The sequence below is a fragment of the Mauremys mutica genome, chromosome 2 (assembly GCF_020497125.1).
Source record: "Mauremys mutica isolate MM-2020 ecotype Southern chromosome 2, ASM2049712v1, whole genome shotgun sequence".
NCBI classification, from domain to species: domain Eukaryota; kingdom Metazoa; phylum Chordata; order Testudines; family Geoemydidae; genus Mauremys; species Mauremys mutica.
In genome coordinates this window covers 287,480,151-287,624,329 of record NC_059073.1, presented here as the reverse complement: position 1 = coordinate 287,624,329, position 144,179 = coordinate 287,480,151, and the positions used below count along the sequence as shown (strand labels likewise).

Genomic DNA, 144,179 nt, shown 5'->3' with positions numbered 1-144,179 from the left:
CCCTGGTCATAAGTACATACCTTGCAGAATGAGAGGGTCCCTGGCACGGTAAAGAGTTCAGAACCAAAAGTTTGGTCTTTTTTGCATCCATTAAATGAAGACTCAAAAGAAAAAAACGCTGTAAGCAGGGCAGTTTTCCTGAATGAAATCTGTGTTGTTAAGCAACTGGGATAACTCATCCTCTCATCCCCCGCACCTCTGCCCAGCAGGGTCAGCAAACCATCGGAACAAATCAATAGCGACTTCTCAAGCTAATGGAAAATAATGGAAAATACGGCAGATGTTGCTCAGCCTCATGAGTCAAGTCTGGTTACTTTAGCCACCTGCCTGGGAACATTTTCACTCAGGGCTCCTAGTTCAGCCCCAGAATGGATTTATTGAGGTCAGTGGGGGTTTTGCTGCTCACTTGAAGAGCAGCTGGCCTAGCTTCCTCTATGTTCTTGGACAGAGAACAGGGCGCAGCACAAGTTCCCGCAGCGGTCTCTCAAAAGGTGCTGCATTCTGCCTGCCAAACCCACACACCTGTTAAAGGCAATTACACAATTACAGTACATAACACGCCGACTCACATTATTTAACTCATTATCAGCCCTGGTTAGGATGATTTAAGTTGTTGTATTTCTTGTTGCCTAAGGCAAGGCATCACCTGGAAAAATGTAGTCATGCTGCAGCTGTTTAGTAACAGCCCGAGGCTGGAGAACAGTATAATTGGTTGTTCCCTTTCTAGCTGTACTTTCCTTTCCTTTTGAATAGTAAAGGTCCCTAAACCCTACAATGTGTCTTGCCGCTCTGGAGCAGTGCCAGACGGGGGTCTAATCACCCCCAGCAAGAGAGAAAAACCTCCATCTTAAGCATTTGCCACTCAGTGGCGTAGCCAGGTTCTAACAGCAGGTGGAGCAAGCAAACATAAAAAAGGCTCCTCCTCCGGCCACGCCGTGCCCCCTCCCCCCCTTGGCTCCTCCTCCGTCCACGGCCCCCGGCTCCTCCGGCCACGCCGTGCCCCCTCTCCCCTTGGCTCCTCCTCCGGCCACGCCCCCCAGCTCCTCCAGCCGTGCCCTGCCCCACCCTACGCCTGCCGCCCTGAGGGGAAGCAGCTGCTTCCACTGAACCCCGCTAGCTACGCTACTGCTGCCACCGGTCCACAGCTAGTACCGCATAGGGTATTTAAGCAGCAACTCTATTCGTAGAGTCATACAGTCTAAGGCAGTGGTCCTCAAACTTTTCTGCCGGTGACCCCTTTCACACAGCAAGCCTCTGAGTGTGACCCTCCCCCTTTATAAATTAAAAATATCTGTTAATATATTTAACACCATTATAAATGCTGGATGCAAAGCGGGGTTTGGGGTGGAGGCTGACAGCTCACGACCCCACCCCGTAATATCCTTGCGACCCCGTAAGGGGTCCCAACCCTCAGTTTGAGAACCCCCGTTCTAAGGCCAGACAGGACCATGGTGATCATCTAGTCTGACCTCCTGCATAACCCGGGCCATAGAAGCTCACCTGATTTCTGCATCAAGCCCTGTTTGAGCTCTAGCAACTCCTTTCGAGAGACGGCAGTCTTGATTTAAAGACCACAAGCCATGGAGGCTCCACGGTGTTCCTAGATAAGTCATTCCAATGGCTGGCTAGCAAACAGGAGCAGCAAACAGGGGAGTTCTGCGAGGGAGGCAGATATACCTAACAAACATATTCTCAATTTAGGCCAATAACCCCCCCCCAAAAGAACAAACAAAGACCCCTGCAAGCGTAAAAATAATCCAGCAGCAGAGTGGGGGCTGTCCAGTTTATTGCACCAAATGCAACATGTGCGATTACCTGCCTTGTGAGCAGGTGTGTGCGTTTGGTGCAGGTAACTCATGGTCCTCAGAGACCGAGTACAGACTCTGGAGACCGGAGTGGCTGAACTGGAGGAGCTACAGGAGACAGAGAGGTACACAGAGGAGACTTTCTGGGACACAGCAGAGAGGTCCCACCCCCAGACTGACAGCCTTGTTTGGGAAGATAGAAGTCTTGAGGAAGAAGATCAAGCTGGAGTGGAGGAAATGATCCTATATCTGGGACTCTCCTTCCAGATGATGTCATGGTATCCTCTCGCACTGAGGATACCCCTTCAGGGGAAGGGAACCCCATTATTAGGAAGAGACAGGTAATAGGGGGATTCGATCATTAGAAATATAAATAGTTGGGTTTGTGATGACGGGAAGAACCACACGGTGAATTGCCTGCTGGGTGCCAAGGTTGCAGCTCTATTGAGACATCTAGACAGACATCTAGGTCTGACCTATATTGGCCGTGCTTATGCTCTTATTCTTATGCAATAGTTAATTTCCCTCGCTGTTAAAAATTTGCACCTTATTTCTAGTCTGAAGCGCCAGCTTCCTGCCAAAGGATCTCATCATGCCTTTTCCTTATCACCTTCAAATCTGCTACTGACAACCAGCGCTGCCCACTGCAGAGCACGAGACCCTCTCATGTGCCAATAAAAGGACAGTGCTGGGTGGGCCTGATCTGAGGCCCTTTACGGTTTATTATTTGCAATACAGTAATGCCTAGAAGCACTCCTGCTTGATGCTCTGCAAAGCACATAATAAGACACAGTCCCTGCCCCGAACAGTGCACAACTTAAATAGGAAGGACGAGTAAAGAGGTCGGGGAGGGGAGAGGAAACAGCTCACGGTCACACTGCAGTGCAGTGGAAGAGCTGGGAACAGAAACCCCCTCTTCCCCCTAGGCCAGTGCCTATCCACTATGCCGCGCTGCCATCTATATTTGACAGAAGAACATTTGAAGCAGAGGTTGAGTTTTTTCATTTGAAATGTTTGAAGCGGGAAGGGGGTTACAAAAGAAATGGCTTTTTGGTCAAAACAGAAATTTCAGTGGGAAGTGTGTGGGGGGGGGAGTTGTTGAAAAAAAAATCTGAAAAAATTTCAATTTTTGGTCAGAAAAATTGTCAGGCTTTCAATGAAACCCTTCTGCAGAGTATGGATGCAGGGCGCCTGCCAGGATTATCTGGGTACATCTCATTTAATGATTTAATGTGGGGCCTTGGGCACTTCAGTCCTTCCTGTGGCACATAATAGCCTTCTGTGGGCGATAACTCTTGGGTCTCATTCCGGTTGTTGGGTTCAGTGTGCGGGTATTGGGTGGTGGTGGTGGCCTGTGAGCTACAGGAGGTCAGGCTAGAAGATCTGAGGGTCCTTTCTGGCTTTAAACTCCACGACTCGAACTTTTTCATCAACATTTTTGGTGGGAACAAAAATCATCTCTTGAGCAGCTTGAGTGCGAGGGCCAGAAAGTGGGGACAGGCCAGGCCAAGCCATTCCACGGCTGCTTGGCTGCACTCTGACCCGTACAAAGGAGACCGAGGGGATGGCCACATGGAGGGCCAGTACTCTCAGTAAGTGGAGAGGAACAAAGCTTTTCTTGCCCATTTTCCATTAGCGGCCTCGGGCATGGAACAGGAAGGGAAGACGTGCCGGAAGCTTGAAGCAGCAGGCCCTTATTGATGGAAGCAAAATACCCGAGTCTGATTATATCTACCAGAAACTAAAAAACAATCCGAGCCCAACCGCACTAAGAAATTGTTTTCAAAATATTGGGGTCGATTTAAAGAAAGACTCTACTGCCCTCTAGGGGGGCAGGGAAAGAGCCAGGGTGGCATCCATCATCCACCTCGCTGCAGCTTATGAAGGCAGAAGCAGACGGGCAGGCTCTTTGGGAGAGTGCCAGGTCTCACTGACAGTGCCTGACAGCTCTGGTTTCTGCCCCCAAAGCTGCAAGCAGGCTGCAGACCCATGGTGAGATCTGTGGATCTATCTATGATGATAAACTGTATTTTTTTTAAAAGGATCGTTACTTGGACCGCGCTGTGCGTGGCACGGTGTCATTACTAAAACAGGAATTCACTAGAATCTAGAGTGCAGACTGCTTGCCAGGGAAACACTTGAAATGCTATGTGGGGGGGACCCTACCTTACTGAAGGGACCTGTGTCACCCCACGTATAAGCCAACCTCCAGTTGAATGAGGATGAAACTAACAAGCAAGTGATGCCAATATAAGTCGACCTCCACAGTTGCAGCCATCTCAGTACTGCCTTGCTCCTCGTGACCTTCTCTCCAGCCTCCCCAGAGATCTCCTGGCCTGGCAAGACTTGACCCTAAGCTTACCACACACCTCCATTCCTCTTACTCAACTCTGGGTTACCGTAATTCACTCACATATCAGCCCCCACCACCCAGCTGAGGGCATAAAGGCCAGATCCTCAGCTGGTGCAAGTCAGCACAGCCAATGGAGCTAAACCAGCTGAGGATCTTGCCCTTACATCCTCAAACAAGCCTCCAGCTGCGAAGAGTTTGGATGCACTTTCTCCCAGCGCACCTGCTCTGCAATTTGCAGCGGGGCAATATTTCAGAGGACAGAGAAGGCTCAGGGACTTCCTGTATTTCTACAGCACCCCAGCACTTAATCACCGAGCATCACGGTAACTCATCTGTAAGCTTCAGATTGGCCCCAGCATGCTCCTTGCTGTGCTCTGCAAAGGGAAACACAGCAGAGCTATGCAAAGAGCAGCTCTCCAAGTGTTACATTTCACTCCGGTGCCACTGTGCTTCATTTACTCAGGGGAGATGGGATGATTCACTTCATGCTCCGTGTGTTAGAAATAAATACTTCTTTCTCTCTTCTTGATCAATGGCCAACAAAAGATTCTTTCTGATGCCCACAGTGCTGCCAACTCTTGAAATTTTTTTTGCAAGTTTCACAATAGTCTCTTAAAGTTCCCAGATCCTGGACTCATGTTAATACCCAAGAACCTCAGCTTTCATCTAAAAACAAAGACAGGTCTCTAGGCCTTCTGGTTGCAAAGAGAAGTGTGAAAACATGAACCCTAAAGGTTCAAACACCAGAAGAAAAATGTAAAACCCCTAAACATTTACTTTTTTAAAAAAATCTCATGGTTTTTAAAGTCAACCTCAAGATTACTGGAAGTCCAGCTGGCAATTTTTGAATGTGTGGGGTTGGCAATGCTGGGTCTAGGAACAGTTGCACTGTTACTATTTGTACAGTGCTGTCGGTGTTCATGGTGCTGTGGAAACTACGAGGCCCAGCACCGGAGGGAGTTACAGTCTAATTTGGGCAGGGATTTTCGGGGACCACTGTAATCAGTTAGTGATCAGGGTCTGGCTGGGAGCAGGAAGTGACTGAATGGAGATCAGGGTTGGATGGGTGAACAGAAAAAGCAGCAATGATAATGAAAGACTTCTGCACTTCTATCACACTTCCCCCATAGGCACAAAACACCCCTCAGATGTTCTCTAGACCCTTGAAAATCCCATCTGATATGCAGATTTCCCTGCTGTGTGCAGGGTCAATACCACTGAACAACACTGAGTCCCTGTTTAAAACAGAGAGACCCCAAACACACTGGAAAGGCCCAAGTCTGTAGTAATCTCTTTTTCCTTTCGGATGAAAAAAAAAACTGACTCCAAGAGGTTAGGTGACCTGCCTAAGGTGATGACCCTTAGCAAGTCAGTAGGAAATCTATGGAGAGAACCCAGGAGTCCTGATTTCCAGTCCCATGCTAGAACCACCATTCTTAGCGTGATGCTGCACCATCGTTTGCTTAACCTCACACTTCAGTTCTCGCTGGAAAAGGCCTTCGCTTCTCAACGACTTCTACTGTCAATGATCCAGGACAAGCCAAGCTTATTCCTTGACCGTGACTAACTCTTGCTCAACACAGGGATTTCACCTAACCGTTTCCCCAGTTGCTTTCCCTCCTTTTCTGACACACCCACATGCTGTCAACCTCCTCCCTTTTTGCTAGGCATCCAGTTGGTTTTATTCCCAGTTCTCATGGATGCACTCACCAGAGAAGCATCACTGGTGGAAGTGCTAGCCAGGGACGATAGGCCAGCTCCGCAGACCAAGCGTCCCCCCAAAGTGGAGGCTGTGTTTTAAGTTTAACAAATTCATTCTGCATACGTGAAATCCGTAACCCCATGTGCGTATTTTACCCCACCAGGCAGCTCTAATCAATCCCAGAATCAGTGATGACAACATGCGTCTTAGCTGCGTCCTGCCAATGACCTAAGCTTTGCTTTTCAGCAGCAGATTTGCTCGTTATTGGTATCAGATGCTTTCATGCTCTCTGTGACGTTGCACTCCATTTGGAATACATCCATGAGAGGGATAATCCGATAACCTGTTCCAACGGGCAATGCAACTCACTGTTAAAAAAAAATAATGGGTCCTGTTTCTAGTTTGGAATTTACTGACTTCGTTTTCTGGCCACTGATCTTGTTATGCCTCCGTCTCCTGCTTTTGATTCGTCTTTCAGTTTGGCAGGAACACGGCGACCCTGGCACGAGGGAACCTCCATCCGGTCCATAAACCAAACGTCTGACTCAAGAGAAGCAACAACCCTGGGGAAGCAGTGGAAGCTGGCTGGAGCACCCTCCCGTCATGTTCACAAGTGAGAGAATATAGCTGTGTTCTATGCAATGGACTTCACCAGCCTCTGGCAACGCAAACACAAAATCAGTGCCTGGATTGACAGCCCCAGAGACCAAAGAGCTCTCTAGCCACAGAGCAAGTACAGCATGGACCGGAGCAGTGTTAACATCAATCCACAAATCCTCACCACACCATGACCTGGAGAGACACTGATTCCAATCTCCAAAACCCATACAGGTCATGGAAACAATGGGAGGAGAGAAGCTACTTTTAACTTATTTATTGTTAGGAGATACAGCCGGTGCAGCTCAGCTTAATTCATCCCAAAATACCAGTGCCGCGACTTTGTCGACTCACCCTCCCTTGTCCTGGGGCACTCCCAATCCAGTGCCACCAACTCAAGCCCAACTAGCTGCAAACGAACTGAAACAGGAACCTTGCAGGACAGACAAAACTAAATCAGGGTCTGAACCCAGTGCTTGGCATTGGCTTGAGTCTATGAATAAAAGGCAAGGCAAGGAAGAACCAGGGCAAGCGTTTTTTGGGCATCTCTCACTGGCAGTTAGTGACCTCTGAGATCACCATGCCTCCTGCATTGGAGCTAATAGCTTTGCTGGCAATTTGTTTGGAGGGAGCTGGGCCAGTTTCCCACCCACCCACCCCTTGTCCCGACTTGACACCACCGTCAAAACTTTATGGCTTCCCCGGATCTGCAATGCTATTCCCAGGAACCCTAATAACTCTGTTCTGTTGGGGACCAATGTTAGACTTTAAATATTTGGGCAGGAGGGAAGGGTTTAATACATTCAACCCGGAGGGGCGGGAGAGAGTTATTAAAGCCACCTGCAGAAAGCAAGAGCAGCCGCCAGCATGTATTATGAAACGAGCCACAAGAAAGAGCAGACGCATAACTGCAGCTCGCCAGCACATGGAAACGGAGGAGATAAGATCACAGCCACAGGCCCTCACTCCTCCTGGCCAGTCCTATTGCATCACAGGGTATGTGCCCCTCTGGACATCCTTCAGCCAAGGGATATTTGTGTTTATTATCGCCACAGGGCATAGTTCCAAGTGCTGAAATGCAGAAGTGGTCCTGATCACGGGAAGGTTAGAGCCCTCGGAGCTCTCATCAGCTTCTGGGGAGGGAGTTATTAAAGCCACCTGCAGAAAGCAAGAGCAGCCGCCAGCATGTATTATGAAACGAGCCACAAGAAAGAGCAGACGCATAACTGCAGCTCGCCAGCACATGGAAACGGAGGAGATAAGATCACAGCCACAGGCCCTCACTCCTCCTGGCCAGTCCTATTGCATCACAGGGTATGTGCCCCTCTGGACATCCTTCAGCCAAGGGATATTTGTGTTTATTATCGCCACAGGGCATAGTTCCAAGTGCTGAAATGCAGAAGTGGTCCTGATCACGGGAAGGTTAGAGCCCTCGGAGCTCTCATCAGCTTCTGGGGTAGCTGCGGGTGCTCAGAAACTCAGGTTCAGACCCTGCCTTTGTTTGCATGGAAGCCTCACAACATCTCCAGTAAGTCTAGTGACAAGGGACCATCCACAGGTGTTCTGGCAAAGGATGAAAACCGGAGCGGCTTTTCCAACATTTCTGTGCTGCCCGTAAAGACACTTGAGCGCGTTGAGATCTGGTCTCAGCAATACCTTGCTTTACTGTTTCACCCACCTCCAAGGACGCCCTCTGCTATTTTTAAGTTAAAGCTAGAGCTGGTTGAAAATTTGTGGATGGAAAATAGGGTTTTCGACTAAACTAAATGTGCAGAGTGTCTGCTTTCCACCAGAAAAATACATTTGAAATAAATTGAAGCCTGAAAACCTAAATAATGCAGCCAAAATCCAAAATATTTGAATTTGGTTATGTTGCTAGTGACTCATGGGTGTTGTAGTTTGTTTGCCTCATGTCCCCATTTTCCTCCATTTGCCAGGCTTCCCAGCTGGACTACATCTCCCATGATACACCACAACCAGGGACTCCCATGATACACCACCTCTTCTCTCTAAAAGGACTGGATTACATCCTGGGAAATGCAGTCAGACCATACAGCTCAGCCTAGCTAGGGGAAGGAAACCACTAGGTATTGCAGAAGCATTTCCAAATTGAAATTTTTCAGCTTTCAAATTTTCACTGAAAAACACCCCAAACAATTTTCCAACTAGCTCTAGTTAAAACATAAGCTCACACTGAGTTTGACCACTTCAATGTAACTACAGAACATTTCTTTAGAAAATATTTTTATTTATATAAAGGAACTATAATTATTTATCTGGTAAGCAATCACATGGATTCTAACAGATCAATTGGCCAATAGCATCTAACGACAACCCCACAAATCTATTCCTCTTTTTCTTTTTAGATTAAGAAGAATTTTTTACTCTGTTTTTCCAAACAAGAACAGAACAGCAGGTTCTATGGCCAGTTTGCCTCAAGGAGTGCTGGATACAACAACAAAAAAATTGCAATCAGGTTTTGCCAGAACAATATTAAAAGGGGGAAAATTATTAAAAACATAATCAGATCAAATCATCACTCACTGTACTCAGTAGAAAACAATGAGTGCCTCATTAGCAAATAGACAGCATGGCAACTGGTTCCCTATGAATATGTACCAACGAACAGTCAGGATTGAGGGATTCAACCAAGGAATCACCTCTGACAATAAATTACTTTCTCCTCCCACAAGAAATTTGTTCCAGAAGCAGCCTATGTGACTCTGTCTGCAATGATGGCATGTCCAATGAACGTTTGTGGTTAGAGAAAGTTAATGTTTTTTTCATACTATGCCTTATGAAAAGAAAAGATACCGTATTATTTTTGTTCTTAACTCTTGATCTGTAAATTCACCCTCCGCTCCTGGATTATGTCAAACTTGCTGAGCAGGCCTTTCCTGATGCCAATTCGATCTAACCTTGAAAGGATAATGAAAATCCTGGAAACATGATACATTTGCATGGGCATGAACAGAATCTGTAACCAATCATCCAGTCTAGGCACCCAGACTCCCACACTGGAAACACCAGATTTCACTAATGTACCTGGAAACAGCTCTTAGGTACTGGGAGCATCCCAAGTTCTAACCCTGTCTTTAACTCCTTCTGCGTGGTTGGGAAAGTTATTAAGATGTCTCAGGTGGAGAAGTCGTCCCAGATCCTCAAAGGTATTTAGGTGCTTAGCTCCCACTGAAATCAACAGTTAGGTGCAGCCTGGTATTTCATATGTACCACGGCTCAATAAAACTTCAGCCCAACTTCTGTGATGGTATCACCGCGACAAGTAGGACGAGAGGCTCTGTAAACCCAGTGGATTAGAGACCTGCATGTCTGGTGCTGAGGGACCCCAGAGCTATCGTTAGGTCTGCAAGTATGTTACGGTGGGGAAGAGAGTCACAAATAGTGAGATTTTTCAATCTGGCATGTGTCCGTGACTCACCCCGCAGCGGTGGCTCCTGTGGCTCCTGTCTGGCAAGCCTGGGCCGGCTCCCCACTCCAGGTGCTGTGACCTGGCACTCAGGATCGCAGCCCCACTCAGGTTTGGCCCAGCTGCCCCTCTGCCATGAAGGGTCCCTTCTGACCTTAAAGTCTATGAGTCACAACACCCGGAGTGGGGAGCTGGGCCCAAGCCAGGGGGACACAGGAGCTGCTGCTGTACATGCCTTGAGTGAGTGTGGGACAGGCTCACTCCCCAGCCCTCCCCGCCCCGGGCCACCTCTCCCCTCAGCACGGGGCTGGGATTAAGGTTGCCGGGGCAGGGGGCGCTGCTGAAGCAGTCGGTCCCTCCTCCTCTGTCAGGGTATTTTTATCAGAACTCGCAGAGCAGTCACAGACCCGGTGACTCTGACTGAATTTTCCATGAGGGCGCTGTGATTTCTGCCAAATCAGCAGCCCTAGCTATCACCCACGCTGCCTCTCTGATCAGTGAGCGAAACCCGCTGGGTGTAGCGCCGTCACCCTCCAGCGGTGGCTGGGCCACAGGCGGGCTGATGGGCTGCGACGGCTTTGGCCAACAGACATGCTCATGGCAGCCCCGCATTATTACTACACCTTGGTTTTGAGGGGTTCCCCGCTCTTCTTCCCTCCCCTCAGAGGATCCGATGTGATCCAAGCACAGGAAACGGGGATCCAGGAACTCCCAGCCCCAGCTCCCATACAGCCTGCCGCTGGAGCCTCTGTAAGCGTGCCTTCCTCAGATCCCTTATCTGTAAAATATCCAGCATGCTGCTTCCTTACCTACCCCTGGGGAACATTAATCTTCATATAGGGTGACCAGATAGCAACTTGTGAAAAATCGGGACAGGGGGTCGGGGGTAATAGGCACCTATATAAGACAAAGCCCCAAATACTGGGACTGTCCCTATAAAAATCGGGACATCTGGTCACCCTATCTTCCTACAGCATTTGGAGATGAACAATACAAGCGCTAAGCAGACTTACTACTGACCACTGCACAGGTAGCTTTACTGTGGCAGGCAATGATATGAAAACAGCCTCGCACAGCTGAAGTAACAGGCACGTCAGCACTGAAACCAAGAGGGGTGAAAGAGGACAACGCTAGCACTCTCTCTCCTGGAGCACAGGGAGCCAGACTGTGCCGGCTTGGAAGGGGAGAGGCAGCAGTTTGCATCGAGCTGGATCCAGGGGAGAGTGATGGGAGAGATTCAAGAGGAGACTGTTACAAAGGAACATTTCTAAACCCAGAGGGCCAGAGCCTCAGCTAGTGCAAACTGGCCCCAGCGCCACTGAAGTCATGAAGAGCAGCTGAAGATCTGCTCCAGGGGGCTTTAGAGGGCACAGTGGGGGTGGATGGGAGGCTCCTGTGTGTTATGCCCTTCATCCTTTCAGCGGCTCCTCCTCCTCCTCTTCCCCCATGCTGCACTAATCCCAGAGGTCTTGGTTCTCAGCCCCCACCTGCTTCCTACCGTGGGTGACCTCACCTGCTTGCACTTTTGTGCTGACCCTCAAATCTACGTCTCACCTCCACTCCTCACCTAGCTCATCATCATCTCAAGTTCAACATGGCTCAAACCAAGCTCATCAGCTTTCCTCCCATGCCTGCTCCACTTCCTCCAGCCTCCCCACCAGCTGAACGTGCCGGTGTCCTACCTGCCACCCAGGCTCAGGACCTCAGCGTTGTCGTCAACTCCTTCCTCTCCCGGCCCCCTCACAAATCAGGTCACTGATTTCCACACTTCTAAACTCTGCCTCTTCCTCCCTGTCCTGATGGCCAAATCGCTCAGCTACATCTCCTTCTCTCAGGTCATTGATACTTGGCTGACCGCCTCTCCAGACAATCCATACTGCTGCTGCTTCCTTGAGCATCACTGAGACCATGGCCTACCTCCCAACAACATGGAGTCACTGCATTGGCTCCCCGTTGCACGGCACTCAGCTTCACTCTTCCTGTCTTTGCCCTATGTCACATGGCCCCTGCCTCCAGCTCCCACCTGGTCTTCCATGGAGTCTTCCCTCCCTTCCCCAGCCAAACCAGCCTCAATACCCTTCATCTCAGACTCATACAGGGCTTGCCATACCCGCTTCCACACCGCCCCCTTATGACTTCCTCGGGAGGGAAGGATAGCTCAGTGGTTTGAGCGTTGGCCTGCTAAACCTAGGGTTGTGAGTTCAATCCTTGAAGGGGCCATTTGGGGATTGGTCCTGCTTTGAGCAGGGAGTTAGACTAGATTATCTCTTGAGGTCCCTTCCAACCCTAATAATCTATGCTTCTATGACTGGAAGGCTTTCAACCAAGTCTTCAGGTCAAGCCACCTCCTTTGTGTCAGTCAGATCCCTGCTGAAAACTCACATCTGTGGCTAAGCCTATGAGAAGGGGAAGACAGGGAACAAAGAACTGAATTGTCACCCTGGGCACAGGTCTGACTCAGTAACCATGTGGGCTGACTGCCAGCGTATCTTTGGTATTATATAACATTGGTATGATGGTAACAACTAGAGGCTGGCTCCAGTCAGAAACCAGGCCCCATTGTGCTAGGCACGGTACATGCACTCAGTAAGAGCCAGGCCCTGCACCAAAGAAATAGAGGCACAGAGAGGTAAAATGCCATGCCCAAGGCTAAACATCAAATCGGCGGCAGAGCTGGAAACAGAATCTAGGTCTTCCAAGTCCTGACCCAATGTCCTATCCACTAGGCAGTGCCACCTCCGTCTCACTTTGGCACTCATGTGCCTGTCTTTGATCCTTATCTGCAGTGTTTAATTTAGTTAGCACACTTTTTCGGGTAGGGCCCGTGACAGCACTTGTCCCGGTGAGGCGCCTAGCACGTTTTCTGTGCGGCTGGAAGATAAATAACAGGTCAGCACAGGTGTGACAGAGCATTTGGCTTGCAGAATCTTTGCTACCTACGGGGCTGCACGTGCTAGAGAGAGCACAGCTTGACTTTCACATCTTGCAGGCCTGGCAATTTAAAACCTATTCACAAAGCATTTTTTCACTTGTAAACTAAACACGTTTGATCTGGAGTCACAGAGACATAATGAGCCAGATTTTCAGCTGGTGCAAAAAATCAGGGTAGTTCCAGTGATTCCCATTGCACTGTGCCAACTGACAGGAGCTGACAATCTGGTCCAATCAATGTTGATTCCCCCTGATACCTTTTTCACAAGGTCACTTTTCAGAGTGGAACCGCACTGGAAAATTTACTTATCAGTGGGGCAATTTTCTTTGTGCACTGGACAGTGAAACAAGACTGAGCAGTTTCGTTTTGTTTGTAGCCATGTCCTGTACTAGGCTGCCAGTGCTGCGGGGCGAAGGTTTAAACTATTTAACTAAAAAATTTAATAAAATGAAAATATTTCTATTTGATTTGGCTTTCCCCTGAAGTTGCATGTGTAATTGACCATGCTTGGCCTGACAACAGGATTTGAACCCAGAGCCTTCAGAGCTAGGGTGACCAGATGTCCCAATTTTATAGGGGCAGTCCGGATTTTTGGGTCTTTTTCTTATATAGGCTGCTATTACCCCCAACCCTCTGTCCCGATTTTTCACACTTGCTATCTGGTCGCCCTATTCAGATCAGCCTCTGCTGTTTGAGCAAAAGGACTTACGCAGACCAGTCATTAGAGAGGGAGAAAGATGCTTTGCTTGTGTGGATTGCACACCAACGCTCCCAAGCCTGCAAAGGAAATGGGTATGCAGAAGGCTGGACTGATGCCTAGCTGGCCTCCCCAAATTCCCAATTTGCAAATGCACGTATAGCAGCATGCATGAAAGCAGATGCACAAAAAGTGTGCAAAGGCCCAGTTACTGAATATCAGCCTGACATGGGGCCAAAGTCCGTTTACTACTGGAAACCTGCAGAATGGAAAAATACATTCGCTAAAGAATCAAAGGCAAAGCCACATTCAAGACCACACACTGAACCAGTGGGAGTTTTTCTTGAATGCAGAGCACAGAGTGGAGCTGTCTGGTATCAGTGCATGGTAGCAACTAGGAAATACACAGCAAGACAAGTAAATTCACCATGCCCATGCGTATAAGATTTTCTCAAGGGACTAATCATTTCGGCCCAACATGAGACATCTTAAAGGAGCCTGATTTCCAGATAGTGCTTTGCACCCCTCTCTGATAACCAGTCCTCTTTAAAGGCATCTCAAATGGGGCACCCACAAATCACTAGGCACTTGGGAGACTCTTGGGTCTTATTTTCTTGTGAGCTCTAGAAATGGCAAGTCACAAGGGGCCCCGGCTCAGAGTGGGGGTGGATCGTTACAGGCTGATTTGCATCGTCTTATTTTAATCAGATAACGTCACACCTGCCTCAGTGGCAAGCTCTTGCTGCCAGGGGCTGTCTCTTAATACTGTGCTTGTGTGGTGCCAGGCCTACTGTTGGCATCATGACTACAGGGCTAGCTGCATCTCTGATGCCTTCCCGGGTCTCTCTGAGTGCACCCCCACACACACACACAGTCAGAGACCTTGTGCCTCTGTGCCCTTCCGTGGAGTCCTGCTTCTCCCACTCTGAGACCATGTTGCAGGTTATCACGCCCTGTAGATCCACCATGCTCACCCAGCAGGATTGCACACCTGTGGTTGGTTCCTTCAGGAGTCTGTGACCAGTGGTAAATACCGTGACCCCGAGACAACCTCCTGAAACCCAAGTATCGTTGAATCTCAACAACAGGAACAAAGCAAGTCATAAGAGCAAAGGTCTGTAAAGCAACAGAAGGCCTCCACATATGTCTATCTCACCTAAAGGCCTGCGCAGGGATATCCTACGTCAGGCCCTGACCACCGGGCATCAGTCTGTTCCCCAACAACCTGTCTCCCTGTACCCCCCTCCCTCAGCGCTAATCCTTGTGGCCTCTTCAAATCCAGCCAGAGGTCCCACGCTTGGCCTGGGGACCCAAAACCAGTTTGGCGAGCTCCCCACATGGTCGCACCAGGCCATCAAGAAGGAGGACACGGGTGTCTGCAAAGATGATGTTATCTGGGCTACCTGCCTGCATTTCCTGCCGAACCTGCTATTCACTAGCTCTATGCCCGTAGAGTAAACACTGCAGTAACAGACAGAACATGTCAAACCCAGACGTTATTACAGAGCTGCTCCCAGTCCATCACACTAGCATGAACCAAACAAACGCTCTGAAAACGCCGGCAGCTTGGCATACATTCCAGAGTCCCTGATCTGCACCCACAGACCCAGTGCTCCTCCACCAGCCAGGCTGAAATGGGCAGCCAGAACTGTTCGGTTAAATCCTACTCTCCCCTCCAACTCCCCCACCACCACCACTCCCCCTCCCACACACTAGCAGTGAGTTCAGGGCCCAACCCTGCACTACTGGAATCAGTGGGAGTTTAACCCCAATTCAGCAAAACTGGAGGGCGGATTGTCAAAGGTTCAAGTACTCCCAGCTTCCATCTCCAAAGGGACTGAAAAGCAGTGCCATGCCCCGGGACGGCCAATAAGAAACGAACTAGAAAAGCCTGGATCCAAAGGGAAGGGCGGAGGGCAAGGGCACAGACCTGGTGACCCTCAAGGCTCTTCCTCAAGATCCACTCACCTCTGCTTTGCAGCTCTCGTTTTTACCTGTGAGAGCATTTCCAAGCCATCCCCCCGCTCAAATCTGTGCAACCTTCTCTGACTGTCTGTCCCAGACCATCTCCGACTCTTCCTCTCCTTACCACATGGAAGCGAAGACCCGGAGAACTCCCAGCAGGTCAGGCCCGGAAACACGGCAGCCTCTAGGACCCAGAGGAAGCGTGGACAAAGCCCACTGATGGGAAGGGAGCCTGCAGCCCTTGGATCAGTCCAGCTGCTTGCATTTTGCTTTCCGAGTCCCAAGCTGCAGCAGGGCCTTGGGGAGGGGGGACCCGGCTCAGAGCCAGCAATAACCATCCTTCCACGCGCACGCTAGCCGAGGAACAATCCACAGCTCCACGCTGCATGCGTGGTTATGTGAGCGTGGCAGGGTGAGCGAGAGACGGGAAACACACAGGGGGTGGAGGGAACGAGTACGCCAAGCCAAATATCGGTGCATATTCGGGATAACTTCAGGGCATTCGGGTGAGAGGGGCGCCAACCAGGGGTTAGCTAAGGTCGTACCCTCCCTGTGAACTTACGGACAGACTGCTGAGCAGGCTCTGACTCATCTTTCTCTTGCCCTGTATTTTTTTTTTATGTACAGACAGTCCCAGATTTCCTTCCTTCTCATGGAGGCCCGAGGAAGCCGGCTCCTCTTAATCTTACGGGGAGAAAAGCCCAGGAGCGACAGGATGAAAAGCGAAAGTTAAATCTCGGGAAATGTTTCCTACCAGAGACACCTATTTGATCCTGGGAGAGTCTCTCCCGGGGAAGCAGAAGTCACCCCGGCACTTCCATCCTGTTAGGCCAGTGGGCAATGCACTGCAGGGAACACTCTTGCAGTGGCCGCAGGGGATGCACTAGGCAACGCTTTGCCACGGGGACAGGCGAGCTCTGAAATCACTGCCGAGCTCTAGTGATCGGAGCCTGCCCCGGGCAGGGGTGCCCCTCCAGCACTGACAGACCTAAGCTACCCCTGCTAGCTGTGCAGAGAAAGCAAAGCCCAGGTGTGACCCGCCTGGCACATTATATGCATTTTAAGAAACGCTGGTTTTTTTTCAGAGGGTTGTATCTCAGGAACCCCTTAGACAAATGGCCCCACAGCTGGATCACTAACAGAATCCTGCAGCTCTATGATTCACACCAAATTTCAAGGCAATCCAAGCAACCCTGCAGATTTTAGAGCACTGAGAAGAGTTGAAATTTAAACATAAACTGATACATTCTCCTAAAAGAGACAGGCCTGGTTTAGTGGTCTGAGCACAGGGCTGGGAACTAGGACCTCTTGAGTTATAGTCCCAGCTCTAATGCCAGCTTCCTCTCCGCCCTTGGAAAATGTCACTCACCCTCTCTGTGCCTCACTTTCTCCATCTGTCAAATGGATATACTGATACCTATTTCACAGGGGTGCTACAAGTATCTTTGCAAAGTGGTTTGCAAACATTAACGCTGCTCACACTTCAGGATTTTCAAAACCACTCAGCCCCAGCTTCAAACTTCTGCCACGGTAGTAAAAATCCCAGGGAATCCGACGGGAGTCAAGTGAGGCAGGCCAATTGTGGGCACTTTTGAAAAACTGCACACTAATACATGTAGTGCCAGCAACTCCATGAAACAACAACTCCGAAATTAGTTTGCATCTCCATTACTTGCATATTTATTTATTTATAGCTGAGACTATTGCACTCATCACCATGGCAGCTGAGATCATTAATACCTCTTGACACGGAGTTAATGAGTCACATCAGAAGTTATTAAATGGGGAACAAGCTTCAACTCCATCTGTGAAGGGGGTGCCCAGATTATACCCACTAGCTACATGAAATGATTGGATTAAACGTTAAAATAAGGGGATACAATAGTTAGGATCCAACAGTAACATTAATTTGCCTCTCCTGGCAAAATTAGTGCAGCTCTGGCTTTAACACAGTGCCAAAGATCAGGTAGGCTGCTGATGAATTTTCACTTTCTGTTCTTAATATAAGTGCTAGCAGAGATGGTCGGGAACCAGAATTCCTGTTCCACAGGAAGTTCTACCTTGGCGGGGGGAATAATCCATTTGGAATCGGAATGAAAAGCCGAAATTCAGAATTTCCCACAGAACAGAAATCCTAAAAAAATTGATTCAGGAACATCAAAATGCTTCATTTAGACTTTTATATTACATGAAACTATTGCTTGAATATGTTATACACCTCTACCCCAATATAACGCTGTTCTCAGGAGCCAAAAAATCTTACCGCGTTAAAGGTGAAACCGTGTTATATCGAACTTGCTTTGATCCGCCGGAGTGCGCAGCCCCACCCCCCCGAGCACTGCTTTACCACGTTATATCCAAATTTGTGTTATATCGGGTCGCGTTATATCAGGGTAAAGGTGTATTTATATATATTATGCATATGTACAGCATAAAAGTTTAAACAAAACATTTTGATTTTTCCCCCATCTAAAATGGCATAGAAATTAACATGTTCCTGCAAAGCACTATGATTTCAACAAACGCTGTATTTTTCAGCAGAAAACTGTTCCCTCAACATTTTTCAAGTGGCTCCAGTTGTTAGTGCTATTACTAGGGCTTTTATTAATAGAAATACAATTTCCTTATGCAGTTTATTTTCCCCTGGTATGATGCATGTGCGTAAAAATCCACTCCACTACATAGCCCGCCTCAGGCGAGGAAATCCATGCACCATCTACAGTACCGTCAACCCCCAGCATTAAAAAATCATGAGTCAGGCCCTGAAAAATGAGACTGGCTTTAAAAAAATCCATAAGCCTTTAAAAACAAAAAAATCAGCGTGGGGTCCTCTCCTTTCTAAGCCTTTAGATCATGTTTTCAGGCATTTTGCCACAACTATGAAGGCAAGCAACTAACTTTTCTTTTTTTTTTAAATGAAAGCTGAGATTCTTACATATTCACATGGCTCCAGGAGTTGGGGCTTTCAAAAAACAAAACAAAATTAAAAGAACCCTACCAAATATCATGAGAGCTGAAAACACTGCATCTGCCACTGACTTACATGTGACCCTGGAGAAACTGAGGCATATAAAAGTTAAGGGTTTTCCAATCTGAAATATATATCACTGGGACTTAAGAAGTGCTCCACCAGATCAGACCAGCAGTCCATTCCCAACTGTGGCCAGTACCTGATGCCTCTGAGGAAGGTGCAAGAAATCCTGAAGAAGGTGGTTATGGAATAACCTGCCACAAGGAAAATTTCTTCCTAATGCCTATTAGAACATTAGAATGGCCATACACCGACAGTGGCCAATGCCAGGTGCTTCAGAGGGAATGAAAGAACAGGGAATCATCAAGTGATCCATCCCGTCACCCATTCCCAGCTTCTGGCAAACAGAAGCTGGGACACATCAGAGCATGGTTTTGCATTCTTGCCCATTTTAGCTTATAGCCATTGATGGACCTATCATGTTCTTATCCATGAACTTATCTAGTTCTTTTTCGAACCCTGTTATAGTCTTGACCTTCACCTTGACCTTTCCTCTGGCAAAGAGTTCCACAGGTTGACTGTGCGTTGCTAGAAGGAATACTTCCTTTTGTTTGTTTTAAACCTATTCAATTCATTGGGTGACCCCTAGTTCTTGTGTTAGGAGAAGGAGTGAATAATACTTCCTTATTTACTTTCTCCACACCGGCCATGATTTTATAGACCCCTATCATATCCTCTCTTAGTCATCTATTTTCCAAGCTGAAAAGTTCCAGTAATATTAATCTCTTTTCATATGGAAGCTGTTCCATACCCTTAATCATTTTTGTTGGCTTTTTCTGTACTTTTTCCAATTCCAATATATCTTCTTTGAGATGGGGCGACCAGATCTGCATGCAGTATTCAAGATGTGGGTGTATTTATGGATTTATATAGAGGCAATATGACATTTTCTGTCTTCCTATCTATCCCTTTCCTAACGATTTCCAACATTCTGTTCGCTTTTCTGACTGCTGCTGTACATTGAGTGGATGTTTTCAGAGAACTATCCACGGTGTCTCCAAGATCTCTCTCTTGAGTGGTAACAGCTATTTAGATCTCATCATTTTATATGTATAGTTGGGATTATGTTTTCCAATGTGCATTATGTTTGCATTTATCAACACTGTATTTCATCTGGCATTTTGTTGCCCAGTCACCCAGTTTTGTGAGATCCCTCTTCACAGTCTGCTTTGGACTTAACTATCTTGAGTAGTGAAATTAGTGAGAGCTTGGCTTATGCCCTGAAATAGAAAGGGTTAGATCCCTTTCAAAACAATTGGGTTTTTGTTTATTATTCAATGCTTTCTCATGCAACCCTGCATGTTCGTCTCATCTAGCTGGGGGACGGTTCCCTTTCTGAATCCAGCCCTCAGAAGGATCTTGTTGCAATGAGTTCCACATGTTAAATACACGTTGTGTGAGAAAGTATTGCCTTTCTAGCCATTCTAAATTCCCTGCTTTCATAATTCCAGCGAATAGTGGGCTAGATGGAATTCCCCTCATTCTTATCTTATGTGAGGGTGACAAGTAGCCTAGACCATTCATTATTTTATAGACCTTTATCCTGTTCCCTTTCTGAGGTAGTCACAACATTTTCACTTTCTCTTCAGAGGAGAGTTTTTCCGTACCCCTATACATTCTCATTGCCTGCCTCTCCCTTGTTGGAGATGGGCTGACCAGCAATGCCAGTTTAACAAGCGATGACGTCCCACTGGTTTCACAACGACATTATCACTTTTCCCACATTCCTTATGCAGCCCAGTATCGTGTTTGCTTTTTGACCTCCGCACAGGGGTGATGCAATACCATCCATCCGTGGTCTGTGAAACGCTTCGAGTTGCAGGAAAGGCCTGGAGCTGCTGCTTTATATGTTGCACATTGAGCTGGTTAGTGGGATATTTACTGTTGGAATATGTTTGTTTAGTTAATTAGGGAAGCATCAGGAAAAACAAGAGGAAGGGAAACAGTGGCCTACGATAAGCACCCTCGCCCCTTGGTAAGGCGCTTCAGGCCTGCAAAAGAATAGACGGACACAAATCTGACATCAGGAGTCATAACATTCAAACACCAGTAGGAGAACACTTCAACCTCTCTGGCCACTCAGTAACAGACTTAAAGGTGGCAACAGAAAAGCTTCAAAAACAGACTCCAACGAGAAAGTGCTGAACTTGAATTGATATGCAAACTAGATACCATTAACTTAGGCTTCAACAGAGACTGGGAATGGCTGAGTCATTACACAGATTGAATCTATTTCCCCATGTTAAGTATCCTCACACCTCTTGTCAACTGTCTGAAATGGGCCATCTTGATTATCACTACAAAAGTTTTTTTCTCTTGCTGATAATAGCTCATCTTAATTAATTAGCCTCTTAGAGTTGATATGGCTACTTCCACCTTTTCATGTTCTGTACGTATATATATCTCCTCACTATATGTTCCAGTCTATGCATCCGATGAAGTGGGCTGTAGCCCACAAAAGCTTATGCTCAAATAAATGTGTTAATCTCTAAGGTGCCACAAGCACTCCTGTTCTTTCTGCAGAAACAGACGAACACGACTGCTACTCTGATACCCAAACTGTTAGCTTTAGGATTCCACTTCCTGGCTCCAGCCAATACAGGGAACCGGTTTGGACGTGTCAGGACATGGCCTGGGAAGCAGAAGATCAAAAGGACGGTAGCAATTTACAAAGGGCATGCTCACAAGAGGAAGCAGTTGTTCAAAGAGGTGTTGGGGGAAGAGGGGCCGGGGGGAGAGGGGCCAGACTGACACCCAGGCCCCGAGTGTCAGGAGAAGTTAGGCCTGCCTATGTCACCATCAGCAATTAGGTAAGACAGACGTTACGTAGCTGTTTTGTGGTTTAAAATCCTTTTTCGCTTTGTTCCTATTGCAAAATAAACAGCCTTCAGTTTAGAGACACTGTCTGATCGCTGGATACCACTGGTCACGGATTCCCAAGGGAAGAACCACAGGTGCTGGGTAAGCAGCACAGTGTAAGGAGCAGTGGATCTAGACCCTAGGTCTGCAGATTCCCCCCGGGGCGACTGTCTCCACCACCTCACCGCTCTGGCAGTGGAAACACTCAGCCGGGCATGAGCCTCTGGAACCCTCATGTACCACAGGACCTGCCACCCCAGGAGGGCCCAATTGACAGGACAATCTCAATTCCTGATAAGTCTAGGGAGGCTACAGGAAATTTGTCTGTGCAACTAGGCAGAACCCCAGCGAGCTGCTGCTACAGACTCTGCTTCCCTGTCCTGCTTCTGACCTCTGAGCTTGGCTCTACCTCTTGGCTCCGATACTTACCCAGTTTCTGGCTTGTCTTGTCTTCTGCTTCTGATCCCTGGTTCCTCACCTTGGCCTTACCTCCCAGCAACAATTCCCAGCTCCTGACTAGGCCTCGACTCCTGACTCTGACCCCTGGTTCCTGACCCCGGACTGCCCCAGGACTCCGATTCCGTCTGACTCTGGCTCTAGCCACTAGGCCCCTCCCACGCATCACCTCTGCCTCCATGTTGGCTGCAACACTTTTTGAGGTAGAAAATTGTCATCTGTAATATTCAGAAAGCCCAAGGATGTTTTAGCCCTGACACTAGGAGCCCTCCAGCATGTGTCACTCAAATTGAAATCCCCGATGATCATGCAGTTTGTTTTCCCCCTACACATTACAGACAGGTGCAATCTAAACAGGTGGGAACACAGAGGCACATTTCACTCAGGCCCGCCATCTCCTAGCAACCACAAGAGCTGCACCGCCCTGCCTGCTCTCAGAAACATGCTCATCCTTGTTATCTCAGAGCTCCTGGAGAAGGGCCCCCACAGCTGGCTGCTTTCAGTGCTGGCTCTGGATAACCCGGCAAGCAAGGCAAGGATTCAACAAGCAAAGCATTAGGCCTTCGGTAACTTAAGAGCTTAGTAAGTGGGATGGGATGATTTTTTTTTAAGCCTTTCCAAGACGAGAGGATCTCAAAACACAGAAGCTACACACCAAAGGAAGCAGAGGGGAGAGTCAGAGGTGAGGCCACTGGCTCATTTAGACAGAGGCTGTCCATGACGAGGGCAGGTTTTGCTGCCCTGCCGCCAGCAATGAGAGCGACACTGACGCTTTTGGCTCCAGCTGTTTCAATGTGATGGAGAAAACCAGAGACCCCAGAGTTCAAAGGTCTCTTCCCCAGCTCTTACTGACCTTTGGATCTGCAGCTCCACAATATGAAAGGCTAAGAGGCAGCTGAGAAAGCAAAAATGTTCCAAGGGGTAGGGTGCTAGCTGGAGACCTGAGTTCTGTTCCTTCCTCTGCCACAGACTTCTCCTGTGCCCTTGGGCGAGTCACTTAGTTCCCCACCTGTAAAATGGGGGTAACAGCACTGCCCTGCCTCATAGGGGTGTTACATTAAACACCGAGGCGCTCAAGTAATGGGGGCCATTCAATTACCTAAGAGACAGGAACACAAGCACAGTTGCAGTCAATATTTCTAAGTGAACTACCAGGATTAATTTAAGACAACATAGCAGCACCTGGTGGCCATGCTGACATTTTCCAAGGCACTCACCACCATGATACATCATGAAACCAGCGTGGTGGTCTCAGTCCCAACCCTCGGTGGGGCAGATGTCAACCTCACATATTAAGAGTCACGATCACAAATGGGACCAAATTCTCATCGCACCCTTAGGGAAGAGAGCAAGGATTTAATGGGTCATGGACACTGACCTAGTAGCATTCTGCAGTTTGGCAGCTCTCAAGATCGAAATAAAATGAAACAATAGCACGTGACTTATGTCACCAAACAGAGCTAACAGGGACAGCTGAAATTTTGAGCCCAGAGAACCGAATGCTCGCAGGAAACTGTCTAAGATCCATCCTGGGAGGAAGAGTTGTGTCAAGCACATGTTCAAGCAGACTGAGGCAGCAACTAGGTCATTAGGATCTGATCATAGGACAGTCCATGAGCAGAAGGAGGCAGCTAGTTAACCTGGTCATTCACTCAGCCAAATAACTCTGGATGTGGGGAGCTGATGTTTGGTTAGAGAGAGACTTTCAAGATTGGAGGCCAAATTCATTCCTGGTATCACCCCACTGCTTGCAATGGGCTGTCAGGGATTAATTTGGTCCATGCTATAGTCTCGACAAGACAAAGGAAGTAGTATTGTCCTCATTTGACACCTGGAAAACAGAGGCACAGAGAAATTAAGTGACTTGCCCCAGAACACACAGGAAGTCTGTGGCAGACCTGGGAACTGAACCCAGAGTTTCTGAGCCCCAGCACAGGGCTGTCACCAGAAAACTGCGCGCCTCCTTGCACAAATTGCACAGCTGTACAAAGGACAGGGAGTTCCGGTCACAGGTGGCAGGTTTCTCAGCGTTCAGTAGCACTTGGACAAGCCACGTTGGGAGAAGGAGCAGATGAGACGTGAGGAAGCTACAGGGGACCCTGAATTGTGCTTGGCTGCTGAAGCACAGGAAGGAACAATCTGACTGCTTAAGACAAAGAGAGGGGATGGTGCAGCAAGGCCGGTACGGAGAGGGAATGGAGAGCCAGCAAAAATCCACGCTGGAATTCCTTCGCTCAGGGTCCTGCTAGGCCCAGATTCACCTCAGGCCCCTGCAGGCCTGCTGCTCTTTACTGCTTTCTCCACAGTATTTCAAGCTCAGGAAACGTGACTCATGCAACCAAGGCTGCAGAAAGCTTTGTGCATGTATTAAGAGAAGACAGTCTAAAGTATCCTACTCAGAAGTTAAAATCCCCTGCCCACTCCTGGATCACCTCCCACCCACACCCCACAGCTAGGACCTACCTCAAAAACAAAATCAGCGCCCATCTAAGCAGGACACAAGTAACTAGCTGCCATGGTAATAAAAAATCTCCTGGCCTGAGGGTCAAAGGCCCCCAAAGCTCACTCCAGAGTCACAGGGTTTGTTTCAAGCAGCGTCTCTTTGCACCCCTTCCGCATCGTTCCCTCTTCCAAGCACCTTCCCAGCACTACAGTGATTCAGAACCGCCCCCTGCGAAGAAGTCGAGTCTCATCAGCATTGTCTGCAGGGAGAGTGGGGGAGAAACAGAGGCACAGCCAAGAAAAGCCACTTGGCCAAGGTCAGCACTTGGCACTCAGGGTTGTGGAATTCCCTGTTCCCACCCCCGGCTTACGCTCCCCTATGGATTTTCCTTCCTCTTAAGGAACTATAAAGACCAGCCTCAGGGCTGGGATTGCAGGTCAGGAGCCCAGCTGACTGAATATCTTTGCTGGGATTTCCCAGCATCCCAAGCTTTCCTACACACGAAGGCTTTCTTTCCCTTGCTACGTTTGCACCAGATGGTCCCCGTGAGTTCACAAGCGAATCCGTGCAAGGGAAACTGGAAAGCAGAATGTGGAGGGGCACAGTGGGGGGTGAGTTTGCTTCATTTGGAAGCAGATAATGGGGTAGAAATCCCACACTGGGTGTCTGTGCCCCTACGAAACGGCCAGAGGTCTCATTAAGGAGCGAGAGGTCGGCTTCCGTCACCAATGGGTCTCCCTTCAGCTAGAATTCCTCGGCAGCGTTCCAGAGCAACCTTCTTCAAGGGCATCCCCGTTCAACCGTGCGCCCAATTCTCACGCCTGTTGCTGCTTCGCTTCAGATCTCGCTCAGGTAAATGTTTACCAACAACACTCAGAGCGGCCGAGCACTTAAAGAGAAAGGAAGAAAAGTTGGCTGGGAAAAAAAAAAATACAAGGGGATTTACATCCGAGCCCTTCCAATATTGTCTGAAGGGAACCTGAGAGCAGGCCAGGGCTCTGTGTCTACAACGAAAGCCAGGGCCTGCGCAGCCACAGCGGCAGGCCTGAAACCTGAAGGAAGACACGTAGCACAACACAGCAGCGGGTGGTTTTACCTGCGCTCAATTAGCTGTGCAGGGTTAATCACCAGGACAAGGTGTGAGCTAGAATCCCACCTTTGCCCCGCCCCTGGTTAATACAAAGGCATCCCTGGGCTAGCAGGGAGCATGGGGGTTAGCAAAGGGGACCGTGGCAGGATGTCATCCAAGGGAAGGAAGCCCCAGCTGAGGGGCTGCCTGTCTGCTCCCTACATCAAGTGCTTCTCCACGCCCCCAGTTCAAGTCTCAGGGCTGCCCCGCGCCAGCCAGGGAAGGCCAAGGCCAAGGTCACCCAAGGATGCCAGAACAAAATCAGATCCGCTCACACACCAAGCTACGTGGGGTTGGAAATTTCAATCGGTGGCTTGGAACCAGCCTCCTCACCCTGATGGGGTCATCGCCGAGCGCCTGGATTCCTTCAGCACGAGCACAGGGCCAGGCCACCGCTCCAGCCAAGTCAACACTGCTCAGTCAGGCACACCGCCTGCCTCTGGACTCTGTGCCTAGAGGCTCCAACCGAGATCAAGGCCCCATTGTTCTGGGTGCTGTACAGATATACAGCAAGAGGCAGCCCCCCACCCCCTGGCACAGATTATCATACTAGCTCTTAAGCAGCACTTTTCATCAATAGATCTCAAAGTGCTTTACAAAAGGAGCTCGGCATCATCATCAGATGGGGAAACTGAGGCACAGAGCTGCAAAGCAACTTGCTCAAGGCCAGTGGCAGAGCTGCAGTTAGAACCCAGCTCTCCCACCGTCCAAGCCAACGCCGACCCATGCTGCCACCTTCGCAACTCCCGGCAGCCCCTGGCTGTTCTGCCGCCCCAGCCCAAATTCCCCCAATGACTAAAGAACAAAGTTAGCAAACATTAAACCCAGGCATCCAAAACGGCTGGAAGAAACAGAATGAACTCAACCCAACGCAGGCACTGAGAAAGCCACTGGGCCTCAAAGGTTTGATTGATCTCCAGGTGATGGACAGAGGGGTTAAGTCCACTGGCTTAGCAGCAACAGCTACACCAGGTACTGAGTACACAGAGAAACAACAATTCTAAAAGGAGACCACAGCAGGTCTCCTGGACAGAGGAGTCAGGACTCCTGGGTTCCACGCTACCACAGAACTGCTGTGTGATCTCCAGCAAGTCACTTCCCCTCGCTGGGCCTCAGTTTCCCTCATCTGTCACACAAGGATAACGATTCCTGCCCTCCTCTTCCACGAACAGGGTGAGGATCACTGATGAAGAGTGGCAAAGCGCTTCCGGATGCTGAAGTGGGAGGTGCCAGCCACAGAGCCCTGGGGGTAAAATTCTGCAAAGCGTCTCAGTGATTCTGAGGCCTTTCTTCCATCCCTCAGAGCCCTGAGTCACGGCAGCAATGGGGTGATGGCTGCTGAAAGTAGGCTCCAGCCAAGCCCCGGGTGGCATTCAAGGTCACTTCCACCCCAGCCCTCCCTCCTGCCCTGCACCCAGGAGAACGCTATTGTCATGACTGAACAGAGGCCCAGCGTGAAGAGCTGTGGAAAGTCTGCTAATTACTGTGGTCTCTATTGCTAGGATGTAAACTGCTCCCATCCACCCCGCACGCAGGTGGCTCACAGTAAGTAACTCTCCATCCCTCCCCCAGTCTAGCTGACGCGGCTGCTGCTGGCCTCTTCTGCCCTTTGCTTTTCAGGGAAGAGCTGGAGCTCACATTAGGGACGTCCACAAAGACAAGAGGCCAAATTTGCAGCCATTTTAAAGTCTGCCCAGGTTGGTCTAGTCTCAGTCTCACAAATGCAGCAACCGTGTCTTCAGACTTGAACCAGCTTGTGCTATCCAAGGGGGTAGGAACAGTACATGGGGCACGAGCCCCATTCCGAGGGGAAGGGTCGTCTTGGGGTTACATCATGGCAAGGGGACTTGGGAGTGCTGGGTTTGATTTCTAGCTCTGCTACACGCTTCGCGTCGGACCATGGGCACGTCACTTATCCTGTATCTCAGCTCCCCTTTCTCCTTACTCTCCGTCTAGTCTGTTTAGCCTCGCACAATGGGACCCTGCTCTCAGCTGGAGTCTCTGGTGCCTAGTGTCTAAGGACACAGGGGCAACATGCCTCACGCGTCGTGTGCATCATCTGTGAGACCATCGCGACGTGGCCCTCAGCGGGGACACCGAGGGTGACTGAGCCACAGGTGAAACCGCTGGGATGCAGGGAGAGGGGCCTCTGACCGCGAAGGATCAGAAGAGGCCACTGTAGCTTGTGACATGCAGTAGATTCCCACAAGCCCCCTCCCTGAGGGACAAGGGCTGGAGACCAGCCCAGTGTAATTTAGGAAGGCTCCATGCACTACGTGCAAACTTGGATTCTTTGTGGACAGGAGTAAGCCCTAATTTTATATCGTTCTATGTACTCCCCGCCCAGGCCCCTTCATCACTGTAAGATCCAAACACCTGCCAAATACATATGGACTTATCCTCACAACACTCCCGAAGACAGGGAAATGATCCCCATTTCACAGCTGGGAAAACTGAGGCACAGAGCGACAACGTAAACTCAGTCCAGTGTCTTAACCACAAGATTTTCATTTTTCAATCCTGACAGCCGGGTGATGGGTGCATTAGAGACACCCAGCCAGGGCTTTCAATGAGACACCGCCTCAAAGAATGCTGGTGCAATACGGAGGGCCGCACACATTCATCACGGAAGGATTTAGGCAAAAAGGGAGTGGAGCGTTATTTCCCCGTCGGGCCTGCATCCAATCAATCAACAGCAGCAGCGGTGAGAGCTCTAGTGTAGACAAGACTCCGACGGCTCCAGCCCCGTGTTAGTGAAGCCTGCGGAAGAAGCTGCCCTCCATTACCCATGGGCGATGGACAGGGCTGCGCTCAGCAGGAGGAGGGGGACGTCTGGTTGGTTTGATTAAACATGAGAGCTGAACATCCCCGGCTCTGGAGTCGCGGAGAGACACTAAGCATGGAGCCCAGGGGGCTCTGACAGTCACTTTCCTGAGTATAGAGCACTTGAAAACCAAAATGGACAAAACACTGGACAATCCAACGCAGGAGAAACTCCTGCCTTGTCCCCATCACCTGCTGGGGTGCAGAGCCTGGGGAATACACACAGGGGACAATTCTGCTACCACTCGGTACAGACTGCAGGTAACAATCCTGCACTCGCCTCATGTGGACGCCTCCCCAGAATAGGCCTTTGCCACCCCTAATTTCTTAGATTAGATTCACCGATCAAAGAAATCAAAGTGCTGGAGGCCTGAGGCTTAAACGACTAGATGAAGCTGTTCTCTAGACACGAGGTGATCAAAACTCCTCTGAGCAGCGACTACCCACCTCCCAGCTGCCTATGGCATGGGTTCAAGGCAAGGAACCCAGCTGCCACCCGTCACATCCCCACGGAGTATGCAGAACCAGCAAAACATTCAATGGGAAATGTCCCTCAACCACCTCATAGGAAGCTGAAGGGAATTCCTTACGCCATAGAGAGCTGCTATGGAGGGTGCTGGAATCAGATCCTAGCTGGGCTGAACGTGAAAATCAAAATCAGGACGTTTAAGGAGTTGATTGATGGGTCCACGGGTAAATCACATATATGGTGATTGGGAAAGGCGTTAAAGCAGCTAGCACTAGAGTTTGATTGAATACCAAAGGGTGCTCGTTAAAACGGGACAGCTCAGCGCTTCTGCAGTCACTCCAAGGTCAGCCGCTTTTGGGGGTAGCAGAAGAGCCAGCGGATACTCAGTGGAGCGTGTTACTGACTAGCTGTGGCTGGATATGGGTTTTGCTGGGGGCGTCTCTGGACAGGTATCGGAGCTACAAGCGACGGGCTGGATTTTCAGCCGCGCTCAGCCCACGCAGACAGTGGGAGCTGAGCGCACTCAGCACGTTTGAGACCCTATATCTCGTGTGGGTCGGCGTGTGCACACGGGGTGCCGGGGTTCCTCTGCAGAGGATAGAAGGGAAGGGACGGAATTGATGGGAACAGGAGGACACGGGAATGCGGGGGGGAGACAAACCAATGGAGGCCTTCCAGAAAAATTGGATTTAAAAGGGGGATATGCAGAAGGCAGCTCAGCCTTAACTTTCCTAACTGCCTTATGCCCCATTCCTCTCAGCCCCGTTAATGGGGTCTGCTCGCATCTGAGAGCTGGAAACCGATGAGTCCGTTGAGCCACATAACACGCTGCTCTTCACCCCTAACTTGCACCCACCTGGGACCCAATCCTGCAGGGTGTTGAGCACCTGCAGAGTCCCAAAGAAATCAAGGGGAGTGGAGAGCACTGAGCATCTAGTGCAGGACATTCCACGTTCACAGGTCTCGCCTGCAGACACTGCTGCCCAGGGAGGTCCAGGCTTACACCTGGGGCGTTCAAAGGCAGGTTGGCGGTGGGAAGTTATGGGGAACAGCACAGGTGGATATGGGGGTGGGGGGGGCAACGGCTCAGAATGAGAGATTGTGCTGGGAATGCGCAACCCATTGTGTGCTTTCCCACCCCCCTTTCGTGCCTACAAGGTTCTGCGTCTGGAGAGGAGGCCATCGGCTGCCTCAGACCGGTACAACGAAGCCAGCGAGCATTACGGGCAGTACAACGTTACGAGCACTCAGAGGGAGCTTTTGGGGCCAGGTTCCATGGAAGAGCCGAGCAGAGCTGCTGGCTCTCTGGAGAGCGTGGGAGACCCTGGAGCTATGTCACTCCCCAGGCCTCTCTCGCTCCACTCCCAGGTGAGCTGGGAGAAGGAAACCCTTTGGGAGGCTCTGCTGTGACCAAGCCAAGTGGCTCAGAAGGCAGGTCTCAGCCAACCTGCCTTTGGCCATGGAAGGCTAAAGGGGATAAGAGGCAGGAGAAGGAAAGGCTATTGAGGGCCTGCCGACCATGAATAGCACAATGACAAGAAACCATTCTCAACCTCTTATCCTTGCTTTACAGAGAACTGGACGCTACTTCCCAGAATTCAATATTTATAGAGCCCTGGGCTCATCTGAAGACATGTCTTTCCAGTAAGCAGATTGGAAACAGACGCTTGCTCTCACTCCAAGAGAAACCTCCTCCTCCCCTCCACCCCCGGGCAAAAGCCCAGTCCAGCAGGTTTGCTGTTTACTCGACCCGGGCAGCTATCGCGCGGCAGGTCACGGGTGTGAAATTAAAGAGCCTTTGGAGAGTAGGGCTGGCTCTGGAGTGGGAGAGAGGTCCAAGCGGCCTGCTCAGTCAGCCCGCCTCAGCCAAGGCTGGCGGCAGATCGGAGGCATTCTCCCTCTTGTGCTGCACAAAATTCATCTGGCCGAGCGGCGAGGGTGACTTGGCCGGGGCAGGACGGCCTCCCCTGTGACACTCTGTGCCCTCCTACGAGCACCTGCCAGCTGCAGCTCTCCAAGCGCTCAGCAAGCGTCAATGAATCACGACTCCCCTGGGGCGGGGGGGAGGGGGTGTATTGCGGATGGGGATACTGAGGTACAGGTGACATGCCCGGATGACACGATGGCCGGCCCTAAGCTAGTGCTTCCAGCTCTGCTCGCTCCGGTGACAGAGAAAGCTGTGAAGTATTCCCAGGGTGAAGACGTCTGATCCAGGTCAGCCAGCTCCCTCCTCCCACCCAAGCGCACAACGCTAAGGGGAACAGACCAGGGGGCCTGCATCACCCGCGGCCTGTTCCTTCGCCCCAAGCCTGCGCACGGGGCTGCAGCCAGACGCCTGGGTTCAGCACCTCGGCTGCTCCAGACCCTCGCGTCTAGTGAAGGAAGCAAGAGGGAGGGAGAGAGCTGGGGTCAGACTTCGCCCTAGGCTCTCGGGGCAGGGCAAACGCCTCAGCTTGGCCTCTCAGCAGCCCTGTTCCCTGGGGCCAGGCCACACAGGGAAGCCCCTGGGCTCCAGAGGGAGCGGGGTCCAGCGTTCCCTGGCCAGGAGAGGAGCCTGCCGGCCTCTTCGAGGGGGACATGGCATGGAAAGGGGTGAGAGCGGCTCTTGGCTACTCCCCCCGCGCAGCAAACACAGCTCTGCTGGGGCACAATTGTCAAGCTACTTTAGGTCGTAAAGTGGGAGCCGGTGCCCCGCTATGGCCGGAGAAGCTGGGCACCAGCCCTCGCCCTGTGTAGAGCAGAGTGGTATGACTGCCTGAGCATCTCCTGTGACAGAGGCACCGTCCTCTGGCGAGCTGGTCCCTTCCTCCTCCCCCACCCAAGCTGGGCTAGGGTTGAGTGGTCCAGCCACTCCCTCCACGTACAGCTTGGAGGAAGAAAGGGGAGAACTCCCTCCCCAGCGTAGCAGAGACCCTGCATGGCAGCAGCTGTCTGTCTGTCTGTCCATCCGTCCCCTGGAGGGGGCCAGCAAAGGCTCTCCCAGACCTTCGCCACAGGAGAGCATGGATGAGTCAGCAAAGCACAGGATCGCTCTCCAGGTCTAGTGATGCTCCCACAGCAGCTCCTGACGCTCGGGGATCACGGTGCTAGACACTGCGTGAGAACTGAGCTTGGAGTGTTTCTTTAAGGACATTCCAGGTTGGGAACATGGAGCTGGAGGTGACGCTTGGAAAATCCCTTTATGGATGGGGCTGGTTGGGCAAAGGGGGTTAGCTGCTTTGGGATCCTGAGCCCAACTCGGGGAACTACACTTTGCTTCCCAAAATCCCCCACTGCAGTTTCAGGTGCTTCTCGGTCCTCTCAAGCTGTGCAGCCTTGCTCTGGGCTGCTAAGCCGCTGCCTGCTCTGCATCGAACCTGGCTGCATTGAGTCCCTGCTGTGAAAGTTACGGGAACAATCCTGCAACCTCTGCTCACCCCAGGTGGTCTCAACCTACCAGCACAGAGCCACAGCAGTCAATGGGAGCGAGTAAGCACACCTGACACACGCCAGGCTGCTTGGCATGGCGGAGCACTGTGGGACAAGGCACATTTCACGGCCTGCTTGCGCTTTTGCACTTGTGCAAGGCCCAATGCACAGATCTCATGTGCACGCTGACCGGGTGCATAGGCGTGCATCCTTGAAAAGCTGAGCCTGCATTTATCAGTGCCGGGTATCAGCACCGCTAATTGTGCAAACTACTCGGAGAACACCCCTCTCTCCCCATATCAGTTCTATAGGAACAGGTAAAGTGATTTGATCAGTGCCATTTGAGTACTCTAGATACGCGTATCCCTGGGAGTACACAGAGGTCTTTCGGGGGGTACATCAACTCATCTAGATATTCGCCTAGTTTCCCAACAGGCTACGTAAAAAGCACTAACAAAGTCAGTGCAAACTAAAATTTCAGACAGACAATGACTTGTTTATGCTGTTTTATATACTATACACTGAAATGTAAGTACAGTATTGACATTCCAATTGATTTACAATTCCATGAGAAAAACGAGAAAGTCAGCAATTGCTCAGTACTAGCGCGCTGTCACAATTTTGTATTTCTGTGTCCGATTTTGTAAGCAAGTAGTTTTTAATGAGGTGCAACTTGGGGGTCCGTGAGACAAATCAGACTCCTGAAAGGGGCCCAGTAATCTGGAAAGGGGGAGAGCCACTGCTCAAGGTATGCTTGAGGAAGGGGTTCAGATCCCTGTGGCTAGGGAGTGCCAAGGCTGCAGGTGCCACTGGGAACCGCACGCAGCGGTCAAGAAAGACTGAAGCGTCTTTGGGGCTTGCCCAGCCTCTGGAGGGGGGACTGCGAAAGGCTGGAAGCCCTGATCTTCCCCACCACATTCGCTGGAACGGACTTTGCCTCCACTGAGCTCTCTTCACCAAGAGATCAGCCGCAGGGCAGCCATGATGGGACGGCAGAGATCACCTTGCCTGGGGACTCTCCTCCTCTCTATGACTGGAGGGTGAGACAGGCTGCTGGGGTGTGGCCATGACAAGTCTGTTCTCCAACTTCAAAAGGATTTTGGCTGATTGATCCTCTCACCACCCCCAAAACCTCAACATGCCCATCCGGCTCCTGGAAGAGGGTCACTCATCACTGGTCAGTTACAGCAGATCCCCATCTTCCCTCTCTGAGCCGTATCCCATCCTTCTGCCCTTGGCCTCAGCCCATCCAGCTCCGTCTCCCCCAAAACCTAGACAGGTCCCCATTCTCCTCCCCACATGGCTTGGGGGGGTGCTAGTCAAGGCACAGCCGCCGATTTTCCCTGCCACCGAGGGTGAGCAGGTGCGTGGCAGGGACAGTGGGATGGGTGCAGAAGGGGGAGCTGGGTGGCCGAGCTCCCCTCTCCAAAGCAACCTGGCGAGGCTTGGAGCAGCTCTGGAGCAGGAAAGAGATGGAGGGGAACTGGGTTGAAATTCGAACCCCCAAACAAGCCGTTTTCATGCAGCATCAACCAGCTCCCGCAGCTGTGTGAGGCAGGACAGGACAGTGGCGTGGCGGGGCCAATCCTCTGCTGCTGTTCACCTGCCACGGTCGCTTACCCCGTGCAAGGTGGGAGTGCAAAGTGCCACCCCGCCAGCACGTGCACGAGGGCACCGGCGACATGAGGGGAACGGCAGGAGAATGCTGCGCTCTGGTGGGCTCGGCTCCACCGGCTCTTCAGGTCTGACCCTCCAGGAGAAGCCCCCTCCCCTCTTGACAGGGACACGGGGCAGGCCCTGAGAAGAGAGGCCTTTCTAGGACACAGGCTCACCCTCCTCCCAGCCTGCGCAGTGAGTCAGAGAGCTCCTGCCACGCACTCTGAGCCATACAGCCCCAGGACACACAAGATCTGCCAGCCCAGCAGAGACTGACAGCCCTGCTGCACTCTCTCTTGGCGTCTCAGCAAAGCAAGGAGGCCTGTTCGGGGGCTGGGAGAGCTGCTGATCCAAATGGGGAAAGGTTCACGCACAGCTGGAGTTGCGGTGGGGCTAGTTTAGCTAAGCCAGCTTCTCCGTCCCTAGAACTGCGCACAGCTGGGGGGTGAAGGGGTTTAGAGGCAGGAACTTTACCCCTTCACTCCGGCTGGGAGCGCCTGCAGCAATGCTGAGATCTCGCGGCAGCGTGAGCTGCACAGGGTTAAATAGGGTCGGTTACATTTTTTTTTAAAGCCCTGTTTCCTTGCCAGCTCTTCTGTGTATCTTTCTCCTTTTGTTCTGCATGGACAACCCAGGGCAGCTGAGCCACAATAAAGCTTTGTTGCAGTAGGAGCCAGAGAAACAATCCGGGATGGCAGGGACAGCATTTAACTGAGACTTCTCCGCTCAAGCCAAGCCAGAGCTTAGAGACCCGATAAAGTTCCTCTCCCCAAATCTAACTGCCCCAGCCATTCCTCTGGGGAGCCAGAGCGAACACCGGCCAGCAGCGGGGCCCAATCCTGCACCCAAGACTGCAGGATGCAGGATGCAGAATGCAGGACGGCACCTCTACATAGTTATTCGTATTTCCACAGCGCCTGGGAGCCCCAGTCCTGGCCAGGGGCCCATGACGTTAGGTGCCGAACAGACACAGAACAAAAAGACGTTCCCTGTCCCAAAGAGCTTACAACAGTCGATTCAATGCTTGTCATCCTGGGTGGCTTCACAGTGTAAATAGATGTTGGCAGATTTGCTTCTTTATATTAGTCTCCTTTCTAGCACCCCAGGTACATATGGAAAACATAAGAACAGCCCTACTGGGTCAGACCAAAGGTCCATCCAGTCCAGTATCCTGTCTTCCGACAGTGGCCAATGCCAGGTGCCCCACAGAGACTGAACAGAACAGGTAACCATCAAGTGATCCATCCCTGTCGCCCATTCTGGCAAACAGAGGACAAGGACATCACCCCTGCCCATCCTGGCTAATAGCCATTGATCGACCCATCCTCCACGAACTTATCTAGTTCTTTTTTTAACCTCATTATAGTCTTGGTCTTCACAACATCCTCTGGTCAGGAGTTCCACAGATTGACTGTGTGTTGTGTGAAAAAAATACTTCCTTTTGTTTCTTTTAAACCTGATGCCTATTCATTCATTTGGTGGCCCCTAGTTCTTGTGTTATGAGAAGGAGTAAACACTTCCTTATTTACTTTCTTCACACCAGTCATGATTTTATAGACCTCGTTCATATCCCCCCTTAGTCGTCTCTTTTCCAAGCTGAAAAGTCCCAGTCTTATGAAGAAGTGGGGGTTTTTACCCACGAAAGCTTATGCCCAAATAAATCTGTTAGTCTTTAAGGTGCCACCAGACTCCTTGTAGTCTTATTAATCTCTCCTCATATGGAAGCTGTTCCATACCCCTAATCATTTTTGTTGCCCTTTTCTGAACCTTTTCCAATATATCTTTTTTGAGATGGGGAGACCACATCTGCACGCAGTATTCAAGATGTGGGCGTACCATGGATTTATACAGAGGCAATATGGTATTTTCTGTCTTCTTATCTATCCCTTTCGTAATGAGTCCCAACATTCTGTTCACTTTTTTGACTGCCGCTGCACATTGAGTGGATGTTTTCAGAGAATTATCCACGGTGACTCCAAGAGCTCTTTCTTGAGCGGTAACAGCTAATTTAGACCCCATCATTTTCTATGTATAGTTGGGAAAGCAGGTACTTTCAGCACTGAAATCTGACAATAAAGACTCCTGTCCCAATATTTATCCACCACCATTGTAACAGCCACTCCCTACCCAAATATACCTTCCTCCCTATATCCAGAAATGTCCAGCCTTCTAACCCTCCGTTCTGGGCTGAACAAATATGCCCTGTTTGGGTTACTGTACAAGAGGCTACGTCTATGGAGCAGAGGCCAAAGACTCAATGAGCCACGAAATCTGATCCCGCTTAGCCACAGACGTGGTCCCTCCAGATCAGTGCTGAAACACACTTGTTTTGTGAAGAGGAGATTTCCGTCTCCAGCACTATCAGTTTGCCACCTCTCCCCATGGCAGCGCGGTATGGTCTGAAAGGTGTTATTCACCCTCGACTGGGGGCGACCTGCGTAACTCATTCAAGGATGCAGCAATCCCAGCCTCATGAGGAATCCGCCATACCACACCCACTACACTAACTACCACACACATTTCTGCCCTGTGGAGAATTATGAGGCTCCTCAGTGAGGATAGCTAACGTGCTGTTGAGCCCAGGTTCTGGATGCTGCCAGGTGAACAGGACGGGTGTTGTTGTAATGGTGTGTGAGGCACACAAGTAGCTGGGGGAAGTGAGGGGTGGAGGTGGCTGTGTCTGGTGTGGGCGCAGGGATGGGGGCGGGGGGAAAAAACACCTCAACCCACAGAGTCGGTTTGTTTAAATTCTGCTTTCAAAAGGGACGATGGACCAGTGGGCCACAAGTAGGAACGGACTGGCACATACAAGCCCATCTCTGCTCACGGGATCCCTGGTCTCAAAGCTCCCAGATGCAGGAAAGCATCTAAACCATGCCGCTCCCTTCCTCCTACCACAGGAAAGTTCTAGAACAGAGGCCGCTGCCAACGAAGCCACAATTATCCGTCTGGGTATGTTATTCAGAACACAGCCAGCCAGGGCTGCACAATACTGAGGGGCTGCAGTTACAGGAGGACAGACCAGTTTGGGGTCTGCAGACTGAATGAGACTCCCTCAGACGCTCTGCAGGTGGGGACGGGTCACCAGTCCAGCAATCTAGGCCTCAGTTTCCCCATCTGTAAACAGAGCTAATACTTCCCGTCTCCTATCCATCATCTACCTTGAGTTGTCAGCTCCTTGGGGCAAGGACCCTCTTTTAGTCCTGCATTTGTACAGTGCTGAGCACAAGGTCTAGGCTCCTAGATACTGCAGGAATGAAAAACAAGGGCCTGTCACTTGCTCTGCATGTGTACAACACCCGGCACAATGGGGGCCTTAAGGTGCTGCTGGAAGAACATTCGCTCCCTCCACGGAATAGTTTGGGAGCTCCTGTTTTGTTGCCCAGGCCACGTAAAGCTGGATAAACGTCCCTCTAGCGGCCAACACCACAGGATTTCTGAAGGCTGGGGACACACAGGGGTTAAGCCCTCAAGTTATTTCTCAGGCTGTAAATGCAGGGCGGGGCCGGGCATGGTTCATCCCAGGGGGGAGACATCTGGTCGTACTGTCCTGGGAGGCTTTTCCAGTATGATCCAACAACACTAACAAGGTGGCTGTGGGTGGGCAGCACTTGACTATGTTACCGGGAGCTGAAAGTCCTGGGAAGGGAACGAGCCACGTTTTCCCTCCAGGCTTTTTAGGTGTTAAGCGGAGAGGGCATTTCCCGCCCTCTGCCCATGGAAGCTGCACGGCTCCCCAAGCCTTCTCATAACTGATCCAGCAGGTCCCCCTCTTGGAGAGGCCAGCGGTAAAGAGAGACTGAGAAGGTGGGAGCAGCAGCTGGGCTGGGCAGGGGAGACTGAGCTCAGATGGCAGCCCCCATGCAGCCAGAGCAGAAAGGCGAGAGGCCAGAGACATCTTGGGTGGGGGGACGACGCCGGCTCCCGGCGAGCAGTAAAGACAATACTTGCTGGTGCAGCTCTTTTAATTCTCCTATAGGAATGTGGAGGGGCAAAGGACCCTCCCTCTGCTCCAGGCCTGCACAAGCTGGAAGAGGGGGCCGCAGCCCATACACAGCAATGCTCTGCAGCCCGTCTCGTGTCGCCCCTCTGGGCCTCCTGCTGGAATCGGTGCTGTGACCCCTTTGCCCCCCAGACACAGGGGTTTGTAAGCAATGAATTCACAGTACCATGCACACGCTGGCTACACACCCATCCCATCCTAGCAGGGCAGAGCCGGTGTAGTGCCCAGCTAAAGCCCTGTCGTGGCAGGGAACCACATACAGGAGCAGGAGGATGGGTCAGTGCTGGGGACTTTCCTCCAGGGTGCTGTGATGAACCCACTCGAGGGAGGGCTAGGAGTACGATCAATGCAAAGAGCAGGGCCGTGAGATGTTCTAGCTCTTGCCACAACTGCAGCTCATGCAGCACAGATCCCAAAACAAGCCCTACAAGGAGCAGTGAAATGTACCTGACTGGCAGGGTCTGCCCAGGACTGAGCCAGCAGGAAGAGTTTCCCAAGCCCCAAGAAAGGGGAAATCCAGGCCCCGGGGCGTCCGACATCAGCACTAAGCTACAGGTGCCTGCAATGTATTTTGTAAAGATAGCCAAAGTGACCATTAACCTTAAGCCACAGCAGCCGGAGTTCACTCACCAGCCACCTCTTCAGTACAAAAGGCTGCCCAGAAACACCCCATCTGACAGAGTTGCTCCCCACACAAGAGACTGCTCCTCGTGTCAAGGGCTACACATTTCTGCCCCCCTCCAGGCACCTGGCTGGGCTCTGGACCGGGCCTCTAGCTGGCTCTAGCTGGGACTCCTTGCTTGTCACGGGGAACGTACAAGAACTAAGAGTTCGTTTGGTGCTGAAACAGGCAACCCAAACCCCATTTGGCATCCCAAGGGATTTCTCCAGGCCTGAGCAGAGGCAGCTTCGCCATTTCTCACACACACAAACATCGCTGGTACGTATCGGACCCCCATAAGCACGGCACTGAGCCCCTCACACTCTCTAATGCGTTCATCCTCACCACACCCCTGTGAAGCAGGGCAGTGTTACTGTCCCCACTGTGCAGATGGGGAACTAAGGCACAGAGAGGCTAAGTAACTTGCCCAAGGTCACACAGGAAGCCTTTGGCAGAGCAGGGGCTTGCAGCCAGTCTCCCCAGTGCTAGGTGAGCACCCTAACCAGTGAGCTACCCTTCCTCTTCAGACAGGAGAGCTTCACAGCTCTACCTGAGGGCATTCAAACAGGCTCTTGCACATCTCGAGAGTCAGTACCAAATCGACGCCTCCCGTCCCGTGTGCACCAGAGCAGCTTTCCATCTGGGGCTCACAACCCATCAGCAGGTTGGATGCCAACTGCCGCTGGTCTCTGTATCCTTGGGGAGGAAGCCAGGGAATGATCCTGTGCCCAGTGCAGTAAGCTCGGCTGGGAGCAGAGATTCCCCGTTTTGGGAGCAGTCGCCACCATGGGTCAGACCCAGCTGCCACTGGAATCCGCGGCAGCGCTCCCATTAACGAGGGCTCCCGTATACACCCCTTGGACACAAAGGGCCCCGGGAGCTGTCACTCAGATTTAAGGGGGTCGCACACAGCGGTCAGACCTCAACAGCCAGCGCTTTCGTTCCCCAGGATGTAAAGAGCCAAATGAGGGAGGAGCAGGGAAGGGCCCTGAACGCACTCAGTTATGGGAGCGCTAAATACGGCTGCTATTAAGAAGCTGCGTTTGCTTCTAGGCTGTCAGAGGAACCTGGTTGGCTTCCGTGGGCTTTGGATCCGGCCGCTGGAGCGGAGTTCGGTGCTGAAGGAAGCTCAGTGACACGGGATGAACACGGGAGCTGCCCCCACTGTCTACACGGGAGCTGCCCCCACTGTTACCATACGGGGGACATTTTAAGGGAGGAGGCCAGTATAGCCAGAGCCCTAAAGGTGCAGCGATTCCCCACTCATTCAGGGGCTCTCAGTCCAGAGGGGTCATGATCACCCTGCTCTCCCCTACTGCTAGCTGGGAGAGGCTTAAGAACCACGGGCTTCCTGGTATTCAGCGCTCCCTTTCCCCAGGTAACCCCCTCGGCTCTGTTGCATTCGAGGCCCGGATCCTGCCCCCACAGCGGGCAGTGGGAGTTTTGCCTTCCATGGCAGAAGGGCCAGTCTCTAACGGACTGAGAAAAAGCAGCGGAGGGAGATCAAGGGGGGAAACGAGGACAAAACCCAACACTCACTTCCCACGCCCGGGCCGCGGGCCAGGTGTCTGAGCGAGAGGCCGGCTCACCAACCATCCCTGACAGCAGGCGGGCCAAGGCCAGCGGGGGAGAGGCGGCTGGAGGCCAGCCCCTCCCTCCTGGCACCAGCCGTGCTGGAAAGCAATGGGCCAGGAAAGGACACGGGGTCAGGCCGCCTGCAGCTCTCTCGCAGCCTGGGCAGAGTCAGGGAAGACTCCAAAAGTCACACAGCTGGTTTGAAAACAACCCCGCTCCTCATACAGAGGCTGAGATTCTGGGTGTGCTGGCCCCAGCCACAGCACAAGCAGCCCTGGAGGACTCCCCCGCAGGGTTTTTACAGAGCCCGTGCACCCCAGCAGAGGAGAATCCTTCCCACGCTCTTGCTGGGTCCCTTGTAACGGGGGCCCAGTTAGCACCACGCTGAGGTGATGTCCAGGCCCGATGCTCACCGCCATCCCCAGCCCATCACCCTATGAACGACCCCTGTGCTGATCAGCTGTTAGCGAGCAAACGCAGCACTGCTGGACGGTGCCCAACTGAGAACCCTGGAGACTTCTTGTCCTGCTAGGGACGTTACCTAGAGCTGCGCTCCCGTCTCTCCAAGAGAGGGACAGCTCGGTGGTTTGAGCATTGGCCTGCTAAACCCAGGGTTTACGAGTTCAATCCTTGAGGGGGCCATTATAGGGATCTGGGCAAAAATGTGTCAGGGGGTTGAACTAGATGACCTCCTGAAGTCACTTCTAACCCTCCTAATCTACGATTCTAAAGCAAAGATCACACAGAGCCTGCCTGCTTTCATTAGACACATGAACCACAGGCCAGCTTCAAGCAAAAGGCTCTTGACCCTGAAGCCAAGGGATGGGGTTTTGCAGCAAAACAATACTTGTGTCCACAGAGTTTCAGCTCAAGAATCAGATGGGAACTCTGAGAGCCAGACTGAATTTTACTGCGAGATCTGTGAATTCAGTCAGGGGAAGAGGATGTGAGGCTAGAGGCTGCAAACACTTGTGGAGCGAAACCCAAGGCCCATTCTTGCAAACCCCTGTTCTATTCAGGGTCTTATTATTTGTAGTATGGTAGCACCTAGGACTCCCCAACAAGGGCCTGCTTGTGCCAGGCGCTGTACAGACATGTAATGAAGATGCCAGTCCCCACCCCACAATATTCAGCATGGAGGAGTCAGACTAGGGTGACCAGATAGTATATGTGAAAAACTGAGATGGGGCTGGGGGCGGGGTGGTAATAGGCACCTGTATGAGAAAAAGCCCTGACTATTGGGACAATAAAAAATTGGGACATCTGGTCACCCTAGGTCAAACAGCACATGACAGGGGGACAAGACCGGCAAAGGGGGCAGAGACAGACAAGTGGCTGAGCTAATGAAACAAAGTAAGTCCCAACTCACCACTTGCCTGACCAGTGGCCGAACAGATGCGATTCGTAGGCATCAGAGCCGAGGAAGGTTTTAAGGACGGATTTAAAAGGAGGATAAGGCAGTGGCTTTTACAGATTTATGGTTCTTCTACTGCGCCCACCACCGAAGAATGTAATGGATTCCTGGAAGGCGCCTAAGTAGCATCTGTCACGTCGTACAATCAACAAAGTCCTCAGTCAATGAGGTCCACATGGCTCTGCCTTTAACCTAGTGCCGGGATGAATTCCAACACGTTCATTTCGCGACAGGAAGATTGCGACGGCTGCATCGAGAGCTCGGCTCTCCCGGCAGATCAGTGCAGCATTATTAAGCCCAGATGCGTCTGAGAGCGAGGCAAGGGGCAGCGTGCGATGTTCTCCCTCACCGAATAAGTCACATTAAAGATGGCACTAACAGCACACACAGAGATAAGCATCGTCTAATCTACAGAGCTGCTGGCAGGCAAAGGAAGATCCTGGGCCCTCTGCCCAGTGTTGGAGAGGGGTCCATTTATTGCAGTGGCTTAAAAGCTGCATCCAGCTTACACTAAGAGCTTGTGGAGAACAGGGGAGCAGCACTCGTTGGCTGGGCTGTAATCAAAACCATGCAGGGCTGCTCAGCGGCTGGCGATCCTCCCTCCCCCTTTCTCCTAGCTGCAGTTTTTAGCTTCTCTATTTCTAGTCAAGCATTTTCCCTCTTTATGCCACAGGGGACAGACCTTTTCACGGCAGTCCCACAGCTTCCCAAACCATGACAATCTCCCGGCAGGGTCCATTAGGCACCAAAGTAGCCTCTGAGGCAGCAGAGCAAGACAGTGGACATGAAAGCATCAAAAGGATCAGAACATAATAGCCATACCGGATCAGGCCAAAGGTCCGTCTAGCCCAGTATCCTGTCTTCCGACAGTGGCCAGTGCCAGGTGCCCCACAGGGAATGAACAGAACAGGGCAGTTATCAAGTGATCCATCCAGGAGTGACGGAAGCTCCCTAAAAGTGGGAGACCCACCGGTGCCCAAACCGTGGGACCGACCCCCTTTGCCCGCGAGTCTCCGCCCTTGCACTGGACATTCCTCTCAAGGCCCCACCCCCATACCACCCCTTCCCCTGAGGCTTCTATCCCCCACCCCCAGCCCGGTCCCTTAGCCGGCTCTGTTCCAGCGCCCCTGCATCCATCCCATCATCCAGTCCCAGCTTCTGGCAGTCAAATGTTTAGGGACACCAAGAGCATGGGGATGCATCCGTGACCATGTTGGCTAATAGCCATTGATGGACCTTTCCCCCATGAATTTATCAAATTCTTTTTTGAACCCAGTTGTACTTTTGGTCTTAACAACATCCCCTGGCATCGGGTTCCACAGGTTGGCAGGGCGTGGTGTAAAGAAATACAGAAGCCTTTTGTTTGTTTTCAACCTGCTGCCTATGAATGTCAGTGGATGACCCTGGTTCTTGTGTTAGGAAAAGGAATAAATAACACTTCCTTATTCACCTTCTCCACACCAGGCAGGATTGTACAGGCCTGTATCATATCCCCCCTTAGTCGTCTCTTTTCCCAGCTGAACAGCCCCAGTCTTTTTACCCTCTCCTCGGTAGGCTCCGCAGGCAGTAATGAGCAAATCTCTCCTGTGCTGCACCAGCGGCTCCCTCACGTCAGTGGAGCTGGGGCTGGAGTTCAGGACGACAGGGAAAATCCCCGTGGCCAGCAGCCCCCCGAAACCCCCAGCCCAGACAGGCCAAGTGAGCGACTATGCATGTACAGCAAAGGCAATGCATGCAGGGAGCACATCGGATTTACTCCCAGGCCCGTTGCAGTCAGAGGCAGTCGTGCCGCTGGTCTCAGTGCGAACAGGAGCGGACTCCAACCACGCAGTGAATCGAGCCAGAGATTGAACCAGGACACCAGTGAAGAGACCGCGGTGCAGGTCTCAGCCCAGTCAGCCGGGCAAAGCAGGCTGGACCATGAGATGTACTGCAGCTGTAGCTGGAGGGAGCAGCCCTGCAGACCCCCAGATCCTGACTACACAAGGAGGGCTTGACCTATGTGGTTGTTACCAGTATTGCTGTGCCAGCAGTATTGCTGTGCCAGTATTGCTGTGCCAGCCCTCTAGTGTGGACGCAGTTACACCAATGCAGCTTATGGTGAACTGGCCTAAGCTATCTTGATATAACCGTGTCTACACTGGAGGGTTTTGACAGCATAGCTGTGTCAGTGAAAAGCCTCATGCACCTCTAACTAAACACTGCTTAAGTGTAGACTTGCCCTTGGTAAATCAAACCCTCCCTGCAGTCAGTGGGCCAGGAACGAGGTGAGCAGGACTGGCCCCTGCTGGGGAGGATGAGGGCCATGTGCGTGCAGCCCCGCCCCGATGGGGAGAATTTGGGCTTGGGCTGGAGCCTGGGCTCTGAAAAGCGAGAATGGGGGAGGCTCTTGGTGCCCGGGCTCCGGCTCAGATAGCTACACTGCTATCTGTAACCCCTGCAGCCCCCGCCCGAGTCAGCTGCCCCAGGCTCTGAGACCTGGCACCACACTGCAGTGTAGACGTACCGTGTGCGTGTGTGTGTGAAGCACTGGCCCCTCCTGAGGGAAACCAGAGCCCCGTGCACACACACAGGCACCTCAGCAGGGGGGGAAGAGTTCATAAGCTCACTACCTGTCAGCAGGGAAATGGCTCTTTTCCCCCAAGGCTGGGATGTGTGAGAGGAAGGGGATTAAGACAAAACATCCTCTCCAGCAGCCCAGGGGGCTTTAAACCAACAGAAGAGCCAACTTTCCCCTGTGGGACAACTGTACTCAGAGAAGGTTGATGTGAAGGTAACGTCACTACACCTGCTCCCTGCAGCGCGTGTTAGTAAGGATCTGTCAAGATTAGGACGAGGTGAGGTGACACCGAATTCCTTCCCAGAGTCTAGACACTCTAGACTAACCTAAGTTACACTAGGTTTCACTCCGGTTGGCTCCGCAGAACCATCACAGAGCTGCAAGACAGCAAGCCACGGTCTGTTCTATTCATGCAGCTATAACGCCACCAGCTACTTTCCGGCTGCAGAATGGTTATCGCTGGGGATAACCGGGCTAGATAAGCCCTGCTGGGAGGCTGAGGTTCTTCCTGATGAATGGAGAAACCTCAGTCATCAGCTTTGACGGAATTTAAGCTTCCATTTAAAAAACGGTTTTCAGTATTATGGTTGCAAACAGAGGTTGACAAAGGTCACCGATGCCTACTAGCCTAGGGACTAAGATTACTAGCGGGGGCGGGGGGGGTTACAGAAAACTGAGCTGACACCCCTACTCCCAGAGCACCACACCCTCCCACATAAAGGAATTAAATCATCGAGTCTTGCCACGAAGCCCTGATTCAGCAATGCACTTAAGCAAACGCATACGGGTGAGGTTTTCCAAGAGCACCCAAGTGATTTGGGCACATAAACCCTATTGAAAGCCAATGTGACTTGTGCATCTAACTCACTTAGGCACTTTTGTAAACTCAACCAAGTTCTTTGCCTTAATTATGACACGCTAGCATCAAACTTTCTATTTCATTTTTATCAAGAGGAACTTCTTGACAGGGCTGACTAGAAAACACCCATGAAAACAAAAAATTCAACTAAAAGAAAATGGAAAAAGATACACATTTGGGGGGAAAATTTTTAAGGATTCCTTTTTTCTGGCCAGCCACCATCAACAAGCAGGAAAGGGGATTTGTTGAAAATATGTGCCGAATATCACTGGTGTTTCTAAGCATATATTCACACTGCAAGTGAAGGGGTGATTGTAGTACAGATAGATTAAAGCTAGCACAGTTGTGTCTAACAAGCAGGGTAACAAATGTAGCGTAGACGCGGTGGCGTAGGATTCAGCATGGGCTAGCAATTTGTACTCAAACTGGGTACATACTCTGGTTGCTGGCCCATGCTGCCATGTCTACATTATAATTGGTCCATGTGCTAGCTACATCAAAACCTACCTGTGCTCCAGTAAGACAGTCACTGGCAGTGTAAACATACCCTTAGTGGGCCCGCCACGCTATCAAGCTGGACGAATGTTGCACAACGGTGTTTGCTGCATACGTTAGCCGATGAATTCTGAGCCTAGATTAGGTTTGCTGAAAGCTACCTAGGCAGGAAGGGACTCACTGAATCCGGTCCCCTGCAATCATCAGAATGGCCACACTGGGTCAGACCAATGGTCCACCAATCCCAGAATCCGGTCTTCTGACAGTGGCTAATGCCAGGTGCTTCGGATGGAATGAACAGAGCAGGTCATCATAGAGGGATCCATCCCCTGCTGTCCACGCCCAGCTTCTGGCAGTCAGAGGCTAGGGACACCTGGAGCACAGGGCTGTGACCATCTCGACTAATAGCCATTGATGGAACTATCCCCCATGTACTTATCTAATTCTTTGTTCAGCCCCATTATAGTTTTGGCCATCACAACATCCCCTGGCAATGAGTTCCACAGGTTGACAGGCAGCTCCGTCATGTCATCATGTTCATGCAACTGATCCAGCTCCATCTTAAAACCAGTGAGGTTTCTTATCCCCACTGCTCCCACAGGGAAGCTGTTCATGGAACCTCGCTCCTCTGATGGTTAGAAACCTTCTTCCGACTGCCAGACTCAGCAAACTCATAACCAGTTTATCCCCATTCGTTGTTGTGCCAGCACTGTCCTTTAGCGTACACAGCTCTTCTCCCTCCCATGTGCTCCCCTGCCCTGCCCTGCGATGTTTAGAGAGCCCAATCCTATCCCCTCTCTGCCTTCATTTTACAATTCTCCCGGCTGGGAAGGACGACAGTGATGTCCTGGGGTGCCCAGTCCAGGGCTTCATTTTTCATATCAGCCACTGGCTAGCCAGGGTCTGAAATCTGAAAAAAGAAATGCCAGCCCCTCTAGTTACCAGCCTAAGGCGTTACAGTGGCTTATGGTGCAATTTAGGCCAGGGACGGGAGGTAAAGGAGAGAAGTAGAGGCCATGGTAAGACTCAGTGCTCACTGTCTTCTTACAGAGCTGCTGACCACCAGTGAACTGAACGAAGGTGCCAATTCTGGCAGCACAGCAGCCCGGCTGTCTCAAGCGGAGCAGGGTTGAGCCTGTTTGGTACAGGAATGAGACATGAAGCAGGAAGCGGCATCGGCGAGCCACTGTAGGAAGGAAACCCCATCCTGCTGTGTAATGATCCACGTCAATCTGTATTATGATATTGCCTATATAAGACCAGGGCTCCACAGATAGGAGTCGTACAGACATATAACAAGAGACAGTCCTTACCCACCAAGGACTTCCAAGCTAAACAGACAGGACAGGCAAAGAGAAGGTGTAACTTGCCCAATGTCACAGCAGATCACGGCATTGCTGGGACTAGACTATGGATCTTTTGACTCCCAGCCAGACGCCCTACCCACTAGGCCGTGCTGCTATTCACAGAGCTGCAGGGCAAAGGAGAGGAAATTCCTTCCTAACCCCCACCAGCAATGAGGCTTAACCACCCCTCTCGCTAAGGAGTTATGCTGGGCTTGTCATTCTGGTATCCAAGAACCTTAACAAGACAAAGACGTTTCTTTAACGCACACGGCTCTCCCGTCCCTTCGCTCCCAGGGTACAGAGACGCAACTGTTGGTTGGTTTTAAATTGCTGTTTATCATCATCACATTATTCAGTCTTTTAAAACAAATGTTTAAACCACAGATTTAAAAAAAAACTAGATACATTCATGGAGGCTAGGTCCATCGATGGCTATTAGCCAGGATGGGCAGGGGTGATGTCCTTAGCCTGTTTGCCAGAAGCTGGGAATGGGTGACAGGGGATGGCTCACTTGATGATTCCCTGTTCTGTTCATTCCCTCTGGGGCACCTGGCATTGGCCACTGTCGGAAGACAGGATACTGGGCTGGATGGACCTTTGGTCTGACCCAATATGGCCGTTCTTATTTTGTCTCCATGCATCAAAGGTTTGGACAAACCTAATTAGGGCTCTGATTAGGGCTAGATGCCCGTTAATGCCGAGCTCTCTTATCTGGTGTCTAAAATATACTATTCCAGAGCCACAAAATTGCTACAGTGGTGAAAGACTGAGCGCAGAACTTCCCAGACACACAGCTACCGCACAGAATTCGTCAGGTAAAAGTATCTTGCCTGCACAGTTTCCATACAGCCTTTTGTCTCCTTCAGAACTTTCTATCCCAGAACGGGAATCTGTCTCAGCCACTGACACCATTTATCATCATTTTAATTTCACCTTGGCTGATGCTGCTCAGAGGACTGACTCATCCGTTTGCGAAGATCAACCAGAGTATTAATTTAACATTGGATACGTCTTTATGTGGGGACTGCATGTGCCCCTGGAGTGGAACCGAGTTAACCTAATAGGTACTTTCCACCTCTAGCTGCCGGGATCCAAAATCCAGCTTCCCAACTTGACTTTCTACCAAAGTATGCAAATCAGATTTCCCTTCACTTTGCAGAATTATCTGGAAGATGAGCCAGTCCTCTCTCCAGCCCCTGCCAGTCAACGGGTTTAACAATTTTAGGAAGGCACATAAAAATCGAGTAACTTATTTTTTATTGCCACTGTCCAGCAAATTCAGCAACTTTGAAAGAGAGGCTTTAATCAGACTGGTTATTAATCTTCGCTCCATAGGGAAGGACAGACTGCTGCATGGTACTGGAAAAGACAATTTAAAAAAGCCTCTTACTGATTGCAATTAAGCACTCTGCACATCTGGCTAACAGCATTTGCCCCAGGGCATCATTCCCCTGACCTCCTGTAAGCTCCTGCCAAACCGCAGTTCTGCAAAGGAGGTCCCTCCCCAATGTGCCACGCCCTTACCCCAAGGTTCGGTGTCACTTCTCTATTCCAGCCACTGTGGCTGTAAGCCAGCTGCTGTTCACTCCTTTACATATCCCTCAGCGTCTGGGTTTTCTGCTGCATGTTGTACAGGGCATATGCATAATAAATGGTGACGCTTTCCAGGCGCTATGTACTTCCATTATGAGACGTGAACTAACCTTCCGAGTCCCTTTGCAAGTCAAATACAAACCCTCTCTCCCATTGTACAACTGGGGGAATGGAGGCACAGAGCAGCTAGGGTTCCACTCCTGCAAAGAACTCAAGCATGTGCTTAGCTCAGTGGTCCCCGAACTTTTTACCTCACACCCAGCACCTTACCTGCGTGGCCGCAGCTGGGGGGGGGCCACGGACAGGAGTAAGGAGGCTAAGGCTGGCGCCATGGCTGGAGGCGGGGGCAGAGCCGAGGCCTAGGCTGGCAGTTGGAGTCCCGGGGTGGCCGCTGGGGCCCGGAGTAGAGCAGAGCAGAGCTCCCTCCCTACGCCCATGGGGGCTGGCCCATGCCCCAGCCGTGTCCCGCCAAACGTCCCTCCATGCCCCCTCAAGGGGGGCACACCCCCAGTTTGGGGACCTCTGGCTTAGCTATAAGTCTGTGAGCAGAGCCACTGACTCCCGCAAGAATTTTGCTGGATAAAGACCTTACTGACTTGAAGTAGTTAAAGGCAGGATCTGATCTCGGGAGTCCCTGACTCCCGCTGCCCCCTGCTCAGACCAGATCCTGGTCATTTTTGCTACAAGAAAATTTCACACCTGAGTACAGTGAGTGGTACCCAGCTATGGCAGCGAAACCTTTTCTTTCCAAAGGCGGTTTCACATGCTGAGAGCTTGCAGGGCTGGGGCCAGCTTCTCCCAGGACCCAATCCTGTTCCCATGGAAGCCAGGGGCAATACTCTCTCTGATTTCAATAGTGTAAACGCAAGGCCTCAGAGCTTTGGGCTTTTCACATCTTTCTTGCTCCACCAACAACTCACATGCATCACCCTTTCCAGGGGTCACATCTTCCTGGATCCTTAACTGCTGGATATAAATGGGCATCAGAAGATGCCTCATCAAGGCTGAAGTTGTTCAGGCAGGAGGAGGGGGAGGGGAGAAAAGAATCTATAGATCACCGGGGGGGGGGGGATCCCTACAGACAATCCCTGTTTTCCCCAGCACCCGTTCTCCCCACACATACAGTATTTCAGCTCCAAGCATCAAAGGAAGTCAATAGGAACTTTATCATAGACAGACAGATGAAGGATCAGACCCTAAACGCCACAACATTATGCTGTCATGTTCATCCTTCAGCTTAACTCATGCTGTCAGTGGGACTACTCGAGGGTAGAAGGCTACAGCACGTGCACAGGCAATTTGTGATACAAGTAACAGAGAGACGCGGGAGTTTCCCCATTTACTCTTGGCGTATAAGGCACGGCTGCATTTAAAACAAAAAACAAAAAAAACCAAGAAAAAAGTTTATACATAAAGAGGAGAGAGACCAAGCGATGAACCCTTCCCATGTGCCCTTCTAAACTGACAAACTGAAATGCAACAGCTCCAAAGACGGATTAGTTTTATCGTCTAGTGAGATACGGTGGATCACGTACACGCATTTCATGCGAGATGTTCAAAGAACGGCTGATGTTTTGACACATTCAGTTCATATGCAAAAAGGTTTATTCTCATTTTCCTTAAGCAGATTTTCTGTACCTTAATTCTGTATCTTAAAAATAACCAATATTTAATTTACTCACAAGCGACAATCTCCTCCATCTCTCATGCACTAGAAATTTCAAAGACAGCACCACGTTATTTTCGTAAACTACATTACATGGCTTTCCTATATGCAGAGGAATGGAAATATTGGGCTGTTTGACTTTTATCATTCCAGCATTTGCCTTACAACATTTGACTATGTGATAAACTTCTTGCAAAGAAAACAAAGATAAGCTGCATCTCTAAGGAAGCAAAAGATTGTACAAATCTGTTAGGTTACCTTTTGGGAACACATCAACAAAAGCGTGTTTCACTGCATTTACTATACCTCAAAACCAGATCCATCTGACTTGATCAACTGCAATAGTGGGAGTGCTACCAGCTGAATCATTTGCATTGCAGAAAGTTTTATTTCAGGTCCAGAAACATTACATTAAAAGGACGTTAAGATTAAAATAAAAAATCCTTCCCATAAATCAGCTTTCCTATGTTACTTAATAATCTTGAGACCGGTTGGTCGGACAGTGAAACTCAACTGGTCAGTTTCACTTCCCAGTTCTCAAGCACTTAGCGGGATCTGCCCTGTTTGGATGGCAAACTCTGCAGAGGGAATGCTTCAATCCAAACCAAGCCCGTGATCTGATCCGTGTGGCGGGGCCTAAGACCACAAAGACTCCCATTCAAGCCAAGACTGCAGCATGAGAGTCCAAAACAGCTTCTCTCATTTCAGTTTATTAAAATAAATAAATAAATAAGTCAAATATTATTCATATTTGTAGTGTAAAACTTCATGGGCACAAAGTCACCCAGCAGTGTTCCTCTAACTGCTGATCCTAAAGAGGCTACTGAATCTCACCAGGCCACTGCTTAGGGTGACCAGATGTCCCGATTTTATAGGGACAGTCCCGATGTTTGGGTCTTTTTCTTATATAGGCTCCTACTACCTCCCACCTCCTGTCCCAATTTTTCACACTTGCTGCCTGGTCACCCTACTATCACTACTGCACTCCACTGTCAGTGGTAATTTTCAGTAAGCAAGGAATCAGGCACTCCGATTAGGCTTCTCCTGTCCACACGGAGTACAGTGTCTTCAGGGACTGTCTCTTACTCTGTGCAGTGCCGAGCGCAATAGGGCCCCGTTCTTGGCTGGCTGCTCGGTGCTACTGTAATACTAATAATGAACCAACCCTCCTACCCACCAACTTCAACGGAGCCCATCACTGACCACACAGCCCCTCTGTATGCAAGATCAGGGCCGTGGTGTGGGTCAGTGCGCTGCCGAGCAGGTTCAACGGCAGGCGTGTTAAGGGAAGCACTTGGCACATCCCAGTAATTATCTCACACCCCCCAGAGCAGGGCCCCACTAATATGAAAATAACAACAACCTGGGCAAACCAAGCACTTTATTGCTATTTCCTAAAAGCTACTCAAATTGCCGGCTGTGTTATTATGGGCATGGTGCCATCGCTCTGGCAATAACACAAGAGTAGACTTTTACTGAAAGAGAGGGGGGAAAAGGAGCCAGAGAGTATTTGTTTGGTGAGATCCATGGATTATTGTCCTCATTCGTAGCAGATTTCCCGGAGAATACGCTGCTGAGCCCTCTTTAGATGAGGGGAACTGGATTTCTGTTTACATGTCTCAGTATTTAGTTGAAGGCCTGCATTCTGCAAGGATAAACCACCCGGCTGCAAAAGTCTGCACCTCAAGCATGTCACCACTATGGGGCCGGCACCTAAGCCCCTCGCAAACCCTGAACTCCCACCAACCTCAAAGGAAGTTTGTTGCTGCTCAGACTGGGCCCAAATCCACAATCCCAGCAACCCCAATCAAAACGGCCCAGCCTAAGTCTCCGCAGCTATCGACACAGATCCGTACAGCACCACTCATGGGATAAATGCCTATACATATTCATATACATCCGCGATTTGATTCCGATTTCACTGCCACCACCGTGCTCCCACCAACTTCCCTGTGCTGATTTGCACCGGCGTGAAGGCAGAACGAAGCCCTCAAGTCAGCCATTATGGAATAACATATTAGATTTGAACCTCACATCAACTTGCAAAAACAGACACGAATGGAAAGTGAAATGCACTGCATGACACTGGGATATATGTAAACCCCAATTCAACTCCATACATTCCACCCCTGGCACAGTATTCACGCCCCTCTTGCTATCCAGATCAGGGCAGCAAGCCGGTGGCCCTCAGGGCTTTAAATCTCAAACACCTTGGCAGATGCACTGTGAGGAAAGATAAGAGAACTTTCCCCAGCACTTAGGACTTGGCTGGGAAAATGCTAACCACATATGAAGGGGATGGAGCAGGGAAGAAAGTTGTCTAAAGGAGGGCACCGTCTGGAAGGGGTGGAGGCGCAGGGGGAGCTGCTGATGAATGAGTTTCTCCATTGGAGCGTTAAGCACAAAGGGAAAAAATAAATCCAACTTCAATATTTTCCACATTCCAGAGAACGAGCTCTGACACCTGCAGCTAAGACCCCCCCTTAGCCAGGGACAGCAACTGTTGGCAGCCACCTCCAATGGTGTCTAAACCAGTCCCCCGCCCCCGCTTCGATTCCTGCCCTTGAGCAGAAACCTGGCCCCTTTCCCCCAGGCCCAACCCCTTCCCCTCATTTGCTCACATCTGCAATGCAAGTTCCACCACCTCCCCTCTCCTGCAGGGGAGTGGGGAGAACCCAGTACAAACTTGCTCCTTCTTACAAATAAATCCAGCGGAAAAATAACAACCCAGCCCAAGTCTCACTCCCAAACAGCTGCCCTTTCTAATTGAAGATCCTAAGGGGTGGGGGGGAAGGGTGTCCTTATTTTTATTGCACCCACCTACAAGCAAAATTCTCAGCGCTGCGGGGGGAGGGTACAGAGCAGCGTGGCATACAAAAAATCAACTTGGTAATTAAAATGCTTGGATTGTGACCTAATCCTTTGCAAAGGCATCAGCCTGCTATGAAGGAATTTTAACTCTTTGCATGCAGCAAGGCAGCTATTGTTGCTCCAGCGGCATTCCCACTTTGCAAATCCACTTTCAAAATGCAGAGATGCACCGCTCTTCGCATCGTTTTTCCAAACCGCCCAGAAATAGCTCACTCCCCTCCAGCCCTGCCTCTTTATAGTGTGCATAGAGCTGTCTTGCCCCTCACACAATCTGTGGATGCAGCATGCACATAAAATAAACCATGCACCTCTTTTTAGACCTCCCCAACCCCCTTCCCCCCCCCCCAGCGTGGTTGCAATTATTTAGGCAAGTTTCAGAGGCCTTTGCAAAGTCTGCAAAGCCCTGGGAGAAATCAACAAGAGGAAGAAATGAAAGGTTTGCAGCTCTACCATTTTGATGCAAGGGTCTCAGCTCAAAGGAGTCCTGATCCTCCCCAGCTTGCATGGGATTTTTGCTCTCCATGAAAATGTTGGGTTGGGTGTTTTTAATTTTTTCCCCCTTCTCCTTTCCTCTGCTGCAATCCCCCCTGCTGTGCTCTCTGCCCCGCTTGTGTGTCTGTGCAGCTGCAGCTCTCACATCCCCCTGCTTCTTCACCTCATCCTCATCCTGCCATCGCCATGTTAGCCCTTTAGGAAGAGGGAGGAATGCAGAGCAGAGGCTCCTGCTGCTGCCAGAGCCCAGGGGCTGCTGATTGGAGCCGCCGCATCAGATGGGGCTGTGTCTGGGCCTTTAAAGAGACAGGGCACTTATTCTGCTGGCTCTGTCACACTCACCACCCCCACCCCCCCAAACACTTCTCTTTCTCCTGTACCTGGCACTTATGCCTCTGACACACACACACCTCTCTGACCTGCCCTCACTGCACACATCGGCTTTTGACACCAATGCACACTCGCACACATCTGTCAGCTCACAAACCCCTGTGAGCACAGCTGACACACACACGGATCTGACACAGGTACCCCCATGAACACAACACACACACACACACATCTGACACAGGTACTCCTCTGAACACAGCTCACACACACACATACATATCTGACACAGGTACCTCTCTGAATACAGCTGACACGCACACACATCTGACACAGGTACTCCTCTGAACACAGTTGATACACATACACATCTGACACAGGTACCCCTCTGAATACAGCTGACACGCACACACATCTGACACAGGAACTCCTCTGAACACAGCTCACTCACACACACACATACACATCTGACATAGCTACTCCTCTGAACACAGCTGACACACACATGCATCTGACACAGGTACTCCTCTGAACACAGCTGACACACACACATACACATCTGACACAGGTACTCCTCTGAACACAGACACACACACACACACACATCTGACACAGGTACCCTCTGAACATAGCTCACACACGCATCTGACACAGGTACCCCTCTGAACACAGACACACACACACACACACACATCTGACACAGGTACCCCTCTGAACACAGCTCACACACACATACATCTGACACACCTCACATACATGCATCTGATACACACACACATACAGGAGGCAGACAGTTCAATCCAATGAGACTCTAATGGCACGACAAACTCTACGTCTGCTGCCAAAATATAAGAAAATGTCCGACCCCTCAGAAGAGAGGACAAGCAGTCTTTGGGGCTTGAGGCCCCTCAGAAGAGAGGACACGCAGTCTTTGGGGCTTGAGGCCCTAAGCCCATCTGGCAGTACTGCTCCAGATCCCCAGGCCACCTCGGCCATCTCTCTCCCTCTCCCAAGGCCAGGCCCATTGCCTGGTGATAAGAGGCCTTAAGATTGAGAAAACCTCTTTCTCACCCATGTATGTCTCTTGGTCTCCAGCTCTCCTTGGGCCCACTGATTGCACCACCATTCCCCTCAGGGTTCTGAGTGGACTTTGTGCCTCCCACTGTCCACTTCTAGGTTCCAGTCACCGAGGCCGTAGTTGGCATGAGTCTGACCTGGCTTTGAATATTGCTGCAGGGATGTGGGTCTGCTGCTGTGATAGACTTCGCCGCAGGGCTCTGCCACAGCCCAGCTTCTTGGCTTCCATTTGTTCTGTGCTAGCTGCTCTCATCTCTTGAGCAGTTTCCAGTTTCTTTCACTGAGGTTGTTTGCTCCATGGGCTGGGAGATTAGTGAGGAGATACTGGAATGGGTGATGCTTTGACTTGGCTTTAACTTCCTGTGCACAGCTCGCTGTCTCTGGTACTTACACCACAGTAGATGAGCACCTCAGATTTTACTGTGTGCATCCTCATACCATCCCTGTGAGGCAGGCCAGGGCTGTTATCCCCATTTCACAGATGAAATTAAAATTAAATTTCCACTAGGAGGGCGGTGAAGCACTGGAATGGGTTACCTAGAGAGGTGGTAGAATCTCCGTCCTTAGCGGTTTTAAGGTCAGGCTTAACAAAGCCCTGGCTGGGATGATTCAGTTGGGGCTTGGTCCTGCTTTGAGCAGGGGGTTGGACTAGATGACCTCCTGAGGTCCTTTCCAACCCTGATATTCTGTGATTCAGCTCAGACCTTCAGAGGGTTAGCACAAGCAGGCTTTAATCTGAGCAATACTGTGGAACCCATTTCCTGGATGAAAAGTAAGGCACAGGGTTTGACCTCTTTGTATTGGTAAAAGATCTGACTGCATCTCCTGCGAGAGAATGAGAGTCCTGGGACTTGATTCTTCACTGCCGTGTGTCGCTATTCACACCAGTGCAGAACGAGTGTAAAGTGCCACCATTCTGATCTGAGCATTGTGTGTGCACCTTCCATTGGCTGAAATGACTGCACAAGGTGTAGGGGGAACGGACACGAACGTCCTGGCCAAATTACATCCTGCCCACCTAACATTTTCCCTGCTCTTCCACTGGACGCCATTTCCTTGACTTCCTCACTTCTTGATTACACTGCAGCTGCATATCCAGGGTGGTTGAAACAATCTTTCTATTATTATCATTTTTATTACCATAGCCCCAGTGTGCTAGGTGCTGTACAAACAGAGTGGGAGACAGTCCCTACCCTGAAGAGTTTACAATCTAAACAGACTGAGGGTAAGAGGGGAAATGGGGACACATACAGATGAAGTGATTTGCCAAGATCATACACCTGCTCCGGTACTGGGTCCTGCTCCGGTACCCAAGCTGCTAGACCAATCCCTGACTTCCCTCATGAGGCTATTGCTGCTCTTAATTAGTAAACATGTATAAAGGGCTTTGAGATCCTCAGAGGGGGAATGCTGTAGATACACCAAATATTGTAACAGGAAGCGCTCTGGTCACTCTGCATTGCTAACAAGGCTTGCAGAGGGAGTGCCTTTTTTACTGGCAGTCATGGGGCAGAGGCATGTGGGCTTTCAGTCACTTCTTGCTTGTTATATTGGCTGTCGGTATCCCTGCAAATGCAGCTTTGACTGCACCTGCTAATTACAAAAGGCCAGCAGTGACTTTGTGTAACAAGATTTAGAGCACGTCTCCGAGGATACGCTCACTCACTTCCCCCCTCATCTCATTCCCAAAGTCGGAGGTGGATTTTTTTATTTATTTTGTATCTCTTGTTCTGCTCTAATTTGCATGAGACTGAGTGGGTGGTGGGAATTTTTTTCTTTTTATTATTGTCATCTTTCAAAGGGAACGCGTTATGAAAGCAGATTTTATCCTGCTTTCTCTGGAAAGCGGGTTGTAAATATTCATATGCAGAGATCCTGCATCCAAAGACTGAGGAAATGAACAGCACTGAAATGACATGGGGCCCAACTCTGCCCCTTGGTCACATGCACTCATTGATCTCAGCACATAACCTAAGGCTGAATTTGGCTCTTAGTGAACCACTCGTGCACCCCCTGCATTCTGCCATGAAGAAGCCTGCCTGGCCACTGGTGCACATTAGAGCAACCTCAGGGCTGCTCTAATTTATGCTATACGTCCCAGGGGACAGCTGTAATGCACTGCATGCCAGCCATACCTCCAACAGGTCTGTGAGCACGGCTGTTACAGGTGCTGGGAGCAATATAAAGCGTTGTTAGGGCCTGATTCTTGATTACACTATGTCTTTCCACCTGTATCTTAGTTCCCTGCTCTCCTAGAAGCTCTGCTCTGCCATCCTCATGCTGGCAAAATTCCCATTTCTTCAGTGGGATCTTGCCTGGTGTACGGTCTGCAGTTCGGGGCCTCTTGGGAGCAAGCTCAGGGAAGAATCCAAACCAACATCACATTCACCAAAGGGGATTGCAGGCTGCGAAGGGTCATGTGCGTGGGTACAAAACAAACTGCAGGCAAATCTGCTTGATCATCTGAGCAAGGGCAAAGGAGTTCACTTAACCCCGCCCCCCAACTGCTCACAGTTACAGCCTGGTCTTCCCATAGCTACAACACCCAGTAGATCTAGAACAGAGAGTTAAAGAAATTGCTGCAACTCAATAGGACGTTGTTAATAACACAGGCAGCAGGAACTGGAAGAGGCTGTCTAGGCTAACATCCTTACCCGCTATTTGCTTTATCACAGTCCCACCTTCCTGTCTTGTTTGAACCACACCCTTCTCCTGACACAAACACGCTTACGTCTTGCACTTGTTTAGATTCTGCTTTGCTTGTCCTGGGCAGTAACTTCTTCCAGATGTGTTACTCTTTACATAATATCATTCGCGCCACGGCCCGTACTTATTGTTTCCTGATTTAATTTATGATGTCCCTTTGGGTTTTTAACTCTGCTCCAGTGGGGAAAAAAATATATCCCCGTTGGCTTTCACCATTTAGAAAACTTTATCGAGTCCTCCAATGAGAAATAGTTTGAACACATGCAGCAGCTTTCACTGTGGGGAAAAAAAAATCCAGAGTGCTTTGTAAAGCTACATACAGACACATCACTGAAATGCAGCCACCTCTGGGGTGTAAGGTGGCAGCCAAGTGGCACAAGTGATGGTGAGGGAAAGTGTGAATGGTGCATGAGCCACAAGGGAATCCAGTTCATTCTGCCATGGCTATATGAGCTCTATAGGCTACACTACACAGCCAGTCCAGGGGAGAGTGGAATCCAACAAAATAATTCTCTTTGATTGGAAAGCAGGTGGCTACAGCAAATACAAAGGAAGATGCAGTTCCTGCCCTGAAGAGTTTTCATTCTTTAAGCATAAAATTATCAGGTATTCACACTTTACAATGATGCAACCCGTCTGCTTTGATCCACTGGCGTTAGGCATATTAGAAGACCACCACCAGGTTACGGCCCTGCCTGCCACCATCTTTTTCTGAGCAATGGGACCATCAGAACATGCGTTCTGCCGGGGTCTGATGCACTGGCTGGGCCATGGGCTTATTTTGCCTTACGCCCTTGTGCCACTGGTTGAGTCCCTTCAGGTTTTCCATGCATGGATGTGGCCTGTGCAGAGCTCATAAGCGAGCCCTGTGCTCAGTCTGGTGAGGCTCTGAGAAAGGGGAGTCGCAGCCCAGCATGGAGAATCAAGAGAGCTTTGTTCTGTTCCTGGCGGGCTGATACTCTGGCCCAAGTCACCGGCAAATGCGCACTTCCCTCTCTCTGAAATGATGGCTTAATTCGTTACAGTCCCTACAGCTCATGGGGATCCTCAGGGGAGAAGGGCAAAGCACTGGGATAAATGATGGTGCCTTGCTGAGTTATTCAAAGTCCTGTAGGATGTTGCTGAGATAGACTCAGGAGAAGTCCACCTCTATAGTCTAAGGCCTACGTTTATAATGGCCTCTTCCTCCCTTCCCCAGCTTCCTACCCAGGGGTACGGAAAGCAGCTGCCTCCGAGGCCATTGCCAAGGCTGGTTTCCAGGGGTCTGATGCCCCATCTGCACAGAGAACACGCCCACGTCCTGGAAAGGTGTCCACGGACCTGGTGATTCCCGGTGACACCGTCTGACACAGCTGGGTTACCTGAATCTGTTTTCAGAATCAGGCTCTGGAAAGCTGTTTCAAGCCACAGCCTCGTTCCCTGGGCAGACAGGCCTGCAAGCGGCTGGTGCTGTTCTCCCCCTCCTGAGCACGCAGGCCAGGGGGAGTTATCGCCAATGTTTGTACAAACTGAAAGATTATGGCCCGAGCCCGGGAAGAAGATGTCATTGCAATCTGAAAGGCTGCCATGAATGTCAAGTCTGTCCTCCCCCTGCTGCTAATCACAGCTCAGGCTGGCCCAGACTCTTGCTGTTTGAATGGGTAGCAGTGACCTCCCAACCCTGCAGGAGTCATATCTTTATTGTAGGGGTTTATCCTGCATCCATCAATGTAGGATCTGAGCGCCTTGCACATAAAATTGAGTGATGTCCCCAGTGGATTCCATGGAGTCTCAAATGACTACATGCATCCCACGAAGTGGGTATTCACCCACGAAAGCTCATGCTCCAAAACTTCTGTTAGTCTATAAGGTGCCACAGGACTCTTTGCTGCTTTTACAGATCCAGACTAACACGGCTACCCCTCTGATACATGGAGTCTCAGACATTTCTCCCTTTCTGGGGTGAAAACTGCTAGGGGAGAGGTTTTATTTTTGGAAGGGGAGAGTCATTGGTGGAACAGCCTGATTCTCAGACGCACTGAGCACCCATGACTACACTCAATGCCCATTGGAGCTGGAGGTGCTCAGGAGCTCTGATTTAGTTGGAAGCAGCTGTCATGTCTACGTCATCGTGCCTGCCAGCTGGTGGCCAGAGACTGGGGTGGATGTATCCAATAACGGGTTGGATTTATTGAAGGCTTTTTAGGATTGCAGGTTCTCTTTTCTAGTCGAAGAGATTTTAATGATTGTTTTTTACCCTGATGTGCCAAGTTCAGGAAGCACAGGTCTGCCTTTGGGCATTCAAATCTACAGGTCACAGCAAGGGGACAAGCCGAATTAGTTGAAAAACGGGAAAATTTCTTGCCAACATTTTGGCTCTTCTTTTTTTCTCCATTGAAAAACTTCTGCATTGGAAATTTTTCAGCCATCGGTAAGTCCAGACTCTGAGGAGCCAAACAAAGACGCAGCGGCTGGAAGTTGAAGCTAGGCACATTCAGACGGGAAAGAAGGTGTACATTTTTAAGTGAGAGTAATTAATCATTAGAACAACTTATCAAGGGTTGTGATGGATTCTTCTTCACCGGGGATTTGAAAATCAGGATTGGCTGTTTTTTGAAAGCTCTGCTCTAGTTCAATCACTGCTGCTGGACTTGAAGCAGGAGTTAATTCACAGAAGGCTTGTGGCCTGTGTTCTGCATTAGGTCAGACTAGCCAATCACAATGATCCCTTCTGGCCCTAAAATCTAGAAATCTATGAAAAAGGCCTCTCCAGAGCAGAAACAACATGAGCTGGAATTAAGCTCCAGGCTTGGAGGAGTGCCTGTGTGAACATTAAGACATTTTAAAAATATTTTTGTTCACATTTATAGCTGTTTTGACAAAGCTTTTTATTTGCTGAGCTTTTACTGTCTTCTGCTTCCCACTAGTTTAACTACAAAGGAGACATCTGTGTACAATACCGCTCCTTCCAGCACAGAGCAAAGCAGAGACTGCGCCATGCCGGGGGGGGAAGCCACTACAAAGCAGCTTGTATTTTATGTAGCGTCTCACCAGTTCATGTCCCCACATTCACAATTGTTGACCAACAGAAAGGACCTTCTTTCTCTGCTTCTGTTCTATACCCTCACCTGTATAGTATCCAAGCACCTCACAATCATCAAGGGATTTTATCCTTGCAGCATCCCTGTGAGTTGGGGATGTTTTATCCCCATTTTACAGATGGGGAACTGGGGCATAAGGTAGATTAAATGACTTGCCCAAGGTTCCACAGGAAGTCTGTGGCACAGCTGGGAAATGAACCTGGATTCTTAAATCCTAGCCCCACACAGATTATTAGATTAAGTGTCCTTGATATTCCGCCCTCCTGCTGTTTAAAATGAACAGCCACTTACTTGCTGTCATGAAGAGGTTTGATCTTTGTCATTCCCTTCTTTTATGCCTCAGTGCAGCAAAGCACTTAAGCGTGTGCTCAAGTCCATCCTTATTCAGCAAAGCAGTTAAGCACATGCTAAAATCCCACCGCAGACCCTGAGAGAACCCCCAAAGACCACAGACTCTAGTAAGGTACGAAGGAACCCGAGCCAGGTTTATTATCAAACGAAGCACAGTAATAGTTTCCTATAGACTCTACAGGGCATACTACGAATTTGTGCTCCCTGGCAATGGACCAGCTCAGTCAGTGGCGGGACTTTCCACTGCCCCCTAAACTGGACAAAGATATGCACTCCGGGACCTACTTTTATACAGTTACAGGACAGATTACTTATCCCTACTGACATATTGAGGTGCAGTTCCTTGGCTCATTAGGGTGCTGTCTCCCCTTTGATCGTGTCAGTTCAAATAAATCTAGCCATCATGTTGTCCTTTTGACCCTGTCTTTAAGATGCTCCTGCCTGTTCCTCGTTATCTCGGTGGAGTGTTCTGATGCCATCTTGGCACAAGTTCCTCTTATTAGCATTTATGTGTGGATCCACCTGCTTCTAGCAGCCCTCTTCTCGCCAACTTCTGGGAGTGAGGCCTGCCTCTGGCTCACAGCCCAGCTTTGGCTTAGCAATGCCTGGAAGTACTTTGGTTCAGGCTTCAGGCCTCAGACTTGGCCTCTGACATAAGAGTTTATGTTTCAGGGCCTCATCTTACTACAGGGAGCTTGGCTGGGCCTCTCCAGACAAGTGCGTCTTGAGGGAGCCCAGCCGGAGCGATTCCCTGTCCCGGACCAGCCCTGGCTGTGCTGCTGGCTCAGCTCGGCAGACACAGTTGCCTTCCACCAGGGCCGGTGAGTGCGGCTGAGAGGTAGAGCATGAGGGAGCGGGTCTCTGAGGGGTTGGGGGTGGGGGAGGTGCTGGGCTGTGAAGGGGCAGGGAGGATCTGTGTGTATTGGGGCAATAGGGAGTGGGGGCTCTGTGGGGGGTGCTGGGCAGTTGTGGTGGGGCTGTGGGCAGAAGTGATGTTGCGTAGGGTGCTGGGCATTTGTGGGGAGGGTTGGGGGGTGCTGGGGGTCGAGGGGGGCTCTGGCCATAGGGAGTCGGGGGGGAAGGTTGGAGGGCATGTCATGGGCCCGCCCCCAAGGGGAAGGGTCATGCTGGCAGCACAGGGCTGCGTGTGTGTCTGGCAACTGCTGGTTTGTAAATAGTGCCCTTGCGCTGGGCAGCGTGGGGCTGCCCCTGCCATGACACGTCCCATTGGCTCTGGCTGGCCCCTCGCTCTGGGGACTAACCTCCCTGCACCTTGCTCCATTGCCTACATGGGGGCCCACAAGTATGTTTGGCGCCCGGCCTATAAAAGGCTAATCTGGCCCTGAACTCAGGAACTTAGCTATATATTCTTAAGTGGCACCTACTGGCATTTTATCTGTTAACTATTTACATATACACATCTCATTTCCAGAGCACTGCTGTGATGTAGTGACCACTATAGTTAAGGTTGCGTGGTAGTTGCCATTCTAAGCTCCTGTCTTTAGTCTCTTAGGACTTATTGAAATGTTCCCCCATCAGGCTGAAATTTTTCTGGGTCATGGGCACACTTAAATTTTTGTGGGTTGTTTTTTGGAAAGTTAGAACAAAAATTCTTCAGCCATTTTGAAACAAGGGAGTGGGGGAAATTATATACATTAGACACATACACACTCTTCATTTTTAAATAATTCCTGCATATTCTTTTTGAACAGCTTTGCAGCTGAAGTGGGATAGGAATAAAAATCCAAAATTTAGGCCCTGACCCTGCCACGAGATGATTTCAGTCATACCTTTCCACTCACGTAGAGGTGCTGGGAAATAATCTCATTGCAGGATGGGCACCATAGCAGGGAAACAGCTCCCATTGCGAAGTGTCTTTCAGTGCTGTGATGAAAATTGTTTAGATTTCAATGAGCGATGAGCTGGCAGAATCTGCAGTGTGTGTACATGCAATGCATTTTGTAATGGGCTTTTTTGCTATGCTTAAGTATGCGCTCGTTACCCGTACCCACTCAGTGTGGTGCTCTGTCCCCCTCTAGTGGTGGCTAGGCCACATATAGAGGTTGATGAGCCAGCTACAACCTTGGATAAGAGAGAGCTGAGTCTTTTGGCTCATGCAATAGAGAACCAGGGATACCAATGCGATCCCTGCTGCTGGCAATCCACCCAGGGACATGGCATTTAACTTAAAGCAAATATTTAAGTACATGACTGAAATTAAGTAGCAAAACAAAGCAAAGCTGCTAGCGTATGCTCAGAAATACCGGTTTCTCTTGTGTTGGTTGCTGAAAAATGCCCTTTTCATAGTACCACATTCCTTTTGGGACAGTTACACCCTCTCACCGTTGCTGCTCCATCCTATGACTTTTCACCCAAAACACTTCAATTTTTCGGGGGCGTTCTTCCACTTTCAAGATGAACGGAAAGTAGTCCCTTCAGCGGGGAGAAGAAAAAGAGGGGTAAATATGGTTTTGTTCCTTATTGGGAGCCTTAGTTAGAAAACAAATCTTTAGGGACACAAGCCCCCAAACCTGATATTTAAATAATGTTATAATTTGTTCAGGGAAATGTCCTATCAGTTGTAAATAAATTAAAATAAAGCCACTACTTAACCACAGGAAAATAATAGGGTTTATCTAGGACCTACAGTGGCTTTGCAGCAGTTCACTAAATTCATTGAGTTCTATGCTGCTGTCTCATTCTGTGCCTGTACAGAGCCTAGGACAACTGGCCCCCGTTCTTGGCTGGTCCCTAGGCACGACCACAGTATCAAAGCAGGGGCCTAGTATTATGCTGGTATAGGTTCCATCTGGAGAACCCAAGGTTAGATGCATATTCTCATCACTGTTTTAAGTGGAGGACAATTTTAGCACAAAGTATTTCCTGCAGTGGTGACAAACCCTGACATCCTCCACTAGAATGATCTGAGTTGGATTTCCTGCCTCCTAATACTTGTTCTTCTGCACATCGGTGAATATATGATCCTAAATCATTAAACGACACTTACTGGTTCTCTTTTGACCATTCGATTTTTTGCTATTTAATTGTCTCTACTCATCCTGATGGACGGTATAAGATTGTAAAAAGAGAAGAGTTGAAATGTACCTAATGAACACAGTGAGTTTTTAGTATCCGGGTCTGTATTCACATGGGCTCCAACACTGCTAGCAGTGTTTGCCTGCAAATAAAAAATTCAGAACATAGACGAAAAGCCCTTAGAATCTATGCGCTAAGTGACAGTGTCTATTACTTCACCAAAATGCAAAACAAGAGAGATGGGGCAGGAACTCGCTTGGTAATTGTTACTAAAAGTAGACTGCTTTAGGGGTACAGCTAACACTAAATTCCAAGCCAGGTCATTAAAGATCCCATTGCAATGTTTGTAAAAGCACAGGTGTTCACCTCAGTGCATTGGCCATAGTCCAGTTGCTGGGTAAAATGAGAGACAAGTGCTATGATGACAAATAGGATTACAGGTAAGCAATCTTCACTTCTTTTTACACTTTCACATTTACAAACTGTAATCCTGATCTGCTGTCAACCTTGGGGCTGGAGTCATCAGAGAGGTCTGGAGGACATCCTGCAGTAGCCACAAGGATGACATCTCTGTGTGTTTCCTTGGAATCTCTTATCTCAGATTATCGACAGTGATTCTAAAAGATATAAACCCACATGCATCAACTATAGCAGGTTAGACTTCTCCAGGAGCAGATTATCTCATAACTGCTGTCATAGGTTTGTTCCCCACTTTGAACTTTAGCGTCCAAAAGATGGGGACCTGCATGGATCCTTCTAAACTTAAATCCTAGTTTAGATCTGGTACTGCTGCCACCAACCAAAAAATATCGTGTTTTGGTACACTTTCTGTTCCCCCAAACTTTCCTTGGGGAACACAGATCCAAACTCCTTGGATCTTAACACAAGGAGAAATTAACCATTCCCCCCTCCTTTCCCCTCCCTGGGTTGCCTTCAGAGGCTCCACACTGATTCAAACTCCTTGAATCTAAAACAAAGAGGGATTCACCTTCCCCCCCTCCTCTTTTCCCCCCACCTATCCCTGGTGAGTCAGACTAATCCCCTGGGGTCTCAAACGAGGGAAAAATCAAACAGGTTCTTAAAAAGAAAAGCTTTTAATTAAAGAAAGAAAAAGTAAAAAACTATCTCTGTAAAATCAGGATGGAAATGCTTACAGGGTATACAGCTTATAAAAACTAGAGGGACTCCCTCCCCCTTAGCATAAGTACAAAGTACAGCAAAGAGGTAAAATATTGTTCCAGCAAACACACATTTGCAAATACAGAAATCAATCAAAAGACTAATCCGCCTTTTCTAATACTCACTATATTGAATAGAAGGGAATATTTCAGGAAGCTTGGAGAGCCTGGATGTACGTCTGGCCTCTTAATCCCAAGAGAGAACAGCCCCCAAAACAAAGAACACAAAACAAAGACTTCCCTCCACCGAGATTTGAAAGTATCTTGTCCTCTTATTGGTTCTCTGGTCAGGTGTCAGCCAGGTCTACTGAGCTTGTTAACCCTTTACAGGTAAAAGAGACATTAACCCTTAACTATCTGTTTATGACAACTGCCTATATCTGGGCTTTGGGCACCATCCCCTGAAGCATCTGGTGTTGGAAGCTGTCAGATTGGATATTGGACTAGTTGGATCAGGGTCTGATTCAACATGTCTCTGAACCCATTTGCACACAGACATTGAATCTTACCTACTACAGGACAGGCCCAGCAAGGAAAATAACACAACACCACTGGCCATCACATACAGCCCCCAGCTAAAACCTCTCCAGCGCATTATCAATGATCTACAACCTATTCTGGAAAACAATCCCTCACTCTCACAGATCTTGGGAGACAGGCCAGTCCTCGCTTACAGACAGCCCCCCAACCTGAAGCAAATACTCACCAGCAACTACACACCACACCACAGAAACACTAACCCAGGAACCAATCCCTGTAACAAACCCTGTTGCCTACTCTGTCCCCATATCTACTCTAGCAGCACCATCAATCAGAGGATCCAACCACATCAACCATACCACTAAGGGCTCATTCACCTGCATGTCTACTAATGTGATATATGCCATCATGTGCCAGCAATGCCCCTCTGCCATGTACATTGGCCAAACCGGACAGTCCCTACGTAAAAGAATAAATGGACACAAATCAGACATCAGGAATGGTAACATACAAAAGCCAGTAGGAGAACACTTCAACCTCCCTGGACATTCTATAACAGATTTAAAAGTAACTGTTCTTGAACAAAAAAAAATTCAGAAACAGACTTCAAAGAGAAACAGCAGAATTAACATTCATTTGCAAATTTAGCACCATTAATTTGGGCTTGAATAGGGACTGGGAGTGCAAGGCTCATTACAAAAGCAGCTTTGCCTCTCTTGGAATTGACACCTCCTCATCTATTATTAGGAGTGGACCACATCCACCCTGATCGAATTGGCCCTGTCAACACTGGCTCTCTACTAGTGAGGTAATTCCCTTCTCTTCATGTGTCCTTATACAACACCCGCATCTGTAACTTTGCCCAGATAAATCTGTTAGTCTTTAAGGTGCCACAGGACTCCTTGTTTTCGTGGATACAGACTAACACGGCTACCCCCCGATACTTGAATCTTACTGTTGTTATAGATGTGCATATTGGGAGTGTAGGGAGCAGCACCTTGTTCTGGTCTAATTATCACTAAGGTTAAGACTTGGTCATGGTTATTTTCAGTAAAAGTCACAGTCAGGTCATGGGCAATAAACAAAAATTCAGGGAGGCCGTGACCTGCCCGTGACTTTACTAAAAATAACCGGGGGCAGGACTCAGTAGGGGGAGAGGAATGGAGTCCCGGGGGGCGACTGACAGGCCGAGATCCCTGCCATGGTGGGTGGCACAACCAGTAGCAGCTCCAGCTGGGGGCACAACAATGGGGGGTGCACTGCCCCTGGTCCAGAGCTGCAGGACAGGGGTGCACAGCCCAGCCATAGCCCTTGCCAAGCTCAGGCGGCAGCCACGGTGGGGAGGCACAGGGCTCTGGGAAGCCGCGAATGGGGCACATGGCACCCACTGGCTAGGGGCACACAGCCCCAGCTGCAGCCCACAGCCAAAGCTGCAGGGCTGGGGCGCAGTGGGGGGGCACAGTGGCGGGTGCAGCCCCCGCTCTGGAGCTGGCCGCAGCTGTGGGAGAGGGGTGCAGTGCACGGCCCAGGGATGCCGCAAGGGGGGCGCATGGCCCCAGTGGAAGCTGTGGGGTTGGGGTGCAGCGGGGGGCACATCCACGGGGGACACAGCCCCCGCTCCAGAGCTGGCCGCAGCTGCAGAACAGGGGTGCACAGCCTGGCTGCAGCCCCCCTGCCTGCAAGCCACAGGGAAGGGGCTGCAGGGTCCCTGCTTCCAGCCATCCAGCCCCAGTTACAGCAGGGCAGGGGCGCACAGTCCCACCTCCAGCCCCGGCCTCAGCTGCTGAAAGCTGAAGCGTAAGAAGTTACGGAGGTCCAGAAAGTCATGGAATCTGGGACTGCTGTGACTAAGTGGTAGCGTTAATTATCACTTCCACCGGGTAGTGGCACAGGCCTTTCAACCGCCCCTCTGCCTTTGGAGACTTATAGATCTTGCTGGACTCCCGAATTCTCTAGGGCAGAATGTTCTCCAGCCACTGGACCAGTGAATCAATGGGCCGGAAGGGCGTTAGAAACATCAGTTGTCTACAATCATCAAAGCATTAGCTCTCAGATGTCCCCTTCCTTGATGTTGTCTTCACAAGACACCATGATTTATGGATGCCGAGACAGATCCGGCACAAGAGGAAGCAGGGTCTAGTGCCTTTGCCTGGGGCTCGGACAACCTGGTTTCAATTCCTGGCTCTGCCACAGACTGCGTGAACATGGGGTATGTGACGCAATGTCTCTGTGCCTCAGTATCTCCTCTGTAAAAAGGGGACAATAAACAGCACTTCTCTGCCTCGCAGGGGTGTTGTGAAGGCGAATACATTAAAGATTGTGTAGATACTACACCAATGGAGGCCATATTGATCGAGAGAGGGAAGGGGACAGGAACAGTGGCGGGGAGCATTGATTGCAGAGCTGAGAGATTTTACAATCGAAGGCCAGGGCTGTGGTGAGGACTCAGAGGTTTCATCTCTCCTGTTACATAACATCTGTGAATTCCCTAGCAACAGAGCAGCCACAAGTAGTGAGCCACCTGATTAAGCTGGGCTGTGTTCCCCAAGGGCTCAGCCTAATGTTTCCTGCCATCAGGAGCTTTCATCTTACTTTGCAGCAAAGACAGACTGGATTCAGGATAGGGTCCCTAGTGTCACCACGGGACAGCTCGAGGAGCCCTTACCTCCTACTAGCGAGCACTTGGTTGGAATGGAACGACACCCATCAGTAAGTGAGGATCACCAACACAAGGCTTTCACAGTTCAGCTGTTCGAGCAAGCGAGAGCAAACGCACCGAGTTGGAATCCTAAACCCCATCGGCTCCTTTAATAATCCAGCCATCGGTCCATCCCATTTAACACCTTAGCCCCGCCCCTTCCGAGGCCCTGCCCCCATTCACTCCAGCCCCCCTCTCTCTGTCACTCGCTCTCCTCCACCCTCACTCACTTTCACTGGGATAGGACAGGGGGTTGAGGTGCGGGAGCTCTAACTGGGGGTGCAGGCTCCAAGATAGGGCCAGAAATGAGAGGTTCAGTGTGTGAGGGCTCTGGGCTGGGGCAGCGGGTTGGGGTTCAGGGGGGTGAGGGCTCTGTCTGGGGGGTGCAGATTCTGTGGTGGGCCAGGGATGAGGGGTTTGGGGTACAGGAGGAGACTCCAGGTTTGAGGGGGGTCTCAGGGCTGGGGCACAGGCTTATCTCCAGCAGCTCCCAGTCAGCAGCGCAGTGGAGGGTGCTAAGGCAGGGTTCCTGCCTGTCCTGACTCCACACTGCACCCCAGAAACGGCCAGCAAGTCTGGCTCCTAGGCGGAGGCGTAGCAGGCAGCTCTGTGTGCTGCTCTCACCTGCAGGCACCGCCCCCGCAGCTCCCATTGGCCATGGTTTCCAGCCAATGGGAGTGAGGAGCCAGTGCTCGGGCAGCATGCGGAGCCCCATGGCCTCCCTCCACCTAGGAGCCGGACCTGCTGGCCACTTCCGGGGTGCAGCACGGAGCCAGGACAGGTAGGGACTAGCCTACCTTAGACCCTCAGCACCGCCAACCAGACTTTTAATGGCCTGGTCGGCGGTGCTGACCAGAGCCACCAGGGTCCCTTTTCAACCGGGTGTTTCGATCAAAAAACGGACACTGGGTCACCTGTGGCAGGCGGATGTGATAGCAACAGGGAAGGCCACCTGCATGGAGAGGTGGAGAAGTGAGCATACCGCTATGGCTCAAAAGGGGACTCTGTAAGGTATCACAGCACCAGACTGTGGTCCCATGATGGAGTGGGGGCTTATATTTCAGGGTAGTGGCTGCAAAGACCCTGGAGAAAATGTTTAGTGGTAGGGTGGACGAAGATTGAGAACTCGTCCATTTTGAGGTGGAAAGCTGTGATTTCCTCAAGGTGTACTCTGATTGAGCTCACTGAGACACCCCATTTCTTGAGAGCCAGTATGTAATCCAATACCAAAAACCAAGACACACCTTAATAAACCCTGACTAGAACTTTCTACATCATGGGGAAACACAAAAAGGGCCATTGCCCTGTCTCCTCCATGTGCTTGTTTGCCTCAGACACCTATTCTGTCTTGTCTTTTAGATTACAGGTCTGTCGCAATTTACGCGCATTTAACACGCGCAATTTCCACTTTACACTGTACGGCTGGAGTCCGGGGGGCGTGGCCTCAAGCAGGGGGGGCGTGGCCTCAAGATTTAAAGGTCCTGGGGCACCAGCTGCAGAGGTGGCTGGTAGCCCCTGTGGTGAACTAAAGGGCCCAAGGCTCTAGCCACCGTGGAGCTCCGGGCCCTTTAAATGCCAGCCCCAGCCTGGCTGCCAAAGCTGTGGGCGGGACTTAAAGGGCTCCTCCGGGCTCCCCACCACGGCGGGAAACCCGGAGGAGCCCTTTAAATGCTGCCCCAGTCTGGCCACCGGAGCTGCGGGCGGGATTTAAAGGGCTTGGGGATATAATTTTGAGTATACGCGGTTTTCGCTTTATGCGATAACCGCAGAACGGAACCCCCGCGTAAGATAAGACTTGCCTGCATAAGCAGTTTGGGGCAGAGACTTTCATTTTTTGTATTTTTTACAAAGCAATTAGCATAATGAGGGCACAACATGGCTGGCCCCTGGGTATTCTCAATGCTAAATAAGTTCCCTTTAAAAAAAAATCATTTGCAGATCACCTTTAAGGGCTTTAAATATGACAGATTGCAAAATAGTAAGGACTTCTATTTATATATACATACACACACACACACACCCCAGTACCAGTGTTTCAGCTTTATAAAACACTGGTAACACATCCTAACTGGTTATACCCATGCAATTCCATTGACTTCAGGTTGAATGGATGTAATTTTAAATGCAGAAATTGGTCCCTTTAATTAACAGTTTATAAAATTTTAATAAGAGATTTAACCTCCTATAAATAGCAAAAAACTAAAATGCAGGTGGATAAGTGTGTTTCACAACCATATTAATGCAAAAAGTTGTTTATATTGGTGTAGGACTGCAGGAGAATTTGAAGCTTTATCTTCTTGTGATTTAAATCCTAGGCAGCATTCATGTTGGAAATTACACCAGATGAGTTCCAGCGTACTGCAGCTCAAGGTCATCTAAATGCTGCGTTCTGCTCCAAACAGTAAGCATGATCATGATGAACCACGTAAGGCCATCAACAGAAATTTAATACACTGTCAGACAGTGGGTGATCCTCAGCTAGAGCATTTTAAAATGTTTCTTACCACCCCAGGACAAGGACACAAACAACCCTCATGTAAAGGTGATACTGGAGGAACTAAAGACCTCTTCATGTGCAAATCTATTTAAAAAAGAAAAACTGCATTTATGTTGCTGCTTTTTAAACTGTTTAGAGCACAAGAGCTAGTTATTCATGTGATGGATTCCATTATGCCCAAAGTTATTTTCCTCCCTTAGGCATATTAAAAAGGAAATTTCTCACCTGTAATTATAGATTCCTGAAGATAGTCTCCTCTACAGAGCTACATTGCTAGAGCATTCTGGATGCCATGTAGTTGATAAGCTAATAAAACCAGCCAGAAATATGAAGACATAACCCACTCAACCAAATTTAGGTTTCTTTAAAATGAAACATAGGTATTATGTTCTAGGATTTTAGATTTCAATTTTATGGAATGATGCCCTGAACTAACAATACATCCCTTAATATATGGAGGTATACCTATTTCATAGAACTGGAAGGGACCCTGAAAGGTCATGGAGTCCAGCCCCCTGCCTTCACTAGCAGGACCAAGTACTGATTTTGCCCCAGATCTAAGTGGCTCCCTCAAGGATTGAACTCACAACCCTAGGTTTAGCAGGCCAATGCTTAAACCACTGAGCTATCCCTCCCCAACAACTGAATGACAACTACATTATTTTTTTAGCTGTAAAACCTACTCTATCTACTGATTATCTCCTCATACAATTCTAAATTTATAAACAGTGGTTAAAGAGAAATAAATATGCAGGGCTGGATTCTGGTCTTATAGCAGTGTAATTTTCAGAGTGGAAACAAAATGTAAACTTTAACAGTGAGTAATTAATCGGTGGAACAATTTACCTAGGGTCATGATGGATTTTCAATCATTAAATTTTCAAGTCAAGATTGGATGGTTTTGTAAAAGGTCTGCTCTAGGAATTATTTTGGTTTAGTTCTATGGCCTGTGTTATAGCAGGTGAAATTAGATGATCATCGTGATCCCTCCTGGCCTTGGGATCTATGGATTCCACTGACTTTTGCTTGCAGTTTACACCAAAAGATAGAGATCATGTTTTGGCCCACAATGTAGAAAATAGAGGTCAGCCAGCTTGTGCCAGAGACTAGATCTAACAACACAGATGTATGCTATTATTTGCCCCTGCCTGCAGGAAATCCATTTTTACCATGTAGTGGCAATTAGTCTTTCCAGTAAGACAATGCTGATTTTTCCATGAAATCCAGTTTTTCTGGAACAGAAGTTCTAAAAGACTAATGGCTTATTTTGCTAAGCCATTATATCTGCTGACTAAAACTAATCCCACATTCTGAGTGTTACACAAATGATGTGGCAATGTGTATTTGGGAAATAATATTTAGCTCAGCATTTAAAGTGAGAATTTCAGCCAAGATCTGTTCAGTGTATTCTTTCACAAAGAATATGCACCTTTTACATATCTTGATTTGGTGTCTGACCACTTCCTTGCTTCAAAACTTTTCAAAATATTTGTTCCTCACGCAGCTATTATGTAAATTCACTATATAGATGTAGGAATCCTTTCCTATATTGGTCAGGAAGAGAAAAGACAACTTCTAGTCTTTTAGAGAGAAAAAAACCACACAGATGGATACAGAACTTGAAGTATACTTTTAATTTCTTTAAGTTCCCCTCATAAGTACTAGAGGAATTTTTTCAAATGTAAAGAAATCAATGTTTGCATATATGTACAAAAATTCCATTGACATTTTTAACCACCACCTGCTTCTGAATAACAAATTTGCAGTAAATAAACAGAACATTATAAAAACGCTCAATAGTGCATTTTCTATTAGGACAATTCGACGTAATACAGAGTCCTAAATACAGAGTGAATCCCTTTATAAATCGACAATTGCTGATGTGAACCATAAAAATATAACATTCTAGCAGTATGCTTTGGACTGGTATAATTACTGTATTACTTGACAGTATTTCTATTGCACCGTTTCTCTAGCTTGAAAAGTCAACTCTAGCCTGAAACATGACAAAGTTATAGCCTGGGAACACTTTGTTTTTACCCCATGTGATATGGCAGTGTTTAAGATTTTGGATGCCTTATTTCATGTTTAGCACTTAAAATAGTAAAACTTTAATATGAATTAATCCCTTGCAAACAAGGTGAAATATTCACTTACTTTTGCATTTAAAATTATGGATCTGCTCCAACTAACACTGTAGTTGTTTTGAGTTAGCAATGACATATTCATTCATTGATTAGCAGGTTGCAACTTTATTAGAAAAATTTCTGTAAACCTGCATGACCTGCTAGAACTCAACTATTTATAGCTTCTTTTGAATGTATATTTCAAGAACTTACAAAATATGGATTTAAAAAAGATTGTGGATGTGCTTTTTCTGTTAAAGCTACCAAAAGTATTAGAAGGGTTTCATCGTAACTTTTGGAATTAAGAACCTGATTTGGACCTATGTTTGAAAGCTGGCTATTCATATCTCAATTAGTTCAGTTCTAGGTATCCCAGGACCTTGCAAACTAATTGCCCTCTCTTCTCTGTGCACAGAAGATAAGTGGAGTATGACATTACATTTTCAACCTTCTTTTTGAATTTCCTTTGCATGTTTCAGCTGAGCACCTAAAGACTAATTTTTAGCAATTTAATGCTATCAAAATTATTGAATTAACTAAGAAAAAAATTGACAACTTTTTACACTTCAAAGCTCCTGATACAAAAAAAAATTCACTGTTGCAAAACATTTGAGAAAAGTAAACAATCTCAAAGTATTACAGAAAGTTAGTAAAGCAAGCTATTATAGTACATTGCAGTACTCATTAGCACCGCTAAAGCTACATTAGTCAGCTTTTCCATTATAAACCCAGATTTCAGGAGTTTATTACTGCCATTTAAATAAAAAAATCATTTCTTAGTATACAAATTCTTAAACAATGAAAAATGTATTTATTTACAAGTAATTTTAAATCAGTTGAACCAGAGTTTTGCAAAAAATTATTCAACACAACTTTTGCAAACCATTTGTCCATAATGTGGACTCACTTTTGGTATTAAACTTCAAAAGTACTGTGGATACTTTTTATTAAGCGTATCACTTTTATAGCAATGTCTATTACAGATTAATAAATAGTCCAATAACTGCACAATGACATCTCCCTAAGACAGAAGGGATACATCCTAACTTAGAAGACAATGTTTTACCTACAAACATTTTGGAATGGGCCATTATGATTTATTCTGTCAAAACTACTTTGTATGTCTATTTTCATGGACTTATAATGTGACTCAAAGATTTATAATGTTCAGCTTTAAAGACAAACTGATGTGCTCCACGCACAGCGGCATGAATTGAAATAGGATTGCCTAGAAGCAATTTTTTTTTCTGGGGTCTTAAACATTGGGCTAATTATCACAAAGAAAATCACTTAAAAACATTTAAGTTCTTAGACAACAAGTCGGATATTAAGAATCAACTCTGATTCATCACCCTTTTCTTTGCACATTGTGCCTAATTATTACAATCTGCTTGGTATACAGTATCTCACCCTTTTCCTTATACCTCTTCAATATCAAGGTACAAAGGGGTTGAGTGTTAAGACAGTGTGGCAGTTGGTTTTCATCACCTTGCTACTGTTAATCAAATCTATGTTTATAAGTAGTATGTACAAGACACCACTGAACTGATGGCCAGCATTTAAAAATAAGCATTTTAATAAAATATACAGATGGCAGCCTTTACAAATATTTTTCTTCAAAGTTTTATAGTTATCAGCATTTATTTCAAAATAGTAGGCTGAGCGCCCTCCGGTATTTATATGGATACTTTGAGACAGTACAGATTGCTGCACCCAGAAAAGGAATACCAGCAAATGTACATAAATGTAATTTCATGGCTTGGAAAATGTGATTCAGTCAAATAAATTTTATCTTCATAGTTTGTTACAGTAGCATTTGGCATAAGGGAAAAAACCCAAAACCTTAGCTGAGTTGTGCTCAAAATGTCCATTCATCAATGCAGCCAGTCAAATGAATCCGCTGCTAATAAGCAAGTTTCACCTCACTCAGTAAACATCCTTCACCTTCACTTGTGACACTGACAGAACAAAGGTATTACAACATTTACGTAGAATTACTAAATACAATCTACATTGCTGAGGAGACATTTTCAGCTAGATCTGCTGCTTTCACTGGGGCTTCGCTTGTTAGAGTAACTGCGATCACTTTCACTGTCAGAGCCATAAGACCTACAATTTAAAAAAAAAAAAAGAAAAAAATTAAAACTCCTTACAAATCAGATTTCTATCTTTTTGTTTCAAGTTCAAAACTGCGGTGATCCAAATCTTAGGAGATGAGTGTAGGTGAAAAGAAAAAAAAAATCTGTGGAAACTTCAATGTATATCCATTTTGAAGCACTTGGAGGAGAGGAAGGTGATCAGGAACAGTCAACATGGATTCACTAAGGGCAAGTCATGCCTGAACAACCTGATTGCCTTCTATGATGAGATAACTGGCTCTGTGGATATGGGGAAAGCAGTGAACGTGATATATCTTGACTTTAGCAAAGTTTTTGATAGGTCTCCCACAGTATTCTTGCCAGCAAGTTAAAAAAGTATGGATTGGATGAATGGAGTATAAAGTGGACAGAAACCTGGCTAGATCATTGGGCTCAACAGGTAGTGATCAACAGCTCGATGTTTAGTTGGCAGCCAGTGTCAAGTGGAGTACCCCAGGGGTCGATCCTGGGGCCAGTTTTGTTCAACTTCTTCATTAATGATCTGGATGATGGGATGGATTACACCCTCAGGAAGTTTGCTGATGACACTAAACTGGGAGGAGAGGTAGATATGCTGGAGGGTAGGGATTAGGATGGAAGAATCCCATGCACAGCTACAGGCTGGGGACTGACTGGCTAAAGCGGCAGTTCTGCAGAAAAGGACCTGGGGATTATAGTGGACGAGAAGCTGGATGAGAGTCAACAGTGTGCCCTTGTTGTCAAGAAGGGTAATGGTATTTTGGGCTGTATAAGTAGGGGCACTGCCAGCAGATAGAGGGGGACATGATCATTCCCCTCTATTCAGCACTCGTGAGGCCCCATCTGGAGTATTGCATCCAGTTTTCGGACCCCACTACAGAAAGGATGTGGACAAATTGGAGAGAGTCCAGCAGAGGGCAACAAAAATGATTAAGGGACTGGGGCACATGACTTCTGAGGAGAGGCTGAGGGAACTGGGCTTGTTTAGTCTGCAGAAGAAAAGAGTGAAGGGGGATTTGATAGCAGCCTTCAACTATCTGAAAGGGGGTTCCAAAGAGGATGGATCTAGACTGTTCTCAGTGGTACCAGGTGACAGAACAAGGAGTAATGGTCTCAAGTTGCAGTGGGGGTGGTTTAGGTTGGATATTAGGAAAGACTTTTTCACTAGGAGCGTGGTGAAGCACTGGAATGGGTTATCCAGGGAGGTGGTGGAATCTCCTTCCTTAGAGGTTTTTAAGGTCAGGGTTGACAAAGCCCTGGCTGGGATAATTTAGATGGGAATTGGTCCTGCTTTGAGCAGAGGGTTGGACTAGATGACCTCCTGAGGTCCCTTCCAACCCTGATATTCTATGATTCTATTATAACCCTAATCTTCTATGATTCCATTGAAAATGGAATCATTTTGATAGAGCTTCGTCATTTCAAAGTCTATTTGTTACATCCAAAATGTTGCTAAATTTCCAGAGTTTGCAGTGAGGTCAACAGGGCATTTGCCATTAACTTCAGTGTGGCCAGGATATCACCCACAGTAACTAAATTTTGGAAGCAGAACCAAAAGATATATTTCGTTTTGCTTGAGTTCAGTGAGCTAGCACAGGCTGAACAAGCAGTGTCTTTTTGAATGGATCCTTAGAGCTGTTTTACTTGTGTTTTCTCCAAGGGCCTAATCCTGCAAAACCCTTACCTCATGTGAGTAGTATCAAATCAACACGTGAGAAGGGGTTTGCAAGACTGGGCCCCTTGAAATGATAAAACTAGGTTTTGGAAATACCAGCGTATCAAAATGAGCATAGGCACTTCCTGGCTATATAAACCAGAAGTGTTGAATACTTGGCCAATGGCCAGGATGCAGCTTGCTTTATGTTCTTTTTTGGTCCTTTCGGTTGTGAAGAAAACCTTCCAAATGCAAATAAGTGTACCCATATCCAATGTTGTCTTCCTGATGTTTGCAGGAAGCCTGAAACAACTATTCAGAGGGGTCTACTTCCCACTCTCCATTATCCTCATGAAGATGTCAACATTAATGCAGAATGAAACAACTTTATGGGCATGTCTACACAGTGTGGTAATGCACACCAGTGTGGGGGTGTCAATTCTAGTGTTGTGCACTAAATGACTGACAGACCCTGTTGGTGAGCACTAAAAGTTCTCTAGTGCACAGTAGGAAACTTTGAGTGCACACCAGAAGGGTCTACACAGGCCAGTTAGCATGCAACACATTGGTAAAAGTTAGAATTCACACCTCACTGATGTGTGTTACTGCACTGTGCAGACAAGTCCTATGTCACCAGTGGATGGGATGGGAAGGGGTGGGAGTGATTTCCACAGGCTAGAAATGGAATTGTTACAAGGAGAGAAAGAGAGGAAACAAGAAAATTGGGGAATGAAAAAGAAAGGAGAATGGAGAAGGAAAAAAGGGCAGAAACAGTGATGTGGCTAAACACTGGTACATTTTCCCACCCAAGTGATGCTGGTTGAGAGAACAACTAAAATTTAACTTAACTTACTACCGAAAGATCATATTCCATCCTTGATCTTTGTGCAAACCTCCCACAGACATCTGAAGGAATTCCATTGTGGATTGAGGGTGATATATAGTCCCAAATTTATACCATGGACCACACTGTACAGACAGCAATACCAGCAATGCACTAGGCTAGTAGACGATTCTTTTTTAAACATGTGCTAGGAACGACACCTTTAACAGCAATTGGACTGTGAAGAATGTAGCCAAAGTCTATAGAAGTGTAAATGTAATTACACTTAGAGTTACTTTAATTGTAGCTGCAAAAAGAACAGGAGTACTTGTGGCACCTTAGAGATGAAGTGAGCTGTAGCCCACGAAAGCTTATGCTACAATTAATTTGTTAGTCGCTAAGGTGCCACAAGTACTCCTGTTCTTTTTGTGGATACAGACTAACACGGCTGCTACTCTGAAACCTTTAATTGTAGCTGTAATTACACTGTAGGAAGCATCATTTTGATTGTCATTCCTGTTAGCATAGTTATTTTTCATCTCCTTTTCACAAGTTTTTTGTATTAGACATTGAGGTCTAGCTAAAAAGGATCTACCATCCAGTAGAATCTTGACACTTGGGGTAATTTTCAGTCCTTTATACCCATGGCATTTAAGCACAAGCATGGTCAATTTTAAATTCTGCAATTACTTTTCCTGATTTAGCCAATGGGAATTAAATGACAGATTTTAAAAAAATGTGTATATGCATGTGTAGAGATGAACATATGTACACATACACACAATGGATTACATATAATACAATGATTTCTCTCTCCTCTCAAATCCCTCTGCCCTCCTCTTTCCTTAGAATTCTTGGAAGTAGGGATTGCGTGTGTTTGTGTTATCTCTTTATATTTCTGGTACTTAATTTATCATTAAACAAATTTGCTAGTAACAGTACATTTTATACTTGAAAAAAGACTGCATCTATTGAAATGTTGTTCCTTATAAACTTCCAGTAAAGCACCTAAGGAAATTAATTGTGTACAGTTAAGTTTCTGAAATTGTGGCACTGAAAAATTACATACCTGGATCGTCTGTCGTAACTTCGAGACCTGTGGTAGCTGTCACTCCTCTGACTTCTACTTCGACTACGACTTCTGCTATAGTAACTATCATAAGTATATGACCTACTTTAACAGGGAAAAAAATAATTGAAGACTTTGGAAAGTTCTTTTCTAAAATGATCAAAATTAGAATTTTGGATGTTTCTTGTAAAGAGATTTATATAAGGAAATATTTTTGTTGCTATATTCCTATTACTACTTGACGGATTTAGCAAATAAGCCAAAACGATTGCAAATGTAATAAAATGTTTATCAGGAAGAGTATAAAGTTTCTTCACAAAGCAGCGGTTTACCCAAATAAGTGGTTTACTTTTAAAAATAATGTATTTTTAAATAAAATAAAAAAAATGTACAAATCTGTCGACAAATTTTGCACAAAGTATAAAGAATATCAAGCCTTAACTTCCCTCCTTGACCATACTCTTGTAAAATAAACAGCAGAAAAATTTGGGGGGATTTAAAACGGAGGACAAAAGAGTAGAAAGCAGCAGTAAAGGGCACCAATCAATTCAATTCTCTTCAGGGCCTAATACCATGCCCATGACCGATATCTGGATACTCTGATTGTTTTAAAAGAGGAAAAGAGCAATCTGATTTAATTTCAGGAAGGTAAGTTTGCAATATTTTGGCTTACTATAAAGCTGTACTTTGAACAATATCACTGTCTTAATATATTTGTTCATTATAAAAATTACTTTGTTCCCAGTGTTCGTGTAGTATCATAATCCATACCTGGATCGACTGTGATGATCATATGAACTGCTTCTGGATCGACTTCTACTATAGGTTCGACTGTGACACAATCGAAGAAATACATTTTAATCATTAAATTCGAACCAAGGACTGAATTAGAAAAAAATTCTAAGTGACTTTCTTGATATTCCTTGTCCACACTGCATGGCATTTAACATAATTATTCTTCAAAAATAAGCAGTTACAAAAGTCAGTTTCTATTCTTAAAAAGCATACATATTTCAGAGTAGATTGCTTCCAGGATGCACCTGCATAGCTACAACTCAACATCAAAAAAATTAATTTAACTTACTAGGATGTGTCTGATTTGTAGTTTGTGATAAACACATACTCAGGGTGTTCTTATCTCGATCACAGAAACTTACCTGTGATTAAGGTTAAGATTTTGTCATGGGAATTTTTCAAAGTCATGGGCAATAAACAAAAATTCACAGAAGCTGTGATCTGTCGGTGGGTGGGGGACTGACAGTCCAAGCCCCACTGCAGGGGGTGGAGGGGAGGGGCTGAGAGCCACTCCAGCCATGCTACTCCAGACCCTGGGGGTGAGGGGGTGGGAGGGCCCTGAGAAACGCTCCAGCTGAAGCTGAGGAAGTCACAGAATCCACGACTTCTGTGACCTCCCTGACAAAATCGTATCCTTACCTATGACTCTTGTAACTGTGGTAAGATCTACTTCGACTTCTTGACCGATCTCTACTGTACCATCCTCTGCTTCGGCTTCTTGTATAGCTTCTTGATCTATAATTGATAAAACAAGTTTGAAAAGCATATACAGTAACTCCTCATTTAACGTTGTCTCACTTAACATTGTTTCAATGTTACGTCCCTGCTCAATTAGGGAACATGCTTGTTTAAAGTTGTGCAATGCTCCCTTATAACGTCGTTTGGCTGCCTGCTTGTAAGATTCAGTTGAAGAGCAGCGACTTTACAAGGGAGCATTGCACAAGTCCCGGTTCTCCGCCTCCTCCCCCTCCCTCTCAGTGCTTCCCCCACCGCCAAACAGCTGTTTAGCGGCGCTTAGGACTTTCTGAGAGGGAGGGGGAGGAGTGGGGAGACAGCGCTTCCCCGCTCCTGTGCCTCCCTCCCAGAAAGTCCTAAGCGCGAAGTGCTGGGAAGGAGGGGGAGGAGTAAGAAAGCCCCACATCTCCACTCCTCCTCCTCCCTCCCAGAAAATCCTAAGTGCTGCTAAACAGCTGTTTGGCAGTGCTTAGGACTTGGGGGCGGTGGGGAGGGAGGGATGTGGCGTGCTCCGGAGAGGAGGCAGAGTGGGGTGGGAAGAGGTGGGCCTGGAGTAGAGCGGGGACAGGAAGAGGTGGGCCTGGAGCATTCCCGGCAAAATCCGATCCTGTTCTCTGGGGAAGCTGCTCCTGCAAAGGTGCTTCCTAGCATCCTTGCCTGCAGCGGGCTGTGCCTGTGTGGCGTAAGCCAGGGGCACTTCCCAACCACAGTACAGTACAACACTGTACAATATAATGCCCTTTGTCTGCCCCCAAAAACTTCCTTGGAACCTAACCCCCTGAATTTACATTAAATCTTATGGGACAATTGGATTCGTTTAACATTGTTTCACTTAAAGTTGCATTTTTCAGGAAAATAACTACAACGTTAAGTGAGGAGTTACTGTACTGAAATATAATTAAAATTAACAGTGATGGAAACCGAATTAACACTTCAAGATAAACTTGAAAAATAAAGTGCTTTATTGCAAACTAGTTAGTGAAGAGATATATTGCTAGTTTCTAGTTAGCACGTTACTGCTGGAAAATGAGAGATCCTGGCAACACAGAACTTGCACTTCTATCTCAAATTCATTTGCTTACGGTTTAAGTAAAACTGCAGATTACTAAAACAGAGATTACATAACAAATTACTAACCTATATGAGTAAGTGGAACTTCGTGATCGACTTCTTGAGTGACTGTAGGATAGAGATCTTGTTCTATGTCTGGATTTAGATTCAGATTTACTTCGTGACCTACTTAGACTCCTGGATTGGCTGTTGTCATCTCTACTTGGAGGAGACTGTTCATCACTTGAACTCTCTTGGTTCCTTGGTCTCCGATTTAACCGTGCAGTCTTTCTAACTTCATCAAACAGAGATCCTGGCCTGACTTTATTTTTACTTTTTATTTCTATTCTTAAACCTTGTGGCTTAGAGTCAGGTGCTGACGTACTGTTTGTAACTTCTGCAGCACTACTAGTAGTAGCAGATTGTAGATTACCTACACCCTGTAAAGGTTTCCATTTATTATCTATCATACTGCTTTGTATATTTTCAGTTATTTCAGTTTTCAAAGTGTTTTCCACAGTAGTGACCATGGTGACGGAGCTACTGTCTTGTATTTCTATTTTTTTGACTTCTTTAACATTGATCAATTGTTTAATACAGTTTCCTTGTTTGGCTGTGTCTGGTCCAGGGTTCTCATTCTGTAAATCTTTGTTTGCATTAATATTTACAGTCTGAGATTTAGCACTCAGGATGACAGGAGACAAAATGTCCACAACCACCTTTCCAGGAGAGTTACGATCTGGAGTACAAATCTCCATGTTATCATCTGTCTGCATAACATCCTCTGATCCATTTTGTTTACTTTCTTCAATATGTTTAACACCTTTCTTTGAAGTAGCCACATTTATTTCTGGATTTAATGTACTGGCTGAATAGTTGTGCTCACTGTTGTCTTTATTAAGGTGACTATGATCTGGTGATGCATTGCACGTAGTGTTCCTACTCGAGAGGTTCTCATCTTCACAATACTTTTCACCATTTCCAGTTTTATCTTTGCACATTTTGTTGTTTTCATTAGCTTGTTGGTTTTTACCTTTACTGTCCCTGGTAAGTTGCTTTTGTTTTTTATCATTTCTGGTAACAGGCTTTTCATTCATGTCCTCATCTTCCTCCTCCCCAAACTCCAGTGGAGGCTGCCAGTGAAAAAGCTCTTTTTGTTTCTGAACCTTATGCTTCTTCTCTTTTTTCTCCTTTGATTTCTCTTTGGCTTTTTTGGAATGTGACTTTTTGAGGTTCTTTTTGGACCCATGTTTGTGTTTTTTTGACTTTCCTTTAATATTTGCCAAACTGGAGTGGGAATTCTCAGATGCAGAAGAGGACTGTTGCTTGCTTGTTTTCCAAGTATGATCAGAAGAATCTAGAAAAGCTTCTGAAGAATTTGATTTAGTTTTCACCCTGCTTTTGGTAAGACTGAGCTCTGTATCAGATCCTGATGTGGCCTCACCTTCCTCTTTACTGGATGAGGGCCTAGAATCTTCTCTACTATTTCTAGTCTCTCCTCTTTCTGAATTTGATTCCGAGTCCCATTTACTGCCTGAATATGTCTTTCTTTTTGTCTTTGCACCACTTTTATGCTGTTCAGAAGTTCTCTCCCTCAAAGATTTCTTTTTTGAATGGTCACTGTCGCATTCAGACTTGGATTTCTCCTCACTTCTGTCAGCAGTCAAATTGTTTTTATTCTCTTTCTGGTTGTCTCCTTCTGGTTGAGAATGTCCTTCTTTCTCCTGGACTGGCTGTATTTTAACAGAATGCTCACTATCTGTAGAAAAGTCTAAAGATGATCTTCTCTCACTCTCTTTTCGTTCTTGAGAAGATTCATCATAGGTTTTACTCTTCCTGACAACTGTGCTACTTTCAGAGCTACTCTCTTGCCTTTTCTTCAATGATTGGAAATTTTGCTCACTGGATTCAGATTTCCTTTTGCTTCCATGTCTATCGTCATCACTAAGAGAGTAATAAGATGATGACCCGCTATAACTTGACTGGTCACTGCGGTATCTATTTGGTGACTGAGATCTGCCAGTTGACCGAGATCTTGATCTTGAACTAGATGGACTCCTTGATCTTGTGTAAGATCTAGAGTAGGATCTGCTTCGAGAAGACCTGCTCCTTGATCTTAGCCAACTATCTGAACTTCTCTCACTATGAGACCTTGAATAACCACTTCGATCACTATCTGAACTCTTTTGTCGCTTATGGGAGGAGGAGGAAGTATTAACCTCTTTAATATTTGCTAAATTGTAGTTACTTTGGGTAGGCATTAAATGGGTTGTTTTAGCTTTCATTTCCTGAATTCGCTCATAGGATGGTTTCCAGGGCTTTTGTCCAGGTTTCCACCTGGAAGGTGGAGGACTGTCACTTAAAGGTATAACCGGAATATTTTCAGCTACAACAGGTTGTATTACAACTTTATCACTCTGTGGTATTGCTGCTCTTACAGGTTCAGTCTTATTTGGCTTATTTTCATTCAATTCTGCTTTAGCATTTCGTGGTGAATTTGAAACTGTCCTGTGGTGCCTGGAGTTAGTGCTAGATCTTGATCTGCTTCGAGAATGAGACAATTTAGATGCTGTTCTTGATCTAGAACTTCTTCTGGAATAAGATCTTGATCTAGATCTAGATCTGGATCTACACCTGGACCTGTAATATGATCGAGAATCTCTGCTTGATAGAGTTGATGAACTCTGGTCATCTTTGTCAGATTTAGACCAGTCTCTTCTGGATGAGCGTCTAGAAGATAATGAGGAAGAAGGAGACTTCCTCTCACGATCCCGAGATGACTTTGTCCTCCTGATAGAAGAACGAGAGGATTCTACCTCTGATGAGGGTGAGGTTCGCTTTTTTTTAGTTTGTTTATGTTTCTTGAAATGCTTTTGCTTTTTGGCTTTCTTTTTGTGTTTTGTCTTCTTTTTCTCTTTTCGGTGCTTTTTGTGGTGGCTGGTGTACCTCAGGGTACTGAGGTCAGAATAGCCATTATGTGACCAAGATCTTGATCGCTGGGACAAACTTCTTTCATCCCATCTGCTTGAACATGGGTCACTCAACCTTAAAAGAAAGTACACAACATTAAAGGAAATTGCCTAAAATTAGTTTGCTTATTTTCTCCATCCAATATAGAATATCAATACAATTGGTTCTCCAGAGAGCTGAATGAAACTAGGTACAGGAAAACATTATATTTGCTAATAAATAAGGCCTTGTGTCACAAGGGTAAATATACATCTTAAAAAAAGCCTATTATACTATAAAAAATATTCCCTTTCAGATGTGAAATGGCTTTTATTAATTATGAAGTTATTAGACAGCTACTTCTCAACTGGGAGATAATAGCTATCAAATATCAGTTAAAATCATTAGTTTTACGGCAAGCAGATAAACTAAATGATGTGATCGGCTTATATACTGCACAATCTCGCCATCCAAAAAAAAACAAACAAAAAAACTGGTAGCTTACCAGTACAGTAACTGTTGTTCTTTGAAATGTATTGTGCCCATATACACTGCAGGTGTTTGTGCACCCAGTGCACTCGAGTCAGACTTTTGCAAGGAGTACCACCAGATGGAGCATGTGCTCTAAGGTGAGGGCATAAAGCAGGTATGGCTGCTGCCTCCCTCTCTATTCCTTCACATTGTTGTATATAATGTCCAAAGTAGCAGAGAAAGTGGGAGGGTCCTGGAATGTATACGTGCACAACACATCTCAAAGAACAACTGTTTTTTCTCTTTTGTGTGGTTGTGCACATATACATTCCACTACTGGTGATGCATAAGCAATTCCCTTACAGGCGGAGGGACTTCAGATCATCTGAACAGAGATTGTAACACTGACTTGCCAAAGTTGGCATTGTCACGACACACTTGAGAGATGGTGTAATGAGCGCAAAATGTATGTACAGACAACCACATTACTGCCTTGAAGACATCAGCAAATGTAACATTGCTCATCAATGTTGATGAAGTGGACATGGAGTGAAGTTACTCTTGGTGGAGGAGAGACTTCAGCAAGATTGCAATAGAGCTTAATGCAGTCAAAAATCCAATGAGAGATTCACTCAGTTGACACTGACTGACCCTTAACTTGCTCAGCATAAACTACGAAAAGCTTGGGAGAACTCTAGTGAAGTCCAAATAGAACACCAAACCTCTATGAACATCCAATGTATGAAGTGTTTTCTCAGCTTTAGAGGAAAGGTTTCAGGAAAAACACAGGCAAATGAATAGATTGATTCAGATGGAAAGCTGGCACTACCTTATGGTGTGATCTAAAGGAAACTGCCTAAATGGAAGTCCACGAAAGGAGGATCGACAAGAAAATTGTGATGTTCTGCAACCCTCTTAGCAGATGTGACTGCCACCAGAAAGGCTACTTTCATACACAGTAACATTAATGCCGTTGTAGCCAGAGCCGTGTGTGTGTGTGTGTGTGTGTGTGTACTGAATTTGGAGAGGACTGGACTGAGATCTCATATAGGTACAGGATCAGACGTAGGAGGGTAAACATTGAGTAGATCTTTCAAAAATCAAGAAACGAGAGGGTGAGAGAAAATGGAAAACCCATCAACTGGTGGATGTAGCGCAGAAATAGAAGCAGGTGAACTCTCACAGAACTAACTGAAAGCCTGACCATTTTGGGGCAACAGATACTCCAGTACATATGTAGCCTCTGTGTGAAGAGGCAATAAATGTTAAGATTGTGCCCAAATCAAAAACCTCGTCCACTTTCCTGCATACGTGGCTCTAGTGGGTTCCTTTTTGCTGTTCAAAGATGGTCTGAACCTCTTGAGAGCACAATTTCTCATGAGAATTCAACCAGAGATCATCCATGTCATGAGATCGAGAGATTGGAAGTTTGGATGTAGAGACTTACCTTGGTTCTGAGACAACAGATCCTCAAACAAAGGCAAAGTTAACGGAGGTCGAACAGAGAGCAGATGAAGGACTGTGAACCAATACTATCTTGGTGCATCAAGACTGAAGTTACTTTTCAGTTTTTTGAATACTCTCGGAATGAGAGAAATTGAAGGGATTGCACATAGAAGACAACTGGACCACAGAAAAAGAACTGAATCTGTGATGGAATCTGGGTTGCAGCCCATCCTGGAGCAAAATCTCGTGCACTTGTTGTTCTGGTTGGTTCCAAACAAACGTGTTACTGGTGAAAAATCTGGAGAAGGTCCTTCCTCATTGACCATTTGTGTTGGTCTATGAAAACCCTGCTGAAGGAATCTGCAAGTGTGTTTCTTAATCCTGGATGGTGAAAGTCCTCCCGGGAAACATGATGAATGCATAAATTCCATAGGATAGCCTTCTGGCACAGTTGGGATGATCTTGCACCTCCCTGCTTCTTCAGATAAAATATGGCAGTGGTGCTGTATGTAAGAACTTGTACCAGCAGATTCTCAATGGTGGACATAAACATCTTTCAGGCAAACTAATAGCTCAGAGCTCTACACATTTATGTGGAGCGAAACTTCCTGGGGTGACCAAAGAGCTTGTGTCCAGAGTTGATCCAGATGGGCTCTCCAACCTTTGGTAGATGCATCTGTTATCAGAGTCATAGTCAGTTCTGGGGACAAGAATGGAATAATCTTCCACTCATTGTGGGGATCCAACCACCAAACAACAGACTGAAGCACTCACGGCAGGTACGCAAATCCGTATGGCCAGAGGGTTCTGGGAAGGACTATATATTGAATGGAGCCAGGCCTGCAGATAGGTAAGATGAAGTCTGGAATGCAGAGTTACGAATATGCATGAGGCGATGTGGCCCAGAGCTGAAAGCAGGCATACACTGCTGTCATTGGGTAGGAATTCAGGATTTTGGAAAGGAAGGCTAAAGATTGATATCTTTCATTTAGAAGATAAGACTTGTCTGTCCTGGCATTAAGGTCTGCTCCTATGAAGGATATGCACTGATCATAATTGTGATTTGTTCACATTTAGTTTCAGACCCAGATGGGAGAACCACTGCCTGATTAGAATGCTGTTTTGGACCTGGCTGCTCGATGCTCCACAAACTAGTCAATCATCAAGGTAAGAAAATATCTGAACACCCCAGCAGCAGAGGTGGGCTGCTACAATTTCCATGCACTTGAAGTCCCTTGGAGATTATGACAGTTCGAAGGGAAGCACTGCATACTGGTAATGATTGGTGTCTGCTAAGAACTGAAGGTACTTCCTTGTCAGAGGAATTTATCGCCACATGGAAGTAAGTGTCTTGTAAACTGAGTGCTGCATACCAATCTCCAGGGAAGGGATAAATGCAGTGAGGGTAACCAGCCTCTTGATTTTTTTTTTTTTTTGATGAAATGGTTCAGCTTTCTTAGATCTAGAATGGGGTGAAGGCCACCAGATTTCTTTGGGACCAGGAAGTACCAGGAATAGAAACTCTTTCTTCTGAGTTGGTAAAGAACTTCTGTCACTCTCAATTATAGACGAGATGGCGTTCTTGAAGTAACAGTCTTGTGCGAAGGGTCTCTGAAAAGGTACGGGGAAGGTGGGTTGGGAAAAGGAAGGGAGGTAAATTGGAGAACATATCTCTCCTTCACTGTGCTGAGCATCCACTTGTCTGAAGTGATGCTTTCCCAAACACACTGAAAGTGGGACAGGTGCGATCCAGGGAAGAGATGTAGTTGGTGTGCTGTCCTCGACTAAGAAGTCAAAATGATTGCTTGGAGGATGAAGATGCCTGGTGAGAAGAACCTCCCACCGATTAAGATGGCTAGTTATGTTGGGAAGGACTTGACCTTATCTTGAACGCATATTATGACCTCTGTTGGAAAGAGGATCTGGAGTAAGATTGGGGCCTAAACAGTTTCCTCTTGGTAACCAGAGTATAAATGTTTAACAAACCAAGTGTTGCATGATAATCCCTCAGTGTGTGCATAGTGTCATCTGTTTTAGCATCACACAGTTTGGAACTCTCAAAAGGTAATTCCGCTATTGTGTTCTGCAGCAACCTTGAAATGCCAGAAACCTGTAGCCAGAAAGAACATGGCATGGATACTGCAATACCTTTGGAACAGAAAGCTGTATTAGCAGCATCTACTGCTGCCTGAAGAGACATGCAAGCTGTAAGATACCCCTGAAACAAGCACTAAAATACATTTCTTATATTCCTCTGGCAACTTGTCAGCAATTTTAGAAATTGCAAAGAAATTAATAAAGTTATATTTTGACAAAACAGCCTGATAATTAACAACTCTTATTCGAAGTGTGGTAGTGGAAGAAATCTTTGGGCTGTATAAATCCAGCCTCTCATATTCTTTATCCCTGGGAGTAGCCTAAGGATGAGACCGATCGGATCATCCATTAGCACCTGTGAACACCAAAGAACCAGGAACTGAATAGTCAAAATCTTGTGAGGGATTTGATATTGTCTGTCCACTAGCTTGGCCATAGGTGGTATAGAGGCTGGAGTTTTCGCTACCTACAGTAATGCTTCATTGATGGGAAGTGCAACTCTTCCTGGGGAAGAGGGCTGTAAAATAACTAGGACAGTGTGGTGGATTGTCTTGTACAAGTTTCTACTGCACCCCCCACTAGAGAAGTGTCAACCCTCCTAATCAGGTCCTGAAAAACTCAGAAGTCCTTGGAGGGGGAGATGAAGTCTCTGGTGTGACTGCCTTATCTGGTGAAGATGAAGAAATAGGAGAAGGAAGATCTAAGGGTTCTTCCATTACTTCCTCGTCTTCTTCCATAAGATCCAGCACAGCAGGTTAAGGGATAGTAGCAGGATGATGAGTAGAGATTATTGGCAGCAGGGGAGGAGGAGAATTCCTTCTAGAGTGAGGGAGTTCTAGATTCTCTTGGAGCAGCCCAAGACCAGTAAAGGGGACCCCAGGCTGGGATTTCCTTATAGGAAGACCAATCCTGACCTTTAGGTCTGGTAGTTTTGGAAGACCTGTAAGGCGATATAAACAGTGTCAAAGGTGAGACAGATTCTTTTTTTTTTTTGGAGTTAGAAGAAATGTAAGCCTTCTCAGAATATGGAGGAGCAGTTCCCATTGGTGTTCTAGGTGGCCTGGATATAAGAGACTTTAGGCTCCAAACAAAGCAAGGGTTGGGAGAATGCAGATGAAGTGATCCATGCCAATGATGTCAGCATAACTCATAAGAGCATAAGAATGGCCACACTGCGTCAGACCAATAGTCCATCTAGCCCAGTATCCTGTCTTTCGACAGTGACCAATGCTAGGTGCCCTAGAGGGAATGAACAGAACAGGTAATCATCAAGTGATCCATCCCCTGTTTCCCATTCCCAGCTTCTGGCAAACAGAGGCTAGGGACATTTCAGAGTACAGTTTTGCATACAGTCATCAGAGAGATGACTGTAACAGAGATAGTGCCCACGGTGCCAGGTACGTTGATAGCTCTGAAGACACTGTCACTGGTTGTAGCAGAGGAGAGTCGGGCAGGGAAAAACAAAGGAGATCCCCTGAGGACAACAAGGCCCGCATGGTGGAAGGTACCTCAGGTAAGTGTGTCAATAGTGCCAGTGGAGCACAGGCAGACTGAAACAGCTGAAAAGAGCTGATAAATTGTATAGTCAATTGCATGACCACACTTTAGTTCATTATGAAATATACTCAAAAGACCAAATAACCAATGTCAGTCAGGTTTAACAACACAGTACAGGAAAAAGGTCCTATATGATACCAGTCTCTGAAGAACAGTCCCATGAAACAATGTTATATTCACCTTATGCAGAAGCTGTGCTCCCAAAGTTACACATTTCAGCTGGTATTATTTATATGATTTTACAAGTTACACATTCTTACTACACGTCACCAAAATCCAACCCATAACTTTCTTCCACATTCCTAACTTGTTATTCTGTGCCCTCCTTATTTTGGTTTTGGATACTAGCATTCCAGGCACTGATCTGTGAAGATACTTCTGTAGCTTGTATTGAGAGACAGAACCAATATATCTTGATTTTGACAAGTTCCCTATCTGCTTGTGACAAATGCTGATTTCAGCAAATGCAAGGTGTTGTGGGACATTTAGCATACGAAGTGAACAAGAGTATGGTAAAGGACAGTTTAGGTTATATCACTGTTACAGTATTTGTGCTTAATTCATACCACACACACACAATATTTACATGCTAGCCAATATATATTAGTCAGCAAGGACAAAAGACCCATCATGGGTGAAGACACTGGACTTGACGGTGCTCCCTCATATGGAACTGGTGAGCACTTACATTTGTGAAGCCTCAAACGGGTACCAGAGGACTTACCGTAAGATTTTCTGGGGAAAGACCAAAACTTTGAGGTTTTGTTAGCATTGGAATGCCCAGGTCACTTTGTTGAAGCTGACAGGGAAGACAAAGCATGATGTTTGTCAATGGACTTGCGTTTTAAAAACAGGAGGAGCTGGAGGGGCACTTCTGCTTGAATCTGAGTCCCCTGCCTCACGGTCAGGGTTCAACTATGATGCAAGATGCAGCGCCTCTTTCACGAGGTGGACCTTAAGTCAAAAGTTCCTCCATTTTTGGTCCTGGTGAGGAAGGAGGTACAACTAGAGCATTTGTCCCTCATCTAAACCAGCCCATCTGTGACCGGGATAATGGCCCCGCAGGTGGCACACTGCTAAAAACCTGGGGATTTTTTCCATATTAAAATCCTCTAGGATAATGAACTAAAAATTATAATTAGCCAGCTAGCTAGACTACTACTAACTATATTACACACGCATTATATCTATATCTATATATCTCGATGCTGGCTAACTGAAGCAAATGCTACTGGGAGTTCCAATGCTCAAGGAACTGAAAGGGAGGAGGTGGCCAGGCCCCTTTTATGTCTTTGCCTGAGAGAACAAGGAGAGCTGGGACACATGCACTGCATAGTGGTACTGCTGGCAAAAGTCTCTGACTCAAGTACACTGGGTGCACAAACACCTGCATTGGAATGTATGTGCGCACGATTATTCGAAGGAGAACTATAGATTCATAAGTTATGTTGAAATCCAAGCTTAACCATTTTCTCATACTTTTTTTGTGCTTCTCTACCAAACAATCTTACAATACATGAACAGACAGAAGGAGTTCATAGCAATTGGGATGTTTTATTGAGGACTTATATTCAATAAAAGACGGTTACTCACCTTTGTAACTGTTGTTCTTCGAGATGTGTTGCTCATATCCATTCCAATTAGGTGTGCGCTCGCTGCGTGCACCACTGTCAGAAGATTTTTACCCTAGCAACACTCGGTGGGTCGGCTGAGGCACCCCCTGGAGTGGCGCCTTTATGGCGCCGGATATATGCCCGGGTCAACCCAGCGCCCCCTCAGTTCCTTCTTGCTGGCTACTCCGACAGAGGGGAAGGAGGGCGGGTTTGGAATGGATATGAGCAACATCTCGAAGAACAACAGTCACAAAGGTGAGTAACTGTCTTTTCTTCTTCGAGTGCTTGCTCATATCGATTCTAATTAGGTGACACTCAAGCCTTACCTAGGCGGTGGGGCCAGAGTGAGATGTCGCAGAGTGAAGGACCGCCGAACCGAATGCACCATCACCCCTGGACTGCTGCACTATCACATAGTGGGCGGCGAAGGTATGCATCAATGACCAAGTCACTGCCCTACATATCTCCTGAATGGGCACATGCGCCAGGAAAGCAGAGGATGAAGCCTGAGCCCCTGTGGAGTGGGCGGTAAGGTGCGTAGATGGGATACCAGCCAAGTCATAGCATGCACGGATGCATGAAGTGATCCAGGACAAGATGCGCTGGGAGGAGACTGGAAGGCTCTTCATCTGGTCTGCTACAGCAACAAACAGCTGTGACGTTTGTGACGGGGAAGGGCAGGGATGGGGGGAGAAAATTGGAGGGAGTATCCCCTTTCCACCATGTGTAGGACCCAATGGTCTCATGTTATGTAGGACCACGCACGGAGGAAATGGGAGAGATGATTTTGGAAAGGCGGGGAGGGATCCTGAATGGAGACTGGTGTTCTGTCCTCGGGCGCACCTTCAAAAGTTCTGCTTAGGCCCTGCCGATGGCTTGGGAGGGCCCTGGCCTTGGCTGGCTTGGTGTCCAGTTTGTTTCCTTTTACCACCTTGGCCGCGTCTTTTAAAGAAGTCCTGTCTCGGCCACGGGGGAGGGTATGACCTCTGAGGTTGTGGTCTGAAGGGCCTTCTCTGCGTTACTGGGGTATGCATTCCCAGAGAGCGCATGATAACTGTTGAGTCCTTCAGACTCTGCAGCCTTGAGTCTGTCTTCTCGGAGAATAGGCCCTGGCCATCAAAGGGCAGGTCCTGGAGGGTCTGCTGTAACTCTGGTGGTAAGCCAGAGACCTGCAGCCATGAGATGCGGCGCATGGCTATGCCCGAGGCCAGGGTTCTAGCTGATGAGTCTGCCGCATCCAGAGAGGCTTGTAGGGAGGTTCTGGCCACCTTCTTGCCCTCCTCTACTATAGCCCCAAATTCCTCTCTGGACTCCTGTGGAACCAACTCCTTGAATTTCTCCATAGAGTGTCACAAATTATAGTCATATCGGCTCAGGAGTGCCTGTTGGTTGGCCACCCTGAGCTGCAAGCCTCCGTCTGAGTACATCTTGTGCCCAAACAAGTCTAGGTGTCTAGCATCCTTTGATTTAGGCGCTGGGGCCTGCTGACCGTGCCTCTCCTTCTCGTTGACCGAAGCCACGACAAGGGAGCACGGTTGGGGGTGCGTACAGAGGTACTTGTAGTCCTTTGAAGGGACAAAATACTTCCTTTCCACCCCCTTGGCCGTAGGTGGAATAGAGGCTGGCGACTGCCAGATTGTCTTAGCAGTGGCCTGTATGGTTCATATGACGGGGAGGGCAACTCTGGACGGTGCCTCCGCGGACAGAATATCTACTACAGGGTCCTCTACCTCCACCACCTCCTCTACCTGGAGGTTCATATTGCGTGCCACTCTGCAGAGCAGTTCCTGGTGGCCGTGGAGGTTCATAGGAGGAGGGCCTGAAACCATAGTCCCCGCCACTGCCTCATCAGGCGAGGACGAGGAAGATACCCCCGGGACTAAGGGATCCTGCGCGAAGTCCTCTTGTGGAGGATCTTGTTGCTCAAGGTCCATCATGCTAGGAGTGTGGGCCTGCATTGGCGCTGGAGCAGTCGTCTCAGAGCCTCCCGGGGGAGGGGAGGGCAAGACACAGTGGCCTCCGGTACTCGGGGCTCTGAAGGGGCGGAATGGGAAGTCCCCGAAGGAGCCCCCTGTGCCTGATGGTATGCCCAGGGGGTCCAAAAGGACCACTGTGGGGGTTCATGATCCAGGTCCTGGCCTTCTTCTAGCCACTGGCCTGTACCGCCCTGGTCCTGGTAGCCACCTTGCGAGCGCGACGATGCAGAGGCAGAGCGAGATGGCCAAGGCGGTGCTGTACACACCAGTGTCGAGTACCCCGGTACTGTACGGTGCTGGGGACTGGTGCCGTGAGGCATCGATTGGTGCCTGCGGTCATATCAGTACCGGGAGCCTGATCTGGATTTCGATGGCGACCTCTGGTGAGATCAGCGTCGCGATTGGCTCCAGGTCGAGTGCCACTCTGACCGGCACCAGGAGTCCAATCGGTACCGGCCGGAGTGCGATTCGGATCTCCGCGAACCGTAGCGGCGTCGCGAGTACAACCGGCACCGAGAACGGTGCTGGGACTGCTAGCAACGCTGTAATGGGTGCCAGGAAGAAGATCAGGACCTGGACTGGTGTCGTCCTTCTTCACTCGGCGACAGTGGTCACACGAGGGATGGCTTTCCCTTCGACATCACCGTCCATGCTGGAGGTGCTGCCGGCTGCAGAGGAGTCGGCTCTGTGAGCGCGATCAAGTCCCGCGCTGTTGAAAAGGTCTCCGGTGTGGAGAGTAGTCTCAGCTCGATCACAGTGTGCCCCGGGGAGCTTACGTGCACTGGATTCGACGGCCCTTGCAGCGGTGCAGGAGCCAATATTTGTCCTATGCGCTCTGGCAATGGACGTGGTTCCAACTGCGGTGCGGGAAGCGTCGGCGGCTGTCGCACCAACAAACCAGAAGTGACCTGCACCTGCTTGGGCTGCTTCTTCTGGCTTGGAGATAAGAGACCTGCGCCATGGTGGTGGAGGTGCCGGGGAGATCTGGCACCACAAGTCTTTGGTAGAGTCAGAACGCGGTGCCAGACCAGTCGGTGCCTCTGGGGTACTCCGCACCAAGGACTACGGTGCCGAGTCTTGGCGCGTGGAGGAAGGGACCGGGCTAAGCGCCGGCTCCATAAGGAGCTGCTTCAGTTTAAAGTCCCGCTCCTTCCTGGTCCTCGGCTTGAAGGCTTTGCAAATGCAGCATTTGTCTGCTTGGTGGGATTCCCCCAGACACCTTAGGCAAGAGTCGTGGTGGTCTCCTGTTGGCATCGGCCTCTGGCAAACCGAGCAGGGTTTGAAGCCCAGAGACCCAGGCATGGGCCTGGGTACTGGGATAGGGGAAAGGGGAGAAGACCCCTTTCCCCCCCACTAATTAAACTAACTCTAACTATACTAAGTAATTCACAGCTATTAACAACTATAACCAACTAATCAAAAACTATTAACATGTACTAAAGTGAATGCTAGGGAGAGTGGAGATCAGCTAAGCTGCGCTTCACAGTTCCAACAACCGTCACGGGCGGTAAGAAGGAACTGATGGGGCGCTGGGTCAGCCGGGGCATATATCTGGTGCCATAAAGGCACCACTCCACTCCCACCGAGTGTTGCTAGGGTAAAAATCTTCCGATGATCGTGCATGCAGCGCACGCTCACCTAATTGGAATCGATATGAGCAAGCACTTGCAGAAGAACCATCAGAAACATAAACGCAGAAAACTGAACAAGACTATACATATACTCAGATGGTATAACAAGATTCACATCACAGTTACCAAGTCATTAGAATTTCTTGATAGAGCTGCTTCTGTTGAAACATTTATAACTGTATAAGGACTGTTTACAAGATTGATATATTTCATTTTCACTGTGCTTCCAAGAGAGACCGTAACAATAGGGAAAGGTTATGGAACAAGTCTTTTCTATTTTTATTATTCTGAATGCGAAGACAAGTAACATATATAACCGTTTAAAATGTGTAGAAAAGATCTTACTTATCTCCTTTACTCCACTTCTCCCCACTGGGTGGTCTGTATGTTCTTAACCTCTGCATCTCCTCTTTCCAATGAGGAGGGGTTTCACTGCTCTCATCATCATCAGATTCAGAACAGGATCGTGATCGAGGTGGTGTGTGGTATCGCTGGAAGAGTACAAAAGCCGGCTTAAACAAAGGGCAAAAAGGAAACCAAGTACCCAATAGGAGAGAACTGAGGCAAAAGTATCATTCAGCTGGTCTCAATAACACAAGCAAAGTCGGGACTCTCATCCTTAAATTCATAGATTTTAAGGCCACAAGAGACCATAGTAATCATTTAGGCCTCGTCTACACTACTGCAGTAAGTCAACCTAAGTTATGCTACTCCAGCTACATGAATAAAGTAGCTGGAGTCGACGTAGCCTAGGTCGACTTACTGCAGTGTCTACATCATGCTGCATCGATGGGAGATGAATTTAGCGGGTATTATTTACCAAGTATTTCATCCTTAAGTAATTTTAATACCCACTCATGACTAAGGGGCAAACATCCTGCTTTCCCCATCAATCTAATAGGTAAGCCTGTTTTTAATGTGAGGGGTAGAAAAATGTGATGATTTAACAAATACAGTTTTAATTTTGCTGCAACATTTTGACACACCAACCAAGTAAGCTATGGTCTTTCAACCTCAGTTACAATAAAATCACATGCAAACTATATGAGTAATTTAAAACTCTGGGAAGAGGGGGTGGGTAGGGGAAGGGGTGAGAGAAATATATACATACTATTGTTCCTCTTCCTTTAATTTTTCTTCCAGATTTAGAGACTGACGGCTTCTGGTCAGTCAAAACTGGTGCAACATCAAGAAGTTTCCTAAAATAAGAAGAAAAAATGGGGTTAAATGTAACACAGTAATGAAAATATGAATTTGTTCCTCATACATCATTAAGCTAATAATGTAAAAAATATTTACCAAGAGGTCCAATTAAACAAATAGAAACACTGAAAGTCAGTGTACTGAGAAAGCGATGATATTATGAGCAGGGGCGGCTCTAGGCATTTTGCCGCCCCAAACACGGCAGGCAGGCTGCCTTCGGCGGCTTGCCTTCGGGAGGTCCCCGGTCCTGTGAATTCGGTGGCAGCCTGCGGGAGGTCCACCGAAGCCGCGGGACCAGCGGACCCTCCGCAGGCATGTCGCCGAAGGCAACCTGCCTGCAGCCCTCACGGCGACCGGCAGAGCGCCCCCTGTGGCTTGCCGCCCCAAGCACCCGCTTGGCATGCTGGTGCCTGGAGCCGCCCCTGATTATGAGAAAAAGAAAAAATAAGTGAACAGATAGCTTCCCCATGAAAGGTGGATCACTACCATAGTAATTTTCACCCAGCTAACAAGATTAGACTATCTACAGTAAATAATGACTTATTAATGAACTTGCAAAATGATCTGTTAGAACAGTGAACCCTTTTTCTAGGACAAAGTGATTTTTATCACCTGTCTGCTAACCATATGTGCACTGAGTAATGCCCGGATCTCCGCATCCACAAATATATTACTTTAAGGGCTTGTCTACACAGACGTTTAGTTCACAGCAAACTGGGGTGTAAATCTAACCCACGTTAGACCCTTACCATGTAGCAAGCTAGCATGGGATAGAATTACATCCCAGCTTGCCACAAACTAAACATTCATGTACACAAGCCCTAAGGGGCATCACTAGATTGCCACCTATGGATAATTGACCAGTTCTAATGTTTTTTAGCAATGAAAGGCAACTCAACATTCCTGTAAATACACTTTAGTATGCTCAGTAGAAATGAGTAGTTGTCAAAGCCTGAAGAAATGATTTATCATTTCAAGCAGTGATTTATCTGATACTGTCAACTTTATTACATTCATTAATATTGTTTGAATGTAAACAGGCTCTGTAGATGATTGACCAGTATTGCATATTAAGCCATTCAGCCCATTACACAAAGTATGCTATAGGAAAGAGCATTCAAACTCTGCATAATATTTCTATTATATTTAATTTGAAACTGTTTTACAAACTCATAATTGTTTGGTTTCTCTAGAAAGATAGCTTTTTTGGAAAATAGGGAGAAGCATATTAACATCAGGGTCTTGACCAAATTCCAACTGATCACAAGAGTGAAATCAAATTGCTCTTACAGTTTAAATTGGAAAGGCAATACTTCATTTTCCCTCTTAAACTACTCTGTTATATTGCTATGCACTGCTAAACAATTACTGCATTTTATCCTGGGGTTTCATACAGAAGCAATGGATGAAGTAATCTATTTGTACTGTTTATATTTCAATTTAGGTTTGTAACACATTTAGGATCCTTTAAGATGAGTGGCACAATGTAAAGTTATTACTAGGGCTGTCAAGCAATTCAAAAAATTAATCTAGATTAATCACGTGATTAATTGTGCTGTTAGACAATAATAGAATATCATTTATTTAAATAATTTGGATGTTTTCTACATTTTCAAATATATTTATTTCAATTACAACACAGAATACGAGGTGTACAGTGCTCACTTTATATTTTTATTACAAATATTTACACTGTAAAAAACAAAAGAAATTGCATTTTTCAATTTACCTAGTACAAGCTCTGTAGTGCAATCTCCATCATGAAAGTTGAATTTACAAATGTAGAATTGTTTCCCAAAAAAACTGCATTCAAAAATAAAACAGTATAAAACTTTAGAGCCTACAAGTACACTCAGTCCCACTTCAGCCAATCGCTCAGACAAACAAGTTTGTTTACAATTTGCAGGAGATAATGCTGCCTGCTTCTTGTTTACGTCACCTGAAAGTAAAAACAGGCATTCGCATGGCACTGTTGTAGCCGGCGATGCGCTAAAGATTTACATGTCCCTTCATGCTTCAACCACGATTCCAGAGGACATGTGTCCATGCTGATGATGGGTTCTACTCGATAATAATCCAAAGCAGTGCAGACCGATGTATGTTCATTTTCATCAGCTGAGACACATGCCACCAGCAGAAGGTTGATTTTCCTTTTTGCTGTTTCAAGTTCTGTAGTTTCCACATCTGAGCATTGCTCTTTTAAGACTTCTGAAAGCATGCTCCACACTTTGTCCCTCTCAGATTTTGGATCGCACTTCAGATTCTTAAACCTTGGGTTGTGTGATGTAGCTATGTTTAGAAATCTCACATTGGTACCTTCTTTGCGTTTTGTCAAATCTGCTCTGAAAGTGTTCTTAAAACAAACATGTGCTGGGTCATTATCCGAGACTGCTATAATATGAAATATATGGCAGAATGCGGGTAAAACAGAACAGGAGACATACAATTCTCCCCCAAGGAGTTCAGTCACAAATTTAATTAGCGCATTTTTTTTTAACAAGCATCATCAGCATGGAAGCATGTCCTCTGGAATGGTGGCTGAAGCATGAAGGGGCATATGAATGTTTACCATATCTGGCACGTAAATACCTTGCAACACCAGCTACAAAAGTGCCATGTGAACGCCTATTCTCACTTTCAGGTGACATTGTAAATAAGAAGCAGGCAGCAGTACCGCCTGTAAATGTAAACAAACATGTTTGTCTTAGCGATTGGCTAAACAAAAAGTAGGACTGAGTCGACTTGTAGGCTCTAAAGTTTTACATTGTTTTGTTTTTGAGTGTAGTTATATAACAAACAAAATCTACATTTGTAAGTTGCACTTTCACGATAAAGAGATTGCACTACAATACTTGTATGAGGAGAATTGAAAAATACTTTTTTTTAAATCATTTTTACAGTGCAAATATTTGTAATAAAAAATAATAATATAAAGTGATCACTGTACAATTTGTATTCTGTGTTGTAACAGAAATCAATATATTTGAAAATGTAGAAAAACATCCAAAAATATTTAATACATTTCAATTGGTATTGCAATTAATTGCGATTAATTTTTTTAATCAGAATTAATTTTTTTGAGTTAATCGCGTGAGTTAACTGCGATTAATCGACTGCCCTAGTTATTACATAAGATTCGATCTGATGAGATTAGAGACACAGGCTGAAGTGGAAATTCCAGTGGAGAATGTTACAAGCAGCTAAGTTACTTAATGTTAAGAACCTTACTTTCACCACTGGGTGGCTCTCCAAGAGTCAGAACAGAAAATCCTTTATTAATGGAAAGAACATCCCCACTAAGTTAATACTATAATGTAACAAAAAAGGTTAAATCTGCTGCTTACGGCTCAGATTCTACTTTGACAACAGGCACATCTCTTCTCAGCAAAAATCTATTTTCAGGCACTGGTGGAATTTCTTCAGGGCGAACCACAGGTTTGTCCCTTTTTGTGCTCAAGTCAACTGATTTTCTCTCATTTACATCACTCTTGTCAGAATGGCTGCTGGAGGGGGGGAGGGAGAAAGCAATTTACAAAGCAAATCTATTATCTAAACCTAGGCTGAAAGAGGCACAAATTATCAAAACTGATTTAAAAAAAATAAGTGACATATATAACATCATCACATTGTTAACTCATTTAATTTTATGCCAACATCTACAAGTCAAGCTATCAAAGAACTAGAGAAACAAGGCTCCTTTCACATTTAACAGACAAAAGTTATATTTCCTTCTTGGATCATCAGTTAACTTATTACAGTGTCAACAGGTATCTTAATATTCTAAAATATAGGAAACCATAATTAAAAATAAATATCACAGTTTAATATGAGTATCTTTAACAGTACAGGAAATTTTCCTCTACTTTAAAAATTATCCCAAATAATTAAATCTTGTCTCCATGCATTAGTTTCTCCTTCCCAAAGTATGTAAACATATTATGTCCCAAATGGCTTTTCAGTGTGCAGAGATGCAGTTTACTACCTAAGCTATTAATAGCTTCTCTATAATTATTTAGTAAAGAATCTTTAATTAAATCTACAGAAAACTTGACTTTAATTTTAAAGGATGAACAAAATCAAACTTCCAGAATTAAATACATCTTAATAATGTTTTCCATAAAGCACCTATATAATTAACATGGTCATTTCAGACATGATTTCTTTGGGATTCTTAACAGATTAGTCACCCTCTTTGGTTTGATATCCGTTTGCACCTTGGCTCCTCTTTCTTTCTCTCTTCCCTTCTTCGCTTTCTTGATTGTTTAATTTTAGTTCTTCTCTTGCGCTTTCTTCTTCTACTTTTCTCATTTTCAACTTCACTTTCCGATGAAGATTCTGAAGAGGTTGATGAGCTAGAGGAGGAATCTGAAGCTTCTGAGTGAGTAGACGCTTTCCTCTTTTTCTCTAAAACTTAAGACAAGACTATTATAGAAACCTTATTCTCCAAAAGAGCAGAGTGTAAAATAAAAATCATCATCAGCTCCCTTATTTTCTGATTAGCAACAACTGAAAAGAAACAGGACACTTAAAAGTGCAATTGCATTAAGTAAGTGTTCAGACCATACATATTGAATGAGTGAAATATCAATGAAATGATTAACCTGAAGTATAATAATTTTTTTAATCAGAGTAAGGATGGGTGTGGTAAAATTCTTCAGTTTCTACTAAGTGAACTATGCAGCTCTCCAATTTACATCTCTCTGCCCTAAAAAACAGAGAGTGTACCACTTTATAACCAACATTTCAATTATACATAATACAGGAGGATTTTTTAATATTTCAGTAAACAAATGATAGTACATGAACAGGATGAAAAGCTTGCCATACGAACAAAAGTGTTTTATAAAGAAATTTTAATAAGTAAATGTGTGGATATTTGGTCATATGAACAGAACTGTTACACAAATTAAACCATGTTTTTGTAGTTACTTTAAAATAGGGCTGTCAACCGCAGTGAACTCACGCAATTAACTCAAAAATTAATTGTGATTAATAGCACTTATAACAATAGAATACCAATTGAAATGTATTAAATATTTTTGGATGTTTTTCTACATTTTCAATATTGATTTCAATTACAACACAGAATACAAAGTGCACAGTTCTCACTTTATATTATTTTTTATTACAACTATATGCACTGTAAAAATGATAAACAAAAGAAATAGTATTTTTCAATTCACCTCAAACAAGTACTGAAGTGCAATCTCTTTATCATGAAAGTGTGCAGCATGCTTTCAGATGTCTTAAAAGAGCAACACTCTGATGTGGAAACTACAGAACCCAAACCACCACCACCAAAACATCAACCTTCTGCTGTTGGCATCTGACTCAGATGATGAAAATGAGCATGCATCAGTCTGCACTGCTTTGGACCGTTATTAAGCAAAACCCATCATCAGCATGGACGCATGTCCTCTGGAATGGTGGTTGAAGCATGAAGGGACATATGAATCTTTAGCGCATCTAGCACGTAAATATCTTGCAACACCAGCTACAACAGTGCTATGCGAACGCCTGTTCTCACTTTCAGGTGACATTGTAAACATGAAGCAGGCAGCATTATCTCCCGCAAATTGTAATCAATCTTGTTTGTCTGAGTGATTGGCTGACCAAGAAGTAGGACTGAGTGGACTTGTAAGCTCTAAAGTTTCACACTACATTCAAACTTTTTTTTTTTTACATAATTCTACATTTATAAGTTCAACTTTCATGATAAAGAGATTGCACTACAGTACTTGTATGAGGTGAATTGAAAATTTTTTGTTTTGTTTTTTACAGCACAAATATTTGTAATAAAAAATAAATATAAAGTGAGCACGGTACACTTTGTATTCTGTGTTGTAACTGAAATTAATATATTTGAAAATGTAGCAAACATCCAAAATTATTTAAAATAAATGGCATTCCATTGTTGTTTAATTGCATGGTTAATTGTGATTAATTTTTTGTTCACTTGACAGCCCTACTTTAAAATAAATTTTAGCTTGCAATATTGTGACTTCATGTCATTGGTTCTTCCTAGGACAAAGAGAAAGATGAATAAGGATTGTTTACAGTCATCTGATTTTTTTTTTTTTGACTAAAACATCTTAGATGGGCAACCCAGAAGTTACATGTTAAAATCAATATCAAGACTCTCAGACTCAGTCCCAATGTCCACCTCTTCTCGTAGAAGCCACAGCAGTCTGCTCTATCATTCATCTTCATACTTGTAGAGAATTTGTCCACTATCTTATAGGACAACACCTAACTAACTAGAGGGAAACCTTCACCAAAGGGAATGTCACCCTCCTCTCCTCTCCTCCTGCAGGAATACTGTAAGCTGTCCCTCAGGCAACAAGACCAAAGTCTCTTTGTTCTAACCCTTTGAAAGTGAAGCTTCAAGAGAGAGTGTTTCTCCTCTCTCTCAGACTCGGTGTTCACTTTCCCAACCAAGCCAGGAAGACTCAACAAATCTCTGCTAATCTTCACAAGAAGACAGAAGGAAGTCGCTGAACCAGCAGACAGCTAAGAAAGACTTTCCCTCCAAATCAAAAATCCCTCCATCTTTCTTCCTGGGGTCAGTAGCATGTGAAATATTTTTTGCTATATTGTCTGCCCATCTGTATTCTCTCAATCAATAATTCTTCAACATTTTAAACGTTTGCACCATTTAAAAAAAATGAAATCTTGTATTTCACTCAAAATTTAAAGGGACTCAGTTTAAATTCACAAAATCAATTTTGTCCTTTTTCAATTTGGCAAGCTTATTATTGTAGTTTATTGTGGGTAATTCAGAAACCTATGCTGACTGTCTTTAGTTTATTTGGCATGTAAAAACAATTTCATTGACACCAGCAAGAATGTACTTTGCACAAGTGTTTTGCAGAGCATTGAGGAAGCCTGCATATCTTATTTTGGTGTACTGTCACTAAAATGGCAAGTGGTTTTGGTTAAGTTCAATTAAGTTGTGGAGAATTGGTTGTGGGTGAGGAAGGGGATGGATGGATAGGAAAATATTTAGAATCTGTAGGCCTACCTCATCTTTTAACAATTTTGAAAAAGGTCAAATCTTGGCCTGTACAAATGTCCAGTGATGCTTTGGATATAATTTTTAGAAATGATGGGATACCCAGTAAACTTTGGTCCTCATACAGTTTCCTCTGATGATTTAAGGGGAAAAAAATTCTGTTAACATAAATCTAGTCATGAAATTAATGTTAACAGCTCAGGTATCCTGAAAGGTCTAGAGTTTGTGCAGTACCAAGGACTATATTTAAAGCTCTACCTCTCAAATACTGGGAAAGAAATTAGTGTTCAAGTTCAATATGGCAGTTCACAAAAATAAATGTAAGCAATGTTAACAGGAAATGGGTGTGCCCTTTTTCAAGTGAGAGAATCTTCAGTTTAGGGGGGAAAAAAATCTAATTCTCAGACATCTTTAAATCCAAATTAAAATGCCAGAGAACCATTGTAAGTTTTTAGAAATAAATATAAGTTTTGTATTCTTTGCACACGACAACTTTCAATGTGTTTCAAGCAACAACAGGTTTGCTTACCATTTTTTGCTGATTTTGTAACAAGCACCCCACAGTCAATAACTCGCACGTCTGCATATGGCCTACTTGCAGTATCAGTTTTCAGATTTTCTATTTGTTCTATTACTTCAAAACCAGAAATAACCAGTCCAAAGACAACATGTACACTGCAGAAATACAAGATTCAGAAAGTACAGCTGTTTAGGTATAGCTGAGATTCTTCTCCATTAACTGCTTCATAGACTGAAAGTCATATTCTTACATGGAAGAATTCAGTTCCATCTGTATTACCAGACTTTTTATGTCCAAAATTTAGGGTCAGTAAAACCATCTTTCAAAAAACAAAAAACAAAACAAAAAAACCCCAACATCATGTTATCAAAAATGTAAGGATTTCATGCACTATAAAAAAAAAAAAAAAAAAGGGTCATGCCGTGCATAGCTTCTTCTGGAAGTCAACAGCAGCTTTGGAAAACAAATCCACCTTTGCATGTGCACTTTATTAGGCCAGAATTTGGCTCCTAATCACAATCAGGGGCAGCGCCAGCCTCTTCTCACTGGAGGGGCTGAGGTGGGCTAGACAGAAAATTGGAGAAGGGGGCAGGGAGAGAGGAATGCACCCTCCCTCGCCACGAGATTTTGCCCCTCTTGTGAATCGCCTCCCTACTCCTCCTCAATTAAGTGCTGGCATTACCTCCTCCTCCACCCCCCTGCAAGGTCTTGCCTCTGGCCAGGTCAGAGGCCAGAAGCCAGAGCTAGGCAGCTGCTGCCATAAGGCAGGAGACTATGGCACTCCCCCATCTCCTCCTGCTGCTCAGGGCCCTGGGGCTGAAGCTGCTCCTCAGCTCCCCATCGTCCTTTGATGGGGTGGGGATGAGTCTGGGTTAAGTCCAGAGTTGAGGCGCTGCCAGACTATGGCAGAGGGCAAATCCTTGGCACAAGGAGGGGTGGGGGGAGAATAGTTATCCCGATGGAGTGAGCCTCCTGCTGTGTTTGCAAAAATAGAGTGGGTGGCAGAGGGCCTTTTTTATTTCCCCTCTCATAGGATCATATGTCTAAGCACCCACTTCCCAGGGCTGTGTCATTAAAGACACAGGGCATCCCAATGCCTAGAAACAGCAGCTCTTCTCTATCTGGTATAACATACTGAGGTGCTAAAAGAGACATGATTCAGTGAAATATTTTACATAGACCCCCAAAAATTGCGTGTCACACGTTGAGTGTTTAAAAGAGTCCCTTATCAGATCCCAGCCTGCCTGGCAAAAGGGTATAATACAGTGGTTCCCAAACTTTAACCACCTGTGAACCCCTGTCACTAAAATGTCAAGTCTCATGATCCCCTTCTAAAAATGAGTATTTCCAGGGATTTTCTCCTTTACCTGAGTATAAATTATAAAAGCAGTGATCCTGGAAATATAAAATTTGTTTTTATGACATGCTTATTACACACTATTTATTACTATTATTTATCATTACAGTATTTTTATTACATTATGAAAATGAAAACACTCTTCCAAGATCTGACTTTTGTAGCTTGTATCACTTTGAATAAGCCTGTTATAAGACAAGGCTTCTATGTTTCATCAAGGAGTATCAGTGGTGAAACAGCACAAAAGTATTTAAGAAGCCAACTCAAACAGTTCCTCCTACACAAGCATTTCGGTCTTGAGCAGTCCAGGCAAACAATGCACGTTACAACAAAGCTTAAACTTGTTCTTCATAATAATTTAAAAAACAATACTAGCTGCCTATTTAATTTTTTAAAACAGCAAAAAATATCCATCTCCCTTTCCATTTCTTATAAGGTTTCTTGAAGTTTATATCTCCTCAGTGTGATAGATATGCTTGCTTTGATCTGCTTAGCTCTTGGAAGTCCAGGGGCTCCAAGCTGCTGGCCCCGTGTTGCCCAGTGTCCCTAGAGACAGCTCTGTTCACCATTAGGGAATTTTTTCCCCGAGAACCCCCTGTAACATTTAGTGAACCTCCAGGGGTTCACAAATCCCAGTTTGGGAACCACTGGTATAATGGCTCAGGAAGGTAGGGAAGGCACAGCCTGCTGAAAGAGGAGCACAATGAAAACCCAGCAGACAGCTGTGTGGGTTGCCCTTGGCACCGACAAGCCAAGGAAGAGTGGGATCATGGAGGCACCATGTGGAGTGTTCGTAGGGCTCTAAATTGCCTTTATTGAGAGAACTACTCAATTTAGGTATTTGATATCTCAAGGCATTGACAAACTTATTCCCTACCTTACGGATATGCAGTGAGAAATCATCAACTTTTTAGACAGGAAACTAAAACAGAAGTTAAAGGGCTTGCCCAAAGACACATGGTAAATCAGCAATATAGCTGGGATTATTCTTTACTCTCTCTATTCATTAGAGCACAATGACTTCTAAATTCTTCCTCCCATTTTCTAGTCCCATAATTAATATTTGCAGTGACTCTAAAGTATTTGTGGATACTATCTATATGGAAGACACTTCTGAAAATAATTTTATTTTTATATTTTTAAACCCAGAGATCCAAGGGTTGACGACAACAAAATTCATGACTACATGACAACAAGATATTCATTACTACGTAGGTTATTGTAAAAAGATAGTCAAAAAAGTTGAAAAGGCAACCCTCTGCCATTTTTCTACCAGCCAATTATTTTTTGTTTCTAAGTTCTGTCCACCCTTCAATTGAGATGTGAAGTACTTATTCCTGAATATTATATTTTTAACTTGTACAGTTAATAAAATTCCAAGTCTTACCCATCAAGATGAGGAGCAGGCTTTGTTGTTCTAATTTGACATACATCAACATGGATATGATGGTAAAAATCAGGGATTCAGATGAAGAGGTAAAAAGCAGAATGACAGAGTAAACAAAAAAGTGAAGGTAAAAGACAAAAAACAGTGAAAAAAGCCATTAAAAATTTGATAAAAGTCTAAATAAAGATTAAAATCATACTAAGTACAGGGAATTGTGAACATTAATATAAAAAAAATTACGTTAACAAGTACAAAATTTACAAGTCCTATTTAAAAAAATCTCATTAAATGCATGCAATATTCATAGATATGCAATAAACAATTTTTTCCATGTATTAATGTCTATATAAATATATACTGCAAGACATCTCACCGTAATATTTTTAAAGATAAAAACTATACTATTTGGCAATAAAAAAAAGTGGGTGAAGTACTTCTGAAATTATTACAGTACAAGAATGTAACTATTATTTTGAAGTGAATTCTATTAAGCAACACACAAACACCAACTCCTTCCCCCCCCCCCCCCAAAAAAAACAACAACCCCAGAACAGAACAGGAGTTACAATACAGGAAAGCACTTTTTTCCTACTTTCTCATTCTCCTTCTATTTTGCTGGCTTCATGAATCAGCTTCCAAAACAATACATCTACATACAACATCAAGACTACAATACTGCCTCTCACATATTAAAGTTTGCAGTCCTTCCTACAGCAGCAGATTACTCTGCTGGGTAGGGAATCAGCTGTATAGTTACAGATGCTGACATTATCCATGATTAATGCCTCATATAGATACCTCCATTCATTTAGGTTAGAAATATCTGGGTGTGTAGGAGCCAACAGAGAAATAGTCACTGCACTACATCCAGTACAACAGAGCTACATCTGTCACATTTCTTATTTCCCTTCAAGATCAGAATATTAATTTAAAAAGATGTGACTCAAACAATTTTGTAAAAGACATTTAATTTTATCATAAAGGATACGAATCACTCTTTAAATTCTCTCCCAGTGAGGAAAGGAAATTACTTCTAATTTCAGAAACACTATCATGACATAATACTTGCATTCAAATTCACGCTGTTCAAAGCCAGGCTGCATTAAAAGATGCAAGCGGAACTGTGCTATTTAGACACAGAAATTCAACAAGGGACATCATTTAAAAAAAACAAAAAACAACCCACTATCACATTAATTTTACTCATTAGAATATCAACATGATCTGTACTTGAATTTATTTTTCTCAAATTATTCCCTGAACCTGCAGAAATCATGATTTTCCCTTTCTATGCCCCTTCCACCAATTCTTTTCAAATCATGGGGGGTCCAGAGTAGATGTTCCATTTGAGGTTTCATTAAAGCAGACTTGGTATCAAGTATTCAGTACTTAAACTATCATTGAAAAGTTACTTTTTAATCAGACCATTCAAAACTAAATTGGCGGCCATGATTCTGTCCAATAAAAATCAATGGGGTGTTGCAGCTCTGGATCACATCTACTAAAAGATGGAACTACAAAACATTCATGCTTCATCTTTATTCATGTCCAAACACCACCACTCCCCTCCTTCCCCACATTACATAGTGCAGGAAACCATTCTAGTGCGACTCCAAGACAAGAGCTGCTTACATGGAAGACATTTAATTTCTTTTACCGTGTTGCATGTCCCTTCTGTTCGTTCATAAAATAAATCTATCTTACTTTCTTGATGAAATATATTACTACGGATAAGCAATTTCTTATGGCCATTGTAGTTTGATAAACAAAAAAAAATTAATTATATTAACAATCTATATCCAAGTAAATATTTTATTTTAACCAGGTCTAATTATAAAACTGTTCTAAAAGATTGAAATTGAAACAAGCGGTTACTTTAGTGAAATCAGCACTGAAATGTATACTTTTAGTTTTTAGAAATCAAGAAAATAATATGCAAGTGACAAGAAAGACTTCAATCCCGATTTGGCAAAGCACTAAGATGGGCTCAGGTACTTTGTTGAACTGGGGCTTGGATTAAAGAAAAGGGGCGCCATTGTGGCAAAACCCATCTAGGTTTCCCTCCCTTATTTCACTGGCAGTTTGAGTCTGCCAAAATGGATAAATGGTTTTCCTCATTTGCTTGCTCATGAAATGAAAACAAGAAAAAGTCAAGGGGGAGATTTTCAAATGCACAAATGGAAGTTAGGTGAACACCACATAGGCCCTTTAATGGAATCTGGGTGCCTAACTGTTCATTGTGCTGTTGAATATCTCCTCACAAGACTACTTAAAATTAGATTTATTATATTTCAGTTAATTTTTTTAAGTCATCTAATATTTCCATAGGAAGAATACTCTGAAATTTCATCTGTCTAATTTCTTGCACTATCACTTTTCAAGACAAGCAGTAGGCTCTGTCTATCCACAGCTGTGAACAGAATTCATTTCTCAAGAAACATTTAATTTCACATAGAGAACTGTATTTCTACTTAACTTCATTTTTACTAACAATTAAACAAACTTCAAAAACTGCCATATAAGAGACAGTGTTATCCAAGTTAATATTTACAGAAAAAAAGTAACCATAGTCAGTGAAGATAACTAGTAAATTGATTAAAAATATTATTGCCGCACAGAAGAGAATCCTTCTGATAAAGCAAGTTTATTTGTATTCTTAAAAGGACTTCAGCACTAACACAGGATTCAATGCACATAATAACATGATCAGAAAAAGACAAGAAAGAACGAGAAAAACAAGAAGAGAAGAAAAGAAAAAAAGGACAGAGCCTTAGAGGAATGAGACATTACCTTTGGAGCGCACGATGTAACACTGTTTCTGTAAATTTTACACAAAAATGGCAAGAAATAAATTGTAATACATTTTCAAACAAAATGGAGTCTGTTTTATTAAAATACAAATTTAAAATTAATATTTTCAGAGTGTATGCAAAACAAGGATGCTTTAAAAATAGAGGGCTCTAAATTTTCTATAGAACAAACAGGTATTTGGAAAGCTAGAACAAGTTTTGTTTTTAAACACTAAAGAAATGCCCTGCTTGAGCACTGAATTACAAAGACAAACCGCTGTGAAAATGGAATCCACTCATACACTTATTAAATCCTCAGTCCAGCAAAGCACTTGAAAACAAGCATAATTTAGCAAATGAGTAAGTGATTTCAATGGGACTACTCAGATGCTTAGTTACACAGGTGTTTAAGTGGTTTACTGAAGCAAGTCCTAATTCTATACTTTATAAGATGCCATACTACTACATTTCTTATATAAATAAGATACTGAAAACAACCGATTTACCAGTAAAATGTTAGAAATCTGTAAATCCACACTTTTACAAGTTCCAGCAACTGGCTAAGACTTCTCTCATGTTAATAAGTTTCCTTTAAAATGGGAAAATAGACACTATCACTAAAAAGCATGGGAGCGCAATCATTTAACTAGAAATCTAACAAGGAGATCAAGCAAACAGAGGAAGTATTTTTACCGTATGACTTTACATTTTTGTTTTGACATACTTCTAAAACTGCAGCATTATTTCAGTAATATAATTAACCTATTTGAAATAAAGAAGATATATTGAACAGCTAAATATTGCTTAGTTAAATTAATCTCCAAATTAACAACTAAACAAAGAGCAGGGTTTTTTTTTTTTACTCTGCCTTTACACACAAAGGCTATGATCCTGCAGTGCTTAAATATGTGCTTAACTTTACTCATGTGAGTCATGCAAGTCAATGGGATTATTCATGTGTTAAAATAAAGCACATATAAGCATTTTGAAGCACTGTGGTGAAAAACACTGAAATACTGAATCCCTTTTGATCTATTTAGTAGTTTAATATATTACTGTAAATAGTACAAATAAAATTAAATAGAAAATTTTACTTCAAAGTAGTAATAATGGAAAAATTCTGAATGTTATTTGGGATACTCACATTCTAAGACCTTAATCGAAAAGCGTATATGACTGTATATTAGTCATTGGTAATATACAGAAGTGGCTGTAACAGTCATCAGATAGTTCAACCCTCAAAATGAGTTTTCTTCTTCACTCAGGAGTTCAAAGATGTTTACTCTATTTTTGTCACAAAACATGGCACTGCGCTTCAGAAATGTTACTTTCTGAAATGTCAAAATTCTACCAGGAATTAATTTATCAGCATGAAAAAGTAGACATGTAATTCCTGTGGAGCACAGCATTAAACCGATACTAAGTAAGATTTTTTTCCTCAAATGCTGTTTAGTGCAGAAATGAATGGCTTCAAAACTTCATAAACTAGCTCTTAAGATATAAATGCAAAAATTCCAAACACTCAAAATAATGGGGAAAAATATTTAGGACTTTTCACACATCTTCAAGGAGCTTTGGAAAAAAAAATCACTTGAATTCTCCGCAGGCTAACTAGTTAGTTTAAAGAAATACTGACAAGATCACAATATGAAAAAGGTGTACCTATTATTGAAGAGAAAATGTGGTTTCTAGCTTTTCAGTTTGGGGTTGTTGTTTTTTTACTTTGGGCCTGATCCTGCAATCAAATACATGTGCTTATCTTACTATTACAAGTAGTCCCACTGAAATCAATGAGGTCTGTCTTTGGATTCTTGAACTCCCGCCTCTCCTCCTAACAGTGTGTGTGTGTGAAAAGTAATGCTGCCAACAAGTGTTTGCAGGATCAGAGCCGTTGTGAATGTCATAACATTTTGTATTTACTCGGTTTCACTGTTTTGTTGATGGTCAGTTACACTTGTAGTCTCATGTATTACTAGTATAATTATTATCATATTATGCTCATGCACCACTCTAGGATGACTCACACATGTTCTTCCCCAGACGTTGCAAGAAGATATTTACGAGTAACAGTAACAGCAAAGCTAAAACTGAGCAGGCACTGGGCAGTGAGGAGAAAGAAAGGTAAACCTAGTATATCCAGTATTGATTTCTGTCCCATCCAAAAAACACTTCTGAATATCAGCATGGGATCAGGAAAATGGTTTTTGTTCATTTTTCAAGGTTTTAAAAAAGTCAGGACATACTGACTTTTTTTTTCATAAGCCAAATTTTTTTAGTAAAAAAGGGAAGCACTGGAGAAGGGGGTCGGGCTTATGAACGGGTATAGAGAGGGAGAGGTGGGACACAGCCCCTCCCCCCAAGAGAGGGAGCAAGGAGAGGCAGCACAGCCAGAAGGGAAGAAGCAGGGCCAGAGTCTCTCCGCTTCTGGCCACGCTGCTCTCCCCCGAGCCTCCGAAGCAGCTGCAGCCCTGGGGCTGGCAGACTGCAGCCATGCCGCTTGGCCCTGCCCCCCAAGAGCAGGCTGTGGCCGCGCTGCCCGGGCGCTGAAGCACGCTGCAGCCATGCCACCCGGCCCAGCCCACTGGAACACGCTGCGGCCGTGCTGCCCAGCCTGGCCCACCGGAGCACAGCTGCACAGCTTGCCGGAGCAGCTCCAACCAGGCCAGAGACCTCCTCCCCTGGCCTTCCCCAGATAAGGTGGGAAGGGATGGGATGGGGAGAGTGTGGGGGTCCCAGGCTAGGGGTGGGGTCATATGGTGGTGGTCACAGGGGATACTTCCCTGACCACCATCTTCTCCCCTCCCAAAAAATTTCCCCGCCAGTTGCTGTCCTGGCCCATCAGGGTAAGCAGCTGGCACACTGGGACACTTTGTTTACTTAGGTTCACCTTTGTGCCTGCGGACGCTCGAGGTAAACAAACCATCTCGGCCCGCCAGCGGCTTATCCTCATGGCCCAGAAGCCAAAGTTTGCTGACCCCTGAATTACAGGGTCAGCTAATGAACAGGTCATAAAAATTTTCCATTTTTACTTATCCATCTTGGGGGGTCGGCTTATAAATGAACCGGCTTATGATAGAGTATATACACTATATTTAAAGGGTGTTCTCCGAGAACTTTGAATTATCTGAAAGTGGTTAATATAAAAAATTGAAGTGGTCCTTTATGAGAAAAATATCAATGGGTAATTTTTAGCTTTACACTATTGCTTTATAATTTGTTTTCAACATGTAACAGCCAAATCTAAGAACCTGAAGCATATTCTCATGAAATATTAGGAGTAAAACCTTGAATATTTAAAATCAAATGGTATAGAAAGTAGACTTCTTGAACATCTACTTAATTAATCAATAATGTGCTTCAATAACACTGGTGAACAGAATAACTCCTACAAAAGTTAAATGGCAGAAAATAGTCTAACAATAAAAACCTTTTATGTACCACTTGTGACACAGAGCACACTTCATTACGTTTCTGTGACCATGTCTTATTCTCTACTAAAGGTTTTTTTTTTGCCTTGTTTGTTCTTCTCTCAAATTGATCCTTAATTTTTCCCCCTAACCTATTTCTTCAGTCTTTTCCATTTAAACTTCTCTACCAGTGCTTGATAAAAGACCAGTTCCTCTGCCCTACTCATTCACACCCATGACATTCCTATCAATGAACTGCAACTGAAGTGGTCTGAAATAAGTAAAATTCTCTGCTTATAACATCAGAGCATTGGTGTCCAGTATAATCAATTTCAAGTAACTCACAATGTAATAATTTAAACTTAATTTGTTTTTCATTGGGCATTTGATGGAGCATCATGCTAGACAGTAGCAACTGTGCATTAATCCAGTCTACAAGCCAAGAGAATATTCACAGCCTAATAGGATATTGAAAAGTCCACAGTTATACCAAACAGCACTAATGCCTGATAAGAGGAAAGGCCCTCTTAAAATGAGGCCAACAAATAAGTCATTTTGAACAACCATGTCTTTAAAGTTGTGCAATCCTTTATTTCTACTTAGGCTTCAGTCCTGCAAACACTTATGCTTAATTCCAAGAACTAATCCATGGTTTTAGAGTTCAGCAAATGCATAAACACTTGCCAGACTGGGCCTCAGTTTGTATGGAGAAACAGGGTGGATAAAAATTAAAAATAAAAATAATTTTTTTAAATTTAAATCGGAATTTTTTTTATAAAATACTTTTTGAGGAAAAAACCTATCTAAAGCTAGTTTTAATTAAGATACATTATAGCTCAAAGATATCTCCTCATGGAATAGGGATTATAAATTCTAATTCTATAGTATGAGACAATATATTCATGTAATGTTTAAGAAGAGTTTTGTAAATGAGTTCCAACAGTTCATGGATTAGGAACCCAATATTATGTGGCTCCACAGGCTTCTGCATAGATTATTTAGGTTAATCTTTCTATTTACCCAATGGGACTCAGTGCTGAGTCTAGAAGATACCGTCAGAGATGCTTAGTTTTGCAGTTCTCAAACTGTCTATTTGTGTCTCCAGAGGTAACATGCTTGTTAACAGTAAAAATGTTTTAAAATAAATAAATAATATATAGAGGTGAGAAATAACAGACCTCAACTCTGCAAATTTGTGTACATAGAGTCAATCCCTTACCTCTCTCTAAAAGTGCAAAGTTTCAAAAAGTTAAATGAATAGAAGATTGTTGGGAGCAGAATAGATCGGTACAAGGAAAAAAGGTCTGGAGATAAATGTGAGAAGCGAGGGACATATACTTGTTTTGTTAAAATATTATATGTTTGCTGTTGAAGAAAAAAGTCCAGAATACTTAACGTTGTTGTTTTAGTTAAATAAAACAATTCAAGTGTCTGTCTGGTGATGTTCTCCTCCTAATACAGCATGACAAGAAAATCCTCCAAATATTAATGATTAACCTGTTGAATTGGAGATAGTTCACCTCCCAATGACTTCATAAATATCTGCTTGGTAAATGAAATAACCAATCATTCATTTTCTGATATAGCTGTAAAACTAATCTGAAAAGTTTTCAAAATAAATCACTGTTTAAAAATTTATAGTGCAGGGGTTCTCGAACTGGGGGGTCAGGACCCCTCAGGGGGTCGCGAGGTTATTACATTGGGGTGGGGGGGTCACGAGCTGTCAGATTCCACCTCAAGCCCCGCTTTGCCTCTAGCATTTATAATGGTATTAAATATATAAAAACATGTTTTTAATTTATACGGGGGGGAGGGGGTCCACACTCAGAGGCTTGCTATGTGAAAGGGGTCACCAGTACAAAAGTTTGAGAACCACTGGTATAGTGTGTACCTTCTAAAAATGAAACCTGCTTCTATCGCTGAGTTGTGAAGACTATGTATTAAGGTTATAACAACCAACAAGAGTGCACTTTTATGTAGAAAACCATGATTAAATCGAGTCTTCCTGACTAGTGATTTAAATTATGATTTAAATAAATCAAATCCACCCTGTGGACAAATATAAAGCTCTTGACACCAATACAAATATGTGCAATATCAGAATATGCTATCCAATCATGCACAAATCCTGTATGTGCAGGACTGAAAACAAAATTAAGGAAGAGTTGACATAACTCCTTCTATAAATCCAACAAATTGGATGTACCATTTCAAAAAGCTATGACTGTGTTTTATTTCAAGTCTGAAAATGTCCTTTAAAACCTACCCAATAATCTTTTTAGCTATATAAATAGAATTATATATTTTTAAATGAACATTCTATTTAATATGAAATATTAAGATTATATTAATTTTGCCTCTCAAACAGCTTAAAGGATGAGGGCCAGGAAAGGACTATTTTGGGTTTCAAGAACTGTATACTTTAATGAGGGTAAATCAGGTTATACAAACTTAATGGCATTCAGCTTGGAGGAATATTGTAAGTAGAGGTAACTTCGTTGAGTAAGAACTACTACTTTCATATATTACATTTTTACCTTTTAAACGATGAAATCATTGGGAGTGAAATCTGGAAACAATTATTTTTAAGAGCAATCTAAACCTGAAACTGTGCATATTAGAAGCTCTCTTATGAGCAGTTGCTATGATTTGTGAATTTATACCCATAAAGGAAAGTCTGCATGAAAAGAAAGCCATGGTTGTATTTTGTGGTCTCTCATGACCCATCCTTGCCCAACCACAAATCAAATTACTAAAGAAGACCCCACCTCTGGAACTGATCATGCATAGCCATACTGCTGCACCTCTGCAGCATTTCAATGTAACTTGTATGGTTGCAGCAGTCCCGCCCTGTGAGCTATCAGTTGCGGGATTCATGCTTAACTTGTAAAACTTTTTCTTTGAGAGATAAACAGAAGTGGTATCAATTAATGCAGTTTTTAAAATACACGTGCTTTTAAAAACATTTCATGTTTGAAAAGTATAATAGAAATGTTTATTTCAATATTTATCTTTCCGTGATTAAATCAAATAATTTAAATTTTGTATTTAATGTTACCTTAATGTTCTTTTTTATTTAAAAAAAATTAACCTAAACACACCACACACTCAGCTTGTCTATTTAAAAAATTTGGATACACATATCTAAATATAATATGGGAAAGATAAAAGAAACTTTAGAGCCCTCAGATGGTAGCTTCTTGATTGATGTAGCTCATTAAATTTTCAAGTTTACAGTTCAGATAAACTCAAAAATGGAAAATTATGACTTGAGAATCAAAAAGCAAGTCACTATATATTACACTTAAAAGATCATAGTGAACTAATCTGTTTTAAATACTTATTTATAAGTTATGTAATTTTATATATATGTAACATGTGTTATATATACACACAGCTTAACGTATAAAGTGTACTGTACTCAGTAATACACAGCCGTCTTCCAGCCAAACTGACAGAGATAACAGCAGGTGGCACCACAAACCTTCAGCTTTTTGGGGAGCAGAGGGTTTCTGAGTGTCAAATCAGAAGTAAATCAATTTCCAAAGATTGCCTCTTGTGCTTCTATTTGTTTTCCATTTTTAGGACATTCTTTAGGAAGTGACCTAAAAATGTCTCTTATCTGAACCTTATTGGATTACGCTGAAGACCTCTTTTCAGGCAAAGAAAATGAGCATCCTTTTGGACAATTTACTCCCTTTATTGCAGACAGTGAAGCGCCATTCATTCTTATCCATCAAGAAAGATGGCAAAGTAAACAAAGTTTTAATGTAACAAACTATATTATTATTTAATTTCTGAAGAATAACAATGGAAAGATACTTCACAATGAAAGCCTTCTCCCCAACATAAACCCAAAAGTTAGAAACCAGATCTTTTTCAGATATGCACTGTGAAATGTTAGAACAGAGGACAATTTTTAAAAGATAGTGAAGTAGATGCATAGTCAAACATTAGTAAATTTTAAAGAGAGACATTAGTGAGCCTAAAATTTGATGTCAGCCAAAACGTGAGTTATTTCTTTCAGTACAGAACAGTTATTCCTGTTAGAGCTGTACTTTAGTCAAGTAACTTGCATATTGTAACAGAAATATGCTTATAAACTGGAGTGTTTTATAACAGAAATAAGAACTGTATGAGAAGGGCTCTTCTACAGTTCCTTCAACAAACACCCTTAATTTAAATCCAGTTTAACCAGTGTTGGCAGAAAAGCCATTTGTACACAGATATGTACAGTACTATGCAGCAACAGAGAAGGAAGGCACTTCAGGGATAGACTTGAATAGTAAGTAAGAATACCCCACAAAAACAGACCACATTTTGAAAACACGTGCAACTGTTGACACTTAAACTGTCTATATATTAGACATCTTGTCCTTTTCCACATAAAATTTTGAAGTTTGGAGTCTACAGATGCTCAATTATAATTTATTTCATGTGCCTGATATTGAAGAACACAAAGCAAAAAACAATCTACCCCAGGGACACCAATGAACACAAAAGCCTAGGCCAATGTTATTTTAGAAAAAAGAAGCGATAAACAAGTAACATTCATATATGATCAATTCTTGTGCTCCAGGAAAACACAAATAAATTGAGACTATTGTATTTAATGTTCCTAATTACAATAGCTCAGAGACAGCAGGTACCCACTGGATTCTAGTCAAACATCCATATATATTTAATTTAGCAATACCATCTTTCTCATGAACAGCGCTTCTCTGTTTAAGAAAAGCTCAGCTCTCAAATTACATCTACTCACATGAAAAATTGGGAACCATTGGTATGTTTGCCTCGATTTGCCATTGACAAAAGGAATGCTCTGTCATGTTTGAGAACAAAGTTTTCATCTGTTTGAAGAAAAAAAACAACATGTTAGTTTCCCCCATAAATGAATACAAGTATAATTTTCTTAGCAGCACATGGACAGTACAACCAGAAATTCTTCTTCTGCTCACTAAGGAAACTTGAACACTTAAAAAAAAAAAGAAATCTATGCAAAATCTCTCAAAAATTAAGGGCGGAGACAGATTTATATTTGTTAAGTCAAATACCAAGTAAAGAACACAGGAATTTTCTTTTTTCTTTTCTTTTTTTTTAAATAAAGTCACAACTGCTTTAGAAACAATCTGAAACATATTGTTAAGAATAAATGTCTTTAAAATGTTTTGTTATTATCTTCAAAACAACTTGAATTCATCATACGCTTCCAACAACTTAAACCCAACAATGTCGCCTGAAAGCAAGCCACTTTAATAACAGACTCTCCCTCTCCCATCCTAAAACATGGCTGAACATAGTCAATGCTATCATTTACACATCATGTTGAGTATAACTTAGGTAGGAAGACACAGTAAACAACTTTTTCCCTGCCAGGGTGTTAACTAGTGCACTACATCAATCTACGGAACCCAAACTTGAAGTTTCAAAATCCAAAAGGAAATTAATTTAATAGTGACACTTGCATGAGAGGAGTAAAACACGTCCTCCTCTTCAACCCAACTGTAAAAGACAGATTAGAGGTTGAAAAATAAGAATGTATTATTTAATCCTATGAACTAAGTAAAGAGGGATCCATAGTTGTGCAGTTAAAATATTTTCAATCAGCAAAATGAAATAAGTACACAACTAATTTACCACAGACAAAATCATATTAGACTAAAGGCTGTATCATTAATGTTTAAAAGTGCAGACAAATATACAGTACCAGATTTTTAGCACTTACCAATCCAAGTGTATTCTTTAGAAACAAGAGCTGAATTTTTAAAGTAGGGATCTGTTCATATAGCTGCTTATGATTTACAGCTGTAATATTCTGACATCTAACTATGCTTCCTTATAACATAGTAAAGAAACTTCACAGCATGCACCTAACTACAAAGAATTGCTCACAGCACACAATACATGAAACACCCAACAGCTTATGTACAGGCTTGTGTCAAGACTGGAATAGCACAATAATTTCCCATTTTTTACATTTAAAAATTATACTGTACCTTGCCTCCTAAAAGCACTGATTACCATTACAAACTCTCAGACCTCTCTCTTTCCAAAAAAGCTTTAGAAAGAAGGTGAATGGTGTACATTTATCTACTCTATGCAAGCAAATAAATAACTTGCACGGAGTATAAATACAGCCACATATTTTTAGAAACCAACAGTAAATATACAAACCTCAGAGGGAAAAAATGGACAGTATTTTTAAAGAAACAAGAACTATTTTGAACTGGGAATAATTCCAAGTATTTATTCTCCAAATAATTAATTTTCCCTCAAAAAAGTTAGATACAGAATTCTCCATGTCTCCAAGCAATACAGATATCCATCCACAAACTGATACATTATCAGTTGTCCACATATTTACTAGGGAGGGTGCAAGGGAACAGAGTTTGAATTTGTGTTACTGAGCTTGTGTCTCTTACCTTTTCATTTTGCAAAAGACCACATTCTCTATAAACAAAAGAATATGTTGACAGTTTTAGGCAGGAAGATAGGAGTTTTCATGAATAAAGTTGCCTAACCTCCATGCTGAAAGTCATGTTTAACCAGTAAAGTTAGCCTTAATTAATTTTGTCAGTTAACATTAAATATCTCAATAAATGTATCTGAAATCCATGCATATAAAAATAACTGTCATGCAACATTAGTTTCATGCAAAAGGTGACCTATAAGTAGACCTTTCCACATTAAATATCTTGGGAATCAAAACTTCTTTTATCTCAGAAATGAAGCAAAAGACCATAAAGACATATTAGCCCTTACCTTTAAAATATCCACCATAAATAGATTCACCTCCTTTTCCATTACCTATGTAGTAAAAGCATGCATTAAACCTTATCAGAAGATTTTAAGTTTGCTTTATAAACAAACAATTTTAGAATAGTAAGTGACAAATTATTTTCAAAAGGTACTATTTGTAAATAATATGAACTAAAGGGATACACTCAAGTATCAAATATCCAACATTTAGATTTTGTACAAAAGTTTTCTAAAGTCTAACATGAAAAGTTTCTTTTAATTTCATGAAATATTTTTGTTTGGCTTTAAATATGCCCCTATGGAGTCTGCAGCTCAGACCTTTGCAGCAGTGATGTAGTTCACAGTCCAGTAAAGCTTGCCCTGGGGAAGGAGGGAACTGGAAAAACTCAAGTGAAGCTCCAAAGCAGTGGTGGGCAACGTGTGGCCTGTCAGGGTTATCCGCTGGTGGGCTGCGAGACAGTTTGTTTACACTGACCACCACGGACATGGCCGCCTGCAGCTCCCAGTGGCCATGCCTGCGGATGGTCAATGTAAAACTGTCTCGCGGCCCGCCAGCGGATTACCCTGCTGGGCCGCGTGCGGCCCGTGGGCCGCAGGTTGCACACCACTGCTCCAAAGGCTACTCCTCTCCCTTAGCACATATTGATCTGCAATCAGGAGGAAACAGGAAAAAGTAGCAGCAGGTATCAGAGAAGAGAGCTAACAAACAAGGTTGACAGCTTTCCATGCCCACAGAAATCCAGCTGTGGCTCAGATGCCATAGAAGTGAAAAAGTTGCTACCAGTTCTTTCAAAGCAACCCCACCCTATATCTGTCCCCTAGCTTCTTTGTTGGTACAACGTACCTGCAGAGGCAGCCTTTTACCAGTTGAGAGAGTTCAATCTGCAAGGCCAGTAAGAGTGCAGCGGTAAAGAAAAATCCACTTTGGGGAGGGCAAACATTTTAGGGAAGGGCTGAGGGAGGGACACTAAGTTCTGTGTATATTGGGGGAAAAGAAGCAGAACAAGTCCTTGACGCTTTGAATTTGCATTTGGAGGCTCATCCAATAAGTATTTTCAATGCACTCATCACCATTGTACTTATTCACATAGTTACATCCCTTTAATGCAGTATTGTACCAGCACAAAAGAATCAGAGTTAATATTACTAGCATTGCCCACACTGTGTAAAATGCAACAAGGAAAAGATTTAAAGTAAATTAGACTTAAGGTGTTTTCTTCAAACAACAAAAGATAGTGTTAGCAACTCAGGCAAGGAAATCTGTGTTTTAAAACTATATATTTTTAACATCTAACAAGAACATTTTAGAACCTCAGTATCAAAAAATACCTAAGGGGATTCTTATGGTATTCCAAAGACTCCGCAATGCAATTCTAAATGCAATCTTAATTATAATATACAAGAATGAAAAATAATGTAATATTTGGCTTTAATATCTACAAAGTATAAGCACATTTAAGGAATTTTCTGGCAGTAATTTTAACTTTGTAAATTAGAACTGCAATTAAATCTCTTAGCACAGAGAAAAAAATTTCTGTTTTACCTTCACTGAAGTCTCCACCCTGAATCATGAAGTTTTTAACCACACGATGGAAAGTAGAGCCTTTGTAACACAGCTTTTTTCTAGTTGTTTTTCCAATTCCTTTTTCACCTGGTAAAAGGAAACATAAAAAATAAAAAAGTTAAATTACTGCCCAAACCCCTAAGCAGGGATATATTTTTTCTGGGAAACTCGGAGTTTAAGAGAAGCCATCAAAACGGGAAATGTAAGACAGCCTCATACAGATAAGGAAAAAGGGATGAAGCCCCAGATACTATGACAATGCAGACAGCATCTGGTCACAGCAAAGACAGTGCACCAAAAAGAGTATTTTAAGGAGGCTGACCCAGGAGGACAGCAGCAATGAGCACTGCTGCAGACAGGAACTATCTCCAGAGAGGTCAGAACTGCCTTTGTAATGAAGAAAGGCAGGATAGGCAAAGCAGCTACAGAAGGCAGTTCAAGCAAGTACTGCTGCATTGGGCCCCTGCTGTAAAATGCTGCCTCCTGCCAGCACCCTGCAAAACCACAACAGGGCAGGGAAAACTCTCCTCTTGGGGCTCAAGGACCCATGGGAAAGAAATTGTAGGATGAATCCAGCTATAGTCTGAAGCCTGAACAGCAGCTTCAGAAAGCAGGGACCCATGGACACTGATGTCAAACTGCTTTCTGCGGTTCTTTCTGAACATTCTCTTCATGTGCAGATTCCCTGTTTGCTCCAGTTCCCTCCCAACTGCCTTCCTCATGGTCTCCAACCCCCTAATCTCCTAACATAATCCCAAAGAATTTAAACACCAAACAAAAAAATTGCAGACAAATATGATGATAGTAGCCATTGTATTGCTCACTCTCCTTGTATATTTTATCTGTTTTCACTTACTCTTTGTCTGTCTTGTTTGGTCTCACTATAAGATATTCGAGGGAGGGACTGCCCCTTATTCTCTTTGTACAGTGTCTAGCATAATGGGTCCCTATTCTCAGTTAGCCCCAATGCACTACCATAGTAAACATGATGATGATGATGATTTAAATAAATAAAATAATAACAACAACAGGAACTGGAGGGAGAAATATATGGGGCATCACTATGGATGGCTCAAAAAATTAAAGTTTTAAAGCTGTTATCGGTTCCCCACCGGGCCATAGGCTGGAAGAATGAACCCAACAGGAACAGCGATGGGTATTTTTGAAGAAAACAATTTTCTCAGAGGAAAACTATTCTAATCCATGGTTTATTGTAAAAGATTAGAGTATAATCATGCCCTACCAAAGGCAAAAAAAAGTGTGAAAAGTAATGGACAAATATTAAAATTAAAGGCCGTGTTCCAATTTCCCCACCACCTTTGGATAGGTGATTTTGGTCCTCCTCTAAGGCATTTAACACTTCTAGGTAACTGGCATTTCTGGAGGAAGTGCTAACCTCGAATATTAACAACAATGCTGGAGTTTCCCTATTGAGCAAAGTGTTCCCTAGTGTGCAAAGATGTCCCACTGAGGGAAAAAACCTGGTCAACAGAGTAGGTGTGCATGGTTAGGGGTCAACTCCATGCTCTGAAATGAATTTACCTAATGGAAGCAAGTAAGTCTTCAAAAAGACACTATGTCTCTAGTTAACTAATCAGCTGTCTATTTAAATCCAAAACAAAAAAGAAAGGCAACTGAATCCAATTGTGTTAATGAAAAGTTCTACACTGTTGGCCAAATGAATACTTTTCTTGGTTTAAAAAAAAAGGGCAGTTAAGTGCACAGTAATCAGAAAAGCAGAAGAAGAGATGATAAAATGCTAGAGGATTGCACACTTTACTGCTTACGTAGGACAAGCTGCACACCCAATTAGACAGCAGCATATGACACTGCTTTCCTGTGATATGTATATGCATTGGGAGGGGGCACCAGAGAGATTCCTCTGTCTGCAGCACCAAATGGATACACTGGGCCTGATTTTCTTTTCACAGCAGTTGAAATTGGGCTTTCATTGACTTTGGTCAAAATCAACAGGGTTATGCCCACTGATGCCTAGAACATTCCCTAATATTTCAAAATTGATCTGCTGTGCAGCACCACAACCCTTCAGGCCATGTCATTGCTAAGGAGTCAGCAGAACTGTATGCAACAGGCAGGTGGTGGGAGGGGCAGGAACACAGTCTCTATCCCTGAACCCCAATGCCCTACCCTTAACCTTGTAGATCTCCACCCCATGAGAACCTCAAAGCACTTTATAGGGCTGAGGAAATTCACCTTCCTGCGCCCTTAGGCCAAGAGGAGAGAAAGGAAATTAAGTGTCATTACAGTCAGTTCCTGACACTTTCACCCCCTCATGCTCCCCCATGTCCCCACTACCCAGACTTGTAACCTCCATGTTGCCTTTTACTCTCACATACATTCCCACCCCAAACATCCTGGCTGCCACTGAATAATCTTTGTTCTCCATCACAAACACAATCCCAACAAATCCTGACAGTTCTGCTTATGTAGGCCAAGCTGTATACCCAACAAGAAAGAGCAGCCTATTAAGCTGCTGCCAGTGATGTGTGTACAAAAGAAGCAGGGAGTGAAAGAGATTTCTGTCTGCAGCACCATATGGGCATTCTGTGGGCCTGACTAGTGGAAATCAGGCTTTTCCACTTTTCACCAAACTCAAGAGTTCTGCCCATTAATGCCTACAACATTCACTGAAATTTTAGAATCGATTGGATGCGGTGTTCAAAAGTCATCACATCATATACACAGAAGAACATGCCCCAGAGCTGAGTCCAGGGTCTCACTTTACTTAGCCAATAGGCCGTATAGATAAGCATACTGTTAGCAAGGAAAATACCTGATAGTTAATGATAAAACACTGTCTTAAAATCTTCTTAGTAGGTTTATGTATTTAAATACACCTCTACCTCAATATAATGCTGTCCTTGGGAGCCAAAAAATCTTACCGCATTATAGGTGAAACCGTGTTATATTGAACTTGCTTTGATCCACCGGAGTGTGCAGCCCCGCCCCCCAGGAGCACTGCTTTACCGCGTTATATCCAAATTCGTGTTATATAGAGTGGCGTTATATCGAGATAGCAGTGTATGTGAAAAAATATCTCTATTTCACACAGTTGGATAAGATTTTAGAATACGCCTTATGTCAATTGCTCCACTCAAGTTAGCTTTTAAACCCTTAAAAGCTGGAGCAGGAATATATGCAGTCTCAACTAAACAATGAGTTACTGAAAATGAGTAATTCATCTATGCTGCCACCCCCACCATAACATAAATGTGGGTAATTGCTACATTGCGAGTGCTCTGATCTCCATTTTCAGCTGTCAAACCCATGCATAACTTTCTATAGTGCCCAATCCATTCTCTGGTACCAAACCCTCACAATCTTTTATTCCCCTAACGAGCACCAGGCAATAACCCCCCTGCAATCCCCCCTTACCATCCTAGTATTCTGAATGTCCTTGAAATTTCTAAAAACATACTTGTTCCACAAAACCTACCAGCTATAATATCCACTCACCCCTGTTTGTTCTCTGTATGGTATGCATTTAGATTCTTAAATTTTGGGGGCTGGAATTGTGCTCTTTGTTCATGGTATTCTGCACATTACACACTACCAAACCAATTATGGTGCTGTTGCTAATACTAAGAAAAATCTGTAATGATAATTAACAATAAATGATTGATAATAATGGGAAAAAATTACTTACCTGAACATAAGCAAAGAAAGTTTTTGCAAGTCTTTGGACATACATCTGAGAACAGCTGAAACATAATTCGACCAACTGGAAGAAAATATAAGTATATGCTGTTACAAAGTATATGGTGTTCACTTTGCCAATTTTTTGTCATTATAAACAAGCAAGCATGATTTTTATTTACCATTTCACTGAAAATGTATTTTAAGAAGTAGACTGAGAACTGAGCAAGTTCTGAAAATGTAGTATTAAAATAAGTGGTTGGAAAGAGAACAGTGACAGGAACAATTTACCTGAAATTAAAATTAAATAACTTCACCATATCTAATTTATGAAACATCCTAATCACTTAATAGTGGCTTGAAATTAAAAAATAAAGGTCAAATTATACCTACAATAAATATTTTATCTTGTCTATAACAACTGTTTTGAAACAAGTCACTTAAATTGCTTTATGCCTTAGATAAATATTTTGAGTATCACAGGAGCAATGGGAATTTTTTTTTAAGGTAGCATCCTTTGTACAAGGATAGAGACATTTGAAGCTGTAAAAGTTATATATATATATATTTCATTATCACCTAGAGGCCTCAGCTAGATCGGGGCCCCACTGCATGAACTGTTGTACAGCTATAAATCACAATCTCTGGCCCAAAAAACTGAGTGCAACACCTGTCTAGCTGCTTTGAGACAGCTTTTCTCTTTATGCAAAGAGAGCTGCACAACTTCCATTAACAATAATGGAAGAATCATGGAAACAGTAGGGCTGGAAGAGACCTCGAGAGGTTATGTAGTCCAGAGTTTCTCAACAACCGGTCTGTGGAGCAGCACCGGTACATGGAAGCCTCCTTGCCAGTCTCAGATTTCTCCAACACAGTTTAGGAAGGCAGCAAGCTGGTTTCTGGTATCAAAAAGGTTGAGAAACACCAATCTAGTCCATCCCCTTGTTCAGGCAAAGGACAGTCACACGTATTCTTAGAATTAGGGCTCAGAAGAAGTGGTAACTTATGGTGCTTTATAACATTACTTTATCTAGGCACACATTAATATGTTCAAAGGCACAAAAAGTTTTTTAAAAGAAGTTTTCATATTTCGTTTTGTATATTCCAAGCTACCTGAAACTGCATTTTATAAACCAAAGAGCATAAATAATGTTTGTAGAACAGTGTAGTGAAACGTACAATTTGCAAAACAAAATTTGCTTGATAGACTTCTTATAGCTTGTGAAATAAAAACCACAAAAACTAAATCACTGTCAAATATTATACAGATCTTTGTGATAACCTATTAAAGAGTACCCTCTAGTGGTATAAAACATCAACACTGACCATAAAAGCAGCAAAAGATTGTATTGCTCCAAGTTTGCTGAAAAGCTACTATGGAATTAGTTCTACTGTCCTGCCATGAAAAAAGTCTCTTGAAATTGAGACTGAAATTATTCTATGTTGTGGCATCTAGGAATATTTTCAGATAACTTCCTTTCTAAGAAATTCAGCAAGTTTTAATTCTGATTCTCTAAAAATATATGTAATTGTCAGAATGTCTTCCCAATAATTTACTGGTTTGGAAAGTCAGGAGATTCTCTACCTTAGTGTGGGCACAAAGGTTCATCCAGGACAGACTGGCAGGCCTCACCTCCCTCCCTTCTCCCACCAGCAGTCAAGGAAGAGAGGAGGGGGGTGGGAAAAGGATGAGCTCATACTTCAGCAGAATTTTCCCCCCATTTGCTTGAAGTTCCCTCCACAGGACCAGAAGCTGCTCCTAAACCTCATTAAGCGCCTTTTTAGTATTAACCCTAGCTAGAATGTATCTAGCAATTTTTATTAACATTAGTTAATAAACCATTTTGCTTAGTTAAGAACACTGTAAAAGTCTTATATGTAACATTTACTGGTTAGTTTAATCTTAACCATCATTATGCAGTTCTTATTTTTAATTCCACATCCTTCATGAGAACTGTCTCCCTTTCCCCATCATGACAAAGACTAAGGAGATGTGTAAAATAATTTGTTTAACACATTAAACTGTGGAACTCATTATCACAGGACACCACTGAGGTCAAGAGTTTAAATGGATTTGAACAAAAAAAATCAATGTCCAATAGTTACATTTGATAGTATAATAAAATATTGATAGAAGAGATAAATGTTATGACAAATACTTCCTATGGAGGTAAATTATTCCATAATTGTCCACAACAGCATTTTTTCCATCTTGAATTATCTGGTACTGACCACTGTTAGAAACAAGATACTGGACTAGATGGACCATCGGTCTGATGTGGTGTGGGAATTCTATGAATATTAGAACTCAAAATTGAGAATTTATAACAGAAGAGACTACTCATCCTCATAGTACCACTGGAATATGTGTTAATGAATAAGCAAAGGCAAGGTGTGTGTCTTAAGCCCCACCCTTCTCAAGGAGTTTGGCTCCTAAATCCAGGCTGCAGGGAAATGCCTCCCTCTGCTGGGGATTGTCAGCTGCAAAATCTGTCTTGGAGTTAGGTGCCTGTGCAGTTCTGAGAAGGAGGAGCTCCTTCATAACTCTTATCCCAGTGGTTAGGGTACTCACTTGGGATGTGGGACATCCCTGGTTTAAGCCCCCTTCAGCTGAGACACACCTTCACCACAGTGGATAAATAATTTAAAAAATCATTGGGCCAAAGAGAGTGTGAGCAAGCACAAACATGAGAATGACTCTGTAGTCTGGTGGCTTGAGACTCACCTGGGAAGTGGGACACCCAGGATCAAGTCCTCCTGATCCACTGGCTTTTTAATTTATCCACAGCAGAACAGCTTCAACAAGAGAGACTGAGGGATCACCCACAACAAAATATTCCATATCTAGTGGCTAGACCACTCACCTGACAGGTGACAGATCCCAGTTCAAATCCCTTCTCCACCTCAGACAGAGGGGAAATTGAACCAGGAGTCTCCCACATCCCAAGTGTGTACCCTAACCACTGGACTAAAAGTTCTCCCCACTCCCTCTGTATGCTTTGTAGAAATTCACCTATGAGGGTGTGATCTGGTAAGCGTACTCTGAGTGAGTTAGGCATTCCACCACCTATCTTCCCCTAGTTCTTGCATCATGCTGGGGCTTAGGTGTCTGGATGCCTAGAATGAAGCTGCAGTGTACATATCCAGAGGCAGAAACATAGGCGACTAGGGAAAGTCTACTGCAAAAATGTATACGCTGAGCAATTTTAGGTACCTACACGGTTTGGCAGCAGCTGAGCAGGGGTTTTGTGAATCCCAAAGGAGCCTGAGTGTGGGATTTAGACACCTAACTCCTTTTGTGAAGGGAGCCCTGGGAGTCATACAGACATAGGTGAGTGTGCTCATAATACATCTTTTCTATGTCAAAGGATAAGCTTGACCTAACACAATGTACAGTTGACAATGAAAAAGGCTCTCCTTCACATAAGCTATGCTCCTATTTAGATAAGGCAGGATGAATATATACCTTACTTTGATTGTGCATCATGCGGTTTGGCATACATCTAGGTATTCATCAGGGGGCGGATGGGGGTCCTCACACTTATCTGTCTGATAATGTATCAAGTTGCACGGGTTTTATCACTTGTCAATTGGAAAAAAAGAGTCCTCACCAATGCAGGCAAGTAAGTGAGTCAGACAAGGATCTTACAGCAACCTTCACAGCTAGGACAATACACATAAATGCACATACAATTATTGGTATGAATTTAACATGCGAAAATTGTATGTGAAATCTGTTTGAAAGCCAATAACCATAGGTTTTATCTTTCTCTCTCCCTGAGGGCTTGGCTACACTTACAGTTTGCAGCGCTGGTAGTTTGCAGCGCTGGTCATCCAGCTGTGTAGGAGCAGCGCTGGTGTGTGGCCACACTCACAGCTACCAGCGCTGGTGTGTGGCCACATTTGCAGCATTTCCAGCGCTGTTGGGAGTGATGCATTATGGGCAGCTATCCCAGCATTCAAGTGGCCGCAACGTGCTTTTCAAAAGAGGGGGGTGGAGTGGGGTCTAGTGTGACAGGGAGCGGGGGGAAAGAGAGAGTGGATTTTTGGAGCCAACACTGTGTGTTAGCTTCCTGACTTGAAAAATCAGAACATTTTTCCGACCCCTTAGTCTTAACTCTTAATTGCAAACAGCATGTAGGCAACACGACTCCCCGCTGTTTCCCTGCCTGCCTGTTTACAGCCAAGTACAGATGATCACAGCAAACAGGAGCTGTGTTTGTTTTTTAGATAGCAGCAGCAACGGAGGAGCTCCACAGAGCTCGTTCACAACAGGGAGGAGGATCTCATTTGATTGTTCACAGATTGATCACAGCAAACAGGAGCTGATAAGCAGCTCCGGTAGAAAGGAGCGAAACGGAGCTCCTCCGGAGGTTCACAACAAAACAAAGAGAGGCTGCATAACAAAACAAAGGGAGTAATTTAGTTTAAAGCATTCTGGGATATCTCCTTATTCCCTGGAGGCCAATAAAAGCGCTGGTGTGTGTCCACACTTGATGAGCAGCGCTGGATCACCAGCGCTGCAATCGCTACACCCCAACCTGGCCAGGTGTACAGCCAGCGCTGCAGCCAGGGAGTTGCAGCGCTGGATGTGCCTTGCAGGTGTGGACAGTTACTAATTGCAGCGCTGGAAAGCCTCTACCAGCGCTGCAACTTGCAAGTGTAGCCAAGCCCTGAGACAGGAAGGAACCCATTTTAAACCTAGAGTCCACAGCCATATACAAGGCGCTCTCTCTCGCAAAGTAGGTAAGAAAAAATTTAGTGCCCTCAATTTTCCTAGGCCTATCAACTTTCTCAAGTGCTCCCTCCTCCTTTCTCACTGAATTGACACCCCAAAAATGTATTTAACTTCTCTTCCTGTTATAAAGATTAGATCATCCAATTAGAGAAGAAAAAACATACCATATGACTTTGGTGACTAACCACTGAGCTTGAAGAGCAAATTCTGGATATTGAAAGATTATTTACTATGAACAGTTTATGAACAACATATAAAACCTATCTGAACAAGTAAAAATAAGTTAGCTAAATATGAACTGTTTACAAATAAATCTGCAATGAATATTTCAGCCAGCTTTAGTTAAGTGGTCCTTCAGAGCTTTCACTTTCACAGGATACCTACAGCACACTGAGGGTCGGTTTCCATCACTAGGGCTCTTAGGTGCTATAGTGATACAAATACGTAAGAAAGAATGTTGAGGATGTAGCTGCTTTTTTCTCCTGGTGAACTCCCTCATCCAATCTGAGCTGCAAATCTCCCTGTTACCCACCTTTCAAAACCTTCTTGGACCAAACAAGAGTACTGGGAAAATTACAGCACACTCATACTACCATTAATAGGAGGCTCATAATGAAGTATAGGTTCCTAATGTCCAGACAGTGACATACAACCTCTGCAGCATTGAGTGTGTAATAATGGCAGCCTGCCAGAAGCCTGACGACCACACACAATTTGAACCCAAGTTTAAATTATTTAATAAAAACAGATGCATGATCACATCTCTCTCAGAGTTTGAAATTCATGGGAATAAAAGTTTAACCAAAACAAAAATTTTAAATTGCAATACAAGTGAAAGGGAGGCTACTTTTCTTTTTACACAATAAGAAATTCTATTAAGAGAAATGAATAGGTTTGTTATTTAAATTATTTGTTAAAAAAACTTGTGTCTCCCTCTGGTCAGGCATTCAAGGGAAAAGAGTCTTATCAAAGCAACACTTGAATAATTATTCTTTTCCCCCTTTCTTGCCCTGCAGTCTCTGAAGCAACCTAAAGCCCCACAAAAACTTCTTCCTTCCACAGCACTAACCCCGTCCCAATAAATGTGTCTGTCTTCTATGCTGCCATAAATATAAATTTATTTGAATACTACCTGAAGGTGATTAGGACTATAAAAAATTACTCTTTTTCTGAATAACTGAATAAATTAGGTGGGAGACTACAGTAATCAATCTTCTCCAAGCCCTAGTTTCTGCTTAAACCTCTGATTAATTTGGTGCCTTGTAGCCCTGAGGATTAATCTGTTGGTCTGTATAAATGTCTCTCTTATGAATTTAAGTATTTGATGTAATAAGCTTACAGATTTATATTAAGAATAAGTTTGGCTGAAATGCAAGAAACATACATCCTGTATGACACTAAGGCAACTTCAGCACATTTTGGGACCCTTATTCAGAAAAGTGATAATAAGACAAAATACCTACGCAGATGTCTGGAGACCTTTAACTGAACCAATAACAGTAAAGGGTGGAAAAAGGGGATTTTTGCCCACAAATCTAACAAGTACAGTACAAATGCATACATACCTGTCATTCATACGCACATACATGTTAGCCTATGAGGCAAATGTACCCTAACATTTCCGTGGGGGAAAGATGAAATTTGGGCATAGGAGGAAGGATTTCCGACTAATGCTCTATAAAAAGGTGAGACAATTCACCATTAAACAGGCGATACACCCATCTATCTGCTCCTGTCTACTCTTCATCGCCTCCACCCTCATCTACGTATCGATGCTACCCATCTACGAAGGCTATTAACTATTAATAGGCCGTAGTATTATTTCTTTTCAAAACTGTAAGTGAAAAGGGATTCAATCTCTCTTATATTTCATTTTAGTTAAAGCATATAGCATATATAAAGTTAAATTAGAACGCAAACAATCTTAAAGTAACTTCCTCTGCCAAAGGTGTGAAAAATGCCCAAGCTGCTGCTGCACCACAGAGTGTGAGTATCAATTAAGTCTGCAGCTTATAAGAGATATATTTATGATAATACACTGTTAAAGAACTGTGATATTTGTAACTTTGTAATCCTGAACTGTTTTACCATTTGCTTACCATTTCATTAATTTTAATAAAAAGGTCTTTATAACTATATTTGTCTCAGTGTAAGCTCCTGTCATAACCCCAAAGTTCCTTTTATAAACTCTGTGAAGCCTAATTCAGGACAAACTTTATCTTCTGATCAAACATATTGGCGAGCCAAACCCATACTCATTAATATCCAATAATTATTATTAATATTATTGATTAAAAATTAATTAATAAAATTGTATTAAGTGGATAAATTACATCAACACTACTAACATACCCCAAATCAGGTTACAGCCTTCAGTTTGCTGTGTTCCTAAATACAATTTGCTTTAGGCTTCATTTCAAATCTCTATGGTCTTTCACTAAACACTAACAGTAAGCATAGCTCTATATAAAACAGTGAAAGATATTGTGCTTGCCCCAAAGATTTATCAAGTCGGCTCACAAAGGAGACCGCCCCATCCCATCCCTTTCATACTATACTATGAGTGAGGGAATAAATGAAAAGAAAAAACATGGGAGAGAGACTGAGAGGAGAGAGAGCATTAATAAGGAAAGTTCAGTAGAATTTAAGGGAGAGGGCAAATAAGACTAGCAAATACAGTATGTTTTCTGGAGGATGAAGGGATGGTGGTCATAAGTATTAAGTCTGGGCTTATTCAGCTTTAAATTCACCACTCAAGAGGAAAAATAAATCAGAGGAAACATTGCTCTGCCCTGCCATATAAGTTACTGAAACCTGTGAGTGAATAAAACAAAAAACAACACACACACACACACACTCCTATCCAGAGCTTTACAAACCTTTGACATGTTTAAAATACAATCCAGAACACCACAATGTTAAATGGAGTTATTCAACTATGCATGTGCTGGTATACCAGACTATTTGGGAAAACAGGTACTGCAACTAGTCTGTCCCTATAAATACATATTTTGCATTATTTAAGAAGTGTTTTTCCATGACATTTGCAAAAAAGGTAAAAAGCATACCAAGAACAAATACACTACATTATTAATAGCTCTCTGCACTACTGTCATATGCAAAGTTCTCACACTTGCTTATATTTCCAATTTATTTTGCAATTAGTGCTGGAAAAAAACAAACCACACCAACCATAAATAAAAAGAAATACATACCAGAGAAAAATAGGACATACCTATTTGTAAAGAGCCATACTATCTATCTATCTATGAGATCAAGACCCTCCCCCCAATGTACTGTGTATTATAATAGATCTAATTGTAAAAAGAATGAGGAGTACTTGTGGCACCTTAGAGACTAACAAATTTATTTGGGCATAAGCTACATTTGCGCTACATTGATGATATCTTCATCATCTGGACCCATGCAAAAGAAGCCGTTGAGGAATTTCACCAACAATTTTGATCCCACCATCAACTTCAGCCTGGATCAGTCCACACAAGAGATCCACTTCCGGGACACTACAGTGCTAACAAGCAATGGTCACATAAACATCACCCTATACCGGAAACCTACTGACCGCTGTACTTACCTACATGCCTCCAAGCTTTCATCCAGATCACATCACATGATCCATTGTCCGCAGCCAAGCTCTAAGATAAAACCGCATTTGCTCCAATCCCTCAGACAGAGACAAACACCTACAAGATCTCTATCAAGCATTCTTAAAACTACAATACCCACCTGCTGAAGTGAACAAACAGACTGAAAGAGCCAGAAGAATGCCACTAGCCATCACCTTCATCCCCCAACTAAAACCTCTCCAGCACATCATCATGGATCTATAACCTATCCTGAAGGACGATCCCTCACTCTCACAGATCTTGGGAGACAGGCCAGTCCTTGCTTACAGATAGCCCCCCAACCTGAAGCAAATACTCACCAGCAACCACACAACAAAAACACTAACTCAGGAACCTATCCTTGCAACAAAGCCCGTTGCCAACTCTGTCCACATATCTATTCAAGGGACACCATCATAGGACCTAGTCATATCAGCCACACCATCAGAGGCTCGTTCACCTGCACATATACCAATATGATATATGCCACCATGTGCCAGCAATGCCCCTCTGCCATGTACATTGGCCAAACCGGACAGTCTCTATGTAAAAGAATAAATGGACACAAATCAGACGTCAAGAATTATAACATTCAAAAACCAGTCAGAGAACATTTCAGCCTCCCTGGTCACTCAATTACAGACCTAAAAGTCGCAATTCTTCAACAATTTTTTTTCAAAAACAGACTCCAACGAGAAACTGCAGAACTTGGAATTAATTTGCAAACTGGACACCATTAAATTAGTCTTAAATAAGGACAGGGATTGGATGGGTCATTACATAAAATAAAAACTATTTCCCCATGCTAATTCCCCCCCTACTGTTACTCATGCCTTCCTGTCAACTGTTTGAAATGGGCCATCCTGATTATCACTACACAAGTTTTTTCCCCCTGCTGATAATACCCCACCTTAATTGATTAGTCTGGTTAGAGTTGGTATGACAGCACCCATTTTTTTATGTTCCTACTATATTTTCCACTGCATGCATCTGATGAAGTGGGCTTTAGCACATGAAACCTTATGCCCAAATAAATTTGTTAGTCTAAGGTGCCACAAGTACTCATTCTTTTTGCTGATACAGACTAAACACGGCTACCACTCTGAGATCTAATTGTGTGGCAGAGCCCTCCACTCAAATTCTGTCTCCACCACACTGCCTTCCAGACCAATCAATACACTATCCTTTATTTTTATATTAAACTCAATTTTTATTTTATACTGTTCCCATATCTTAAATTGCTGCAGATATCATGACAATAAGTAACTGCCTTGTAGTATATGTCAGGGGAAAGCTGAAGGTTTTGGATGTGTGGATAGGTTGGGGCTTTGGGCACCCAGGAAAGTATGGGAAGTTATTATAGGTTTTAGTACCCAGAAGACAACCAAGACTTCTGGTACTACGCAAAGGATGATTCTCATCTTACCCTCCCTGTTTTCAGCGAAGGCAGAGATCACTTTAAAATGTCTATGTATGTTTGTGGGTAGGGGGTGATTTCTTGCTCTCCACCACAGCAACCTTTGACAATAATTAGTTGTGTCACTACACCCTGCTCCAACCTCTCTGCTATATCCAATAATTATGAATAAGCACACTAGCCTGATATTTTTCTAAAATAATCCACAGCTAACTGGATAATTTTGACGTTTAAGCAGTCATCAGATTTCTGAATTAATACCTCACTGATATGAGAAAGGCAGGGCAGTGCACATCTCTGAGGGCCATTGTTTCAAGCCATCTGCAGATTCAGGCAGACATCACTGTATAGTTTATATTTAATTCAGATTTTGAATGTAATCAAAAGGAGTACAGAATAAATAGGTACTGGATTTCTAAGGGTGACAGGTATTACAAATAAATGCAATATTTATCAAATCTCAAATAATAGCCCATAACAGTCTCACAAAACCAATACTGCAATGTTTGGATCTTCACTGCTAGAAAGCACTAGTCTTTTCATTTTTATAAGGGTGTAGCATATAGTTAAATGGTTGAGAGAGACAACAGATCCTGCATCTTGGCAGGAGGTTAGACTAGATGACCTTTTTGGTCCCTTCTAACCCTATGGTTCTATGGCTTAGCTTTCATTTTAAAATAAGGTTAACATTCTGAAGTACAATTAGGTGATAAATTCAAAAAGAATTATTATGTACCAATATATGGTGCTGCATAATCACATTATATATCATTCCTGATCTTAATGTTAGCACAATTTGTAAATCAGCATGGTTGGCATTTGCACAGGAAAACATTAATCAATCGCAATAAATACAGCAGAGCTTTAAAATTGTTGTGAGGATCATTCAACTTTAAAGATGGAACAAGTTACATCATACCACACAAAGAATGTGTCAAACATCTGAGTTGAAAGAGAATGGATTAATATCCAACCTTCCTCTATTTGCACCAGCAATATAAGGTAATCTCTAAGAGAGGGGCAGCAGTTTAGGCCTCCCTTAGCTTGTCAGCCACTGAAGACACATTGGCAGTCTACCTCCTCTTGTGGATGCAAACACATGGCTGAGGAAGGGGCCAGAAAGCAAACAAGAGACAGGTGGAGTTGGGAGCAGAAGACTGAACAAGGTAGGGGAGATTAGGGGAAGGAATCAAAAACAAAACACCTAGGATGAGGTCTAAAATAAAATCCCAGGATAGGAGAAATGAAGAGGGAAGAGTACTGAGAATCAATAAGCAAAGTTTTTGGGTGGAAATTGCATCGTGTTTCTTTCTATTGCAAATCCATTTAACTAACGCATTTAGACTGGAAACCAAAGATGCAGAATTGTAACCTTCCCCCCACAATCTATTTCTGAGTTTGATTTTTTGAATGCTCCCATCCTATGACAAGAGTGGATTTAAAGTCGTGGAGAATTGTGACTTTTGTATTACAGCCGAAGCTCTGTTTTTTATTTCTGTTCAGAAAAGAGTGTAGAAAATGTAAAGTAGTGTGAACTTCTAACAATACAGCTATGAATTATGTTGCAGTGAGCTTATTCTTGTAACAAGCTATTGAAAACAGTTAATCTTTGCTCCTGAAGATTTTATAGAAGAGTAAAAGCAAGCAAAATGGCTTCAATATACACCTGAAAATGGCAGAAATTTGGAAGTATAAACAGAGAAACTTTTATTTCAGTGATACTTCTAAACTTAAAGGCTTTCAGGGAAATGGTGAGATAGAAAATGAAAGTAAAAGGAGCCATCGCCCTTTAAAATGTTTATTTTTGGGTGTGTGTTGCGGCAGTGAACAGTAGTAACACAACATTTAAACAGCACTTTAAAAGTTCAAAGAGCTTTACAACATTAATCCTCATAACAGTGAAGTAGACACAAATACTACCACTTTACAGATCAGGAAATTGAGACAGACAGTGAAGACTATGCAGTAACTCACAAAGCATAACAGGGACTAGAACTCAGGCCTGGTCTACACTAGGGGGTGGGATCGATGTAAGATACACAACTTCAGCTAAGGGAAGAACGTAGCTAAAGTCGAAGTATCTTATTTCGACTTACCTCCCGTCCTCATGGCGCGGGATCGACGGCTGCGGCTCCCTCTGTCGACTCCGCTACCACCGCTCGCCCTAGTGGAGTTTCGGAGTCGACGGGAGTGCGTTCGGGGATCGATATACCACGTCTAGATGAGACGCGATATATTGATCCCCGATAAACCGATTCGGCGGGTAGTGTAGACATACCCTCAGACCTCCCAATACTGGCAGACTATACTGCTTCCCATAGGGAACTATGAGCTAGGTATGGAAGAGATGTTTTAGACCAGGGGTTGGCAACCTTTCAGAAGTGCTGTGCCGAGTCTCCATTTATTCACTCTAATTTAAGGTTTTGCTTGCCAGTAATACATTTTAACATTTTAGAAGGTCTCTTTCTATAAGTCTATAATATATAACTAAACTATTGTTGTATGTAAAGTAATTAAGGTTTTTTAAATGTTTAAGAAGCTTCATTTAAAATTAAATTAAAATGCAGAGCCCCCAGACCAGTGGCCAGGACCTGGGCAGTGAGAGTGCCACTGAAAATCAGCTCGCGTGCCACCTTCGGCACCTGTGCCATAGGTTACCTTGTAGGGATATTAAAGAAGGTTTATATTGAACATGGTTTATATGAAAAATGAACATGGTTTATATGAAAAATGATTTATTGTTAAAAATAACTTATTGTTAATTGATGCCTCATAACTAAAGGTTTATGTTAAAAGTACATTTGTGATTCTAACCTGCAAGCCACCAGCTGTGTCTGTGTGAAGCCTGCTCAAAGAAATACTTTGTATAAAACTTGTTAAACATTAATTAACTCTAAGTAAGCCAAAACAGTAGCTGTTATAGTGTATAGATAGAGACCCCCACCCTCTGTAAGTTTTCATCTCACTTTATCTTTGATTGTTAAAAGACAGGGAGTTTTAACATAAATTGGTAACACCCCAAAAAGCAAAGAGACAGTGAAATAGATGTGATTAAGATAGAGAATGTATGTGACTGAATGGTTAGGGAGTTACCAGTCTGAAGAATTCAGTGTTGGCTGAAGAAGGTGTCAAGTGGGATCAACCAGATGACCCACCACACCTCAAAGGAAGGAAAAACAAAACACCTATTAACATGGAGCCAGCCATCTGCTGATTGATTTAGCAACAGCAAAATGAAGCAACTCCTATCAACTAACATAGGGAAAAATCCCTATAAAACTGGACTCTAAAGAATAAGGACTTTGAGTCTATGGTTCTGATACCAACCTCCAAGAGCATCAGATGCATCTGACACAGACTCGGCTCCATCCTCATGACCAAGGTACCTGGCCAGTAACTTGGCATGAGCAACATCTAGGCTGGTAACTATAACATCTATACAGAACCTGAATGAATGATTGTGTGGATGAATATGTGTGTGTGTGTGTATAAGGAATAAGTAGTAATGGAAACAAGTAGGAAAACATTGTCTTTTGTTTTGTTATGGTATTTACAATAAATGTGGCATCTTTGCCTTATCCCTCTTAATAAGATCCTGCTGGTTTTTTTTTATTATATTGGTACAACAACCTACCCCTGTTTTAGACCATCCACTAATGGCACTTACTTATAAGTGTTAAGTGCCTTTAAGAACTGTAACAAATAAAGCTCCATCATCCTGCAGAATCCCATCATCAGTTCTATCCATTTTCTATAGTTTGTTTTGTTTGTACAAACAATCTTGAAGATACAAATATAGCATCATATGTGTTTTGTTGTATTAATTTCAGCTGGTTAGAACTTATACCATACAGCCCTTTTCACCTTCAAAGTACTGAGCATTTATTAACCCTACCAAACCCCTGTAGGGAAAAACCTGGTTAAAGAAAAATTCCACAGTACTATGAAAGACATTCTAAACACAACATCAAATTGCAAAGAATATTAAACTACTAGAAATATTAAGTATCTTATGTACAGTTGATCAAACCCAAAAGAAAAATGCTGATTGCCTAAATCAGTGGTAAGAGCCTATCCACTATCTAAAGCAGAAAACTGAGCAAACACAAATAAATAAATAGTTGTCATGCACAGCCCCAAATCTTACCTGGTTCCCGATTTATTTCTATATCAAAGAAGCACTGAGGCCGGTCCTGTGCCCCCATGGCAGCAGGGAGCTCCAGCCCGTCTCCTCCTCGCCACCTTGACACAGAAGAGAACAGAATAAACCAGGAGACATGCAGCACATCTTGAGATCCCGCCCCAGTGAGGGATTCTATCCTATTCTAGTCAAGTCCTTGTATTACAGTCCCCAAACTGAGCCAGTGCTCCGTCCCATTCCAAGAAGGGATGGAAACAATGACACTGTATCATTTCCAATCCTGGAAACAACAGCACCCCACATCTCCCATCCTCCAAAAGCAGCCAATAATGACTCATGCTTTAACGAGATGAGACAAAATGAAATAAAGATTTATTATTAGTCGTAATGATGAGAATCTCTCACTGATAAGTAGGGAGCGAAGTGGGCCCTTGCCCTTACCCACCCCAGGGAACTGGAATGGAAGATCAGACTTCTTTCTGATCACTCAAAATTCGGAGGAGCAAAGAATGTCAACTCCTGTCCCCAATCATTCAGAGTTGAGGGCAGGTTTGGGAAACCTGCTCCACTTTGGTACAAATATTACAAAAGATGGGTGAGAATTCTGCTTACTTCCCCTTCCTCAGGAATTTGGGGTGGGGAAAACAAGGAATCTGGGTACGTGGGGATGCTAAGTCTTTCCCTGCTGCTTCCCCTACTGGGTGTGTGTGGGGTTAAGATCTTTCCCTATCCCCCCACTTTTTTGGTGAATTTGGAGGGAGAGATCAACTCTGGAGGGAGAGATCCTGCTGCCGCCTTTTGGGGAAATTTGGGAAGGAGTTAAGATCATTCCCTGCTGCCCCCCCCTTTGGGCAATTTGGGGGTGAATGCGTGAGGAGGTTAAGATCCTTCCCTGCTGCCCCCCACTCTGTAGGAGCTAGGATGGGGAGTTAGCTCCCTTCCACACACACCTTTTAGGGGAATTTGAGAGGAGTGAGCCCCCTGCCTTGCTGCCCCCCCTTATAGGAACGTGTGTGGGGCTTGGGGAATACACTGCCCCACTTGGGAATGTGTCATTGAAGAGTTGGAGAAGTCCTTTCCTGCTGCCTCCCCCTTACAGGAATGCAGGGATGTGCACAAGGGAGGGAGGGAAGAAGGGGCAGGCCCCCACCCCAATAATCATCAGCGGCACAGAACTTCTCTAGCCCCGCAGCTGCGGTGGCAGCCTGGGCTGCTGGGAGGAGAGCAAGCACCTCCCGGAGCGAGGGGGCACAGCGGAGAGAAAAGCAAGCTCCTATCTACGGAGTGGGGGGGCAGCAGGGGAGGGAAGAGTGAGCTCCTGCTGGAGACAGGTCCACAGAAAGGGGTCAAAGGTAAATTTCTCTGCATGCCCCTGCAGGAAGGTGGGGGTGAGGACCCCACCAACTGCCTCAGTTTTGGCTGAAATGGTGTCATTGCCTCATTGGGAATTTGGGGTGACCCCATAGAAACTAGTAGGTGTCCCTCCCTTCTTCCCCCAACTGGGCAGAATTAGCAGTCACTGCATCCTTCCCTGGCAGCTCCTGCACTTTATTCCCATTCCCCCCTATGAAGAGCTAGTGCTCCAGCCACTAGCCCCAAATATCATTAACTGGCTGACTTACCCCCCTCTCCTCCTTTCACCTCCGACTCCTGTGTCCCCCCACTACTCCACTCCCCCTCTCTTCTCATCACAGGCACTGTGCTCACCACCACACCCTGCACCTCTACCCAGGAGGGAGGTGCCTGGGCCCTCCTCTCCATCCTCCATGAGCACACCAGGAGAGGAGAGAGCAGATTCCAACTGTAATCCTGTGAGAACGCACACCTCATGTTTTCCACCCTCACCATGATGTGGCAGTAAAAGGGCAGGGGTAATAAATGGAAACTGCTGGTACAGGTTTCAAATCAACACTCCCCCATTCACACACACTGCCCCCTCTAGTGCCCCCGCATGCTCCCCCTGGCATGGGTTCATTCTCCTCATGTACAAACACCCCCTCTTCCGTGCTGTCCCACCTATCATTCAAGGTCAGCGTCTCCCCGACTACACAAGCCCCACCCTTCCCCCAGCAGGCTGGACCTCTCCCACACCAAGAAGGGACAAAACCAATCACTCTGTCTCACTGCCAACCCAGGCACAGCAACACCCTCCTCTGCCCCACAGCAATGACTAGTGTTGTACCCAGAGGAGACACAGCATCAGAAAGGTTTACTATTCTGAACAGTAAAGAGCACCTCTCCCTGGCAGATGGGGGCAGGAGGGCCCTCTAACCCACCCCAGTGAATTAGAAGTGGGGAGCAGACACCATTTAGATCACTGGGAACTGGGGGAAAACAAAGAACCTAGACTCCTGCCCCCACATCAGTGGCAGTAGGAGGCAAGTTTGGGGATTCTGCTCCCACTTTGGTAAAGGCACTGTAGAGGAAGAGCGAGGGCTCTGCTTGCCGACCCCTCCTCCTCCTCCCTTAGGAATTGGGGGTGGGGGGGGAGCAAGGGATCTGGGTTTCTGGGGAAGGTTATGCTTCTTCCTTGCTGCCCCTTTTGTGGGATTTAAATATGTTGGGAGTTAATATCTTCCCCTGCTTCCTCTCTCCTCATTTAGAACAATTTGGGTGGTGGTAGGGGGGGATGCAGCAGAGTCCTTGACGGTTCCTTACTGAGGAAACCTGACCATACCCAGTTATCTACAGGCGTGGTCACACCAGCCCCACTTCCCCATTATTCACAAGGGGGTTTGGGGATTCCCTTTGTTAGCCTCCTTAATGCTCTCTCCTGCTGGGGGAATCAAAATGGAAGTCACAAACACCCCACACTTTTGGGTATACTCTCTCCCTGAGGTCTCAGAAGAAGGGAGGTGGTGAGTCTACAGTGCTGCCAACAACCCAGTCCCTTAAGTTATGGGTTTGCATAAATCGCTCTGGCTCAGTCTCTGTGGCAAGCTCAGCCTATCTGTTTTACCCTGGGAGTGCGCTGTACTCTTCTCAGGGTCACAGATAAGATCTCCTGCCTAAGACTTCCCTCTGCACAGCCAGCAACCGCTCCTGCAGTGTGATGCTTAAGGGCGATCTTGCTCCTCCCCGCCCCCACTGCAATTTCCCCCATTTCATGCATGATTGACAAGGCCAGAGGGGGTGGGGCTGGACCTACAAAAGTCTCTCTGGCCTATTCCTCAACCCTAGGGACTCCACCCCTTCACAAGGGGGTTAAGATAATTTCTAGCTGCCCCTACATTGTGGGAGTTGGACGGAGAGTCAGGACTCCTCTCCCCGCACCCTTCAGGGGAATTTAGGAAGCAGGGAGTGCCTTATTGCCCCTCCCCTTATAGGAACACATATGGAGCTAGGGGAAGACACTACCTCCTGTGGGAATGGGGGGCGGGGTGGTGTCTTTTTCCTAATACCTCTTCCATAGAGGAAGGTGGGGGTGAGAACCCCACCCTCCCTCTGTGTGGTGACTGGAGGGGTGACCCCCACTAGGAATTAGGGAAGGACCTATGGGAACTAATAGGCCTTCCCCCCCCCTTGAGAACTAGGAGGTGACCCTGTGTGAACGAATAGCCCCTCCCCCGGGAAAAAGGGAATGACCCCGTGGGAACCAGCTGGCTGGCTGGCGCGCCCCCTCATCATCACAGGCATCGCGCTCGCCCTGCCGGTGAGGCGCGCGCCCCCGCGAGAACGGATTCCACGCTGTAATCCCGCGAGAAGACGCCCGTCTCGCGTTTGCCGCCCTGCCCGTGATGTGGCAGGAGGAGGGCCGGGGTAATGAAGGGAGGTGGCCGGGGTCGCTTTCTCCTGAGCAGCGCCCCCTCCACACACGCTCTGCCCCCGAGCCTCCCCCGGGGCTCGCTCTCCTCCCGTACAAATACCCGGCCGGACATGGCTCCAAGGCAGCGCCCCCTGCCCCCCCCCCGGCCGGGCCCCTCCCACCCCAAGGAGGGACGGAAGCAACCAGTGTCCCAGCGGCTCCCCCCCGGCAAGGGCTAGTGCTGTACCCCGAGGGGCTCCCGAGGTTTATTGTGAACCAGAACGAGCCCCTTTCCCTGGCGAGTAGGGGGAGGGCGGAGGCCATTGCTGAGCCCCGGCCCGCCGGGGGGGGGGCAGACACCGCTCGGCCAATGGGAACTGGGGGGAGCGAAGACCCTGGACTCCTGCCCCCAGATCACTGGGAGCCGGGGGCAGGTTGGGGGCTGCTGCTCCCACTCTGGTGCAGACATTGTGGAGGACGAGCGAGGGCTCCGGCTGCTTTCCCCGGGAACTCGGGATGGGGGGGGGAGAGGGGGGTTGCTCGTGGCCTACTGCCCCCCGCTTTGGGAAGTCTGGGTGGGGGGGGGGGGGTTAAGCTCTTTCCCTGCTGCTCCCTCGGGGGGGGGGGATCAGAAGCAGACCCTTTCCTGCTGCCTCCGCTTTGGGGGCGCCCGGCTGGAGCCAGGACCCCTGCTCACACCCCTGGGGGGAGCGAGCCCCTGCCTAGCTGCCCACCCCCCGGTAGGAACATGTGTGGAGCCGGAGAAGACACCGCCCCCTCTAGTAAGGGGGGGAGGCACTTTCCTGCTGCCTCCCGCTTACAAGCGGGGGGGGGTGAGGACCCCCCCCTCAGTGGTGACTAGAAGGGTGACCCCGTGGGAACTAACAGGCCTCCTCAGCCCCACCAGCAATTAGGGGGTGACCCCGTGGGAACGAGTCGGTCTCCCCTCCCCACTGCGGGAGATTAGCAGCAGCTGCGTCCTTACCTGGCAGCTCCTTCGCTTTGTTTCCCTTCCCCGGTTCCTCCCCCCGTGTGAGGAGCTACAGCCGGAGCCACCGGCCCCAAACGTCAATAACGGGCTGACTCGACTCCCCTCCCCTCTCTCGCGCGTCCCCGCCACCTCCCCTCGTCACGGGCGCGGCGCTCGCCACCGCGCCTTGCCGGCGCACGCGCCCAGGGCCGGAGGAAAGCTCGCGCTTTGCCCCCTGGGCCCCGCCCCCCTCGCGCGCGGGCGCGCGCGCCTCAGCCCAACGGTCGCTCCCGCTCCGGTCAGGGGGCGAGCGCAGTACAGGGGGTGCCTGGGGGAGGTTACACAAGTGTCCCTGCCCCGCTGCACGCCCGTAGCCCTTCCTCGTGCCCCACGTCCTCCCCTGGCCTGGGCTCGTTCTCCTCACGTACAAACACAGCCCCTTCTTTCCACCCCCGCCCTTGGGGCGAATTGGGGGGTGGGGGGTTATGATCTTATGATGCTTCTCTGCTGCCCCCCCCCTTGGGGAAATGTGGATGGGGGGGGGAGTTTCATCCCTGTTGTCCCTCCTCGGTGGGAGCTAGGACGGAGAGTCGGGATCCTTCCACACACCCATTATGGCCATTTGTGGGGAGTGATCACCCTGCCCTGCTGCCCCCCTTAGGGGAAGGTGCAGGGTGTGGTCCCACCCTCCCCCTCGTTGGTGGCTGGCAGGGTGCGTCACCCGCACTGGAGACTTGGGGGTCCTTTTGGGAACTGGCAGGGCATCCTCCCCTCGCCCATTGGGTGGGGGTGGCCGTAGCTGTGATCTTATCTGGCAGCCCCCCTTTCCTCCTCCCCCCGTCCCCTTCCCCCTGAAGTGGCCCCCAACTGCCAGTAACTGCATGATGGATCAGCAAAGCAGGGACTGCAACTCCCCTCAGCTAAGGAGGGTCTGTGTTTCCCACCAGCCTCTTCCCCATTGCACGTCCCTTTCCCCTGGCCAAGTACAGGGAAAGGTAAGGTCCTGAACCCGGGCGCAGCTGGGCTCTGTAGGGTGTGAGAGGAGAGCCCTAGGGCAGCCTGGA

The 144,179-nt window shown here is 45.5% G+C and overlaps 2 protein-coding genes and 1 long non-coding RNA gene across 5 annotated transcripts in view; 1 reads left to right on the top strand and 2 right to left on the bottom strand.

Moving 5' to 3' along the window:
• ZBTB47 (zinc finger and BTB domain containing 47) overlaps positions 1-53,533 on the bottom strand; it is an 89,717-nt gene extending 36,184 nt beyond the window's left edge. Inside the window, exon 1 of one of the 3 annotated variants that reach the window (XM_045002964.1) lies at positions 53,246-53,533. In XM_045002964.1, the coding sequence (XP_044858899.1) occupies positions 53,246-53,248 (3 nt within the window). In that variant the 5' untranslated portion in view covers positions 53,249-53,533. Of the gene's footprint in view, positions 1-41,360; positions 41,422-53,245 lie in introns of those variants that run through there. The other 2 variants (XM_045002965.1, XM_045002966.1) reach the window with 2 other exon arrangements.
• Positions 53,534-70,534: 17,001 nt separating this feature from the next.
• LOC123363677 lies at positions 70,535-88,173 on the top strand. Its single transcript, XR_006576856.1, has 4 exons — positions 70,535-70,621; positions 83,788-83,913; positions 87,030-87,119; positions 88,042-88,173. It is a non-coding gene; the product is annotated as an uncharacterized LOC123363677 (long non-coding RNA).
• Positions 72,329-143,169, bottom strand: NKTR (natural killer cell triggering receptor). Its single transcript, XM_045004943.1, has 17 exons — positions 143,131-143,169; positions 138,407-138,501; positions 124,492-124,566; positions 120,804-120,911; positions 119,264-119,308; positions 117,264-117,351; positions 106,306-106,335; positions 103,571-103,716; positions 100,244-100,439; positions 99,374-99,532; positions 95,938-96,025; positions 95,172-95,317; positions 81,174-84,131; positions 79,941-80,036; positions 79,278-79,337; positions 78,507-78,611; positions 72,329-74,952 (listed from the first exon to the last, which is right to left on the bottom strand). The coding sequence occupies exons 2-17, from the start codon at positions 138,462-138,464 to the stop codon at positions 74,874-74,876; spliced, it is 4,437 nt and encodes a 1,478-aa protein (XP_044860878.1). The 5' UTR covers positions 138,465-138,501; positions 143,131-143,169; the 3' UTR covers positions 72,329-74,873.
• Between the last annotated feature and the right edge of the window lie 1,010 nt (positions 143,170-144,179).

What these genes read in the sequence shown, in the direction of transcription:
- NKTR (XM_045004943.1), bottom strand. Translation starts at nt 138,464, where the DNA reads ATGGGGGCACAGGACCGGCCTCAGTGCTTCTTTGATATAGAAATAAAT. An exon ending in GGGTGGAGACTTCAGTGAAG is followed by an intron (nt 119,309 to 120,803) that starts GTAAAACAGAAA and finishes TTTACTACATAG; the next exon opens with GTAATGGAAAAGGAGGTGAA. An exon ending in AAGTGGAGTAAAGGAGATAA is followed by an intron (nt 84,132 to 95,171) that starts GTAAGATCTTTT and finishes CTTTCTTTTAAG; the next exon opens with GTTGAGTGACCCATGTTCAA.